Below are 144,179 nucleotides of genomic sequence, written 5' to 3'. Positions count from 1 at the left end.
CCGCTCTGTCTTGGCTTAGAGTGGATCAGAGGCTGGCATGCAGCCTTGTAACATTTTTGTTTAATATTTATAAAATTGGTAAACCTAAGTCTTTGTGGTCAGAACTACAACCCACCAATACTAAATCAAATCAAATCAAATCAAATCAAATTTATTTGTAAGGCCCGACAACACACGTTAATGTCCCCATGGGCCGTACACGTCTTCTTTAAACAAGTCAAGAAGAAACATCACAATAAGTCAAGAACAAAACAAGAACACCATAAGGTCCAAAATATTTAAAATAAATGCTAAATAGATGCAACACTCCCAGACATACCCCACACGAAGGTAAGGAAAAACTCACTAAAACCTAGCAATAGGAAAAAATGCACCACAGGCAATGTGGAGGAGAGAAACCTTAGAAGGGCCATTCAAGGGGGAATCTCCCTTCTTAGATGTCGGTGATAGTAGTCTTGCAGTAAAAACAGGAGAACAGTTGGTAAGCATGCACTCATGTGTGTAGTGAAACACAGATGAGTGCATGCGATAGCAACTGAACATTTTGAAAAATTAAAGATAGAGCTGATAGCGATAGCAACTGAACATTTTGAAAGATTAAAGATAGAGCTGATAGCGGATCTATTTGAGGCACAGGGGCGGCGCAAAGAGGGTCGCATCCTCCCGGTCTTAATCACGGGACGTCCAACACTCCGGTCATCACTTCGAGACAGCCGGAGACAGGGGGCGGCGCAGAGAGGGTTGCATCCTCCCGGTCATCATCACGGGACATCCAACACTCCCGGTCATCATTACGAGACAGCCGGAGACAGGGAGACAGGGGGGCACGCAGAGAGGGTCGCATTCCTCCCGGTCTTCATCACGGGACGTCCAACACTCCGGTCATCACTCCGGGACAGCCACTCACAGGGAGACAGGGAGACGGGACAGGCGTTAGACAGCTCGCGTGATTGTGATGGGCCGACATAGCAATAGATACAAGTGGTATAAGCATATATGTGAATAGAATAGATATATGAAGTAAGCATATTATGTGAATAGAATAGAAGTACTTAACCCAGCAATGAAACCACGTTGACAGACCACGGAGAGAAGACGGTAAGAAGCTGATCCATGGCCTCGGTGGTGCACGTAGAACAGTCACTGCAATCTTGGCGAAGACCCCGAGACATCCCTTGGTCAGCACTATGAGATAAGCACTCAGAGAGATGGGGGGGGGGGTTAGAGAGTTCCCATGTTTGTAGTGGGCGGAGATGGAGCAATAAATACATGTAGTGAGCATATGCATACATGGTGACAGTAGAATCATAGTATATAAGAAAATTGTGAAATAGAGTAATAGATAGAGCTACTGCAAGCGTATGGATACAGGATGAGATACAAGACAATAGCTCAGGGCCGTATGCCCTGTGGGGGCAGGAGAAGTCACTCAGAAGGTTCAGCACTGCAGGCCAGACAAAAGACGGTATGAAGCTGTTCCATGGGACCGGTTGAGACAGAGACAGAGGTTAAAAGGTTCTCCCATGTCTGCAGAAAAGCAGACATGGGAGCAAATAGACATCCTAATTAAACTAGACAGATTAATCTAAGGGTCAGTCCCAGACCAGGTGAGATCAGGGTAGGTTGAAGGAGAGAGAGAAAAGATGGGTCTTAAGCAGGGATTTAAAAGCTTTGACAGAGCAGGCGCCCCTGACGACGGCAGGTAATTTGTTCCACAGGTAGGGAGCGCGGTAGACAAAGGCTCTGTGGCCGGCGGATTTCTTTTTAACCCTAGGAATCGATAGAAGCCCCGCATTTTGTGAGCGCAGAGGAGTAGAACGTTTTGCAACATCCACTTTTTGACGGCAAGCAGGCAAGACTCAAGATTTTGTAATTGGTAGGAATCATTTGGCTTAATAGGAATATATAATTGGGTGTCATCAGCGTAAAAATGAACGTTTATGCCAAATTTGCGTATGATATTGCCGAGGGGTAGCATGTAAATCGAAAATAGCAAAGGGCCCAGGGCAGAGCCTTGTGGGACACCGCATTGCACTGGGAGGGTCTCAGATGTTAAATCATTATAGACCACGCAGTGTGTTCTATCAGTTAAATAAGATTTAAACCAAGCAAGTGCGTGACCCCGAATGCCAACATGATTCGACTAGACATGGCTATGTCACCGGACATGCCGTGGGTCTTCATTTTACTCTACCTCTACCAAGAACAAATGCACTTAAGATAACCGTAATGTATAGAGCTGCTTCATACTGGAATTGTATACCTGTGAAGATAAAGATGATCAGCAACAACTTTACTTTTAAGAAAAAGTTGAAGGATGCTGTTATGAATGGTGAAATACAGTTGAGTTACTGATTTATTTAGTTAGTATTGCTAGTTTAGTTAGTTAGTTTAGTTAGTATTGTATTTGTGGTTGGAGCCTTTGTGTGTGTTTTTTTTTAAGCTATTGAGAATGTGCTTAGGCTAAGGTGTTTCTTATGTTTTTATTGTTTTTTTGTTACTGTAGTTCAAGTTTCTTTATTAGTTGTCATACAAAAATACAGAATACTTTTGTATGAAATGCTTTTTTCTGTTATGCTCCTGCGAGTGTGCTAGATAAAAATAGATAAAGTATAAAATAGAAAGTCAAAGGTACGTAAACAAAGTGTAAACAAAAGTGTTCAGTCAATATACATATATACAATATACAATACAGAGTAGATTTTTTTTTTTTACAATACAATACAATATACAGTACAATGCAGAAATGGGATGAGGTACAACTTAGGGTAAGGTGCAATGAGGTATGAATTGTAGTGCAAATCTCTTTACCAATACATATAAATATAAAGTGTGTTAAAGTGTCAAAAGTGAGTGTATTTGATGGTTTGTTACATAGTGTTATTGTCGTTGAGCATCCTGATGGCCTGGGGATAGAAGCTCCTTCTGAGTCTCTCTGTACTGGCCATGAGACTCCGGTATCGCTTGCCTGACCGCAGCAGTTCAAAGAGGCAGTTGTTGGGTGGCTAGAGTCTTTGATTATTCTCTTAGCCTTACCCCTGCAACACTTGTTGTAAATGTCTTGGAGAGTGGGAAGCCCACCTCCAATTGTGCGTTCGGCTGAACAGGCCACTCTCTGTAGTCTGCTACGGTCTTGTGCGGTGCTATTCCCAAACCAGGAGGTGATGTTACCAGTCAGGATGCTCTGTATTGTGCATGAGTATAAGTTCTTAAGGATCTTCTGACTCACTTTGAACTTCCTTAGGCACCTAAGGAAGTAGAGGCGTTGCCGTGCCTTTTTCACTACACTGTCAATGTGTGTGGTCCATGTCAAGTCCTCGAATATGTGGACTTAAGGAGGTACTTAAAACTGTTCACTCTCTCGACCGGTGCCCCGTCGATGCTGAGGGGGCTGTAGTCCCTGGCCCCCGACCTCCTAAAGTCCACAATCATCTCTTTTGTTTTGCTGACGTTCAGGGAGAGGCAGTTCTTCTGACACCACAGCGCCAGATCCTCTACCTCTTCCAGGTAGACCCTCTCATCGTTTGCAGAGATCAGGCCCACCACTACTGTGTCGTCAGCAAATTTGATGATTGTGTTGTTGTTCCGCTGTGCCACACAGTCATGTGTGTACAGCGAGTAGAGATGGGGACTCAGAACACAGCCCTGGGGGGCCCCCGTGTTGAGGGTAATGGATGAGGAGGTGCAGTTGCCTGCTCTCACCACCTGGGGTCTTCCCGTCAGGAAGTCCAAGACCCACTGGCAGAGGTCATAATTCAAGCCCAGGTCCCTGAGCTTGGCTACGAGTTTGGAGGGGACTATGGTATTGCTGAGCTGTAGTCGATGAATAGCATTCTCACATAGTTCCCGTGTCTCTTGTCCTGGTGTGATGCTGCTGTGTGCAGCACATGGGCTATGGTGTCCTCTGTGGACCTGTTGGGGCGATATGCAAATTACAGGGGGTCCAGGTTGATGGGGAGGGAGGAACAGATGTAGCCCTTCACAAGCTTCTCAAAGCACTTCATGGCTATGGAGGTGAGAGCTACAGGGCGATAGTCGTTGAGGCAAGCAGGCGTGGATTTTTTGGGTACAGGGATAATGGTGGACTTTTTCAGACAGGTGGGGATGACAGGGAAGGACAGGTTAAATATGTCAGTGAATACCAGGGCCAATTGGTCGGCACAGACTTTTAGGACGCGGCCGGGGATACCGTCCGGTCCTGCTGCCTTCCTGATATTCACTTTCTTAAAGGTCCTGCTCACCTCATGTTCTGTTATCCTGAACACTGAGTCTCCATCGGCAGTGGCTCCCCCCTCTATTGCAGTGGTTTGTAGGCTGGTGTTGTTATTCACAGCCTCAAACCTCGCATTGAAGGTATTGAGATCATTTGCCAAGGAGATGTCACTGTTCAGCTTGAGGGAGGTGCCTTTGTAATCTGTCATCGTTCTGAGGCCCTGCCACATACCTCTGGAATCAGCCTGTTCAAACTGAAGTTCAACCTTATCCCTGTAGCGCCGTAGTCATTAATATTGTCTGTGTTATCGCGGAACACGTCCCAGTCTGTGCACTCGAGTGCAGCTTGCAGCGTGTCCTCTGATCCCACAGACCAACGCTTCACTTCTTGCGTTACTACAGGAACACGCTTGAGACTTTGTCTGTACTCCGGTAAAAGAAAGATGGCGTCATGATCTGATTTGCCGAATGCGCTAACAGTGTGAGACTTGTACCTGCTCTTAAATTGCGAGTAATGGTCTAATATGTTCTCACCTCTGGTGGGACAAGTCACATGCTGATAGAAATTCGGCAAAACTTTTTTAAGATTGCCGCTGTTGAAATCGCCCGCAATCACAATAGCAGCATCAACGTTAGCTGTTTGGAGTATGTTTACCTCGTTGTGAAGCTCGTCTCCAGTGTTTGCTTGGGGGGGAATATACACTCGGATCAGAATGACTGTAATGTAATCTACTGTAATGTTGTAGGTTGTGTTAGGACCCCAGGAAGAATAGTCTTTCATCCATTGGTGTGTAATGGGGATCCATAAATAAACAAATAAACAAAAATACTGTGTAAGACATGTTGAGTAGAAAAATAATCAGTAAGATGGTCCCACAATGGAAATAATTGAGTTTAGTAATGACCTGAACTGATTTAGAAAAATCTGAAATTAACATGAGGGAAACCCTATCCCTGTATACTTGTAAGAAATGAACTGCTAACTGGCCCCTCCCTCCACGATTGTTTTGCGTTTTGCGGAGACGTTCTCTGATTGGCCACTGACTGATGCTCTCTGATTGGCAACTGACATGTGCGCCCAATCGCGTGACGAGCTGTGTCTTTGCCCATTTCCGGGTCTAACAGCCTGCAAAGCGTCTATACTTTCCGTAGCCGCATTTCTGCAGACCCCTCTCTGATTGGTTGAGCGAAGCCCCTCTCTGATTGGTTGAGCGAAGCCCCTCTGATTGGTTTAGCTCGTCACGCGGCAAAAGGCGAGCGTAATGTTATCATATCAAGAAGATAAAAAGAAATGTACTACCAGATTCGCGTATAACGTTATTTCGCGTGACAACACAGCCAGCTGTCAGAAACTGTACATTGTAACGTTATATAACATAATGTTATGTTATTTCCCGTTTTATTCATAACGTTATTTCACGTGACAACACAGCCCAGCTGTGCGAAACTGTACATTGTAACGTTATATAACATAACATTATGTTATTTCGCGTTTTATTCATAACACATTGAGGGGGTTTGAATCACTGTTTACACTCCCCACTTACTGTAACTGTACCATGTTCTACATATAACCTCATCTCATGCACCTTGTTGTGTATCCTGTTTTTTTTCCTCATTATTATATTCAGAGTTAATTATATTGTTTACACTGTCTTTCTTCTATTATAACCCTGCCCATTTGATGTTCCCAAACATTTTGGGAACATCATATTCAGAAAGTATCACAGAGACTTCTATTGACCAAGGAATTAGTTATTATTAGTAAGACACAACATTTCAATCAAATATATAATATAACATGTGTTTCATCATACCAACTGATCCTGGTGTGACAATACCTAACATTTAGATTAACCCAGTTAATGCCCTAACTAGACAGTTACAATGTAACATTTAGATTAACACAGTGAATGCCTAACTAGACAGTTAGAAGAAAGCAGGAAGCCAGCACTCTCAGATTCAAAGTTTTAATTGCAGCCTGGAACATACATGTTTCGGAACCAATGTGTAACTAGACAGTTACAATATAACAATCATTTATATTAATTAACCCAGTTAATGCCTTAAGAGAAAGAGGCTGGTGGTCATTGTCACTTCGGATTGCTACGACACATCTCTACTGCTTGTGACAGGCTGGCGTGCGTTCCAGACTTTACTCCTGTTGGGAAACAAAAGCGATGGTCTGTGCTCAGAGAGGGGCTTCGTTCAACCAATCAGAGAGGGGCTTCGCTCAACCAATCAGAGAGGGGCTTCGCTCAACCAATCAGAGAGGGGTCTGCAGAAATGCGGCTACGGAAAGTATAGACGCGCCTGCAAACTACCTAACGCCTAGTTTATCAACTTTCGAAGTTGGTTAATAGCCTAGTGACAATGCCCCCAAAATGTTGAGATACCCCTACCGGAGGTAGAACAAAACACAACAATGTTTTTCCTCATCTCTAAGGTCTCCCATATGTGAAATGGATTCTTGTATACAAATATTTTACTGCAAAACTTGTTAAATTGATAGATATTGTTATACACCCCCAAAGGAAAAAACAATCAAAATATAGCCTGGCCGTATGGGAGTTGAGACATATAAACTCATGTAGATTAATAATACAAGCTCCAAGAGCTTTCAAACTTGACATGCTAAGAGTCAGACAGTTGCTTAACCTAATAGAAAAACCTGGATGTGAATATCTTTATGCATGTAGGAAATATATACCTATGTACACATACTTAAAATAAGCGGAAATGTAAAAAATGTATATCTATGCAGAATGTTCTCATTTACTTTGTAGTAGCTCTGCCATGGATTGTCATAGAAACACAGATGAGGGCTTCTTCTGAAAGGTGTGGTTGTGCTGAATCCAGCAATACCACATGTGTAAATATAGCATGCATGGTCAGGGAGTTACATCAGTAAATATATGAGGTGTCCTAAATGAAGGAAAATGAAACATTGACATAATGAAGTCTTCAGTCCAAAGCCCATTATCAGTGGTGAGAAACATGTTGACAAATTCAATGTTACTGCAAAGTAAAGTCACTTGAGGTAATTTTCTGGTCTATATTGTTAATATATTTATGATACATTTAATAATTTATATATGTCATATGATACATTTTATGATACTTCATATAGAAACAAAGATCCAATTGAATCAGGTTGAAATTGAAATAGAACACCTTTATTTCAATCTACTGCGTTCTGAGCCCCCTGCTGTATTCACTGTACACACATGATTGTGTGGCCAGGTTCAGCTCCAACTCCATAGTGAAGTTTGCGGACGACACATGGTGGTGGGGCTGATCTCTAACAATGACGAGAAGGCCTATCGGGAGGAGGTTGATGAACTGGCACGCTGGTGCCGGGATAACAGCCTACTCCTGAACATTGGTAAAACCAAAAGAGCTGATCGTGGATTTTAGGAGAATACAGCAGGTGACACACACGCCACTGCGGATAAATGGGACAGGGTGAGCAGTTTCAAGTACCTGGGAGTCCACATCACAGAGGACCTGACATGGTCAACACATAGATTCTGTGCTGAAAAAGGCGAAACAGCGCCTCTATCACCTGAGACAGTTAAGGAAGTTCAGAGTATCAGGGAAGATACTCCACTCCTTCTATTCCGGGGCTGTAGAGATCATTCTGACTGGAAACATCACTGCCTGGTTTGGAAACAGCACGGCACAGGACAGGAAGGCCCTCCAGAGAGTGGTGCACTCAGCAGAGTGTACTACGGGTATTGCACCACCACCCCTGCAGGACTTATATAACAGGAGGTGCAAATCCAGAGCCTGCAGAATAATGAAAGACCCCCATCACCCCAACAACAGCCTGTTCAAGCTGCTGCGGTCAGGCAAGCGCCTACGTACACACACTACGAGCACAGAGAGACTCCGGCTCAGCTTCTTCCCCCAGGCCATCAGAACACTGAACTCTCCACTCACAAGTACACATGAGCACACACACACACACACATGCTGCAACCGCTTTAAACAATCACTTTAAATAAAATGAAAATTCACTTTAAAGGAATGAAGAATATAAAAGTTACTTTAAGGAAAGAACAGATGGGCGACAGTGTCAAGTCAAGTCAAGAGTTTTATTTGTCACGGCATACAAGTATACAATGAAATGCGGGTGGTCTTGCCCGCAATGATGTGCAATACAGTAGTACAACATATAATAGAATCCAATAAAACAACATTGTGCAATAAACAGGTAACATAGTGGGGCATCTCGGTATTTGTACATACGTTATTTACAGAGCATGGAGGACATGCTAGGTCCTTTGGTAGTGCAATACACTGTTACTGTTGCTATACTATTTTTAAAGTGACCTTTCCTTTGTGGCCATAAGTGTGGGCGTGTGCAGCATGAGTGTGTGCTTGCTCATGTTTTTACATTTACATTTAGTCATTTAGCTGACGCTTTTATCCAAAGCGACTTACAAGTTCTGTACGACAAGCCATCAGGAAGGGCACAGCTCTATCAGCTGAGCAACAATGTTCATCAAAGTGTTGAGTGCTACAGTGTAGGTTAGTTTATTAGGACAAGTGCATGACAGTACGGTTAGTTAGGGTTAGATTTATTATTTATTTTTTTTATTCAGATAATGTTAAAGTGGCTGCTAGTGTGCGAGCGTGTACAGCGTGCGTGTCGTGTGTGTGCTCATGTGTGCTTGTGTGTGGAGAGTTCAGTGATCTGTGGCACTCAGTGTTCAAGGCTCTGATGGCCTGGGGGAAGAAGCTGAGCCGAAGCCTCTCTGTCCTAGTAGCTGGGGTTCGCAGGCGGCTGCCTGACCTCAGCAGCTGGAACAGGCTGTTATTGGGGTGGTGAGGGTCATTCATTATTCTGCAGGCTCTGGATTTGCACCTCTTGTTGTATAGAACCTGCAGTGGAGGTAGTGCAATACCCATGGTACGCTCGGCTGAGCGCACCACTCTCTGTAGGGCCTTCTTGTCCTGTGCCGTGCTGTTTCCATACCAGGCAGTGATGTTTCCAGTCAAGATGCTCTCTACAGCTCCGGAGTAGAAGGACTGGAGTATCTTCCCAGATACTCTGAACTTCCTTAACTGTCTCAGGTGGTAGAGGCGCTGCTTCGCCTTTTTTACGACTGTGTCTATGTGTGTTGACCATGTCAGATCCTATGAGATGTGGACCCCCAGGTACTTAAAGCTGCTCACCCTGTCCACGGTAGCCCCGTTTATCCTCAGTGGTGTGTGTGTCTCCTGCTGTCCTCTCCTATAATCCACGATCAGCTCCTTGGTTTTACCAATGTTCAGGAGCAGGCTGTTGTCCTGGCACCAGCGTTCCAGTACCTCAACCTCCTCCCGGTAGGCCTTCTCGTCGTTGTCCGAGATCAGCCCCACCACCACCGTGTCGTCTGCAAACTTCACTATGGAGTTGGAGCTGAACTTGGCCACACAATCGTGTGTGTAGAGTGAGTACAGCAGGGGGCTCAGAACACAACCCTGGGGGGACCCGATGCTCAGGGTGATGGTGTTGGAGGTCTGACCCCCCACCCTGACTGCCTGGGGTCTTTCACTCAGAAAGTCCAGTACCCAGGCGCTCAGAGCTGAGCTCAGACCCAGCTCGATCAGCTTGTCCACCAGTCTGGTGGGGACTATGGTGTTGAACGCTGAGCTGTAGTCAATGAACAACAGTCTCACATAGCCCCCCTTCTGGCGGTCAAGGTGAGAGAGGGTGCTGTGCAGTGCCTGGGAGACCGCGTCGTCAGCAGTGATGCCGGTAACGCGTTACTAAGTAACGCGTTATTGTAATCTGATTACTTTCCCCCGAAAATAGTAATCTAACGCGTTAATCTTTAAAAGCCAGTAATCTGATTGCAGTTACTTGTCCAAGTGGCTGTGCGTTACTATTTCGTTACTATCTCATCATAAATTCATAATGCAGGCGGAATGCAGTATTTTATTTCGTTTTCGACAGTCAAAAATACATGTTGAGCTGTTTTTCTTATTTGGGAGTGACGTGGTGTGGCAGTGAAAGGGTTACACAAGAATGTGTCCCGCGGCGTGACTGGACTCTCTGTCTGTGAGTGACTCTGCTTTGGCCCAATCACATTCCCCATCCACAGTCTGCGAATCAGAGGCAGAGTAGGGCGGGTCTTCACAGCACGTCATGTGACATATGCGCCAATCGTGTGACAGCAGGGCTCGTCTGCATTCGTCTGAGAATTCCACCCCAAAACGCTTGTCTAAACGAAGTGAAACCGCAGGAAGACTTTTGCGGTTTCTGTTCAGACTTCCACCCCAAAACGCTCGTCTAAACGTAGCCTCAGTCAAAATACTGTCTACCGCTAAAAACAGCACATCCAATTGCATTGAAAGCATCTGGAATCACAACACTAGCCGACGCTTCGACTAGGTACAGGAGGACTCGGAGGCCAGCCAAACAGCAAAAGAGAGAGATTGTTTCTTTCCCTATTGATTAATGTATATTTGATGGTGGCAGAGCAAAAGCTCTTATTTGCCAGATTTACAGTTAATTTACATGTTAAAGAGAGACTGATTGTATGTTTATAGAGAGACATTTATAAAAACAATTTAATAGTTACTGTAACTGAGGGGTACAATTCCCTGACTGTATTACTAGATATGATACTTACTACCACTACCTTTGTACTTAATATTCGGCCACCCAGTACACGGCATAAATATATTATCATAAACACTCTCACGTAGATGAAACGGATCCAACACAAATGTACGAAGTCGAAACAGGTCTTTATTTCTACACAGCGATGGTGTGTAGAACAAGCACTTAATCACTTAATTACATTTATGAATTGAAATAGTATGCACTTTTATGGCAAAGAGTATTCGTCGGTATATCAATAGAGAATGTCCAATCTCTGAAGGCGCAGGTGGTAAATATACGACCTGGAATAGTTAAGGAATAACAGCAATGATACTTTAATGATTATATACTAGATACACTAGAGGGGGTTAATCCGGTCGCTTGTAAGCCGACAGGAGTAGGAGGGGGGGGGGGGGGTAGAATCCGGCTGCCTCGTCCGGCCAAGGGTATCCCAGGTGAACCCACTGTAGTGCCGTTCAATGCGCCGGCGATCCTTGGACCACAGACGAAAGCAGGTGGACTCTTTGTGGGCCGGCTCTCTCCGGTCCACGGGGGAGAGACGTGAAGCGACCTCGTCTTGCAGAGCGTCTCCTCACCTTGCGTCCTCTCCAGGGGGGGGGGGTTCCAACACACGGCAGTGTCGGGGGTCTTTATCCATGGAATAATCAAAGTATACAAAGCATAATCCGTGCCTGGGAAGGCGGGCTGTCGTCGGTAGAATAATCCGGTATACAGGTCCACTCGCTCGTCGGCTCTGGGGCTCCTCGGGTGCAGCTTCACATGGGGTCAACCACCCTGGGTAAGCAGCCAGTTCTCTGCCCGAAACGATGGGGTACTGACTACGGTAGTATTCTCACCGCACGAAGCACTCTATATTAACAGACTATTATTAGCTTAATAGACTACGTCCAACTCGACGATATAGTGCCAAATATGACTATTCAAATATTAATATACACGATGTCTCAATACCGATGGTAGGCGAACTTGGCCTTACTCCCACACGTGGCGTCGCGGGGAGGCTTTACGTCTGTGACTCTATTGGAGGGTAAGAAACTGGACTGAAAAGAAAGTCCTACTTTAGTAGCGCAGTATATATACGCACTATGAACAAATAGTCCCCTTAGTGGTGCGGTAGCCAGATTCATACGCGGAACTAGGACTTGTTCGTACATGTGGAGCGGTACGTTTGAACTGGGTCTGAGGGGTATGGCAGCCTGGCACCAAGGTCTCGACCAATAGTAGAATGGAGACTATTATGGGATGTTCAGTAGGCTAGAATGGATATTCAATGCATATTGTACAAGGAATATACAAGGGATATCAGGGAATATTAGAGAATATACAAATACAATTAAATATATATATATAAATAAATATATATATTCGGTTTAATCTGGCCCTTCACAACAGCCACCCCCTGAATAGGTCCCAGACCTAATCAGTTAAACAGAGACAGATTAATCGCGTTGTCTATTTACACATAAGGGTTTGCTGTAGGGGTCAGTCAACTTCACAAAGTCATAGGGTTGTAGGGTCATGGTCATCATCGATTGTGTCTGGGAGTCGAGGCAGTTCTATGAGCCTTGCCACGGGACGGGTGTAAGTGCGACCCTGGACGAGCACTTCAGCTGCTCGGACCTTGCCGTCGGCACCGGTGATCACTTTGCTTACGCGGCCGGACGGCCACATAGCTCTGGGCAGTGATTGATCAATAATCATGACGACTGTTCCTTCTGTCAAATTGTCTCTCTCCTTTACCCACTTCTGGCGGGTCTGTAGAGACGGTAGGTAGTGCAGTAGGAAACTGTTCCAAAACTTGTCGGCCAATACTTGGCTGTACCTCCACATTCGTCGGCCGTTCGCTTCTTCAGGCCGGTACATTGTCTGGGGTAATGCAGGATCTAGCCGCCCCATCAGGAGTGTGTTGGGGGTTCTGCGTAGGCGACCACCCACTCTGATGAGGGTATGAGCGTCGCTCTCGGGGGCCAGATGAATTAATCTGCTGTCGGATGGGACGGGCTTTCCTCCCTGTAGACAGGCCAATTCATCGGGGAACGAGTCTCTCTGGGCTCGCTGCAGTAGAAGCAATTCTGCTTCCTCGTAGTTAGCTGCTGACATATCAGCGGGGGACTTGCACTCCGGGTGGTACCGCAGGAATGTTCTTTGTTGTGCACTCTCTATGGACGTGCAATCGTCTATGTTAGGGTCGGTGGAGGCTACGGTGCTCAATCCACAGAACACAGACTTCTTATTTTCCACCTCCTCTGGACTTGCTTCCCTCGGGATAGGCATGGGCCACTGTCCTTCCGGGAGTCTTAGGAATGCGGGGCCGTCACTGTAGACATTGCGACGGGTGAGGTCATCCAGGGGCATCCCCCGGGTGATGACGTCAGCTGGGTTCTGTTTTGTATCAACGTAGCGCCACTCTGTTTCTCCGGTTAACTCTTCGGTTAAGTCTTGAATCTCGGTGACTCTGACTCCCACGAAGACTTTGTACTTGCATGAGTCCGATTTGATCCAGGCGAGTACCGTCGTGGAATCTGACCACAGGATTGTTCTAGACACCGGTATGGTGAGCTCACGTTGGATGAGCGTGGCTAGGTGCGCTCCGGCTAGGGCTGCGCAGAGCTCTAGACGTGGGATAGATTGTTGCTTGCGTGGGGCTATTCTCGAGCGGGCGAGGACAAATGCTGTGTAGATCTCTCCCCCCTGGTCTTGGGCCCGCAAGTAGGCTACTGATCCGTATGCGACCTCTGAGGCGTCACTGAAGACGTGTAAGTCCATTTTACATGTCTCTGGCCTCACCGTGGGTGGGAAGTAGCTTCGGCGCATATTAACGCCTGGGAGTGAGTGGAGCTCCATCTCCCACTCTCTCCAGGTGGATGCAAGGTGTGCGGGAATGGGGTCGTCCCAGCCCTGGTCCTTGTCCCACAATGCTCGTACAATCATTTTTGCCCTGGTGGTGTACGGTAGAATACATCCTAGCGGGTCATATTGTCGGGCGAGTGTTGTGTACACACTCCGTCTGGTGGTCAGCGCCGCCGCCGGCCTTCCCTGCTCCGTAGTCAGGGGCTTGTGTCTGTAGTGAAGCGAATCTGTTTTGAATCGCCACACCAATCCCAGGGTCATCTCCTGGGCTTCTCCCGGGATTGTAGCCATCCAGGTCTCGCTGCTGGCTGCCTTGTCCTCGGAGGAGAGGCTGCGCAGTACTTGCGGATCGCTGCTGGCCCACTGCCTGAGATCAAAGCCGCCTTTGATCAATGAGGCGCGGAGTTTAATCAGGAGAGCCTCGGCTTCTTCCTGGGTTGAAAGGCTTTGTAGACAGTTGTCTACGTAGAAGCTGTTCTTTACGCTGTGTCGGACCTCTTCGTCCGCTGCTGGGTCCTCTGCTACATGTTTCTGTAGTGCAAATGTCGCACAGCAGGGGGTGCACGTCGTTCCGAAGGGGAGGACTTCCCATTGGTAGATGGCTGGGTGCTCATCTCCTGGCTTCTCTCTCCATAGGAACCGTAACAGGGGCTTGTCCGCCTCTACTAATCTCACCTGCAGGAACATTCCTTTAATGTCCCCGCTGATGGCCACCTTTTCCTGGCGGAAGCGGAGTAGAACGCCGAGTAGGGAGGGGCCGAGTGTGGGACCGGGCAGTAACTCTTTATTTAGATTTTGGGATCCGATCTGGTAGCTGCAGTTAAATACTATGCGGTCTTTACCGTTGTGATGGACCTTGTGGTGGGGCACGTACCACGATTCAGTGGTCTGGTCAGCCTCTTTAATGTCCATCTTTGTGACGTGTCCCGCTGTGATGAGCTTCTCAATCTCAGCGCGGTATACACTCTCTTGGGCGGGGTTCTTGGCTAAGCGCCGCTCCGTGTTCAGCAGGTACCGTTCTGTGGCGTCTGTCTTGGCGTGGAAAGTAGGCATTCCTTCTCGCCGCAGGAGTGGCGTGGCGTATCTCAACACGCCGTTGACCGGGACTCTCTTGGTCCCTGTCTCGAGGAGGTGAATTGCGTAAATGTCATCTTTAGAGCGAATGTCTTTCTTTCCGTTCTTAAAGGGCATTTGTTCCAAGGTCCATAGCCGCTCTACGTGTTGCAGGAGTGCGGTTTCTCCCTCTGTGACTCGGGAGTGGAGACATCTAGTGGCTGTACTTCGGTTGAGAGATTTGGCGAGCGGGCCTTGGAGAGTCCATCCCAAACGGGTCTCGACTGCTGCAGGACAGCCTCGGGGTCCGGTATGAACCCGGTCTATCGGGACAATGAGGTCTGCATGGTCGGAGCCTATCAACAGGGTCGGCATAGCATTGTCTATGAGCGGGATCGGTAACTTGCGCAGATGTGCATATTTCTCCATCAGCTTGGCGACGGGGTATGTGTACCGCGACAGTCCTATTTCTTGGCTGGTGAAAGCGTCTGCAATCTGGTACCGTCGCTCAGGCTGGCCGCTTGCTGCGATAGAGAATGAGACATTCTCGCCCTTTATCGTCTTCAAATCTCGTCTTATTGTCCGAATTGTCATTTGGGTTTCGCTTCCCCGCAGCCCTAGCTGGGCCGCAGCGGAGGCGAGCAGCAGGGTCTTCTCTGACCCGTCATCGAGGACGGCGTAAGTGTCCAGGACTTTATTCTGGTAGCTTAGTGTCACACGCACTACTTTTAGGAGTACTCGGGCTCCACTGCTGCTGGCGGGATCGATGTACATGACGCTCGCTTTGCGGCTGGATGGTGCAGGTGAAGGGCGCCGTCTGTTACTGTCGTGAAGTATGTCCAGATGGGCTCCATCGCACTTGGTGCACCTTTTCTTTAAGCGGCATTCGGCTGCCATGTGTGAGCGCGCACAGCGAAAACAGCGCTTGTTGGACTTTATCCATTGACCTGCTTCCTCCGCGTTCAGCTTGGGGAAGGAGTCACATTGCGCTAGCCAGTGTTCTTTCTCACAGTAGGGGCACACTATCTTCCACTTCTCCGTTCTGGAGGGGGTACTGTGGCTCCTGCTGCTCGGTACTGACTCCGATTGGTGCATCACAGTCACCGATCTTCTTCCATCATTTAGTCGTCTGGTTCCTTCTCTGGAGCCAGGGGTGCTCCGTCCGAATGTATCTAGCCGTAGGCTGCTGACTTCTCTCGCCAGGAAGTCTGCTAGATCGAGGAGGTTCGGTTCGGGGCCATTCGGGTCTCTGTGGGACCTCTGCCGCCTAAAGCGCTCCTGACGAGCGGGCGGCAGCTTCTCCAGGATCCTTTCCACATTTGAGTTGGCGTAAAGTTCATGCCTCCCCTTCTCTCTTTGCGCTCCCAACATCCCTACCAGGGACTGCACTCTGATGGACAGGTCGTCCAGTGCTCGATTGTCTATTGCTGGGGGTAAGCGGTCGATGTGTCGGATCTCCTGGATCACGTAATCCCATATGCGCCCATACCTCTGGTCCAATGCTACCAGCGCTGCTGTGTATGGGGTGGTGGAAGTCGCGTAGGCGAGCGCTATATTATGTGCGCGGGGTACCTTTAAGTGCTTCAGTAGGATGGCGTATTTGTGGCGTTCATCCAATACATCCACCAACATGGTCTTCAGACACATGCGGAGTTCTGTATACTGGGCCCGGTTCTCTTGGGTGAAGTCGGGTACCATAGGCGTGCCAATGTATGACGCTGACTGTGGATACATCGGCGAGCGTTGGGGGAGAGGCCTCCTAGGCGAGTCTCCTCCCGCTCCTTGGTATGGGCTGGTACCGGCAGTGTACCATGGCCCGCTTGTCCAGGTGCTGTTCCTCGGTGCGGGTCGTGCGTCGTGCTCACCCGGGTATAGAGTCGGGGGTCTGTAGCGCAGCTCCGCGGGAGTATAGCCTGGGCTGTACCGGGCCTCCTGGTCCGGTAGAGTACTGTGCTGTCTTCGGGCGTGGTTCTCCTCCTCTTCCTCTTCGTCTTCAGTTAGGTCATCCAGTGCTTGTAGTCTCTGGTTTAGCTTCTCCACAGGATATGCTGCTCCTTCCCGGTTGCTAGGTCTCGCTTGGACCGGTGGGGGGAGGTGGTCTGTGGGGGGTATAGACCTCGTCTGTTGGTCAAGTTCAGGGTTGTTTACTCGGCTAGGGGATGCCGCCCTGGAGGTGTGTCTAGACGAGTTCCTGGAGCCTCTGGTGGAGGGAGAGGGTGTTGTCCGTCTGATCAGCTGTTCTATTAGTTGCGACTGCTGTCTGTCGCGCGCTGCGTCCCGTTGAGCACCGGCTCGTTCTCGGGCCACATTCTCTTCCATCTGAATGCGTCTTATTTCTAGACGTATCTGCTCGTGTTCGCTTCGCTGCTGGATCTGCAGTCGGTCGCGTTCAGCAGCGGCGTTCAGGCTGATGAGGAAGGCCTGCTGTAGGGTCCTCTCTGCCTCGCTGGGAGAAGGCGGTTGTATAGGGGAGCCTTCCCTCGGGGTACTCCTTGCGGAGCCTTGGAGTTCTATCTCCACGGTGCTCTCCCCGTCTTCTTCCGTGCCGAGTTCTCTCTCGGTAGCGTTGTATTCCTCCCGGGACTCATCGGGGACTACTTCTTCAGTACTGGCGGGGTGTGAAGTCATGTCTGGTTCCCACTGGTCCCCACCGTGAACTTGGTCAGTTACATTAGAGCCCGTAGGGGCCTCTATGGTCGGGGTAGTCTGGGCGTTGGGGTTAGACATACTTTTACTTTCTAGTTTTACCGTGTTTACTGTTAGTAGAAGACTAGGTTGTTGACTGACAGCGTAAGCCTCTAAGTACTGAGGGAGCCGTCGTTCGCGCTGCGGGCGTTGGTTAGGAGGATCGTTTCGTGGAGTGTTCATCATAGGCCATTTCAATATTAATAACACTATATTAATATTACACTAATTACCATCCGGCTCGAAGGACCAATTGTAACTGAGGGGTACAATTCCCTGACTGTATTACTAGATATGATACTTACTACCACTACCTTTGTACTTAATATTCGGCCACCCAGTACACGGCATAAATATATTATCATAAACACTCTCACGTAGATGAAACGGATCCAACACAAATGTACGAAGTCGAAACAGGTCTTTATTTCTACACAGCGATGGTGTGTAGAACAAGCACTTAATCACTTAATTACATTTATGAATTGAAATAGTATGCACTTTTATGGCAAAGAGTATTCGTCGGTATATCAATAGAGAATGTCCAATCTCTGAAGGCGCAGGTGGTAAATATACGACCTGGAATAGTTAAGGAATAACAGCAATGATACTTTAATGATTATATACTAGATACACTAGAGGGGGTTAATCCGGTCGCTTGTAAGCCGACAGGAGTAGGAGGGGGGGGGGGGTAGAATCCGGCTGCCTCGTCCGGCCAAGGGTATCCCAGGTGAACCCACTGTAGTGCCGTTCAATGCGCCGGCGATCCTTGGACCACAGACGAAAGCAGGTGGACTCTTTGTGGGCCGGCTCTCTCCGGTCCACGGGGGAGAGACGTGAAGCGACCTCGTCTTGCAGAGCGTCTCCTCACCTTGCGTCCTCTCCAGGGGGGGGGGGGTTCCAACACACGGCAGTGTCGGGGGTCTTTATCCATGGAATAATCAAAGTATACAAAGCATAATCCGTGCCTGGGAAGGCGGGCTGTCGTCGGTAGAATAATCCGGTATACAGGTCCACTCGCTCGTCGGCTCTGGGGCTCCTCGGGTGCAGCTTCACATGGGGTCAACCACCCTGGGTAAGCAGCCAGTTCTCTGCCCGAAACGATGGGGTACTGACTACGGTAGTATTCTCACCGCACGAAGCACTATATATTAACAGACTATTATTAGCTTAATAGACTACGTCCAACTCGACGATATAGTGCCAAATATGACTATTCAAATATTAATATACACGATGTCTCAATACCGATGGTAGGCGAACTTGGCCTTACTCCCACACGTGGCGTCGCGGGGAGGCTTTACGTCTGTGACTCTATTGGAGGGTAAGAAACTGGACTGAAAAGAAAGTCCTACTTTAGTAGCGCAGTATATATACGCACTATGAACAAATAGTCCCCTTAGTGGTGCGGTAGCCAGATTCCTACGCGGAACTAGGACTTGTTCGTACATGTGGAGCGGTACGTTTGAACTGGGTCTGAGGGGTATGGCAGCCTGGCACCAAGGTCTCGACCAATAGTAGAATGGAGACTATTATGGGATGTTCAGTAGGCTAGAATGGATATTCAATGCATATTGTACAAGGAATATACAAGGGATATCAGGGAATATTAGAGAATATACAAATACAATTAAATATATATATATAAATAAATATATATATTCGGTTTAATCTGGCCCTTCACAACAGTTACAGTTGATATAATTGAATAGTTCAGCCTGCATTTGTTAGATGTGAATGGATACACTGGTTTTGTAAAACCACTGGCTGGCTGCTCTAATGCTGTGAGCATCATAGACTGTTGCTTTACCATACTTGATGGTACAGAAGCTGAAGCACTAGTTTAACAATTTACGTTATGTGCAGAGAAACAAGTTAAAAACAATTTATGCACTTTCAATAAAGCGTTTAAAAAAAACTGTTGGGGGAACGACGACGACTTCGTAACCTAGTTACTTTCAAAGTAACTAAGTTACTCTGATAATCAAGTAATCAGTAAAGTAACTTGGATTACTTTTTAAAGGAGTAATCAGTAATCAGTAATCGGATTACTTTTACAAGTAATCTGTGGCATCACTGGTCGTCAGTGGACCTGTTTGTCCTGTATGCAAATTGTGTCCATATCACTGGGGAGGGAGGCACAAATGTGATCCTTGACCAGCCTCTCGAAACATTTCATGACCACAGAGGTGAGTGCCACCGGTCTGTAGTCATTGAGACATGTTGGGGAGGGTTTCTTCGGTACAGGGATGATGGTAGACATCTTGAAGCAGGCAGGGACCACTGACTCCGCCAGGGATTGATTAAATATGGCGGTGAACACAGGGGCTAGCTGGTTGGCACAGGACTTAAGTATGCGTCCTGTTATACCATCTGGGCCAGCCGCTTTCCTGGTGTTGACCTGCATAAATGCTGCATAAATAAGTGGCTCGGGAGGTAGAGCAGTTGTCTGGCAATCCAGAGGTTCCCGGTTCGATTCCCGCTCCTCGCGGGCAGCGTGTCGATGTGTCCTTGAGCAAGACACTTAACCCCTAATTGCTCCCGATGAGCAGGTTGGCACCTTGCATGGTTGCCTCCGCCGTCGGTGTGTGAATGTGTGAGTGAATTTGTGAGTGAATGGGTAAAATGTGAGTAACAAATTGTAAAACGCTTTGGATAAAAGCGCTATATAAAAAAGCAGCCATTTACCATTTAACAGATGTGGTTCTTGTATAGTATAGTTATAGTAAGTAAAACATAATGACGGAGTTAAAATTGTATATTGTATAGTAGTGTACATAGGAACCAGTGCCTTCTCATGCACATCTTATGTCTTACCTGTTTTTTTTTCTATCTATTTTATTATTGTATTATTGCAAATTATTGCATGACCACCCGCATTTCAGATTCAGATTCCTTTATTGAGCCATTTGTGTAAAAACACATTGGTAATTGTTGCAGCAATACAGTGTATGCATTTTCTTTTCTTTTTTCACAGTAAACAACACCAACACAGACACATGACAAGAAACGAAACAGTGCAGTGGAGGATTAATCAAATAAAATACATATATATATATAAAGTGAAGAGTGCAGAGTTCCAGTACGGACTAGTGCAGTGCAGTCAGTGTCATTGTGCCAGTGTCACTTGGGGGCAGAGGGGGGGGGGGGGACCTGAGGCATTGATCAGCCTGGCGGCTGAGGGGAAGAAGCTCAGTCTGTGACGAGCTTTCACAGCCTTTGGGATCCTCAGCCTTCTCCCAGAGGGGAGCAGGGTGAAGAGGCTGTGACCGGGGTGGGATGGGTCGGCCATGATCTTCCTCGCCATCTTCAGCGCCCTGGAGTCGTGCAGGGACCTGAGGGAGGGCAGGGGACAGCCGATCACCCTCTCCGCGGAGCGAATCACCCGCTGCAGCTTGGCGAGATCTTTTGCCTCTGCAGCGGGGAACCAGGAGATGATGGAGTGGGTAAGGATGGACTCAATGATGGCCGTGTAGAATTGGGCCATCATGGTCCTCGGCAGTTTATATTTGTTTAACTGCCGGAGGAAGAACATCCTCCCCTGGGCCTTCTTGAGCAGGCCCGGGCCGTGATGTTGAGCTCCCACTTCAAATCCCGGGAGATGGTCATGCCGAGGAATCATTAAGTCATTAAGGCCTGTGACCTTGGCCTTCTTGGGGACGGGGATGATGGTTGAGACCTTGAGGCATGCTGGGACGTGACACAGCTCCAGCGATGCATTAAAAATGGTGGTAAACACTGGTGCGAGCTGGTCAGCACAGTGCTTCAGGGCAGAGGGGGAGACAGAGTCCGGGCCGGCCGCCTTCCGGGGATTCTAACTAGAAAACAGCCGTTTCACCTCTCTCACACTGACAGAGAGAGGGGAGGGGGGGGGGGGGGGGGGTGGGGTGGTATGTGGGGGGGGGGGGCCCACTGGGGTGGGGGGATGGAGGTTGTGACCGAGTGGGTGAAGGAAGAGGGCGGGGGGAACCTCTTTCTCAAACCTACAGTAAAATGTGTTTAGCTCGTTCGCCAGGCGGAGGTTATCAGGCGCCTGTGGTGACTTCGGCTTATAGTTTGTAATGGTCTTGAGGCCTTTCCAAACGGAGGAGGAATTCCCCTCAGAGAGCTGCTGCCGCAGTTTCTCCGAGAAGCGAAGTTTCGCCTCCCTCACCTCTTTGGCGAATTTGTACTTGGCCTGCCTGAACCGATGAGCATCACCACTGAGCCTGGCCACCTCCTTCTCCGACCTCAGACACCTGAGTTGGGCTGAAAACCAGGGCTTGTTGTTGTTGTAGATCTTCCTAGTGCGGAGGGACACACACACCCCCTCGCCGAGGCTGATGAAGGATGTCACAGTGTCTGTGTAGTCATCCAGGTTGTTTCCAGCCTCAGGCCCCGCCCACTCAACAAAGTCCTGGTCACAGCCTGCCTTCTCCAGCCAGGCGCGTATACCCTGGTATGTATGTGACAAATAAACCTCTTGATTGATTCTTGATTCTAGCAACACATCACTGTCACTCATCCACATTATCATCGGCACGGTGGTGTAGTGGTTAACACTGTCGCCTCACAGCAAGAAGGTCCAGGGTTCGATTCCCGCTTGGGGACCAGGTTTCCATGATGCCAGTTACCCAGGTGGGGTATCTCCCAGGCCTTTCTGTGTGGAGTTTGCATGTTCTCCCCGTGCTCGCAAGGGTTTCTCCCCCCCCCCCGATAAGATAAACCCAATGGAAAAACATGCACAACAATAGATCGCTAACGCTGTGGCGTCCTTGACGAAGACGGACAGGAGCACTTGGATTGGTCCCCTGGTGCGGCTCACGTTGACGCCTGTCTGCTCCCGGCTGCCCTTGGGGGGGAAGGACGACGGGATGGGTTAATCGCAGATACGAATTGCATGCATGCATCGCATGTGTGCCGATTGATGACCTCGGAGCAGGTCCTAAATTATAATTATTATTATCAGTGACAAAATGGGTCATATTTGGGCTGTCAGGGAAAGAGCAAGAGCAAAACTCAGTGCAAGTCAAGCCCACTGAAAGACATTGGCATTTGCTGGCATCATTGATCGATGGATCTTTCCTTTGGGCCATGTCCAGAGTGCATGAACACTGTTGAGGATCCAAACATCCCTTTGCTTGAATAGTACACAAGCAAAACCAGTACATCTGTATCATCACATTTGACAATGAGATGAGAATGTGACTGTGCAAGGTGTATTGCATGTAACACCAATCTTGTGTCAGCTTCCTCCTGGTCACTATAAAGATCTGCCAAGCAGTCAACGCCTGACTTGCTAACCATCTTAACCTCCTCACCATTTTCAAAGCCACCTGCCAAGATGACTGTGTTCTCTGAAGAGATTCTCTGTGGCCCTTTCAGACATACAATGATCTGGGTGAGTGTGTCTGGAAAAGGATTGCAACGTTAATGGGAAAGGAAGGCATCAACTGCCTTGTTATAGTGTTTGACAGATATGACCATCAACACTCAATCAAAGACCTTGAAAGGCAAAGAAGAGGCACTATCCAAACCAGAAGACCAACACATATTATCACAGGACAATCAACTGTTCCTAACTACAGGAAATACCTGAGGATCAGTGGGAACAAGGCTGCTCTATGGAGCTTTGTCGGCAACTACATAACCAATACAGGACCACAGAGAATCTCTTCAAAGAACACAGTATGCCCTCCTTCTGTATGGCCAAAATAAAATGGAGAATGGACGTCCTTGCACCAACCTGGATGAGCTGAGGTACACACTAGCATCTACCACAGATTCATCAGCTGCAAATCTACCCCCAACAGAAGATGCCTTCCAACATGTGTTGAGAGCCTTGTAGCAGTGTGGCGTCACAGCCATCTGGCCAAGCCTCTTCTCTGGAACCCAGTTGGTAGAGGGTGGAGGCTCAGAGAAGATGGGTCCATTGAACCTGTTATGTTCCAGAAAGCACCGGCACCTAAGGAAGTTCGAGACATCACCCACCTGTACTGTAAAGATGGAAACTGCAATGATGCCAGCAAATGCCAATGTCTTTCAGTGGGCTTGACTTGCACTGAGTTTTGCTCTTGCTCTTTCCATGACTGCCAAAATATGATACATTTAGTCACTGATGATAATGTGGATGAGTGACAGTGATGTGTTGCTAGAATCAAGAATCAAGAGGTTTATTTGTCACATACATACCAGGGCATACAGTTAAATGTGGGTGGTCATGCCTGCATCGATTGTGCAATAATACAATAATAAAATAGACATTTTTGTCTATAGACAAGTTTGAAAGCTCTTGGAGCTTGTATTATTAATCTACATGAGTTTATATGTCTCAACTCCCATACGGCCAGGCTATATTTTAGTTGTTTTTCCTTTGGGGGTGTATAACAATATCTATCAATTTAAAGTTTTGCAGTAAAATATCTTTATACAAGAACCCATTTCATATATGGGATACCTTAGAGATGAGGAAAAACATGCTTGTGTTTTGTTCTACCTCCGGTAGGGGTGCGTCTATACTTTCCGTAGCCGCATTTCTGCAGACCCCTCTCTGATTGGTTGAGCCCATTTCTGCAGACCCCTCTCTGATTGGTTGAGCGAAGCCCCTCTGATTGGTTGAGCGAAGCTCCTCTCTGATTGGTTTAGCTCGTCACGCGGCAAAAGGCGAGCGTAATGTTATCATATCAAGAAGATAAAACGAAATGTACTACCAGATTCGCGTATAACGCTATTTCGCGCGACAACACAGCCAGCTGTCAGAAACTGTACATTGTAATGTTATATAACATAACTGTTACAAAGGATCAGATTAAACCGAATATATATATTTATTGATTGATATATATTGCATAGTATTTGTATATCGTTTGATATCCCTTGTATATTCCTTGTACATATACACGGAATATCCCTTTAGCCTAGTACGGACCATAATATTTCGTTCTCCTATTGGACAGCGGTCCACAGGCGCCAGAGCCATGCCTCCAGAGTCAGGTTCAAGGCCACCGTCAAGACATGTCTGTACATGCCCGGCCTTGCCCAGGGATACGAGACAGAAATGAGGTTGGCACTAGATTGTTCACCGTGCATATAAATATGGCGCAGGTGAATACAGAAGTAGAGTTACCCAATAAGTTGAAGCCTCACCCACGATACTCCGTGCGGTGAAGTATGGCCTGTTTGGCCCCAAATAGAGCATTGAGACCGCGTGCGAATTAATAACTGAATTGTCAGAGTTTGGCGCTATACCGTCGAGTGCGACATATTTCTATTAAGTCAGTAATAGTCTATTTGTGTATAGTGTATCGTGCGGCTAAAGTTCTACAGTGACCAGCATCACCAACGCTTCCTCGTATCAGCTAGAGTGCTTATCCAGGCTGGGCTGCTTTCATGGCGCTTTCACCCGAGGAGACCTAGACGAGAACCGTGTGGACATGTACACTGGATTAATCTACCCGACGACTACATAGCCCTTTGTGGCTGGATTATATTTGTTTTGGTCCTGTGATTTATGGAGCGGAGAATCGCCGACGCCTACACGTGTGGGATTTACCCTGTGAGGAGCCAGGTCGAGTCGGCGCCTCAGAGAGCCTGAGGCCGGCTAGCTTTCTTCACTGTGGAGCTACAGTCTACGGAGAACAGCTGTATTCGTCTGTGGATCAAGAGACTATTGCACCGTCTCCTGTACTTGGAGTCTCCTTAGTCATCGTTGACCAGACTCTCTACTACCGACAGATCCTCTACCCCTGCTGGCTTACAACCGGGGGGACCCTTCCAGTATCTCCCGCTATATATTACTAGTGTACCATAGATATAATTCCCTAAGATTCAGGTTGTATAATTACCTCCTGCGTAACCAGAGAATGGACATTCATTATTGATTTGCCTACGCACATTCCTTTGCCTTATAAGCGCATCCAAAGTAAAATAGAGAAGTATATTATGTACCTTTTGCTGCAATAAATACTTAATTACCACTTGGTGTGGAACCGATTCATTGTGGGAAGTGTTCATCATATTTATATATCATGTACTGTATGGCCAGTAATTAAAGTACATAAAGCGGTAGTGGTTTAATGATACCATACTTATCAATACAGTCAGGGAATTGTACCCCTCAGTTACAATAACGTTATATGTTATTTCACGTTTTATTCATAACGTTATGCACATTGTAACGTTATATAACATAATGTTATGTTATTTCCGTTCATCTCATGCACCTTGTTGTGTATCCTCTTTCTTTTTCCTCATTATTATATTCAGAGTTAATTATATTGTTTACACTGTCTTTCTACTATTATAACCCTGCCCATTTGATGTTCCCAAACATTTTGGGAACATCATATTCAGAAAGTATCACAGAGACTTCTATTGACCAAGGAATTAGTTATTATTAGTAAGACACAACATTTCAATCAAACATATAATAACATGTGTTTCATCATACCAACTGATCCTGGTGTGACAATACCTAACATTTAGATTAACCCAGTTTGTAACTGCCCCCCGGCTTGGTGGTGAAATAAAGATGCGGTTATGTTTCGTACAGGTGCTTTTATTTATTTTTTATTTTTCTTTTGCATTTTAGCATAGCATCACTGTAGCTTTTCTTTGGTAGTTGTCGTTGCACCGTAGTTGTACAGGTAGTGACGGTTGCATCGTTTGCTCCGTTTGCACCGTGAAAACTGTGACAGTCAAAACACAAACATACACAATTAGTTATATTGTTCACAGTTCAATATTGTTCACAACAAAGCACCTAACGTGTTCAAACAAACATTTGAATTTAATGATATTAAGGGTAAACTCGTCTTCCATAATAAAGGCATTTTAAGGAAACTAATGATAAATAGTAACGTTACTTGTTCGACAGCAGGTGCGACTGATTGGAACCTAATCAGTCAGTGCACCACTTTACATGTCTACCACACATAAATATAGACCTCTTCAACAACAATAATAATAATAATAATACATTTTAGTGTTCGACGTACCTTATTCCGCTTTACCAAGGGGTGTTAATAACTGGAGTAAGTATATAATTCGCTGTCTGCTCCGTCGTTGTCTCTGAGTTACTTCCTGCCTTGGTCACACACAGGATGCTGTGACCTTTATACTATAGAAAAGACGAGCTCTGCCCCCATGTGGACACGAAATGAAAATGCACAAGCGGCACTGAAATATTCTTTTCTTAAATAGAAAGCTCAGTATTCTGAGCTAATAAAGAAAAGTCGATCATCTAGACCAACGTAAATTAAAACTTACTGATAATAAAGATGATAGGCATCTTTACCCTTGGCGGTCAGTTACACTCCCACCAAATCCTGCTATGACGGATAAGCACAATTTAAAAACAATAAATTTAGTCATACAGGATTTCTTTTTAGATTTCACATAACAGATCAAAAATAATACAACACTACAACTCAAGTGTCTCTATACTAATTACTCTCGAGGAGGAGTACCAATTTCTGGATCGGTCGCTCGAGGACTGAAGGTCTGGTAGAGTGATCTTTTTGCTCCCCAGTCTGTATTTTTACTCGACGTACTAGACCGTCGCTCTCTTGAGTGGCTTCGACGACTCGACATAGTTGCCACTGGCTTCTTGGCAGGTTACTGTCCTTGAGGATGACTATGTCGTTCACCTTGAGGTTACGCCGTGGTACGTGCCACTTCTGATGTGTGGAAATGTTCAGGAGGTATTCCTTCTTCCAGCGGCTCCAGAATTGTTCGATTAGGTACTGGACTATGCGCCATCTCTTGGTTGCATACATGTCCTCTTTAACAAATCTCCCAGGGGGTGGAAGAGCGATTTTAGACTTCATCATGACGAGATGGTTTGGTGTTAAGGGTTCTAGGGCCATGGGGTCGTTGATACCATCTACTGTCAGTGGTCGGCTGTTTACAATAGCTGTAGCTTCATAGAAGAGTGTTCTAAGGGAGGCGTCATCAAGTCTGCCTGGACACAGAGCGATAGTGGCGTTCAGCACATTTCTTACTGTCCTGATTTGACGTTCCCAGACACCACCTGCATGGCTGGCGGATGGAGCGTTGAAGACGAATTCACACTGTTTCTCTGCTAGAAAGATCTCCAGTAAATTGGCATCACATTGTTTGAGTGCTTCTTTAAACTGGTTTCTAGCTCCCACGAAGTTAGTACCATGGTCGCAATGAAGTTGCCGAACAGCTCCTCTGAGGCTGATGAAGCATCTCAAGGCGTTAATGAATGAGTCTGTTGATAAGTCTTCAAGCATCTCAATGTGGACAGCTCGTGAAGCCAGGCAAGTTAGTATCAGGCCATACCTCTTGTACTCCTTCCGTGCCTTTTTAATCAGGAAAGGGCCGAAGCAGTCCATGCCACTGTATGAGAAAGGCGGTGAGTCTTCCACACGCTCTTTAGGGAGTTCAGCCATTTGCTGCTCTTCAGTAGGTCGTCGGAGTTTCCTGCATCGTACACAGTTGTGAATCAGCTTGGCTACTAATTTGCTCCCACCAATGACCCAGAATCCATTTGCTCTCAGTTCCATTTGAGTTTGACTTCGGCCTTGGTGACAAACTTGAGCGTGGTGATGAGCCGTAATTAGCTTGGTGATAGGGCTGTCTTTTGGCAAAATGATGGGATGTTTCATTTCTTGACTGAGGGATGAGCGTCTCAATCTTCCACCCACACAGAGAAGTTCTCGATGCAGAATTGGATCAAGGGAATGAAGAGCACTTGAACTTGGAAGAGCATCTCCTTCCTGGCATCTCTTAATTTCCTGAGAGAAGGCTTGCTGCTGGACGAGCTTGATCACTATTTCGGCAGCTCTTTCTCGTTCTTCGACTGTCACCAGTTCGGTGTTGTGTACTTTTCCCGATCCCAGCCTCTTGATTCTTGCAACTACTTTCAGGATCTTTGACCATGAAGAGATCTGATTTAGGCGAATTAGAATGTCTGTACAATTGTTAACTTTGGTTGTGAAAGCTTGGACAGCCTTAACCTCAGGATCGCCAACGAGTAGGTCTGCGAAAGGGTTCAGTTTGGGATGTACTTCTTGCTCCCAGAGAAATGTAGGACCTGACATCCAGTTTGTTGAAGGAATGTGAGATGCCTGAAGGCCTCTGGAGGCATGATCTGCCGGGTTCTCAGCTGTTTCGATATAGTGCCATTTACTTGGGTCAGTGTTGGACTCTGTTCGCGACGAACACATGGAACCTTCTTGCCTCATTATTGATGTAGCCCAGAACTACTTGTGAATCTGTCCAGAAGAATTCTTCATCGATCTTCATCTGCAGTTCTCTTTTCAGCAACACACTCAATTTGGTTGCGACCACTGCCGCTGAGAGCTCTAGTCGTGGGATGCTTGAGACCTTTGTGGGTACTACTCTTGCTTTGGCCATCACAAGACTGGAGTGTACTGTATCTTTGTCATTTTTGTACCTGAGGTAGGAACAAGCGCCATACCCCATGCTGCTGGCATCAGCAAAGTGATGCAGTTCCGTCTTGATGATGTTGCCGAAGTCATGTGGGTGGTAGCATCTAGGGATCGTGAATTCCTTTATATAGCCCGATTTTCCACTCCTCCCACCGTGGCTTTAAGTCATCTGGCAGTGGATCATCCCATCTTATGCCTCTGCGGCATAGTTCTTGGAGTATGCGTTTTCCGCTTAGGGTGAATGGAGCAACAAACCCGAGTGGGTCATAAAGAGAGGCGACGATGGAGAGGATTCCTCGACGAGTTGAAGGCTGGTCTTTCATGTTGACATTGAAGCTGAAGGTGTCGTTGTCTATAGACCACTGAAGGCCAAGTGCATGCTCAGTTGGGGTCGCTTCCAGCTTAAGTTCGAGAGGGTCAGTGATTGTTGCTCTTTCTGAGGGTTTCACACAGTCGAGGACGTCTTTGTGGTTAGAGTTGAATTTGTGGAGGCGTAGGCCTCCTCGTTTGCACAATTTTTGTGCCTCGATGATCAGTTTCTTGGCCTCTTCGACTGATGAAACGCTGGCTAACCCATCATCAACGTAGACGTTCTTCTCAATGAAGGGTGAGGCTGCTGGGTAGTCTTCTCTATGTTGGTGTGCCATGTACCTTAGGCCGAAGTTGGCACATCCAGGAGACGAAGCAGCTCCAAAGAGGTGAACTGCCATCCTGTATTCCTGTGGTTCTGTTTCCAAATCACCTTCCTTCCACCACAGGAACTTGAGGTATTTTCGAGAGTCAGGGTGGACGAAGAACTGGTGGAACATTCTTTCCACGTCGCAGATTATGGCCACGTCTTCCTTTCTGAAGCAGCATAGAACTCCTATTAGGGAGTTAATTAAGTCGGGACCGGTCAATAGACAGTCATTTAGGGAAACTGCACAGAATTTAGCTGAGCAGTCAAACACGACCCTTAGCCTGCCAGGCTTTTGAGGGTGGTAAATGCCGTGATGAGGAAGGTACCAAGCGGTCTCTCCATATGAAATGGTATGGTCAAGTTCTGCGTCACCTTTCTCGATGATGTCTTTCATGAAAGCCTTATAGCGTTCGTGATACTCTTTATCCGTCTTTAGCTTCTTCTTTAGAGACTGAAGGCGGACTGTAGCTAGTCTCTTGTTGTTTGGTAGGGATGGTGGGCTGCTACCTTTAAAAGGTAGAGGCATCTCGTAGTGTCCATCTTCTTTCTGTCTGATGTTCTCACTGAGGAATTGTATGAAGTGAACATCTTCTTGAGACACGTACTTGTCCTCGTAGTTCTTTTCAGAGAAGTCCGACTCAAGTACTTTAAGGACATCTGTTGTAGACGGGGCTGGTATTTCTTTTACTGACACTCTATGTACAAAGCTCTGGCTCCCTTGTCGGTCCAGATGAGGGTTAGATGAGCCTATTATGCTCCAGCCAAGCTCTGTCCGCTGTGCAAAAGGTTCGTTTTCACAGCCTGTGATGACTTCGAGTGGAGCTAGCGCTGAGGGACAATCACATCCTATTAACATACCCACTTCACAGTCTAGAAGTGATGGTAGCTTGTTTACGAGATGCTTGAGGTGAGGCCACTGTAGCGCTGTTTTACCAGTAGGAATGTAGGATTTGTCTACTGGGATGAAGCTACGAGTGTAGGCTTGTGGCACTCTGATGTTGTTTGCAGAATGGAGTCCTCTGATTTGTAGGCCGCTGACACTCTTGCTGGTTATAACTGTATTTACAGCAGTCATTGTACTGAGTCTCAGCTTCACAGGTTGACTTTCCACACTTAGCTCCTTAAGCAGGTCCTCTAAGATAAACGTTGTATCACTCTGTGTGTCAAGTAGTGCGTAAGTGAGCACCGTTATCTGTGGCTCTTGAACTGAAGACACAAGGACTGGGACAATGCTTGAGGTCGCAGAAGCACATTGGGTTGTAGTGTGAGACACGACTCTGCGGACTTCTTGGCTCCGGTAGTTTGCAGTAGATGTGCCACTCTGGGTTGTCTCTGGTGCTTGCGACCTCTCTTCGTGCAGACACGTTCGGTTGCAGGTGTTGCAGGTATGTCGCCGTTTACAGTCCTTGCTGGAGTGTCCCTTCCTCAGACATCCAAAGCAGAGGTGATTTTGGTAGATGTGCGTTCTCTTATCCTCTATAGACCTTGATGCGAAGTTAGTGCATGTAGCAATGCCATGATTCTCACTTTTGCAGATTGGGCAAGGTGGTCTGGCTCTGTAGGGTGAATACTGTGTCTCCACGATGTTGCTCTTTATGTGAGTGCTTGTATTCAACGCTCTGGCTCTCTTGGGAAACCTTTCGTCTGAGGCTCTGGAGTTCAACAGTAGTGGGGTGGCGATGGGGTTACAAGCTATTCGTGCCTCTTTGTTCAGAAACTTTGAAAAGTGTGCAAGACTTGGATAGCTTCCAGATTTATCTAGCTCTTCTACGATGATCCTGCTCCATCTTCGCACAATCCACTCAGGTAGTTTCTTGAGCAGTTTGTGGTTCTCTTCACAGTCATTCAAGATGTCCAGCCCTCGGACATGTGGAATTGCCTCTGTGCATCCCTGTAGGAAGTCTGCAAACTCTCGGAGCGCCAGAGGATCGTTTGTGTTTATCTTAGGCCATCTCATTAGCTTGTTTCTGAACGCCCTTTGTATAATGAAGGGGTTCCCATACCTCTCTTCCAACACTCTCCAGGCACCTTTATATGCTTCTTCGGAGTCTCTGTAAAAGAATCCTTCCACAGACTTACGAGCTTCTCCAGTAAGGTAAATTTTCAGATAAAACATCTTATCACTTGTTGGGAGAGGCTTTCGGTGTATCAGGGTCATGAAGGTCATTTTCCAATCAACAAATTTCATAGGGTCACCGTTGAATATTGTTGGTTCTGGTGTAGGTAGGCGATTCATGCTTAATGCACTTGTGATTGCTTCGGCTAGACTGAAGGCCTCTTGGTTTGCCGTCGCGCTGGGAGATGCTTGACGTTGGAATGATGTAGGATGTAGCGGAGCACTATATTCAGGATTTTGGTGAGCAGTATTTATTTCATGGTCAGTGACTTCTTCTTCTTCGTTGTCTAGATCACTTCCAGAACTGTATGCCCTCACTCGGGCTGCTGCTACCTGGACTTCCTTCTCTGCTTGTAGCTGCTGTAGCTTCATCCTCTCCTCCTCCAGCTTACGTCAACTCTCCACCTTCATCTTTTCCATTTCCACCAGCATGGCTGCCTCTTCCCCCTCTAGTTGGAGGAGACTGGTTTGCTGAGCCTGGATCACTTGAATGGCCTTCACCTCTTCTACTTTAGCCGCGAGTTCAGCTTCCCTCCGCCTGTTTGATGCCTTGGAACGTTGAGAGTGAATTGTTTCAGTATTTGTGAGTCCATATACAGACCTGTACTCCTCTTTGTTCAGAGCTATTCTCACCCTCTCCTTCTCAAGTCTTTCATTAAAATCTTCTTCTTTTGTTTCCAGCTGTCTACACACAAGCTCTTGGGTGTCTGCCATCAGCTGAATACAGGCGTCCATTTTATTTGCGATCTCGGGAGTCGTGGCATGGTTACGTAAAATGGACTCATACAAGCTTCTTACTAGGTCACAACTTGCTTGAATGTCTTGTTTTAGTCTTTCAAGTTCTTCTGCCGGACAGAAGGTTCTTAGTTTCCCTCTGGCTTCCTTGGCTATCTTCTTCCACTTCTGATAAGCTTTGTTAAAAGCTTTCTCATTCCTCTTATCCTCCACCTCACGATTTTCCTTTCCTTTCTCTGTTAGAGTTCTTTGGCGAGAACCTGTCCTGTTCTGTTCCAACTCCAAGAGGTTGCCAGCATCGTCTTCTTGGGCCGACATTGTGCTTGATCACACAAACTCAAAATATCAATAAATAGATGGTATTTAAGAGTTCCACTTGCTGGGATGGATACCAGACAGCATAATATTAATTAAATATACAGGAGTTGCCACACGTCCGTGGTATTGCTGGGATGGATACCAGACAGCATAAGGGTAATTAGATATACAGGAGTTGCCACACGTCCGTGGTATTGCTGGGATGGTTACCAGACAGCATAAGGGTAATTAGATATACAGGAGTTGCCACACGTCGGTGGTATTGCTGGGATGGATACCAGACAGCATAAGGGTAATTAGATATACAGGAGTTGCCACACGTCCGTGGTATTGCTGGGATGGGCAGACAGCATAGGGTTAACTCAGTAGGTTCATTCTTCCTTCTCTTCATACATGTATTTTCTTCAGTGTAAGGTCCTCAACCTACATGTATTTTCTTCAGAGTAGGGTCTTCAACATACATGTATTTTCTTCGGAGTGAGGTCTTCAACATACATGTATTTTCTTCAGAGTAGGGTCTTCAACATACATGTATTTTCTTCGGAGTAAGGTCTTCAACATACATGTATTTTCTTCAGAGTATGGTCTTCATTGTACATTTATCCACTTCAGAATAAGGTCTCTTCAGAGTTGGGTAAGTTTTCACTCTTCAGAGTTGGGTAAGTTTTCACTGTAACTTCCCCCCGGCTTGGTGGTGAAATAAAGATGCAGTTATGTTTCGTACAGGTGCTTTTATTTATTTTTTCTTTTTCTTTTGCATTTTAGCATAGCATCACTGTAGCTTTTCTTTGGTAGTTGTCGTTGCACCGTAGTTGTACAGGTAGTGACGGTTGCATCGTTTGCTCCGTGAAAACTGTGACAGTCAAAACACAAACATACACAATTAGTTTTATTGTTCACAGTTCAATATTGTTCACAACAAAGCACCTAACGTGTTCAAACAAACATTTGAATTTAATGATATTAAGGGTGAACTCGTCTTCCATAATAAAGGCATTTTAAGGAAACTAATGATAAATAGTAACGTTACTTGTTCGACAGCAGGTGCGACTGATTGGAACCTAATCAGTCAGTGCACCACTTTACATGTCTACCATACATAAATATAGACCTCTTCAACAACAATAATAATAATAATAATACATTTTAGTGTTCGACGTACCTTATTCCGCTTTACCAAGGGGTGTTAATTACTGGAGTAAGGTATAAGTAGTAAGTATATAATTCGCTGTCTGCTCCGTCGTTGTCTCTGAGTTACTTCCTGCCTTGGTCACACACAGGATGCTGTGACCTTTATACTATAGAAAAGACGAGCTCTGCCCCCATGTGGACACGAAATGAAAATGCACAAGCGGCACTGAAATATTCTTTTCTTAAATAGAAAGCTCAGTATTCTGAGCTAATAAAGAAAAGTCGATCATCTAGACCAACGTAAATTAAAGCTTACTGATAATAAAGATGATAGGCATCTTTACCCTTGGCGGTCAGTTACACAGTTAATGCCTTAACTAGACAGTTACAATGTAACATTTAGATTAATTAACCCAGTTAATGCCTTAAGAGAAAGAGTCTGGTGGTGTCACTTCGGATTGCTGATTGCTACGGACTTTACTCCTGTTGGGAAACTATAGCGATGGTCTGTGCTCACCACACGAGCCAACCTGTGTGCGTCTATATTAATCCCAGCCGAAGAGTGCAAGAGCGCTTCTGCATTTTGCCCTGATTGGCCCCGGTAACGCCCTCCAAATGCGCATTTTCGTTTTCCCCGCTCAGACGCCGAAATGGAATACATGTATATTATCGCGACGCAGACCAGATTCACTCGCAACGCCATAACGTTATTTCCCTGTACATTGCAACGTTAACACAACGCAGCTGTCAACTGTACTTTACATATTATCCAAACGAGGACCACATAACGCCATAACACGCCATAACTTTATTTCCCTGTACATTTTAACGTTAACACAACGCAGCTGTCAACTGTACTTTACTTATTATCCAAACGAGGACCACATAACGCCATAACGTTATTTCGCTGTACATTGTAACTAGGGATGCACTGAATGGGAAATTCTTGGCCGAAACCGATACCGAAAATAGGAAACAGTTGGCCGAAAACCGAATGCCGAAAGGCCGAAAATGATTCATATAAATATATATATATATGTTTTTTTTTTAGCTACCTGATTATGGCAAAAGACATGATTATGGCTAAACTTAACTTAAATAATATTAATAATCACTATTATGGGCCCATAAAACATTTATTCAGCATACATTAATTCCAGACTGTTAAGACTAAAAGACTACAACGATTGATGACGACTTCCTGTCCTCGCATTCCATTTCCGGTTTTCCGGTTAACGTTACATTTTCAACAACAGATTGCTGCTAATTAAACACTTCATTTAAACGGAGTAACGTTAACGTTATGTCGAGTTCATACGTGTAGTGTAGTATGAACTCGTCATAACGTTAACATTACTCAGTGTCCACTGTTGCTGCCACCGTTGCGTCGCAGATGGATGGTACACTGTTAGCTCCGTAGCTATTCCGCTCCTAGACTACTGATAGCAGTACCGTTAACGTCGGAGCTGATCAGTACTCCGGTTTTTTCTAATTTAGTTTAGAACCAGGTTTCGGGGGGCATCCCTACTCCCAAGAGGAGTTAGTTATCACAGGCTGTAGAATGCAGGAAGAGCTGCCAAGCTGCTCACGTTACATGTTGCGCATGCTACCGGTATGTCTGTAGTCGCGTTTTGATGACGTCATCACAACAACACGTTATTTGACTTTCGGTCATATATTTTCGGTGCTAAAACCCTTTCGGCCGAAAGCCGAAAGAGCCTTTTTAACCATTTTCGGCCGATAATTTTCGGTAGCCGAATTTTCGGTGCATCCCTAATTGTAACGTTACATATTATCCAAACAAGGACCACATAACGCCATAACGCTATTTCGCTGTACATTGTAACATTAACACAACGCAGCTGTCAACTGTACTTTCATAACGCCATAACGTTATTTCGCTGTACATTAACACAACACAGCTGTCAACTGTACTTTCATAACGCCATAACGTTATTTCGCTGTTCATTAACACAACGCAGCTGTCAACTGTACTTTCATAACGCCATAACATTATTTCGCTGTACATTAACACAACGCAGCTGTCAACTGTACTTTGTAACGTTATGTTATTTCGGGCATTCATAACGTTATTTCGCGTGACTGTACATTGTAGCCCAGCTGTTAACTGTACATTGTAACGTGCAACTGTAGATCAAGACCCACAAACACCACTATCTGTTGTTGTCTGTGCCCGTGTGCTTGTGTGCCTGTGTGCCTGCTGCGTCCATCGCGTATATATATATACCGTATTAGCGCTTTATGGCGTGTTCTGTGATTAATGTGATTGACCAGCGTTAATGTGATTGACCAGCGTTGCGACCAGCGTTGCTAATATGAACCAAAGGCTTTAATATGGCGCGTTCTGGCATCTGTGATTAACCGTGTTGAATGCGGGTCTGAACCAAGCGAGGACCTCATGCGCATGCGCGGCGAGCACCTGGGCGAAGGAAAAGGAAATGCGCATTGCTTACCGGCGAATGGGGAAGAATGCGGAAGCGCTCTTGCACTCTTCGGCTGGGATTAATATAGACGCGACCTGTGTCTACCCCCGAGCTTCATTTTACCAATCAAAGAGGGGCTTCGCTCAACCAATCAGAGAGGGGTCTGCAGAAATGGGCTCAACCAATCAGAGAGGGGTCTGCAGAAATGCGGCTACGGAAAGTATAGACGCGGTAGCATAGCTGTCAACCCTACCGTTTTTCCCGGGATTCTCCTGTTTTTTCAACCTTCTTCACGCCCTGTTCAGGGTTCACGTATTGGCACGTATTTTGTACTTATTAATTTTTACAAAATGGCTGCAATTCCCCTCCGTGACGACAGGTGGCAGCAGTGTAGATTAGAACGTTATCATAGGAAGTCAGACCGGGAGACGGTTGCGACCCGAAGAAGAATAAGAACAGCGAGCGGATTTGCTCAGAGCTCAGGGGAGAGACTGATGCACCGAGGGTGTCAAATCAACTTAGCCAGTGTCTCTTGATTGCCCACTCTGTGGCTTTTGTCTCTGGAACAAAGGGTTTGCAAATCTTCTGTGGATAAAACAATACAAAGTTACTGTATGTGATGCAGGAATGTGTAAATGTGTTGGTGAACAGCCGTTTGCTCTGCGCCTCCCCTGTCGTCCCCTAAGGTTCACGCGTCCCCTCCTCCCATTCCTCCACGGAGAGCATGCCTTCACTGGCCCACTTCCTGAATGCGATTTATAAATATAAATTGATCCGTTTTAAAAGTTGTCGTGAATTGTCATGGTATGACAAATACAGTTACTGGTAACTCGCAGGCATTGCAGAGATATTGAGGAAAAACACAAAATCGCATTGGCTTTTTTTCTATCTCACTTTTCTCTGTAGATTGATTGATTGATTGAATTGATTGATTGAAAAGTTTATTAACAGATTGCAGAATGGGTACAGTACAGTACAGCTCAATACATACAATTGTTAAGGGGATGCAGACCAGAGAAAGACTTTCGTCTTGTTTACATCAGGGTCCCCCCTTTTCAATTCATCATAACATATATGACATACAGATAGACAGTACTGCTACATCTATACATTTATGACATATCAGATTTGCAAATACAGTACTGTTTGTGATACAAAAGTGTCCAGAAAAAGAGTGTATATACATTTGACGTAGAAACTGTACAGACACACACACTGTTCCAAAAATGATATCCCCACTGCTAAATTAATGACCATAGGTATTTTTTATAGCTTTAACGAGTTGTAGTATTAATATGTAGCCTACAGGTATAACTTAGACACTATGGTAATACATTGATTGATTGCTAATTTTAACAGATTGCAGAATGGGCACAATACAGTATGGCACAATACACAATTGTTAAGGGGATGCAGACCAGAGAAGGACTTCTTCCCCCATTTTCAATTCATAACATTTACAGTAAAATCAAATACATTTACAGATTACAACCTTTATTTAATGGTTAATATTTTGATAAAATGTAATTTACTGTATTTTTATAGCATTTACACTTAAAGTAGGAACACAAAAGTAATCTGTAAAATAATACAGTGCATTTCCTGTATGGCTGGGTACATACAGGTTTTGACCAGCAGATGGCAAGCAATGAGGAAGCTCCATTGGGAGGGGGCGGGGCCGAGTGGGAGGGGGCGGGAACGAGGGGGCGGGGCCGGGGGAAGGGGCGGGGCTCAAATGTACACGTTTTGTCTCCTGCCTATGTTGACAGCTATGCGCGGTAGGCATATCTCCAAAACTAAAGCCCTTTTTGACAGTTTGTCACATCACTATAAGGTTAGAGTTTGGAATCAGGGCTGGTGTTCTATCGCCCTGCTCTAAGACAAACTCTAACCTTAACCAACTTCGAAAGAGTGCCTAAGCTTAACCGTGAAAGAAACAGGCGTCACACGATTGGGCGCACATGACGAAAGTCATGGAGAAAATAGTCTTCGAACAGGTCGAAAAGTACCTGGCGGAAAAAAATCTAATCTACGAATTCCAATCTGGCTTCAGAACGTCCCACTCCACTGACACATGCCTCCTCTATTTGAACGACCACATCAAACAAGAGGTGGACGCGGGCAAATACTGCGGCATGGTCATGCTGGACCTACAAAAGGCCTTCGACACTGTCAATCACTCCATTCTGATTGACAAGCTAAAAGCAATTGGTTTTGATAGCTTATCAGTGAGCTGGATGCAATCCTACCTGGAGGGGAGAGAACAGATGGTAGAGGTAAACGGTACTCTATCCCCCCCCCTCACAGTGAGCTGTGGTGTTCCACAAGGAAGCATACTAGGACCGCTACTCTTCCTAATTTATGCAAATGACATGTCGTCAGCCTGTGACTGCAACTTGTTCCTGTTTGCGGCAGTGGCGAATCCTTATGGAAGCCAACGGAAGCCATGCCTCCCTAATATTAAAATATGAATTAATATCAAATATGAAATATGAAAAAAAAAATATATATATATAAATTTTTTTTAACACTTTGGTTGCCTAAGGTTAAATTAATGATATACCATAGATTGCCAGCGCTATTTGTCTATGGAGAAAGTCCCCTTCTTTGCAGGGCTATAACTTTTTAAATTCTATTGCTACATTGCCATTATTAGGGCCCATTCAAAGTCCTATATGTATTGTTCATTGTGTAGCAACGTTAAACTTTTTCATTCACATATTCATAGTAAACTGCTTTCTCCAGAACGTGATATATAGCCCCAAATGCATTATATTGATGATGAAATACAGTTTGATGGCAATCGGGGCGATATAAAAAATTCCAACTAGACGTACTTCTAGAAGTTACTACACGTCATCTGATGTTGACCGGATGGGCGAGGGGGCGTTTATAATTCCGTGGGCAGCGTTATACCAATCATCTAATGTGGGTCAAATGTTCATCATAGCAGTTAGTGTCGAACACGGTAATATTACACGCTAAAACTCACCCCAGTCTCCGCGGGCCGTTGGTCACTGATGCTAGTATAGGAGAGAGGCAGGGGGTAGGTCTCTTTCTCCAGGCTTCCAGCATTATAGAGTCCAAATCCGATCCTAGCCAATCAGATTCGAGCTGACTGCCACACCCTAAAAGTTTAAAACGGGGCTGTGAGGAAAACACTCAGCATATTTTCCCCTCTGCACTCTGAACATTGTATTAACCCGTAACTGTTCCCACGGGCCGAATATTGCCCCGATCCTCGCGAGATTAAATCCACGGGGACCTCTCGGCGTGCCGAAGCTTTTCCTAAATCACTTCCATCATCGAAAACGAGGGGAAAAGGTCGGCTCGCGACCCTGAAAATGTCGCGTGATTTTAAAAACGCTGTATTAAGTGAGCCTATTATGGGATCCACGCGAGCCTTCTATCGTGGAAACATCTGGGCGTCCCGCAACTTTTACTTATTCACATGTAGCCCCGAAAATGCTTAGAAAGGGAAAACAGAAAGCGTGGAATAAACTCGCCGAAACGGAAAAGTGTCCCACGGGCGCGCCGTGATTCCGATCCGCGTGAGAATATTCACGGCCATAGAGGAGACCGTGGGACACCTTTTTGCAACCGAATATGTGTCTCGAATTTGCTCCCACGCGGCGCGCAAAATCGTGCAAGGAAAAATCGGACCAAAAATTAACCAATGCTCCAGCAGTATTAATGACCCTGATGTAAACAAGACAAACGTCTTTCTCTGGTGTATTGAGCCGTACTGTATTGTACCCATTCTGCAATCTGTTAAATAAATAAAAAGAAAGTTTGACTGGCCGCCGAGCCATACTGTAGTGTACATGGTGACTGCTTGACTTAAAAAAAAAAAAAAAAAAAAATATTAATAAAAATATTTAATAATTTTCTTTTTGATAAATTTTTTTTGGCTTCCCCTGTTATTTTACCCACGCGACGCCACTGGTTTGCGGACGACTCAGCCCTGCTGGTCTCTGACAAGAACAAGTTGCAGGTTGAAAAAACCCTCAGCTCGGAACTAGGCAAAATCTGCATATGGCTCGCTGATAACAAACTATCATTACACATGGGCAAAACAGAGTCCATTCTCTTCGGTTCAAATAACAAACTCAGCAAGACCGACGGCTTCTCAGTTGCAGTGGATGACAATATTGTCACAAGGAAAGACGAAATTACCTACCTGGGTTCCATCCTAGAGGCAACTCTTTCCTGTGACAAAATGGCATCCAATGTAATAAAAAAAGTCAACCAACGAACTAGATTCTTGTACCGGATCTCCTCTCTGGTAAACAAGAATACCCTGAAGACTCTGGCAGGAGCACTCATTCAAGGGTACTACGACTATGCGTGCACCTCATGGTACCAAAGCACCTCAAAGGCGCGTAAAACAAAATTACAAACATCACAAAACAAACTGGTCAGACTACTACTTGACCTTACCCCCAGAACCCACCTCACCCCTGCCCACTTTGACAACCTAGCAGTGGCGGCTCCTGGATTATTCTCCAGAGGGGGCGCTAGGGGGCGCTATACCAAACATGTACCACAATATATAAATAGAAACGTTAGAAACAAACTCGCTCCGTCTCCAAACACACGCATAGGCAGAGAGAGAGAGAGCGAGAGAGAGAGAGAGAGAGAGAGAGAGAGAGAGAGAGAGAGAGAGACACAGACACACCACAGCGGGTGCAGGCAGCACAACAGAAGAGAGAGAGAGAGAGAGAGAGAGAGCGTGCGTGCGTTAGTTAAGCATTAGCTGAGTGGCTAACAGCAGCTAAAGTTAGCTGAGTTGGCTAAGAGAGAGAGAGAGAGAATTAACTCACTTTGTTTAATTGAAACGTGGTCCAGCCGGAGGGCTTAATAAAGTGTATGTCCACTGACTGTCCCCCAGACTGTTGTCGATGTATATCCATTCCACTCACTGCCCACTGTCCAGACTCCAGACCAGGGGCGGATTTAGGATTATAGGAGATCCGGGGCTTAGCCCAGATAGGTGCCCGCCTTTTTTTTTGTTTTTTTAATTTTAATTGTTTTTGTTTTTCAAAAAACGGCAGATTTTTTTAAATTTAATTAACCTGTACGTGCAATTTCCTGCAATATAGAGCCTTCAATCTTGACCAATAAAGCTGCTCTTTTCACTATAAGTGAACCATAGTAGTTCTAACGTAGTTATGGTTAGATTTATATATTGGGGGGGGATATATCATATTTTTCATATGATCAAAAAGTGGTGGAGCAAGAGCATACCTTTGCTCCCCCAAGTTCAATAGTGGGAGAGCAGAGATGCTCCGAATGCTCTTATGGCCAGGCGTCTATGATTCACTGATACAAAGTAAAATAGTGCAGTGCAATAAAATAGTTAGTAAAATAGAATAAAATAATGCAATAGTGCATTGCAATAAAATAGTTATCATCGTATTTTTTCGGCAGGCCGGTAAGGAGTGCATTACAGTAGTCGAGTTGGCTTGAAATAAAGGCATGGATCTGGTTTTCAGCGTCCTTTTGATTTATAAATGGCCGTACTTTAGCTATGTTTCTAAGGTGGAAGAATTAAGTTTTTGTCAACTTGTTGATTGTGATTTAAAGCTTAGGTCTGAGTCTACCATGACACCAAGACTTAACTCACTCAAATACAGTTAGCAGCTGGATAGACCACAGGTGGAAATTAGCTTCTGCTAAATCTGGTGCAAACATATTTTCATGTAACAATGATGAATTGTCAAAAAAATTAAATTGAAATAGATTCTGGGCTTTTCAGAAAACATTCGGGGCTTGAGCCCAAGTAGCCACCCCCTAGCCCCGCCCCTGCTCCAGACTGAATCACAAGTTCACAACACACAGCCTCGAACATGTTGCAAACTGTGGCTAAGGAAAAAACTGGCATCGCCGCGTCGGCCAATCAGAGAGCGTCTCCGCGAAATGCGGCTAAGGAAAAAAATGCTGCTACGTAAAAAAAATAATAGACGCTGCTGCTTAGACCGCTTCAAATCGTGCCCGGCTTCCATCATAAACATCATATTTCAACGCACAACGCGTTACGCACTGATTGGCTGCGACGGATACAGCGATGAAACAGTGACGCGCACTCAGAGCGATATTGCGTCTAGCCCGAGAGAAATACGGCAGGAGAAATGCGGCTAAGGTAATGGAACGTTCTTTATCAGACAGAATCGTCACTTCCTGTTCAGGAAAACGATTATTAATATTTTATATTTTAACGTTATATTGTGCATTGGAAACACAAACATACTTAAAATTAGTAAATATTATTCATTTTAAACATGTTTATTTTATTTTTAGGGGTCTAAAATAAAAATAAAAATAAAACATTTTCTTCTTCTCCTCCTCTCTTTACCAGGGGGGCGGCAGGGGGTGCGGCGCCCTAGCGCCCCCCAGTGGCGGCCGCCACTGCAACCTAAGATGGCTTAGAGTAGACGACAGAGTACAGCAACTTGCAATGGGCCTGGTCTACAAGATACACTATACGACTAAGGTACCCATGTACATGTCAAAATACTTCCCAAAGGTCAGTGAATACCACAACCATGAACCACTACACCAGAGGAAGCTCAACAAATCATGTTAAACCAGATTCGGCTCAAACAAGGGACTAAATACGTTTAGCAATTATGCCACATCAATGTGGAACGCCCTACCCAAAGCTGTAAAGGAATGTGAATCCCTACCCACATTCAAAACCGCTCTTAAAGAGCACCTACGGGAGGCTGCAATTCGAAACTGGCCACCGTAAATGCCCAAAACCCCCACCACCTCCTAATAGACAGTCTCCTCCCCACCGCATGTATATATTCCCTCCCCGCCGTATGTATATCTCTCTCCCACCCCCTCCTAATGTACAGTCCCCTCCTCATCATATGTATATACTCTGTCAGGATCTAGGGGTAACAGTACTGTATATTTGAATACCGTTTATGTCACAAATGTATCAATACCTATATGTAAGGGCAACCTAACAAGAAAATGTTGCCAGTGAGGGAATACTGGGTGAAGCTCTTTCCTACGCGTGATGCTTGTTGATAATAAATGATGTCTTCTCCTTGGTCACTGTTGAGTGTTTTATTATTACTTGCTGTGTGGACAAATATAAGCATACAAAATAAACTCAAAAATTGACGCAAAGTAACGGAAAACAAACAAACGAGCACGGTAAAAAGATAGTGTGGCTTCCCTGTGAATATTACCCAAATTCCCTGCCGCTGCACACCTGTGAACCCATACATATAGATTGCACTTGAGCACACATGAGCCCCGCCTCCTGAGCCCACTGCCTGCTAATTGGTCAACACTTTCATGATGACACGGTGCCTTCATACAGTAATACAAAAACAGAAAATCATTAAATTGGCTACAACACTCCGGGCCCCAATTGATACTATATAAACATATAACAATTCAATGCATGCAAGTGGTTGTAGCCAAGTGCGTAGTCCGCGTTGATATTTAACTCGTAGTGCTCAAAGCTCATGCAGTCTGCAGGAAAAAACAGATAATCATATAATTAGCTTCCAAAAGAAGACAGATCTTGGCAATAGTTCAAAAGTCATGTAGTTCATAAAGTTTGTGTAATCCAGTAGGGTTAGTACCCCCAGTAATAGAAAAGTGGCTTCAGTCTACTCAGTGTCCAATAGAAAGTAGATCTTTATGATCATGGAAACTTCTCCTATGTCCAAAGGGAAAAAATGGTTACTAATCTAATCAGCTTCCAAAAGAAGACAGATCTTGGTGATTGGTCGCTCCAGAATGTTATATTTGGTTTGAACTTTCACGGATCGCACAAGTCCATGTCTGTCAGGAAAGGTCTGCAGTACCTTGCCCAACAGCCAGGATCCACAAGGGGCATTAGAGTCTGCAATCATGATGATGTCCCCTGTGGCAAAGTTCCTATTGTCCTTTGTCCATCGTTGTCTCTCCTGTAACAGTGGTACATATTCTCGAACCCACCGGTGCCAAAAGAGGTTGGAGAGGAATTGAACTTGCCTCCATCGACGTTTGGAATAAGAATCAATTTTGCTGAAGAGCCCTGGTGGTAGGGAAGGTTTGCCCTTTAACAGAAGAATGTGATTCGGGGTCAAAGGTTCAAGGTCATTTGGATCCTCTGAGGCGTTCGTAATGGGACGGTCGTTCAATATGGCCTCTACTTCACACAGGAATGTTTGTAATCCTTCATCGTCTAAATGTTGTTGGTGAAGAACAGAAGTCAACACCTTCCTGAGCATGCGAATGACCCTTTCCCACACTCCTCCATGATGAGATGCAGCTGGAGTGTTGAAACTCCACTTTACTCCAAGGTGAAGTAGTGAGTTTGATATTTTCTCTTGGTTTAGGTGAGTTAAAGCTTCTCTCAGCTCACGTTCTGCCCCAACAAAGTTGGTGCCGTTGTCGGACTTAATGTGTGACACTTGGCCTCTTCTAGAAATGAATCTGCGTATGGCGTTAATGCAAGAACTGGTGTCCAATGAGTAGGCCATTTCCAAATGGACTGCCCGGCTGGCCATGCATGTGAAAATAACTCTGTATCGTTTGATGAGGCCACGGCCTCTCTTTACCTCAAATGGTCCAAAATAGTCTATGCCGACATTTGTGAACGGTGGAAAGTCAGCTTGCAACCTTTCCTTTGGTAAATCTGCCATTTTTTGCTCGCCCAGCTTTCCTCTGTTTCGTCGACAGACAACGCAGGAGTTGAGTACTTTTCTGGCAGCCGCATTTGCTTTGGTGATCCAGTACCGTCTGCGAAGTCCCGAAAGCAGGTGGTTCCTTCCAGTGTCCCAGCTGTTCATGCATGTGGCGTAAGATGAGAGTGGTGATGTGTTAACCTTTAGCAAGAATGACTGGATGTTTTATGTCATCGGGCATTGCTCCTTTGCTAAGTCTTCCTCCCACTCTCAAAAGTCCATGATCCAGTACTGGATCAAGTCTGCAAATGTGGCTGCCTTTCTTTACTCCAGATGTTCCTTCTTTTAAAGCAGTGATTTCATCACTGAACTTGTCCATTTGACAGTATTGAATGATGGCTCTTTCTGCAGTGTCGATGTCTTCAGGACATAAGGTGTGACCACCCATTGTGGCTCTGAAACTCTTCATGTCCTCTTCCACTTTGTTCTTGTGAGTTATGTCAAACTCGGTGCTGCACAGAGCAGCTTGTAGTTCTTTTCTCCTTTGAAGCAGCACCTGCAGCGTCTTCCTTAGCTGAAGAAACCACGCAACTGAGGTCTTAAGTTTGTTCCATGAGGAGAAGTAAGTTATCAGCTGATTTGTTGCTTGTGGTGCGCTGTTGATGATGACAGCGTTAACTGAGGCCTCTCCTCTGACCTCTGGGTCATCACTGTTGATGAAACTTGTATCCAACATGTTAACAGGCCATTCTTCCTCACTTTTGAAAAGGAACTCCGGGCCGTGGATCCATCTACTGCAGGTGAGAATGTGTTCAACTTTCACCCCGCGGGAGGCCTCGTCTGCTGGGTTCCGTTTTGTGTCAACGTACCTCCACTGTGAGATATCTGTAGCTTCTCTGATAGCAGCAATCCGATTAGCAACAAAGGTGTGAAAGCGCTTTGTTTCATTTCTGATGTATTTTAACACCGTTGTGCTGTCTGTCCAGAAGGTCGAGTTTTCCAATTCCAGTTGTAACTCTGATATCAGGAGCCTGTCAATTCTTGCTACCAGTACTGCAGCTGTCAGTTCCATCCTTGGAATTGTCACACTCTTTAAAGGAGCAACCCGTGCTTTTCCTAGAACAAAAGACAGGTGAACCTTCTCGTTATTGTTTTGCAGCCTCAAGTAGGAAACTGTGCCATAGCCATTCTCGCTGGCGTCAGAGAAGTGGTGTAATCTGGCACCTGTGAGCTGTCCAAAATCTTTGGGTTGAAAGCATCTTGGCACACTAAAGGTGCTGAGTCTTTTCAAATCCTCTAGCCACCCCACCCATTGTAACTGATACTTTTGAGGAATACGCTCATCCCAACTGTAGTCCAATTTACATAAAGTTTGTAGCAACATCTTGGCAGGTAATGTGAAGGGTGCCAGAAACCCAATAGGGTCGTAGACTGAGCTGACGACAGACAAAAGACCTCGCCTTGTGAATGGTCTGTCCTGAACTGACATTTTGAACCTAAAAGTGTCAGTTTCTGCACACGACTGCAGTCCTAGGGTTCTCTCGACAGGAAGGCTGTCCCTGGCGAAGTCCAGTTCCTTTACGTTCTTGGCTCTTTTTTCAACATCAATGGTTTCCAACACAGATCTGCTGTTGCTCATCCACTTCAACAATTGGAAACCTCCCAACTGGCATACGGCGGTAAGGTCTGTAACCAGGGATATGGCTTCTGCCTCTGAGGACACAGATTTCAGGCAGTCGTCCACATAGAAGTTGTGCTGGATGGTATCCGTTACGTGGACTGGGAAGTCTGCTTTGTTGTCTTCAGCCGTTTTCCTGAGGGCAAAGCTAGCACAGCTGGGTGATGATACTGCACCAAACAGGTGTACAATCATTCTGTATTCAGTGAGTGGCTGTGTTAGATCACCTCCTGGCCACCAGAGGAAGAGAAGGAAATCCACGTCCCGCTTTGCCACGTGGACTTGATGGTACATAGCCTTTACATCAGCCATAATTGCTACAGAGTCTAGGCGAAACCTTGTGAGAACTCCAAGCAGGGAATTTGTCAAGTCGGGTCCCTGGAGTAGCTTGGTGTTAAGTGACACTCCCTTGTAGCTTGCTGTACAGTCGAAAACCACTCGCAAGTCTTTCTTTTTAGGATGGTGTACCCCGTGGTGAGGGATATACCACACCTTTCCCTCTTTTCCTTCCAACTGGTGCTCTGGCACTCTCTCCGCATAGCCGTTGCTTATGACGTTATTGAGAAAGTTAGTATATTCTTCTTTGAAGATAGGGTTTTTATTTAATTTCCTTTTTAGGCCGAGGACTCTTTGCTCAGCAAGGTGGCGGTTGTTGGGCATAACAACATTGTCCTCTCTAAAAGGCAATGGCAAGCAGTAATGTCCATTCTTTAGTTCGGCTGAAGTGTTGACAATCTGCATGAACTTGAGATCTTCTATGGACATTTCTGGCTTGTCTGCTGTTGATTTCTCATTGAAGTCATGGTTGTATTGTTCAACCAACAATTCTTCTATCTGAGCAATGGAAATGCGGTTGGCTGTGACCGTGGGGCAGCCAATCCCACCGTCACCGCCTTCTCTCAATGGTCCGTTAACAACCCATCCCAACAGAGTTTTAACAGCGTAAGGTCCTTTACCCCTGCTGTTTATCACTTCCCATGGCTCCATTGCGTCTGGAGTGTTAGTTCCTATCAACAACTCCACGTCAGCGTCAATAGCAGGAATTTCCACAGTGTTTAAATATGGCCAAGCATATAAGTCCTTCTGTCGCGGAATGTTAGAGCGAGTCACAGGCATCTTGTGTTGGGTGTACACATCAGGTAATTCAATGTAGGTGTTGCTGTTTAGTGCTGCAACCTCCAGTCCTGAAATGACTTGACTGTTGACGAAATTTTCTTGGTTCATTGTTTTCATCAGGAATCTAGTGCTCCTTCCTGTCAAGTTGAGCTTCCTCATGAGTTGCTCAGAGCAGAAGGTGGATGAACTGCCGGGGTCTAAGAGTGCATAGGTTTCTAAGACTGTATTGCCTTTCTTTGCCTTGATTTTGACAGGTACAATAGACAAGACGCAATTTTGTGCTCCGGCCCCTATGTGGCCACAAGTTTTGGGAGTGGTGACTTGACTCATTCCGTTTTCATCTCGTGTGCCATCTTGTCGTGATCTTAGTTCTTGCCATTCCCTTTCATGAATATGGAGAATGGTAGGATGTCTTAGGTTACATATTTTACAAAACAACCTACTATGGCACTGTGAACTTATGTGTCCGACATGTAAACATCCAAAGCAAGCACCCTTTCTTTTTAGAAAGTCTATTTTCTCACAATGCCGCTTCTTCTCCATTTTAAAACATGTTTCCACACTGTGACCCTCTTCACATAGCAGACAGGATTCTCGTATTGGTTTGTCAAACTCAACGGGTGCCACAAACGTAGCAAAACTGCTTCCTCTCTCCTGCAGGCGTCCTTGTGAAGATTTGTTTCCAATCTTTAATTTTGACATTGAGACAACATTGTCTAGAATGTCCCCGTACAGTGGGTCAGATGCGATAGACACTTGTCTTTCAATGAAGGTGACAACTTCACTGAAACCTGCTTGACGATGGTGTCTCTCCTGGTATTCAAAAGCGATGTTTCTCCATCTGTCCCTGAGTTTGTAAGGTAGCTTCATAATTATTGCCCGTAGGTTTGATGGCATGTTCATCTCAGACATATAGCTGATGTCTTCCATGGCATTACAACAGATGCGTAGAAACAGCGAAAATGCTTGCAAAGCCTTGATATCCTCTGATTTTATAGGTACCCATCCAAACGCTCTCTCCATATACGCAGTGGCTATTTTCTGCTCATTTCCAAAACGTTCATGCAGAAGAGTTCTTGCCTTGTGATACCCCCTGTCGGATGGCATATGTTGACAGCTCTTTACCAGCTCTTTAGGTTGCCCTCTAGTGTACTGCTCCAGGTAGTACAAGCAGTCCACACTATTAACAACCTTTCCTTCCACTCCGTGTTCAAAGGCTCTAATGAATGTGTTGTATTCAAAAGGGTTTCCATCAAAGATTGGTATATCCCTGGGGGGTAATGATAAGGAAACTTGCTGTTGCACAAGTAATGCTGTAATGTCATTTTGCTTCTGCATGATCGTGAGGATATTGCCTTGGTCCTCACTGCTTTGACTGGGTTGCTGCGGTGAACACACAGTAGGAGGTAGGTGTTGAGATCGCTATGGCATGCTTGCAGTGAAGGCACTTGGTTTTGTTTTGGTTCCGTGAGAACTGATTTCCTTGTGCCGAGTGGCTACAGTGCTGGGCTGTTTAGATAGCTTTTGGTGTGATTGAGTTGGTCCTGCAGGTTTGCTGCCTCCTGTTGGCGGAAATCTGTATTGCTGTGCTGAATCCACTGGCTGTGCATCAATTGTCATTGCAGGTTCATTCCCTCTTATTGGTGGATAGCTGACATGACAATCCGACATTGATGGAATGAATTGTACAGCAGAGGGGTTGAGAACAGCCTTTTCTTTTGATGCATAAGAGTTCATTCCATCTGTAACTCTGCTTTCAATGTCAGACCCTCTGTTCCTGAGAACATTTACCTTAGCTGTCTGGGCAGCAATTTGACTTTGTATTTGCAGCAATTGTCGTCTTTTCCTTATTTGTGCCTCCTGGGCTTCCATTTTTGCTTTTAATTGTACCTCCTGAGCTTCCATTTCATGGCTTTCTTTTAATGCCATTTCCAATACCACAAGTGCCGCCACCTCGGCCTGTGCCAATATGGATGCGGAAATGTTTGATGACATTGAGTGTCGGGTAGAACTACCACGTGACACCCTTGATTGACCCGTATTGGAAACACTGTCATCTGGCCCAATACTATTCACCTCATCGTTTTCATTTGACACAAAGTTGACGTTTGAACCATCATTATCAAGACCCTCGTTTGCATAGGACGCAGCATTGTTATTTGAACCGTTGTTATTCAGAACCTCATTTGTACTTGAAACAGCATTGTTCTTTGTGTCAACCACACCCTCAGTTGCATTGGGCACATAATTTAATTCGTAATCATTGTCATCAACTTGTGTGGGCATGCACTGCTCCCTATTAGCACACACCCATTGCTCCATTTTGTCCATGATTTGATTAACATTGTGCAGGTGACCTTGAAACCATTCTGTTTGTTTACACATTTCGTCGTCGGGTAATAGAGGTTTTAGTGATTCATGTACCCGGGTAGTTTCACCAACCAACTTCCACAGTGTGTCGTGCTTAATTTGCATGACGGAAATATTTTCATTTGAGCACATCATTTGATCCAACTCTTTAGCTATTTTACACAATTGTTTCAGTCCAAAGTTCCTTTCTTTATGTAACAACATGATCTTCGTTTCCAAAGCTTTAAATGTGGGCTTAGAAAGCCTTTTGCCAAGTTCATTGTCTGTTTCATCTTGATTGACAGCTGCCTCCATTTCGACGTTAATTTCCTGATTCCCCACGCTACTCATGTTTACAATGTCAAGCAATAGGCGGAGATTTTATATAGAATTCATAGTAGGATTTGCCTTTATCCATCTGCGCGAGGCGACTCCTTCCACAACTTTATTCCATTCATTCATGAATCCGTCTCACCATAATTTCTTTGATGTGCTGTTCCGTGTTGTTGATATCGTGGTTGAATCGGCAGAAAACGTCAATGAAAAGGGCTGCTGTTCCTTGAGTCCTTCCGTATCTGTCCGTCTTTGAAAACAATCTTGTTTAGAAGCGTATCTTTTTACTTGTGTAAGGGCAACCTAACAAGAAAATGTTGCCAGTGAGGGAATACTGGGTGAAGCTCTTTCCTACGCGTGATGCTTGTTGATAATAAATGATGTCTTCTCCTTGGTCACTGTTGAGAGTGTTTTATTATTACTTGCTGTGTGGACAAATATAAGCATACAAAATAAACTCAAAAATTTACGCAAAGTAACGGAAAACAAACAAACGAGCACGGTAAAAAGATAGTGTGGCTTCCCTGTGAATATTACCCAAATTCCCTGCCGCTGCACACCTGTGAACCCATATAGATTGCACTTGAGCACACATGAGCCCCGCCTCCTGAGCCCACTGCCTGCTAATTGGTCAACACTTTCATGATGACACGGTGCCTTCATACAGTAATACAAAAACAGAAAATCATTAAATTGGCTACAACACCTATATGTCCCTATGCCATAAATGTCATGTATGTTGTGTATGTCATAAATGTCATATGAATTGAAAATGGGGGACCCTGATGGAAACAAGACAAACGTCTTTCTCAGGTCTGCATCCCCTTAACAATTGTGTGTATTGCGCCGTACTGTATTGTACCCATTCTGCAATCTGTTAAATAAAGTTTTCATTCATTCATTCATATGTAACCTCGTTCCCAGCTTTATCTCAAAATGCGGCTACGAAAAAACAGATTTTTCGCCTTAAAAGTTGTTTCTAAACCTAACTCTTGTTTTAACCATGATGTTAACATCACTGGAGACATCACGTCCCACATTAACCTAAAACAGATATACAAATAATTACAAGTGTATTCATTGATTTTCGAAGTTGAAAGCATTTTAACGAAATGCGCATGGCTTCTAGCCATCACCAAAGGGCACGCACTTGTCCGTCCGAAAAAGACGTCCGTCTGCTGGTCCGTTCGCAAAACCACCCGTAGTGAAACAAAACGCCACTACCGGTAATTATCGAATGGCAGCCAGGTGCCTGAGTAATGTTTAGCACGGACATTAGCTTTGTTTGAAAGTGAGGCTGAAGGTACTTTCACACTTAAAATATATCGCAGCTGGCAAATATCACATGTTGGACCTGAGCTGAATGGATAACGTTGTCTAAGTTAAACTTCTTCTATCAAACAGTAGCTGACTGCCTACGCCCACCCAGTTAACTAGAACAAATTGTTCTGAGAAGACTTGAGCATGGATACTTACATTCAATTTACAAACCAAAGTCAAGGACGGGACCGTATTTTCAGGTAGGATATTGTCAATGTGAATGTGATGTTGTCAACACTTCAACGTTATTGTAGTTTGTTAATCAGCTAGACATAACGATACATGCATGCACGTTACTTGTTCCTGTTAAATAAAAATGTTTGTACCTAGTGAGTTGGAATTACTTCATCGTTTGCTAACATTTCAGTGCTGTTTATTTCAGGGCAACCCAATATGCATGCGCCTTATCGAAGTATTTACTTCGGAATTCAGAGAGAAAGGAACTCGTGGACAAACTCCAAAGTCTGGAATCCAACATGAGTACTGGACGAAAATGTGAGTTGCAATGTCGGCAGTCTGGTTAGGTCAGGTACCGCCCCCTTGGGGCTCCAGGTCACAGCATAGAGCATAATACATTAATTTGATAATAGCTGGTCGCAAATGGGTTCAAACATTATGTTTAGCTGTGACAAAACAGCTAGTATGTCTGTCGGCCGTCCCAAAGAGAAAGCTTGTGGAATTCCTTCATATTATCAACATAACTTTCCCTTTTCTGTTAATTTCCTAAATGCCTTAAACCTGCTGCTGTTAAGCCTATCCTGAAGAAGAGTTGCCAGTATGTCTTTGTTACCAATAACTGCAGACTGATCTAAAATTCTCCCCTTATAGTAAGATTTAAAAAATCTTTGACAACTTCTAACCTATAGATTCTGACACCAGACAGCTCTTATCAAAGTCTTAAAGACCCCTCCGTCCACACATGTTTTTAAAAACACTTTAAACACTGAAAATGTTCAATAAACTACAGAAAATGGTTTAGCAGCGAGGGCGGCTAAGTGGCGCAGTGGGCAAGGCGCTCGCCACTAACGCAGGATATGCTGGGTTCAAGCCCAGCTCTCGGCCTTGCTTCCGGCTTGGCTGGTCGTTCATACTAATACAATTGGCAGTATTAGGGGGTGGGAAAGCCGGTGGGTGGGGATCGGACGTTGTGGACAGCGACTCCTACAGGTCGGTTGGTGCGCCTGTACAGCACAATCAGGAAGCAACGGGGGCAGCGTGAGCCTCCCACGCGTTACTCCTCGCCGCTGAGAGATCACGCTGTACAGGTGAAAAGATGCAACGGCTGCCTCCTCGTGTACCGGAGGGGACACGTGATGCAAGGCTTCGTCCACATTGCAGCCGACCAGTGGGAGGCATGGTCTAACAACGTTTGAGACAGGGGAGGGTAGAATTGGATAATACGAAATTGGGGATGGGAGAAAAATAGTAGATACAAAAAAATGTAAATGGTTTAGCAGCATCCCTAGACTTTTTAACCTCATTGAGAATGTAAGGATCTATGAAAGCCCCCTCTCATCTCCCCCCAAGCCTGTTAACTTTCTCTTTTTCCACCTACATGAAAAATGTGTTTAATTCAAACACAACAATTCTTGTCTTAGACAATCTTGTTATAACTAAGAGATTCACTGAAACAAAGTGTTTTTGTGCATAGATCCCTAGATAACCTATAGCCTAATACAAGTTTCATGTTAGCATTTAGATTAGATTTAGGAGCAGAGATTCCTATAGTGGGGAGAAGGGTAAACAGTCTGATTGTGATTTCAGATTAGCAGTTAACGTTTACTAATAGTGTGGCCAGCTGGGCAATAAGTGACCATGATTGGTTCACAGCATTAGTTGCGTCACACAGGCGGCTCAGATTTTGAGGAAGTACAGAGAAGCCCCGCTGCCTCCAGTGGAAGAATGTGAGAAGGCTCTGGTGACAAGTTCTGCACAAATAACAATCTGTATCAAAGTTATGTAGGATATAAACCTAGGATTTTGCATCATTACAGTGGGATGATTCTGTATCTCATATTGTTATTACATACTGCAATCTTTATTTTTTTGTATATGAATTTAATCAAATTAAATAAAACCTTAGAGATCCACAGGCAAACTCAGATTAAAGGATAATACAGTCGACTTTCACCCATATTTGTTTACCTTCAGGAGGTACTATGATGATAAGCAGAGAGCTTAACTCTGCTCCAGAGCTGAGATCCGTAGGCCCACTGGGTCAGAGCCTCAGAGGTCACATGAGCTGCCACCTCTCACTGCGATGCAAAGAGTTTAGAATCCAGACCTGAGATATGCGTTTTGAGGGCAAACTGAAAGCTTACTTGAGTGTTTCCAACTAAATTAGCCACAGAAATCCTAAATTAAATCCATTTTCTTTTGTGTTAGTTTATTTCTGTCAGTTTGTTTAATGACAGAGCATTCGCTGTCACTCATTTATCTGTTTTTCCACTAAACGTTTTTTTGTGTTTGAATAGCGTGACCAGTGTGTGACCAGTTCACACTGGAATCACTGGTCCTGAATAGGGCTGTCACTTTAACAAAAAATCAAATTCGAAATTCGTTGCAGAATTGTAGACAAGTTCGAATTCGAATTTTCGAATTTCAGTGTAAATATATATATATTTTTTTAAACCTAAAAAAAAGTCTTAGTGCTTTTCAAAGTTTTGGCTACTCTTTTTTTACCATGGTATGTTTGGTATCATTCTTTTCAGCACAGTCTCACCTATATGACATGACCGTTTTTTTTGTATAATAATATTATAAAAAATTAAAACAATTAAAAAATCTAATTTCTCCCTTCAAGTTCGAATCTCATGTTTTTATGTAAATTCGAAATTAAATTCGAAAAATAATGTGACAGCCCTAAGATCCGTTAGTGAGAGGCCTTCATGAAGCGCCAATAAAGCACAAACAGATACTGGCCCAACACTGCATTAGCAAATCCCAGGTCAAGCAGAGACGGCAGCCAGACAGCAATCTTTTAAAGAAGCTTTTTTTCCATGTAGTTTAGCTTCCATAGAAAATGCAGCATCTCAGGGACCGAGCATTGATCTGGCTGTGAACACTGTGCAGGATATACCACCTCTCAAACACCTGCCACCTGTTAACATAAAGCAGCCCAGGCCCCAGAGCGAGGGCAGTGCAATGTCTTCACTTGAGACCGATGGGGAAACATTATCCGCCAGCCACTGCAAGGCACTTGTAAACACTCTGAGTAGCGGTGCAGCTGCCATTCGCCATATAGTGTAGTGAATATATGTAATATATTTCCCCCCCGGCCGTAAGGCTGTGCTTGTGATGTTAACAAAGTTGATGGAAACACTACAGAGAAATGCGGGGGCCACTTGAGGGAGGGATACGATTAGGTGTCCTTTATGCAGAGGCTATAAAAACAAAACTAAAATTCTTCATTAATTTGGATGTATTTGGAGTAATGGCAGCTGCTTTATCTTCACATTCAGATTATTTTAAATGTACATACATTCAGAAAAACGTGAGATGCTTGTTTATCCCGGCTCCTCAACCGTATAAGATTTGTAGACAACAATATACAACACTATTATACGAACTACCGTATACTATACAATACAAGGATTTTTTTTTTATAATAATCTTTTTTTATATCTACTTTTTCTCCCATTTTCTATTTTTCTCCCATCCCAATTTCGTATCGTCCAATTCAACCCTCCCCTGTCTCGAACGCTGTTTCTTGCCTCCCACAAGCCGGCTGCAATGTGGACTAAGTCATACATAGCACGAGTCCCCTCCGATACTCGAGGTTACAGCCGTCGCATCTTTTCACCTGCGCAGCGCGATCTTTCAGCGTCGGGTCTGCGCTTTGGAGGGACGCCGCCCCCGTCGCTTCTTGATTCTACTGTGCAGGCGCACCAACCGACCTGTAGGAGTCGCTGTCCACAACGTCCGATCCCCACCCATCAGTTTCTCTCCCCCTAATACTGCCAATTGTATTAGTACGGACGACCAGCCAAGCTGAAAGCAATGTGGAGAGCTGGGCTCGAACCCAGCGTCTCCAGCATTAGAGGTGAGTGCCTTGCCCACTGCACCACCTAGCCGCCCTATAATAATAATATTCTATAGTGTAAATAGCAGCAGTGTGTGTAATAAGTGCTTGTGTGGTGTGTCAGTCACTTAATGTGCTTTTGTGTGTCTGCTCATGTGATGATTCCGAGTCTGTCCAGCAGTAGTCTGTTTGCCCGGTGGAAGTGCTCGACAGATGAATGATAGATCCGGCATGGACGCATGTTCTGAACCCGTTGTTCTCTCCGTGCCAGTGTTCAGGCTCGGCAACACCGTGAGCTCCATCGAAGCAGCCAGGCGGACCACACATCTCTCCGACCCGGTGCTGTGCTTGTGCCTCACGGTGGCCAACCTCAACCGCGCCCTCTACTTCATCTGCGACAACGTGCTCTGGGCCCGGAACGTGGGCCTTGTTCGCAGCATTGACAGGGACCGCTGGAGCCTGAACGCCTCCCGCTTCTACTTCGTGTCCCTGGTCCTGAGCCTCACCAGGGACGTCTATGTGATCACCCAGCTGATGGTGCGCAGGGCCAGGGACAAGCACTACCAGCAGAGGATCAGCCGGCACCTCAGTGACAGTCCCGAGGTGGCCGAGGTCGTTGTTCCCCAGCTGGACGCCTTTCTCTTCCTCTTGGTCGACAGCCTCAAGAGCCGCCCCGCCGTCGCCCTGGACATGCTGAAGAACATCTGCGACCTCTTCATTCCTCTGGACAGGCTGGGCATCTTCCAGTCGAATGCGGGGGTGGTGGGATTCTGCGGGCTCATGTCGTCGCTCTTCGGAATCGTGACCCTCATGCAGCCCGACTTGAAGATCAAACCGTAGTAGCCAGTTGTGAAGGAGGCAGGGACGGCATGTAGAAAGGTTGATATTGAATTAGGGTTTTTCCATGGAGATTCATTATGATATAGGTTAATTTCCTAATGGGTGTGAAAATTTTGAGTAAGCTAGGTTCTACTTGCTAGCCTATAGACTATTCACACGGTGGCCATTTTGCTCCTGTGTTTGATATTGCACAAATTAACATGGCATGCTAAAACAGACTGCTAAAGAAAGGAGTAAAATGAGAATTGTCGTTAGATTTTTATTAAACATCAAATGGGTTTTGTGCCCTCATATAAAATAATTTAACATAATTAACAGTGTGTTGTAATGTTGACCGACCGACAAAAAACCTTGTATCTCAAATGCTTTCAGGAATTGACCTACCTCAGAGGGAACATTTGTGATTGGAGGATCAAGAAAAGAGGGCATGGTTTGAGATGGGTCAGTTATGAAAGACTCTGGGCGGGATCCACAAATAATGGATTGCACGGTACTAAGTAATTGCACCCTTACTTACAATTCATTATGAATTGAAAATGGGGGACCCTGATGTAAACAAGACGAAAGTCTTTCTGTCCGATAGGTTCCTGGTTACCGTGCGGTGGTTAACAGTGGCTGGGAATGGGGGGTTGCAGGACGATGGTTGCGTTGCATTGTTACCTCTGCCAAGGAGGTTTTGTTTTCACTCCCATTTGTCTGTCTGTGAACAAGATATCTAAAAGAAATTGGCCAATTTGCCATAACATTTGCTGTGAACATTCAAGACTCCTATTGATTTTGGTGACCCCATGACATTTATGTTAATTTATCCAATTTCTTTTGCTCCCCTAAAATGGAGGGACTATACAAAGGGCTACAATTCATACACTGTTGACCCGTAATTTTAAGTTGAAAGTCTGCACATAAACCTTTTATTGTTTCATTTCAAATTCAACGTGCTGGAGCACAGAGCCAAAACAACAAATTATGTTTCACTGGGCTCAGACTCATGGGACTGCACTGTACTTTTATTTTTTTAATTTTTACTGTCCCTAATTTGGAGGAAAATAAATCTGTAAAGATGATGATAAGCAAGTATTTTTTAACTTTAACATCAAAGTAATAGTAGTATAGTACATTTGTGATTTCTATCTCACACAAACAACTAGCCTTACACACTTAAAGGGTTGAACAACGTTGAATATAGTATCATGTCTTTCAAGCAAAGATAGAAAAGCGATAGAAACATGGAACACTGTTTAACACCACGTGGTTTATGTATTTATTTTGGTATAGTTGTGAGCAATTGACCATATTCACACAGCGGCCATTTTGCTCCTATGTCATGGCCCAGGTTGGGATTTCTTTCCCCCACGTGGGAATGATAATATTGCCTGATGGAGAAGAAGACGACTGAAAATTGCCTGATTGTCAAGAAGACGACTGAAAACCCTATCAATATTTTCTGGGACATGACAAGCTCCGTCTGAAACGTAATACTTTACTAATGGTGGCCATCTTGCTCTCATGTTCCCTCATTACAGGGTGGTAATAACTCTCAAACTGAGTATGACATAAGAGCAAAATGGTCACTGTGAATATGGTCAACAGCCTGTTTTTATAATGCACCTTTTACCTACTGTACCAATGACCCGTTAGGTCAGCCTACACTTTTTTTCCTTTGAGAAAATGTACCTTTGTTAAGCGACTGCTACTGTATAGACGTTCTTTATGGTACCTCAACTGTCCTTGAGCAAGTTTCCAAGTTTTTTTACATGACATATTTGAAATGTCTATTTTTACATTTTAACGTGTTTTGTGACGAGCTTAAGTTTGTAGGCTGATACATCGGTTAAGGGAACAATTCATTTTGCGTTTTGGCTTTCAATATTATTTATTTTGTGTGTGAATCTGGGAACCGAGCATAGACCTGATTCGGTCCATGTCTTACTTTTCGTAACACTTTATAATACAGCACGTGTTGTAACAAGGAAGGGTGTAACTTCCTTGTATGAATCCACAAATAACAATTACTTACAGGTTCCTACCAGTACTTAAATGTAGATGCAGCGGAAGAACACAGGACAGCGTGGAACAAGAGAGTAACAATTGGGTAGTTACAGTGTAACTTCCCTGATGTTTACCATTTCCCAGAACTTATGGCGTAACTTCCTCGTGTGAAATCAATATGTACAGTATATGGATGAAGTGCAATAAAAACAAATGTTTACTTTATAGGTATTTCTTTGATTGTTCTTTTTTGGTCTCAACTTAGGTCTGATCTTCCTCGTTTTCCTTGTTCCTCATTTTGTTTTCTTCCGCTGTATCTACATTTAAGTAGCAGTAAGAACCGGTAAGTATTTGATATATACGGATTTTGTATTATAGTATTACTTTTTTTTTTTTTTTTTTTTTATATATAACATTAAGGTAGAATCTGTAATTTTGTCAAACAGCGACATCTAGGCAAAAGATGACAACATGGTACTGCACTTTGTTCATATTTTCAGTTTTTGTCTGATATCTGGGTTAGATTTCAGTGGGTATAGGGTTAGGGTCGCTACTGCTGGCCACACCTCGGAGCGCTACCAAGATGGGTGTGGAGAAATTCACAGTATAATAAGTTACTAAACCAACCCATGCGCCCGACCAAAACAAAAAAAGTAAACAAAGTGCAATACCAAGTGGGACTCTTTTGCCTAGAGGTCGCTGTTTGATGGCATTACAGATTATACCTTTAAATTGTTCCACTAATACAAATAATATCACTTTTAATCAAACTGTTCTGTAATTGCAAAACTACTAAGCGTTTTGTATGCTGTATGTAACGCGTTACTCTAAAGCGATGCACTTTTCAACTAAAAGTTATGAACCCTACTTACTAATTTGTGCTTTTGACCGTTTACAACAAGCTAGATGTAATAATTGTCATGTATCAAAATCTGTATTCCTCTGCTCCCTGTTCTATGATGGAACAGATATTCTACTGAAAAAAAAACACTCATAGGCCAGAAGTGAATGTAGAACGTAGAACAGCAGTTTGGCACATTTGGGGACTACTACTACTACAACATTTGGGGTCTGTTATTTACCACCCTGTGCTAGCAATGGGTCTTTCTGCTCTACACCAGTACTGCGACACTCCACCAAATCTTTACAGTGTTTTACAGTGTTATCGCTAACACACCACAACTGTTACCCAGGAGAAAATGGGAACATCTGAACTTAAAGGGGAACTATTTTACAATTTCTTTCACTATTTGGGCACTTTTACACAATTCCTGTGAGTCTATGGAACACCTCTGTAATATATATATTTTTTTTATTCATTGTTTTGTATTTCTAATCAAGTCCTCAAAAACAGCATTTTTCTACCTCAAGATCTCGAGCCGTTTTGAGCCTGGGCACCTAAACCACTGCGCCACGGCCCCGCCTGAACATTATCATGCAGCGGTGTCTTTCTGACATCACATATCGCGCACATTTTCAAATGACTCAGTTCAGTGAGGGTGAATATTGTGAGAGGAGAATTGGAAGAATGCGCCAATATGAGAATTTTGAGACATAGATCATATTAATATAAGTTCACATAGCTAGGAAACAATGCTAAACACTCAAAAAGGCCATTTATAAGATAGTTCCCCTTTAAATGAAAAAAAACTGCAAATTGTGCTACTAGATTAAACGGCTAATTTAAAGAGCCATTTGTAACACATAGCCTTGGTAATTTATGTATTTGAAATAAATTCTTAATATATTGTCTCATCCTCATTTTAGTCGCAGTTTGATATTGTTTTCAAATGCATGATGGTAGTGATGTTTGATATTGCATCAATTAATTTACCACCATCAGTTTTTTCTTCATCCAGCCATTGAACAACACATAGCTTTTGTGCCTTCATAGAAAATGTTTGAACATAAACCTATGTTTTCTAATGTTTGATAGACCGACAAAAACTAAACTTTTCAGGAATTTACCTATATCGAACCTCGCCTTCTTTTCTTGATCCTCCTATCACAACTGTTGCTTCCCTCCAAGGGTTTTCAGGAATTGACCTACCTCCGAAGGAAGCAACAGTTGTGATTGGAGCATCAAGAAAAGAGGGCAGGGTTCGAGAATCGAGAGAGGTCAGTTATGAAAGACTCAGTGTCTCCCGTACTCATCCTTCCCTCATCTTTCATTCGGAAGTGTTTAGCTACAGGCACGCTTGACATTGAAAGTTTCAAATATATTTTTTTGTATTTTGCTGTTTTTTTCTTGAGATGGCACCAGCGCTTCCTCCTTACAACCTCCGCCGTTTGCTGCGGCACTGAGTGCGTGCCACCCGGAGGCCGCTGAGCGCCCCTCACTCGTGAGGAGGATCTCCGGCCCCTATGTCCCCATCAGACCCCAGACCAAGGGCGCAGTCTCTCTGGTGGCGGACGATTTGCAGCGCAAGCTCTCCGCCTCCGCTTGTTCCCGCCGTTCGGTGGTGAGCGAGTATGGCGGGTGGTCAGATGAGGAGGAAGAGTACGCAGGACCGGACCTTTCGGTTCTGCGGAAGAGCTGGTGCCAGAGGGGGACCTTGCGCTCTCCTGCCATCACATCCGAGACGATTGCATGGAGGAGGCGGGGGGGTTTCCTCTTTGATGCCTCGCTGGCAGAGTCGGGGCCCGGTGCCCTGACCCCACGTCGAGATGCCTCGCTGACAGAGTCGGAGTTCAATTACCCGACTCCATGGCGAGATGCCTCGTCGGCAGAGTCGAGATTTAGTACTCCCGACCCTGCGAGACGTAAGCACGGAGGAAGAGGCAGCAGATCGAGGCCTGGTACCTCCGCCTACCCTGCGCTCGGGGGGACAGGTAGGGACCTGCAAGCTCCCACTGCACCCCCCATCTGTCCTCCCAGACCACCTGCCCATGGGGGCAAGCGAGAACGCGGCAGGAGGTAATGGGTGTGGGACAGAGCCTAGGCTGGGTCCCCCCTCCCTCCACCCCGCTTTTCTCCTTTTCTCTTTCACCTAACCCCCCCCCCCCCCCAAAACTACGTTATTTTCAGATAAAAATACCCTCTTTTGAGATTGGCAGGTTTTTTGTTGAAACAACGTGTAGTCATTTCACTAATGTGTTTTGTGTATGCCTCGAACGGAGTGACAATGAGGGTTCCGCTACCTTTTTTCTGATAAAGTAAAAGTATAGCGGGCGGCAATTCTTGCTTTAAAAATGGAGCCGTGGGGACTCATGTGGACACGTTTGAAACAAACGCAGACCCAGAGCCCACGGTTGGTGGCTAGCTATCGTGTTTTGGCTTTTCAAGCAATAAAGCGAGCATATGCTTGCGTATGTTTTTCACTTGTACCCTTCCTGATTACTTGTCGTACAGAACTTGTAAGTCGCTCAAGGATAAAAGCGTCAGCTAAATGACTAAATGTAAAATGTATATGAGTTCATGACAAGTAGGCAATTGTCTATCTTGTGAAGTGGAGCCGTGGTGCGTATGTTTTTATTTTTGTAAACATCACAGGGCTAACACTGCTTGTGTCAATTATGTCAGGTCCCTCCTCTGAACCCCGAACCCACAAGATGCAGAGTTAGGGTTCGTGGCAGAGTCAACTCACTGGCAGAGTCAGGGTTCGAAACCCCGACCCCAGAGATTATGACCCCACGAGGTTATGACATTTGTCAATTATGTCAAAATCCTCCTCTGAACCCTGACCCCACGAGATACAAAGCTTGCTGGCAGAGTCAGGGTTTGAAACCCCGACCCCATGGGATTATGACGTTATGAACGCGGGGAGCCTCCTCAGAGAGTTTCAGACTCCTCCTCAGGGAGTTCAGAGCCTCCTCAGAGAGTTTCAGAGCGTCCCCCTCAGTGAGAGAGCCTCCTCAGAGAGTTTCAGAGCCTCCTCCTCAGTGTTTTAAAGCCCCGGGGACCCCCATATCATGGGGCGTGTCCAGTGGCAGGAGGTGATAGGTGTGGGACAGAGTCTAAACAGTCTGGGGGTCGCCTTCCCTCCATCCCCTGCCATAACGACGTCACAGGGTTCAAGTTTTTAATTGGCCCGAGGGGTATGTCCGTGAATTGGGGCCTGCGTAGTTCAGATCCCAACTCACGTTGTCAAATGAGGTCTCTGCGGAATAAACTGGCGTCTTCCCCTCTCGTGAGAGCGGAGGTAATGATGGGTGGTCTCTTCCCAGGCTCTGTGTATAAATTCTGTGTCGAGGATCCTTGCGAGGACCGGTCTCCCCCCGGTTTACCCGAATAGGGGGGAGAGAGGATGGGTTGGGGTTGTTTCTTATCGAAATTCACCCAACACCGTTCTCAGGTTTCACAAGTCTAGCGCTGTTATGGGGGCCACGGCTACGAGCCCCGACCAAGCAGAGACAGTTCTCTTTTTTCTTTTTCGAATCGGGTCAGTTACATCCCATTGAATGGGCATAATGTAAGGGTCTGTTCCTGTTCTTCGATATTAGCGCTTGGTCCTTAGGGACCGATATCAGCGCCTGGTCCCGGGCGTTTTTAAAATTTTTATTTGAAATGGCCATCTTAGGGACCGGCGTGCCCTGGTCTGTCCGGCAGCATAACAGCCTCTCAGGGAGTTTATCTCTGCCGAGTGCCAGGCGGGCTCTGCTCGTGAAAATGTATCTGCCAGCTCGAAGGCTCGCTGCATTTCCGGGGGGAAATGACGGGCAGATCAAGCGTCACAGGGGGGCTTCACACCCAATGGGTGGGCCACCGTGAGCTGTTTTTTACAGTCCGTCTCGGTGGCGCCTCCTGTGGTTTTTGATCAAAATGTGTGCCTCCCCCGCCGATAACCCTCTCCAGTGTTCTGATGATTGTAAAGGGGACCTCAGCGGGTAAATTTATCAGGCCCCTCGCGTCCTGCTCTGCTCCTGTTGTCCAGCAGAGCAGAACGCTCACAAGAACGAAATGTAACGAAGGTTATCCTATAACCCTAGTTACATGAGTTCTTGTGAGCGTTCTGCTTTCACTCGCTGAGGACCCCTGACTGTCTTCCGAATGAAGATCAAGACTCGGCAAGGATGAGTACGGCCATGCCCCACGCTTATATACATAACCGCAAATGGGTGTGGCCGGGTAAATGAAGGTGCATGTGGCAAAAAGCTTTCAGTAAATACAGTAGGTGTGATGAGTTGTCCAGCAGAGCAGAACGCTCACAAGAACTCATGTAACGTAAGGTTATCCTATAACTAGGGATGTCCGATATTATCGGCCAACCGATATTATCGGCCGATATCGGCAGTAAAATGTGATATCGGAAAATATCGGTATCGGTTTAAAAAAAGAAAAAAACAATAACAATATTTGTTATATATATATCCAGTGAAATTATTAGTTACCTGAAATTATTCCGTTTTTTGGGGTGGGAAACCCTGCATATATCGGTATCGGTTGATATCGGTATCGGAAATTAAGAGTTGGACAATATCGGAATATCGGTAAAAAAGCCAATATCGAGCATCCCTACCTATAACCATAGTTATATGATACTGGCTGAGCGTTACGCTCTGCCTTCTGAGATAACCTATTATCTCCAGCACCTAGTGTGCTCCGGGGAACAAAACAAATGCATCCACTTGCACGTGACCACACCACTCCCATGCGTCCCCTATATTACACCGGAAGTGGTCACGCCTCACCCTTCCCAGTTCGATTTCCATAAGCGGAAAACATCCAAGGGACCTCAGGGCGCTAAGAGCGAGACGCTCAGCCAGTATCATATAACTAGGGTTATAGGATAACCTTACGTTATATATCAACTGGCCTCGCGTCTCGCTCTGCCTTCTGAGATAAAGGGCAGAGCAGACGCATGGCCCCAACAAATGCACCCCCTGAGGGCCTGTAAGCCCCAGCCAGGGAGGAGGGGAGTCCCGTCCACCCGCCCGTCCTAACGAAGGGGGGGAGGCAGTCAACTCCACCAAAGTGCGAAAAAAGGGGAACCAGGCACCCCTGAACGCACAGCGCAAGCGGGACCACGTGTGACACAGCACCCCGCGGTCCACACCCACACACCCCTGCTAGCCCACCTGATGGCGGGATGCAGGAGAGGTCCCGGACCTCAGGACCGCCTGGGAGACAGAACCCCCAGTCATGTCCATGAGGTAAAACCTAACGAAAGGACTCTGGGAGGACCAGGAGGCCGCAGCACAAATGCCCTGATGCCCCCGGGGCGAACCTGTCCAGCCAACGTGTAGCAAAGGGCAATGCCCTCGCACAACCAATGTGACAGGCGCTACTTGGACAGCGCCTCACCTGTGCGAGGGCCACCGTAACAAACAAACAGTTGATCGGAAGCCCTGAGACCCTGCGTGCGACTAAGGTAAACCCCCAGTGCATGAACAGGACACGACAGGTGAAGGCTCGACTCCAACCCACTAGCGTGAGGAGGAGGATGAAACGCCTGAATCACAATATCCCTGGAGTGAAAAGAGCTCCGGATATTCTTTGGCATGAAGACCGGATTAGGCCTCAGAGTCGCCCCGCTATCGGCCCGAATAGACAGGCACTCAGGCCGCACAGAGAGAGCACAAAGCTCACCCACGCGTTTAGCGGAGGGGATGGCCAAAAGGAACACGGTCTTAAAGGACAGCCGATCCAACGGCGCCTGCTCAAGAGGCTCAAACGGGGCCTCCGACAACCGACCCAGGACCAGTTGGAGGTCCCAACTCGGAGATAGAGAACGCTCCACAGGCTTGAGACGCGAGCGCCAAGCAGGAAACGTTTCACTAGAGCAGTGTTTCTCAAAGTGGGGGGCGCGCCCCCCAGGGGGGGCGCAGAGGCATGACAGGGGGGGCCTTGAGATTTATAAAAAAAATATTTTTTTTTTCTTTGGAATCCAGATAATTATCACTAAAGTGCTATCTGTTGCAGCTGCACTGTTCTCCATGAAAATACCATTTCTCAAAATCTGAAAATCATTATTTAATAAAACACAGAAAAGGATCACCAAGTTACTCTGGATAAAAAAAAACTTTACAGACAACATTGAGACAAAGCTTCCTGACACATCTCCATCCAAACTCTTGGAAGAACTCTTTGAAATCTCATCTGATACCTGAGAGCTAGTTTCAGAGTGTGGTGCTGAGTACCAAGTATCTCATCTCATGATGCAGCAGTTAAGGTGTTGATACCATTCAGCACCACATACAGTATCTGTGTGAAGCTGGCTTTTCATCCATGACAGCTCTGAAAACAAAATATAGGGCCAATTTGAAAGGTCACGATATTGGTGTTATTTCAATAAATTTAAACATGGCCCATTTCATGACTATTTTGTTGGGGCGAGGGGGGGGGGGGGGGCCCAAAATATTTTGGTCCGCCAAAGGGGGGCCTGACAGAAAAAGTTTGAGAAGCACTGCACTAGAGGATGGCTGAACAGCGTACCGCCCTCAAGGCCCATGTGACAGGAGGATATAGCCGCGGCGTATACCCTCACCGTCGATGCCGACAGTCTATCCAGGATAGACTGGAGGAAGGAAAGAACCGAGTCCAGGGGGCAAGACACTGGGTCCAGGCCCCCAACCTCACACCACTCTTGAAAAATACGCCACTTCCCAGCATAAACCGTGGTAGTGGACGGAGCGCGCGCGTTCCGGATGGTGTTAACCACAGTAGGGTTCAGACACATCTCCTCCAGATTCACCCTTTCAGCAGCCAAACCATTAATGGCTGCCCCAGAACAGGACGCAGAAACAGCGTCCTGTGAGCCTGGGAGAGGGCCCGCGATGACTCCGGAACAGGCCACGCCGGGGCCACCAAGAACTGAATCAGGGCCGGGAACCACACAGCCGTGGCCCGGTCCGGCGCGACCAGGATCAAAGTCCTGCGCTCCCGACGTACCCGCTCCAACAGCTGAGCTATCAGGTGTATGGGGGGGAACGCGTACAGAATCCCGGGCGGCCACGGATACATCGAGAAGGCATCCACCCCCAGAGGGGGGTTGTCCTTCCGACTGACCGAGAACCACAAGGGGCACTGGTGGGACTGTCTGCTCGCAAACAGGTCCACCGTGGCCTTCCCGAATTGGTCCCAGACCTGTCTGACTATGTCTGGACGTAGTCCCCACTCGTCGGGGTGAGGACCGCCCCGCGACATCACATCTGCACCCACATTCTCCCTGCCGGGGATGTGGAGAGCCCTCAGGCTGCCCAGATTGAGAGACGCCCATAGCCAGAGCTCGACCGCCACTCGGTCATACTTCCCCCTGTCTGTTGATATACGACGCTGCCGTCGTGTTGTCCATCCTGATCAAAACATGCATGTCCACCACAAGGTGGCAAAGCCGCTTGAGGACCAGAAGGACTGCCTTCAATTCCAACACATTGATATGTAGAGCAGACCAGGCAGCATGGTATTGCCATCTGCCCCCTACTATGTGGGCCCGACACGTCCCCCTCCATCCCGTGAGTGTTGCCAACCCTGGACTCGCCAACCGCGCGAGCAGGGTGTCTCGCGGAGCCGGGATATTGTACCCTGACTCTACCAACGAGGCAATCGCACCCAAGGGGCGACCCCGACAGAAAGGGCCGGCCTGATACGGGGAGAGCGGCCATCACCCCTGGTGACATAGGCTCCCCCGCTGAGCATCTTCCCGGCATAGACTGCGGAGGACAGCCTGCTCTGCAGCTGGACATGCAAGGTGTGTGGTCCCCACGCTGCCCGATAGGGTGAGTCCCTACACACCGTAGCCCTGTAGTGATATTACTACTACCCAAATCACGCGTGCCTGACTGACCACCGCCGGTCGGGGGAGGCACTAACGTAATACCCGGCCTGGCGAGGGCGGGGCTGGGGGAACCCACGCTGCGACCTCCTGGGCCTAGAGTTCCCCATCTGACAAAAAATTTTAGATACAGGGAACCCTGCTCCGTCGACAGACACAACACCAGGCTCACCAAACACAGACGCAGGACGTGTGGTGTGCGAGCCGCTTGACAGCACAGCATTCTCATAGACAGGCCTAGCTAGCAACTGGGTGTCAGCCCCTGTCTCCATGAGAAGCGAAATGTGGGGCCGCTTGCGCTTCACTGGAAGAACGCGGCCCGCAGCCAAAGGGGACAAATCAGAGCCTTGTGTCCCGTAGTGTAGCGGGGGGGGAGTAACCGGAGAGCGTGCTAGACACAGCTAGATGGCGACGGTTTTTTAGGGCGTGCCCATCTAATGTAGCCGATCCCTCGGCCGCCGAGGCTGTCGGCCTTGTGATCACCTGTTTTCCTTGTGCCCAGGGTATCTCAGGCGGGGGAAACATGGCCGCTGGCCGGGGGCCTCGCCGTAGCCGTGCTCTTACCTCTGGCTGCGCGGTGTGGGGCGGTGTGGAGCCCAGGTCAAATACCGCCCGCGCACCTGCGGACAGACCAAAAAGTCCATCTGCGGAGATGGGAGCCCTAAGGAGGGGAAGTCTCCTCTCCTCCTCAATGGGAGATTGCTCCAACCAAAGATGCCTGTGAACAAGCGTTGACAGCATCCTAGCCCTCCCTGCGGTTATAGCCTGCGGCTGGGTCAAAAGCTGTATAACCTCAAAAACTCGAGCAATGTTTTTGACGTCGGCTGGCCCTAAGGCCCCACCACCCAACACCATTTTGGACAGAAAAGCAGCCAATTGAGCAATGTTATTGGTTGCTGCTAAATTCCGTCCCGCGGTGGTATAAGCTTCATCAGCCCACTCAGCCACCTGCCGGGCCGACTCGCCCTCCGGCGTCGGCTTCCGGGTGGGATACGCTCAACCATGCCAGGGCAAAAGACCGATGCTACCTGCTCCTCTAAGCACGGCACACCTGTCCTGAGCCCTGTCGTCAGCCCATCCACCCGTGTAAAGTATAAAAAAGCCTCAGCAAAACCCTCAACATTAGACACCGATTGATCTTCAGCAATGAAACGGTTAAGAGGAGGGAAGAGTGGTGACAACTCCGGCGGGGCACATGGGAACGGCGCCCCCAAACATCTTAGCATTAGCAGTAGCTGCGCGCTAGGATACTTGGAAAAACATCCAAAAGAGAGTCATGACGACCACGTTTATCCAAGTATCCCGCCCCCTGCGCCAATACATCACTCGGTCGTCTCACGAGACAACGAGCAGTATTACACATGCCAGTACCAATGCCTGCTAGCGCAGGCCCTACCTGGGCGCGACATGGCTCGACTGCCAACCGTCGCGCGAAGTCCCTCTGTCCGCTGTCATGCGACGAGGAAAACACAGGACAGGACCGCTGCGCTGTTAGGACGTGCCGAGAAGGTTCCGGGGGCTGGCGAACTTCTGGCGAATTCCCAACATTGTGTAATTTCTCCTTCTGCTTCATAACAATCTCCAGTTCAGAAGTGCATCTGAGCTGCTTCCGCGTTGGAAACGAATGAGGAAGGGTGAGGCGTGACCACTTCTGGCGTAATATAGGGGACGCATGGGAGTGGTGCGGTCACGTGCAAGTGGGTGCATTTATTTTGTTCCCCGGAGCACACTAGGTGTTGGAGATAATGGGTTATGGCATTATACTAGCGTTGTAGGATAACCTTCGATATCTCAAAAAGGTTGCCATAACATTTACTGTGAACATTCAAGACGACTATTGACATTTACATTCATTTATCCAATTTATTTTGCTCTCACCCTCAAATTTAAAGTTGAAAGTATGCACTTGGTTTATGCATTTATTTTGCTATAGTTGTTGACCATATTCACACAGTGGCCATTTTGATCGTATGTCATACCCAGGTTGGGATTTTTTCCACCTTTGTTCCCACGTGGGAATGATAATATTGACTGACGGATATAATCTGTCCAGCCCTGATCCATGAAGCCTCAAAAGGACAAGGAGCACAAGTGGGACTGCCTCTGTCTTGTGTGTGAATGATGAGAAATTGGTTTTCAAGACAACTGAAAGCCCTATCAATGTTTTTGGGTCGTGTGAAAATTTACCACAATGCACCTGTGTCCTCAGATCGCTACCCCATGCAATTTTTTGTACTGAATGGGATTCATTGGGCCTTTGGTCACGAAACGCACTCAGTATGGAAGACCTCGTGAACCTCTCAGTCTCAATTCCAGCAAAAGATATCAACACCTGCAGCTGCAGACGAGGCTTTCAGTTTCACACAAACCGAAGTTATGCGTAACAGATTCTGAGTGCTGTGCTTTTGTCAGGTGTTACGCGATGCATGTTCTGCTCCCACATCTACTCCAGTAAAACTACTAAAACTACTCCTGTTTCTGAGGTCAAGTGAAACCTCTGCACCAGTGCTCTTTTAAAGGGGACAGCTTATGAAAAATGGGATTTGCTTGGTCTTTGTATGGATTTGGCGTCTGAAATGTTATTTGGGGGGGGGGGTTACAATGTAAGTACTCCAAGCTGTTCTCAGATGAACAAGGTGACAAGCCTAAACAAGCTGTTCAGAATGATTGCCCTTTGTCACAAACAAAATTGCTTTTAATGAATCAATTAGCTGTGCCTTTGAGCCGGGAACACTGTGTGCCTAATGTGCTGCCCAGTTTGTAAACATTGTCCACTCAGTTAAATGTGTTTCTACACCCACTTCTTCAATACAAGGGAAGAAAGAGATGCTGGGAACTAAATAGGCCTAATTAAAATTGTATTTACACTAATTTCTTTGCAAGAAAATAAGTAATTGTATAAAATTGTTTTATAAGTTACATAATGCATTCCCTTTAAATATTCAGTTCGATGCGAGATCCTCAAGAGTAATGCTGCCCTCTTGAGGAAATACGCGTCTACTATTTATGAACAAGAGCACAGAGCTGTTGAAAAGAGCTTTATTCTTAAATTTTACTCAGACATCAATACATTTTTTGTATGTTGGCTTTTCTCAAGAGGACGAGGTCGTGATAAAGCATCCGCCATCGAAAAACTGTCAAAAATAGATTCCATTTCCCTTTCACTATTCTTCTGGATTTGCTGTGGAGAAAACTGCAAAGGAAGAACCCCCCCCCCCCCCCCCCGAAAAGAACAAACACATAAAAACAATAAATAGTTACAGAAATGTGTTCTCCTATAGGTAGATCAATGTCGGTGACTTGTACACTAGACGCAAACAGTTCGCATCACATTAGTGCGCGACGCTGCTTTTCCAAGACCAACAAGTTAACGCACCAGTAGAAAAACAATATTTGAAAACCGTTCGCCGGGGCTGAAAGTGAAATATAATGTTAGGGCCATTCAACGAAATACACAGCTTACAAATTCAGATTGATTCAGTCAAGTCGCTGTCATGGAAAACGTTTTCTTTAAAATTGGAAAATTACAGCTTCATTAGTCTATCACTTCATGGCCATATAGATTCCATATTTTGCAATAGGCATCCGAGATCAGTTTGACAAGTCTAAGAGTCACAAACCATGTAAAACTCAACAAAGGAAATACTGTGGGCACAAGGTGTGGTCCCCCCCCCCCCCCCCCCCCAGAATACCAATAGTAAAAAAATGCCACATGGCTTCTCTTTCCTTAGTAAAAAGGCACCTACAGTAGTTATCTCCTGCATTATTCAAGTACATCTAAATTAGCGTTTGACAAGCCCTTGTGGTAGAGGGTGTAGTTTCTTCCAAAAGCATCTTAATACAAGGATTAGCTTTGTCCATTCGCTTATAATGGAACTAAGATTCATTAAACTAAGATGTTGAAAGCCAGACCAGTCCAGTAGCTACTGCACACCAGGGGTCAGCATGCAAAAGGTATCTTAGTGTACGTAGGAGTGCTGATCTGAAACAAGTTTCTTATAAGTTATCTTGAAATCCATAAGGTCATGTGACCTGACCAGTGATCCTAGTTCAGTATATCTTGTTCTTGAAGGCTTTTATGAATATGGGCCTAGCGAGAGAGACAGAGTGAGAGAGAGAGCTGTTGGTGCTGGACTCAAATCCACAGTAGCATACATTTTCATTCAGTAAAACACCAGATCATGTGACAATAAACTAGCTCGTAGACTATTGGCTATTGGTGTTAATATAAATAATGAATCCAGAGGAGTTCAGCACCTCTAGTGAGACAGTGCTTTTCCAAGACCAACAAATATGGTAAGCACACCAGTAGAAAAACAACGTTTGAAAACTGCGGGCTGAGTGAAATATAATTTCAGGGCCATTCGATGAAACAGTTACAGTATACACAGCTGGTATAATAATGCCAGATAAAGCTACACGGTGCTTGATAGAATTGGACGATGAGTGAAAATAAGTTCCTTTTTTCCTGACCGTGAGTATCTAACAGATTCACTTGACGTTGAGAAGAAAATAACGATAAAAATAAGATGCATCTATATAACATAAAATTATTAAGACGCACACGGAAAAACAGTAGCGCAACGGTGATTGCGGTACTAAAAAAAAAAAATCCATTAACTTAAATTCAGCGTTTTCCTTCAGACTAATAACAAAAACAGAAGCTTAAATAACTCGTCTTAAAACACCTTGAACTGTGCAGTTGTACAAAACAAAGATTAAGTACATTTCAGAGCAGATATCAGAGTCATGGAGATGTGTATCAGGCATGTTAAGGCATCAGAGTCCAGTCAGTCACCCTTTTCCTGCGATACGTCTTCAAAGCCAGTCTAATGACGATAGACGATTAGACAATCCACTTTGTTTTAAAGGCATCTCTACCACATTCCAGTAGTACAATGTGAAAATGTAACAATCACTGAAGTGAGTTACGGTGAACTAATATCCCTTCCTAAACGGCGTCGAGGCAAAGCAAAAGTCGACTCGCACCGCCAAGGTAATACGAAGCCTGTCCCAGATCTATATACTATACGAGATCTAAATAGTATAATGCAGTTGAGGGGAATACGAGAGGTATGATCTGTGGGCATGAAGCAATTTGAAACTAGCAATACTGTGAAGTCACTCCCTGGTAGGATAAGAGTGGTCGGAATTGAATAGGAATTGACCTATTTCAAACCCTGCTGTCTTTTCTCGATCCTCCAATCGCAACTGTTGCGCAACAGTTACAATTAGAGGATCCAAAAAAGAGGGCAGGGTTTGAAATAGGTCAATTGAGACTACTTTTACACAAGCGCTCGCTTTAAACCGACAAAACGGTTTCTGAAGGAAACTATTCGGAGGGAAAAATGTTCTGGCATTCCAACAATTCTTGGAAATCGAAATTGAATGGCATAACGCTATATGAGAAAGCCTCGTTGATAACATAAGCCTGAAGCAACTGGTCTTAATGACATATATACTGGGTGCAAGCGGTATGACGTAGCGCAAAATAGGTCTTCATATTATGGTTTGTGAACCACGTTGTGTTTGTAATCATTCGTGTGATATGAAAACATGAAGTCTTTTAATTCTAACATACAGTAATCATGGGTCTTGTATGGATGGCACTTTCTTCTAGCCTCCAAAGGTCATATGGGGGTTTAGTGGACATTAAGTGGTCACTTCCCTCTGCTATATTATCTTTATCATTATTTTGCGTTGCCCATTGTGGTCCAGTTCATTTCCTAGGGTTTCATCTAATTACTTGAGTTAAACCCTCTGAATATTAGTTTAGGTCTTTGTCAATATTTTACATAATGTACCTTAAATGAAACAGCAAATAAACAATGTACTTTGTACTTAAATATAAAGACCTTTAGTAGCATTTGCATTTCCCTATGATTGTACCATCACACCAATATGCGTTTTCTTTCTCTTCTTAGCCCTGGCAAAAGACAAAACATTTGAAAGGAACTCGGCAGGAGAGAGAGAGATCACATCTATTTTAGCGTTTTGGATAGAAAAAATTGATTTGGCTTTCACTGTGTCGGCTAACCGTTTTTACAGCAGAACAAATCCCAGCCATTGCAAAACAACAATCATTCTCCAAAACTACAATATCAAAGGGGGGCTTGGTCCATTTGATCACGAGTTGGTGGTCTTGGGCCGGCTTGTGAGAACCTCGCTCCTCGATCCCATTAACACTTGGAGGAGTAAAGTGAAAAGTGTTTTGTCTGTTGTCCAAAAGGTCTGCAGCGCTCCGGGGGACCCAAGCTCGGCCGGGCAGTCTCTTGGTCCTTGAGGAGTCTTTTTGGTCCGTTCGTATTGCACCCTGGCAATGGAGGACAGTAACTAGGTGGTCGCTTGCGTCCGGTCGTGATCCAGGATCAGGCCTTTGATATGTGACAGTTTCTGGTGGAGGTACTCGCATCGCTTCTTCTCTTCCCGATATCCTGGAAACTTCTAGAAGGATGAGACAAGAGGGAGTGAGCTCTGTGCAATACGGGTGCTGAGAGAAACCATGTTGTATTGTGCAGGGCTGACCGGAACGCTTCGAAGCTTCAATAGTAATGGTGATCGACGCCAGAATCAATATCTGAATGCTTTTAAATTTCTTTTTATATAATAGGCTATATATTATCACACTCTACCCCCTACCGTCGCTTCCTCCGACACATGTGTAGCCAGCCCACCGCTTCTTTTCACCTGGCAGCGCAGACTCTCACTGGGGGAGTGTAACGTGTGGAAGGGTCACACTACCTCCCCCAGATCCTTCCCTCGCTGTGCAGGCGCCCCGACCGAACTGTAGGAGAGGCGACCAGGAGCCACCCCACCGGCTTTCCCACCCACTGACACTGCCAATTGTGTCAGTATGGACGGCCGACCAAGCCGGAGGTACCGCAGCTGGATTCGATCCCACTGTCTCTGCGGTGTTAGACAGATGCTTAGTCCGCTGTGCTACCCAGCCGCCCTCTGAATGCTTTTTTTAATAAGAAATAGCTTATAGTAATAATAATCTAACATTCATTTTGAGACAAGACAAGGAATGTCTGACCACTAAAGGGTACCATGTGTATACTGTTTACCTTTACTCTAACTCATAATACTGATAGTATATTCAGATTATATAATTATTGTAATGTATAATATAACCTTTGTTTACTGTTCTTTCTCATATTTTTATATTCAGAGTTAGTTATATTGTTCACACTGTTTATTTGTTCTCATGTTTTTATATTCAGATACAATTCCTATATTTATGTCTTTATACTATTACCCTGCAGTGCCCCATACCTATACCTCCCCCTCCCCCATCCTGCTATGACGCCCGAATTTCTTAGTCACGAGAACTTTCAGAAAACCTTTTTACCGATTTTTTTCAGTGTAAACGAGTATGACTTATTTGGGACACACACATGCAAATTTGTCTCCGGAAGTCTCCAGGGACGTTCTGGTTGAAACTGCGTGATCCCCGACGACCCGCGCACTGGGTTACCTTCTTTCACCAGGAATGTCCCTGGAGTCTCTGCCACCGAAAGACAATGGAGTGCGATGATAGTCTAACCAGGTCTGGGAGGGAATTAAACACAGAGGATCCTGACCCAGCTCTAATGCTCACCGCTAATTACCTGCCTATTTCACATTCTAAGAGCTTTGTCGGGTATTTCGACTTAATATATCCGAGTGCGGTTTGGAAAACGGAAGCAGATGCTTTGTCTTCAACGAGAAGGGGTCTATTCATTGATACTACTGAAGCCTCGAAGCCCAAAACCACGGTTATCGGGACAGCCCTAATATTTGTGTAAGAAAGTAAAAGTAAATAAACAACATTCTTACTTTCTTGTACTTTCTGTATTTCTGTAATATTTGGTCCTCCATAAGCTGTACGGGGATCAAAAAGAAAACAAAGATTTAGCCAACTGATCTGTTTAGATTCTCCAGAAGAGTTTCACAAGAGCAGCGCTCCGCCTCAAAACGGAGGTACCGCTTTAGTCACCGGTCCAGACAGTACCTTGTACTCTTGTGTTCCCGGGGACAGAGTGTTGATCTTTGAGCCCAGCTGAACAAACATCTCTGTGATAGTACCGATCCGGTCGTGGAGGCCTCTGTACTCGTCGTACTCGGCACAGAAGTCCTCCTTGTACTGCTGCCGCTGCTCCAGAGCTGTTATGGCGCCGTATTTTCTGCGGAAAGAGATAAACACCGTGATAACTGTTATTCAAAACCACAGGGGGGTCCGTAGGTCCCCGGAAGCAAGTGGGATAGAATCAAAACAAAGGGCTGCGTCCTTTCCCCTTCTCTCCAGCAGGTAGCACTGTGGATCGGCAAGGGGAAATTATCTGTGACTCGTCAATGATTTAACAGATGTGTTTTCAAGATGTAAAAAAAACTGTAAAACATTAGATTGTTTGTTTTTACGAGTCATTCTCACTTAAGTGGCGTTGTTATTGCACACGTGACAACACGGACCTATTTTCCACTGTTTACGTGAAGGTTTTCGACGTGGAACTGGACTCTTTTGGAACAAATCCCCTTTCCCCCGTCAACAAAACCTAGTTAAAATAGTAAAGACCATGAGACAAATTATTTCCAGCAAAGAGACGGTGCCAAGGATAACCCAGGTGGCTCCCATAGAGTTTGTAACAAAACAGTTTACAGTGGAAACGTGCATTGGCCTACTGGATCTGGGAGTGTTACTTAGAGACCTAGATTTGTTGTGAAGTGCCCTTTAAAAGTGTGTGTATTCGAACTTACATTAAATAGTCAGGCAGCTCCACTGCTGAGGTTAGAGTGACAGGTGTTTTAACTCCCTCATGGTCTGTAGACACACACACACACACACACACACACACACACACACACACACACACACACACACACACACGGGGACAGATAAAAAGGTTAATGCAATCTGCCAATGCAAACGTGATAAAGCTCCCATCATATCAAGGCTGATGGAATCATTTATCACTGTTCCTGATAAGAGCCCTGCTCCGGGGCAGCCGCTGGCGCCTGCGGCTCGGAGTGGGAGGCGGCGCTGCCTGCTGACTCGCTGGACCGTAGGTCAACCAGCTGTTCCGCAGTCAATCATCAACAGACCGGTCTGCAGCGCACCAGGAAAACACTGATTGCACTGCGTCTTGTCCCGGTGACAGAAACTAGAATTCAACTCTAACGATATATTATTTAGTTATTGTTCTTTCAAAATTGCTAGAGAGAAACTGTCTTCATAGTTAGGCCGAAGGCATTCGTTTGATGTCAGCACAGCAGAGTACACAAAGTGAGAAGATCTTTTAGTAATAACAACGGTACAACAGAAGAATTGACCTGTAAGGAAGTCATTTTCATGGACAATTAAAATAAAATAAAATAACCTTCTTACTGTCTTTTTACCACTTTGTACCGTACTCCTATGCTACTATACTTAACACTACTACTTAGTATGATAATATTTCTATACTACTATACACTCAGAGTGTAACACTCAAGCTTGTCAACAATGCCACTGACCCTTAGCTGTGTGGTATATTTGTGGATATCCTGAAGAATGTACTCAGTCAACCGAGGTCAAGATAATAAGGTTTATTATCCAGACAGATAGAAATATACACATAGTATTTAGAGAGAGAATGGCTGAGGCTCTCGCCCCAGGTGATCAGCTGAAATGACCCAGGTAAAGAGACCTGGATTGTGCTCGGGAGGAACCTTATATGGTTAAAAGGGGGGGGGGACGGGGTGGTCCCATTTGATAGGTCAAATGGGGGGGGGGGGGGGGCACAGGATAGATACAGGGGAGGGGAATGTCTTTACATGAGGGAGTTGGGGAATCATTCTATTATTCCACAGTTACTCACTTTTCTCTTCATAATGTGGGTGAGATTAATGTATAATATCAGGGGAGGGGAATGTCTTTACATGAGAGAGTTGGGGAATCATTATATTATTCCACAGCTGCCAGAGTTCTACCCTTCCTGCCGAATTGTTGTTCACAATTTGTAAGTCGCTTTGGATAAAAGCGACTAAAATGTAAACTGTATATTCACCATTGAGTTTCTCCTGGCTCTGCTTCAGGTCAGGACTGGTCTCCATCCAGTCCGGTTTTAAGCGCTCTCGTTCCTTGTCTTTGTGTTTTTTGGACTTCTTCTTTTTGTGTTGTCCATTGGCGAGCTGCTGGTCAGTGCAAACGGGGGGGGGCTCGGCCTGCGGCGGCTTGGGGCTTGGCGCCGTGGGGGGGAGGACCGGCTCCGTCCTCTCGGGCTTGGGGACGCATGGCGAGCCAATGAGCTTGTGGCGCGGGGGGGAGAGGGTATCGGGGCTCCCCTGGATCTGCTCGCTGGTCCTCTCGAACTCCGTCCGTGTCTGTACACTAGTGTTCCCTTGGCTACAGGAGCTACGGGCCCCATTGGGGCCATGGTCTCCGTTGGCAGGGGACCGCAGAGGTAAACTCTGGTCTAATAGTCTTTGTTTCTTGGGGGTCTGACAGCTGGGCTGGTCGGAGGGCACTGGGCGTTTCTATAGAAACAAAGAGGGTTGGTGATTAGTCTTCCCCAGAGTACAATGTTTTGATGAAGACCTTATAGGGGGATAAGTTATATAATTCCTCTATACCTGCATATAATACGTATAGATGCCTGCATATAATTTGTATAGATACCTACTTATATACCTGCATATACAGTATAACTCTGCATGATAGCATGTACAATAATACTGTATATACTGTATATATATTTATTCTTACCGTATATATATCTATCTGTCTACATACCTGCATATAATCCTTTTTACATATCTGTAGATACTATACTATAACTATATCTGTACATATCCCTTACCTACTCTTATTAGTTACACTGCTGGCCAGTATGACTTTTACTACCATAGTGTCTTTATACCTGCATCTTCATAGATCTGAAGAAGGCGTTTGACACTATAAATCATGATATTCTGCTACTAAAATTGGAAAGGTATGGGATCAGAGGAGTAGGGCTCAAATGGTTAAAGAGTTACTTAGAACAAAGACAACAGTTTGTGCAGTTGGGGGAGTACAGGTCCACTCAGTCAAACATAATATGTGGTGTGCCGCAAGGGTCAATTCTGGGCCCGAAACTATTCATACTGTATATAAATGATATAGGTAATGCGTCTAAAATATTGAAAAATGTAATTTTTGCTGACGATACAAATGTCTTCTGTGAGGGAGAGAACCTCCAAATGCTTTTAAAGAATGTCGCAACTGAGCTATCCAAGCTGAAAGTGTGGTTTGATGTAAATAAATTATCATTAAATATAAAAAGAAAAAAGAAAATCATGATATTTGGTAAACGTGATATACAAGTAAATACACCGGTTGAACTAATGATTGATAGTATTAAACTGGAGAGGGTATTTGAGAATACATTTCTGGGTGTAATAATAGACCACAAACTCAATTGGAAACCTCAAGTCAAATATGTCAGGACTAAATTGGCACGGAGTGTTGGTGTTTTATGCAAGATAAGACACATTCTAAACCAAAAAACACTGTATACACTGTACTGTACACTCTTCCTACCATATATGAGCTACTGTGTGGAGGTGTGGGGTAATACCTACAAAAGCACTATACAGCACCATGCAAAAAAAAGCAATAAGAATAATCAACAATGTAGGATATTATGAACACACCAATAACTTATTTATAAAGCTACAAGCATTGAAATGTATGGACCTAGTGGATTTCAAAACTGCCCTCATTGTATACAAAGCCAGATACAAAATAATCCCAGGCAACATTAAAAAATGGTTCAGAGACAGGGAAGGAGAATATAACTTAAGAGGGAGAGGGAATCTTAAACAACCAATGGTACACACTACGCTGAAAAGCATGTGCATATCGGTGTGTGAAGTGAAGTTGTGGAATAATTTACCTGAATACATCAAACTGAGTAAACATATGGCACAATTTAAAAAGCAGCTAAGAAAATACACATTAGAGAAATACAGAAATGAGTAATGAGGATAAACAAAGTTATGTTATATTGTGTTATGTAGTGCTGTACTATATTCACTGCTGTCAAGTCTTTTTTATTTATTTATTTTTTATTATAAGTAAAAGTATATTCTATTGTAATATACTAAATTATGTTATATCTAGTCAAATTAATGGAAGAACAAATATAAATGTAAGGGGGTAGGGATCAATAAGTTTAGCTTCCCTCTACTCCTTATTTGGACATGTCTGCTAACCAAACACATTGCTCTTGACCTTTTGTTTATAATTCCCCTTTTTTTTTTAATTTTTTTTAAAGATTCTTTTAGTGGTTTGACGGAGCTAGATACCGTGATTTGCTTGTAATGTTTTTGTTGTAATGTTTACTGTTAAAAAATAAACTTTTTCATTCATTCATTCATTCATTCATTCATCACTGTACATATTAACTATTAACTACTAATTTATATATTTTATACCCAGTTTAATCCTGCACATTGTATATTACTGTTGCACTTTACTGTTACATATGCCAAACTTCTTTCCGTTGTATATGTGCTGTATAATGACAATACATTTGAATCTAATCTAATCTAAATTCATACGGCACGGAGACTGGATCCTGAAATGAGAAGTGCCTCGTCCGACCTCACATATGTATATAAAGCAGATGGCACCGCACAGATATGCCTCACTCAGACATATCAAGTCTTATTCGGTAGAATGTAATGTTTTTCGACCCCCGGAAATCTATGCATGCAGAGGAAAATCCCCAATCACTCCCCGATCCTACAATGCATGGACAGTGGAGGAAGGTACGATGCAAGGTCAGTATTTACCACAGAGAGACTCTTAGCAGGACTGAGCTGTGAAGGAGAATCTCCGGGGGTTTTGTGGAATGAATGGTTGGACTGGAGATTCTTCATCTGGCTGCTCTGGAGTGGCTGGAGTTTCCTGCAGGGACGACGAGAATAAATCATTTTCAGTTGGCTATAACTATTCTGATCATTCCTTGATATATGGGCCATAAAAAAAATGTTGTGAGTAAATAGTGGTTTGTTTCTCGTCTGTGCATGTCGTGGCTTCCAGGGATACTGGGCTTTTTCCACAGGAGAAAACATCGACTGAAGCTAAAATAAGTTGACCAGGGGCTTGACGTTAGCAAGCGAAGTCTGTGTCTGATTTCGACCCAAAAAAAAGAAAAAAATGTTTCTCTCAGCACTGTGCGAAAGAACTCAAACACTCCTGCCCCATCCCGTCCGAAAATAATACGCCCCCCACACACACACAAATATTACACCAGCCTGCAACATAGACTCAACATTTGGGGGGGAATATTATCAACACCGCCCAGCGCGTTTCTCTGTTTGGGCTTGTTTTGTGATTCTTGATACGGTGATAATATCGAGAGAGGTAGCCACCGAGCGGAGCGGTGTCCAGTAAAGCAGAACAATAGTACCAGATGCAGGCTCTGCGAAGGCCAAACCCTCCTCTGGCAATCTGCTTCCTACAGCTCCTTCCTCACACACACACAGACCTCACCAGGACCAGAGACGACTCATTCCTCCCAGAGGACTCGCAAACCTTTTCAACCACATGATTCAGTGGAATCAGTTCTGAAGCACCGGCAGGGATCTCGGAACAGTGTTGACATAAAGCTCACTGACGAGAAAAAGGCAGCCGGCCGAGAATTGATAAGGATCCGATATAAAAGGGCACCCCCCCCCCCTCCAGGGGGATATAAAAGCACAGGAAACATTTACGTGACGTTTACATCGACACGCCACTCACGCAGACCGTATACATCCTGTTCACGTCGCCAAAAAAATAAAAAGAATTCGGGGCCGCTTCCAGTTCGGGCAGTAAAATGTGAGTAAGGGTTGTTGTAACAAATGCGATTGAGCAATCAGCCAACACGGAGCACGCGCGGCCCTGCCAAGGCGTTCGTGGAGCACACCGCCAGTGTTTACTGGCAGGCCGAGGACACGTATGAGGGATGACGCTCGTCCTCCTGAAAGGCTCTGCATTAGTTGCCTGTGGGAGCTTTCCGTACTAGCGCTGTCTGGCAACGCCGCATGGTGAATACTTTCCCCATGCTTTGATGTGCCCATTAACAGATGCATCGGTGCGGAGAAGTAGTCATTTTGCAGCGCTTTCGGCGTGATCACAGCCGACGTTCACATGAATCCGGTGTCCTGACTGTAGTGACGCCAGCACATTATCAAAATGCATCAACACCCCCTTGCACTCTTTTCCGTGCTCTCTGCTGACAGATGTCCATAATAATGGGGGGGGCCGGGGTGTATATATATATATATATTTAAAGTTTAGAGTTGACCGTCTCCAAGGATCCAAACACCATGTGTTTTACTGGTTACCACTCGGACGGCCCAGAATTACCGCACACCCCCTTAACTCAATGACCGCCACGCTGTTTTCCCATCTCTACTCAATGGCGCCAGCGTTATTGACCATTTTAGCGATGTTTGCGGACCCATCGTGTGTTCTGTATTATAGCTATGGAGACAATAATATGGCTCATTTGACAGGCATTGTTCATAGTCCAACACTGCCTAACCAGTTAATTTCTACATACTGTAGTTTGTGCGGTATTCCATGCTAAACATCGGCCCTTTCCAAAATAATCCAGTCTTTTTTCATAGATCACGAGATATGACGCGGTATATGCATTATGCCCAAATCGTTCGGGTTGCTCGCCTGAAACTCCAAATACTTCCAAATCAAAGGTATATACCATATACATATGTGTCTTCACAAAATCATTTATGTCTTCATAAATCCCAGTCCATCCCATGGCGATCGCAATTACTCGTGTATATTGGGCATGGCTACCATACGGGAAAGAATAGGTCTGAGGCACCAAATTTTCCACCGATTGCTATGTCCTGATCCACTTCGAGGCGGAAGCAGCCGGAGGTAAGTCAGTACTGGAAGACAACTGATATCCCCAGTTCAAAAGGTAGGTGTAACTGAGGGGTACAATTCCCTGACTGTATTGTTAGATATGGTATTTAATACCACTACCTCTTGTACTTTAACTTCTGGCCATCCAGTACATGATATAAGTATGATGAACACTTTCCCACCTGATGAAACGAGTCCACACAAATGTACAAATCGAATATTTAATATAGCAAAAGGTATATACAACGTTCACTTGTTTACACTTATGATTTGAAATATGCACTTGTATGGCAAATGAGTATTCGTAGGTAAATCAACATTGAATGTCCAATCTCTGGTTACGCAGGGAGTAAGTATACAAGCTGGATATTTAGGAAACTATAGCGATGGTACTTAAATGATTATAGCTGGATACACTAAGGGGGGGGGGGTCCCGCTGGTTGTAAGACAGTAGGAGGGGGGGGGTTAGAGAAGCCGCTGGCGGTATCCCATCTGGCCGACGATTTCTTGGGAGAATTCAAAGTCTTGAACACGGTGCCCACAGAACCTCGGTTTGCAGACGAATACAGCTGGACCCTCTGGTGGACGGTAGCTGCCGGTCCACAACGGAGAGACGTGAGGCGACCTCACTGGTGTAGAGCGCCGTCTCACCTGGAGTCCTCTCCGGGGGGTAGTTCCAACACTCCGCAGTGTTGGCCGTTATCCATGGAATAATCAAAGCACCCAAAGCATAATCCAAGCCATGGAAGGCTCGCCGTCGTCCGGGTAGAGTAATCCAATATACAGGTCCAGTCGCCCTGGCCCGGAGCTCCTCGGATGCAAGCACCACTAGGGGTCTGCCCAGCCTGGTTAAGCGTCCAGATAACGTCAGGAACGATGGGGGTACTGATAACTTTATAACCGAACGATGCACCATACATAAATAGACTATTATTAGCTTAATAGAATACGTCCAACTCGACGGTATAGTGCCAAACTATGACTATTCAACTATTAATCCACACGATATCTCAATGCCTATTCTGAGGCCAAGTAGGCCTTACTACACCACACGTGCGTCGTGGGTGAGGCTTCGCGTCTGTCACTCTGTTGGAGGGTAAAGAACTGGACTAAAAGAAAGTTCTACTTTACTTGCGCCATATATATATGCACAAATAGTACCATTCGTATTTCGCCAGACGTATTCCTACGCGGAACCGGGGCTTGCCACGACATGTTGGGCGGCACGATTGAACTTGAACCTAGGGGTATGGCAACCTGGCGCCAGGTTCTCGTCCAATGGTAGAATGAAACTATTATGGGCTGTTTAGTAGACTAAAGGGATATTCAGTGCATATTGTACAAGGAATATACAGGGGATATCAGACGATATACAAACACTATTTAAATATATATATATAAATAAATATATATATTCGGTTTAATCTGATCCTTCACAACAGCCGCCCCCTAATTAGTCCCACCTAATTAGCTAAGCAGAGACAGATTAACCGCACTGTCTACCACTCAAGGTCCGCTGTAAGGGTCAGTCAACTCACAAAGTCATGGGGTCATGGTCATCATCGATAGTATCTGGGAGTCGGGGCAGTTCTATGAGCCTCGCCACGGGTCGTGTGTAAGTGCGCCCTTGGACGAGTACTTCAGCTGCTCGGACCTTGCCATCGGCACCGGTGATCACTTTGCTTACGCGGCCAGCCGGCCACATAGCCCTGGGTAGTGACTGGTCGATAATCATGACGACTGTTCCTTCTGTCAAATTGTCTCTCTCTTTTACCCACTTCTGGCGGGTCTGTAGAGACGGTAGGTAGTGGAGTAGGAAGCTGCTCCAAAACTTGTCAGCTAGTACTTGACTGTACCTCCACATTCTTCGGCCGTTCGCTTCTTCAGGCCTGTACATTGTCTGGGGTAGCGCGGGGTCCAGCCGCCCCATTAGGAGTGTGTTGGGGGTGACTGGGTCGACATCTGCTACATCACTGGAGACGTAACCGAGGGGCTTTGAGTTCAATACTCCCTCGATCTCCGTGAGGACTCTCTCTGCTCCTGCGTGGTGTACATCCTCGTCGTATTTCTTTATGATCAGCTCTGTGACCTTGTGTCGGCTGTTCAAGACGATCGGGTACTTAATATCATCCGGTAGATCGGGGGCTCTCCGCAGGCGACCACCCACTCTGATGAGATTATGGGCGTCACTCTCTGGTGCCAGGTGGAGCAGTCTGCTGTCTGATGGGACGGGGTTTCCTCCCTGTAGACAGTCTAGCTCATCGGGGAACGAGTCTCTCTGGGCTCGTTGTAGTAGAAGAAGTTCTGCTTCTTCGTAGTCAGCTGCTGACATGTCAGTGGTGGACTGAATCTCTGGGTGGTGCCGCAGGAATGTTCTTTGCTGCGCACTCGCTAGGGTAATGCAGTCATCTATGTTGGGGTCTGTGGAGGCGACTGTGCTCAGTCCACAGAACATAGGTTTCTTGTTCTCAGCCTCCTCGTTACTTGCTTCCCGTGGGGTGGGCGTAGGCCACTCTCCTTCCGGGAGCTTGAGGAATTCTGGTCCGTCACTGTAGATGTTGCGACGGGTTAGGTCATCCAGAGACATTCCCCGGGTGATGACGTCAGCTGGGTTGTGTTTGGTGTCCACATACCGCCAGCTCGCTGCTTCTGTTAACTCTTGAATCTCGGTGACTCTGACTCCCACGAAGACTTTGTATCTGCATGAATCAGACTTGATCCATGTGAGTACTGTCGTGGAATCTGACCACAAGATTGTTCTGTGCACCGGAATGGTGAGTTCACGTTGGATTAACGTGGCTAGATGCGCTCCTGCTAGGGCTGCGCAGAGCTCTAGACGTGGGATAGATTGTTGCTTTCGTGGGGCTATTCTTGAGCGGGCCAGGATGAAAGCAGTGTGTATCTTTCCTCCCTTCTCTTGGGCACGCAAGTAGGCCACCGATCCATAGGCTACTTCGGAGGCGTCGCTGAAGACGTGTAGATCAATCTCGCATGTCTCTGGCCTCACTGTGGATGGGAAGTAGCTGCGGCGTATATTGACGCCTGGGAGTGAGCGGAGTTCCGTCTCCCACTCTCTCCATGTTGAGGCAAGGTGTGCGGGTATTGGGTCGTCCCAGCCCTGGTCCTTGTCCCATAGTGCTCGTACAATCATCTTTGCCCTGGTGGTGTAAGGTAGAATACATCCCAACGGGTCATATTGTCTGGCGAGTGTTCTGTACACACTCCGTCTGGTGGTCGGTATCGCCGTCGACCTTCCCTGCTCTGGAGCCAAGGGTTTGTGTCTATAGTGGAGCGAGTCTGTTTTGAAGCGCCAGACTAGTCCTAGTGTCATTTCTTGGGCTTCTCCTGGGATGGTCGCCATCCAGGTCTCGCTGCTGGCAGCCTTGTCCGCAGGGGAGAGGCTGCGCAATACGTGCGGGTCACTGCTGGCCCACTGCCTGAGATCAAAGCCGCCTTTGATCAGGGAGGCGCGTAGCTTGATTAGGAGAGCCTCGGCTTCTTCTTGAGTCGAAACGCTTTGTAAACAGTTGTCCACGTAGAAACTGTTCTTCACACTGTGTTGGACCTCTTCATCTGCTGTTGGGTCCTCTGCGACGTGTTTCTGTAGTGCAAATGTAGCACAGCACGGGCTGCATGTGGTTCCGAATGGGAGTACTTCCCACTGGTAGATGGCTGGGTTCTCATCTCCGATCCTCTCTCTCCATAGGAACCGCAGCAGGGGCTTGTCCTCCTCTACTAGTCTCACCTGCAAGAACATCCCTTTGATATCCCCGCTGATAGCCACCTTGTCCTGGCGGAAGCGCAGTAGCACGCCTAGTAGGGAGGGGCCGAGTGTGAGGCCGGGCAAGAGCTCTTTATTCAGATTTTGGGATCCGATCTGGTAGCTGCAGTTAAACACAATGCGATCCTTGCCGTTGTGATGGACCTTGTGATGCGGCACGTACCATGATTCGGTCGTCTGATCGGCCTCTTTAATGTCAATCTTTGTTACGTGTCCCGCTGTGATTAGCTTCTCAATCTCAGCGCGGTACACACTCTCTTGAGCGGGGTCTTTGGCTAGGCGCCGCTCCGTGTTCAATAGATAGCGCTCCGTGGCGTCTTTCTTTGCGTGAAAGGTGGGCATTCCCTCTCGCCTCAGGAGTGGAGTTGCGTATCTCATCACTCCGCCGACTGTGACTCTCTTTGTCCCCTGCTCGAGTAGGTTGATGGCGTAAATGTCTTCTTTAGAACGAATATCTTTCTTTTCGTTCTTAAAGGGCATTGTCTCTAGTGTCCATAGCCTCTCGACATGCTGCAGGAGAGTGGTGTCTTCTTCTGTCGTTCTGGAGTGGAGGCAGCTAGTGGCTGCTGTTCGGTTGAGAGATTTAGCGAGGGGGCCTTGTAGGGTCCACCCTAGGCGGGTCTCGACTGCTGCAGGACAGCCTCGGGGTCCTGTATGGACCCGGTCAATCGGGACTATGAGTTCTGCATGGTCGGAGCCTATCAGCAGGGTCGGGGTAGCGCCGTCTATGAGCGGGATAGGTAATTGGCGCAGGTGCACATATTTATCCATCAACTTGGCGACAGGGTAGGTGTACTGCGATAGTCCTATTTCTTGGCTGGTGAAAGCATTTGTAATCTTATACCGTCGCTCTGGCTGCCCGTTTGCTGCGATAGTGAAGGAGACATTCTCGCCCTTTATCGTCTTTAAATCTCTTCTTATTGTCCGAATCGTCATTTCGTTCTTGCTCCCCCGCAGTCCCAGCTGGGCCGCAGCGGACGCGAGCAGAAGGGTCTTCTCTGACCCGTCATCAAGGACGGCGTAAGTGTCCATGACTTTATCTTGGTAGCTCAATGTCACACGGACTACCTTTAAGAGTACTTGGGCGCCGCTGCTGCTGGCGGGGTCAATGTACATGACACTTGCCTTGGTGCCGCTCGATGGTGCAGGTGGAGGCCGTCTTCTGTTACTGTCGTGTAGTATATCTAGATGGGCTCCATCGCACCGACTGCACCTTTTCTTTAGGCGGCATTCGGCTGCCATGTGTGGCCGCGCACATCGGTAACAGCGCCTGTTGGACTTTATCCATTGACTCACTTCTTCTGCATTCATCTTTGTGAATAGGTCACATTGTGACAGCCAGTGTTCTTTCTCACAGTAGGGACACGCCATCTTCCACTTCTCTTTTCTCGAGGGGGTGCTGTGACTCTTACTGCTCGGTACTGACTCTGATTGGTGCATGACAGTCACCGATCTTCTTCCATCACTTATTCTCCTGGGTCCCTCTCTGGAGCTTGGCGTGCTCCGCCCGAATGTATCCAGTCGTAAGCTGCTGACTTCTCTCGCCAGGAAGTCGGCTAGATCAAGGAGGGATGGCTCGGGGCCGTTGGGATCCCGGTAGTCTCTCTGCCGCCTAAAACGCTCCTGTCTTGCGGGTGGCAGCTTCTCCAAAATCCTCTCGACGTTAGAGTTGGCGTATAGCTCATGCATGCCCTTTTCCCGTTGCGCTCCCAGCATCCCTACCAGGGACTGCACTTTGATTGACAGGTCGTCTAATGAGCGATTGTCTGTGGCTGGGGGTAGGCGATCAATATGCCTTATCTCTTGGATTACGTAATCCCATATACGTCCATATCTCTGGTCCAGCGCCGCTAGGGCCGCTATGTATGGTGTCGAAGAGGTGGCATAGGCTAGCGCTATATTGTGCGCTCGCGGTACTTTCAGGTGCTTCAGTAATATTGCATACTTGTGGCGTTCATCAGCGACATCCACCATCATTGTCTCTAAGCACATCCGGAGCTCCGTGTACTGTGCTCGACTCTCATAGGCGAAGTCTGGAAATGACGGCGTGGCAATATATGACGCCGTGGATAACTGATACATCGGCGAGCGTTGGGGGAGAGACCTCCTGGGCGAGTCCCCTCTTGCGCCTCGCTGTGGGCTGGTACTGACAGGGTACCATGGCCCACTGGTCCAGGTGCTATTCCTCGGGGCTGGTCGTGCGTCGTGCTCACCCGCGAATAGAGTCGGGGGTCTGTAGCGCAGCGCCGCGGGGGTATAGCCTGGACTGTACTGGACCTCCTGGTCCGGTGGAGTACTGTGCTGTCGTCGGGCTTGGTTCTCCTCCTCTCCCTCTTCTTCCTCTATCAGATCTTCCAGATCCTGTAATCGTTTATTTAGCTTCTCCGCAGTGTATGCCGCTCCTTCCTTGTAGCTGGGTCTCGCTTGGACCGGTCTGGGAAGGGGGTCTGCGGGGGGTCTAGGCTCGGTCTGTTGGTCAAGTTCAGGGTCGCTTGCTCGTTGAGGAGACGCTGCCCTTGACTGTTGTCTCGACGAGTTCCTTGAACCCCTGGCGGAGGGAGAGGGTGTTGCCTTGCGGATCAGCTGCTCCATTAGCTGCGCTTGTAACTTGTTGCGCTCGACTTCGCGCTTGGTGAGATCTGCTTCTCTTTGGGCACCGGCAGCGGCGCGCTGGGCGTCGGCCCGGTCTCTTGCCATATTCTCTTCTGTCTGAAGGCGTCTCATCTCCAGGCGTGTGCGCTCTTCTTCGCTCCGTTGTTGTGCTTGGAGACGGTCGCGTTCACCCTGAAGTCGATCGCGTTCGGTAGAGGCTGTCAGGCTGACGAGGAACGCCTGTTGTAGCATCCTCTCCGCTTCGCTGGGGGAAGGCGGTTGTGGAGGTGAGCCGCTCCTGCGTGAGCCGCTCCTGGGGGTACTCGTTGGGGAGTCCTGGAGCTCTATTTCCTCTGCGCTCTCCTCCTCTTCTTCCGTGCAGAGTTCTCTCTCTGTAGGGTTGTCTTCCTCCCGGGGGTGGTCGGGAACTACTTCTTCTGTAGTGGCGGGGGGTAAAGGCATGTCCGCTCCCTCCTGGTCCCCACCGTGAGCTTGGTCAGTTACATTAGGACCTACTAGGGCCTCTGTGGTCGGGGAAACCTGCTCGTTAAGGTCAGACATAATTTTACTTTCTACTTTTACCGCGTTTACCGTTTGTCGAAGGCTAGGTAGTTGACTGACAGTGTAATCCTCTAAGTACTGAGGTGGCTGTCGTCTGCGCCGCGGGCGTTCTAGGTTAGGAGGACCGTTTCGTGGAGTGTTCATCATAGGCCATTTCAATATTAATAACACTATATTAATATTACACTAGTTACCCTCCGGCTCGAAGGACCAATTGTAACTGAGGGGTACAATTCCCTGACTGTATTGTTAGATATGGTATTTAATACCACTACCTCTTGTACTTTAACTTCTGGCCATCCAGTACATGATATAAGTATGATGAACACTTTCCCACCTGATGAAACGAGTCCACACAAATGTACAAATCGAATATTTAATATAGCAAAAGGTATATACAACGTTCACTTGTTTACACTTATGATTTGAAATATGCACTTGTATGGCAAATGAGTATTCGTAGGTAAATCAACATTGAATGTCCAATCTCTGGTTACGCAGGGAGTAAGTATACAACCTGGATATTTAGGAAACTATAGCGATGGTACTTAAATGATTATAGCTGGATACACTAAGGGGGGGGGGGGGGGTCCCGCTGGTTGTAAGACAGTAGGAGGGGGGGGGTTAGAGAAGCCGCTGGCGGTATCCCATCTGGCCGACGATTTCTTGGGAGAATTCAAAGTCTTGAACACGGTGCCCACAGAACCTCGGTCCGCAGACGAATACAGCTGGACCCTCTGGTGGACGGTAGCTGCCGGTCCACAACGGAGAGACGTGAGGCGACCTCACTGGTGTAGAGCGCCGTCTCACCTGGAGTCCTCTCCGGGGGGTAGTTCCAACACTCCGCAGTGTTGGCCGTTATCCATGGAATAATCAAAGCACCCAAAGCATAATCCAAGCCGTGGAAGGCTCGCCGTCGTCCGGGTAGAGTAATCCAATATACAGGTCCAGTCGCCCTGGCCCGGAGCTCCTCGGATGCAAGCACCACTAGGGGTCTGCCCAGCCTGGTTAAGCGTCCAGATAACGTCAGGAACGATGGGGGTACTGATAACTTTATAACTCTAACCGAACGATGCACCATACATAAATAGACTATTATTAGCTTAATAGAATACGTCCAACTCGACGGTATAGTGCCAAACTATGACTATTCAACTATTAATCCACACGATATCTCAATGCCTATTCTGAGGCCAAGTAGGCCTTACTACACCACACGTGCGTCGTGGGTGAGGCTTCGCGTCTGTCACTCTGTTGGAGGGTAAAGAACTGGACTAAAAGAAAGTTCTACTTTACTTGCGCCATATATATATGCGCTATGAACAAATAGTACCATTCGTATTTCGCCAGACGTATTCCTACGCGGAACCGGGGCTTGCCACGACATGTTGGGCGGCACGATTGAACTTGAACCTAGGGGTATGGCAACCTGGCGCCAGGTTCTCGTCCAATGGTAGAATGAAACTATTATGGGCTGTTTAGTAGACTAAAGGGATATTCAGTGCATATTGTACAAGGAATATACAGGGGATATCAGACGATATACAAACACTATTTAAATATATATATATAAATAAATATATATATTCGGTTTAATCTGATCCTTCACAACAGTAGGCGATACTGCCACCTGGTTGGATTCGATCGTCATTGCAATTCCAACGTAGACAGCTGTGCCAGGGAGACCCAGGCAGCTCCGAGTGAGTGTTTAGAACAGGGATCAAAGGAAAAAGATCAAAGGAACTAAAAATGAGAGATCTCATTTTTGGTGCTCAAGCGTTGGCGACGAAACACGAGATTATTCGTTTTTGGCGCCCAATGAGTTAAGCCAGGGGCGACAGTGGCTCAGGAGAGCAGACCATCATTAAAACTGCAATGAAATTGATGATAATCTACCCGAGTGGATTCGCCCATACGATCCATGCGGACAAGCCGTTTTCTAACCGTCACGCTTTGCCTCGGCTTGTAACACGCGGCAGCATTCCTTTGCCAATCTCTGACTCATCAGCTGACAGAGCGGGCCGCTCCCCTCTCCTCTCCGCGAACACTTGAATGGCACCCCCCCCCCGTCTGTAGTGTGGTGGTGAAAGGGTTAACCTTCTGTAGTGAAAGGGTTCATTCCCACACCGATTCCCCCCGGAGCCGACGTGGCTGGAGGGCCAGTGAATGCCTCCAGTTCATTCCACAGGAAGAAAAAAGCCTCTCATATCTAGGATTATTATTAGCTGTCCTAACTGTTGTGTCAACAACGTTTCCAAGTCGCACAAGGACAAGAAAACGATCCCGTCTGTGTGATATAGTTTTTTGCGTGATGAATCACGAATAGGACCCGCTGTCCCGAGAATATCACAGGCGGTCTTGGCCTACGGTTTTTGCGGGTTTGCTTGGCAGTTATGGGTATAAACGCTCATAACTCTAATGTAGTTTACATTGTGAAAAGATAGTGCGGGGAGAAGCCACGGACTGGGAACACCACGGCTTTCATTTACACAAGATCACAGGCATCACAAGAATGCAAACGGTCCCTCGGAGTGTTAGCACAAGAAAGAACAAGCGGCGGATATGAATGATAGTGTTATGGGTCAAGAGCAGGGCCGGCCCGTGGGTCTGTTGGGCCCTAATACTCGTAGTATTATATATATATATATATTTTTTTTTAAATAATAATAATACATTTATTTATTTTTTACTATGAGTGCCCCCCACCCCCCCCCTTTCGGGGCCCTAGGCGACCACCTGTATGGCCTGTAGGACGGGACGGCCCTGGTCAAGAGACTGAGAGACTGGGGACAGTGCGGACTCCACCCACCTGGCCAGAAGCCGATGAATGAGCTGCTTCTCCTCCTCCAAGTAGCCGGGCCAGTCCCTCTGGACGTGCCTGTAGAACTCCTCCTTCAGAGTGAAGCCGTGGTCCTTGGGGTTCAGCTTGGCGATCTGGAAAACAACGGCCCCCGAAAAAGGTTTGCAAACTCACGGGGCGAAAGGGAATTGAACGCAACAGACATTTGACAGGGTCGTGAATCTAGCAGCGAGTGATTTTTTTTGCAGATGATTTTGTTGGAAGAGAATTGAACACTGTGTTTGGGAGAATCGTTGAGGGCTTCTTGCAATAAGGGGCGGGACCTGATGAGCATCTTGCTTCTTCTTATTCCTTTTCGGACAAAATACTGTTTTGTTTTTTATTTTATCTTGCTTTATTATAATTGTTTCATATCACAGCAAATTATCTTTGTATTTTTACATTGTTATTTCTTGATTATATTTATTGTTCGAAATAAACTATTCATTCGTTCATTCATTCATTTATTCATTCATTCAATGGTTGTAAAAACATCATGTGATATAAACCCTCAACTTGAATTTGATTAAGACCAGATATTTTACCCGTCAGTGAGAGCCGGCTCATAGATGTGTTTCTTGTTTATAAACATACCGTGTTTGAGCCAATCAGCAATACCAACTAAGTCACGTGACTAAGTTGCCTCGGACCTGTGCGAGCTGCTGCGCTAAAAAAGTAGGACGGGCTCTATGGAGAAACAATGACACTCCCCTGACTAAAAATAGTTTCAAACGAAAACGTTTGCCAAATCAGCATGGCTGTGAGTGTGAGTCTTTCGCCTTTTACACATCTAGTTTTGACATGGATTGATTGTTTAGATCGCTAGCATGGCTAACGAATGCAAATATATTGTAGTCTGCCCCGTTGTTCTGACCAGGATTACGTTCCTTTCTGCCTCCTTGATGCGCGAGCACAATGAGTCTGACGTGGACGAGAAACACATCTATAGCCACTGCTGAACCATGTGTGCTGACTAGACGCTCTTATGCTGTAACCAAACTCTATCCAGCGATACGTCTCACACCACCTTCCGTTTCTGAGAGCCCAGCTGGAGACACCCCTCCCCTCGCCTGTCAAAACACAGTCCTTCCCTCTAAAGATAATGAAAGCGCAGCCCTGATTACAGCCAATCTCCCCCTCCCGATTGGCTGCAGTGGGACTCTCAAACAGGAAATGCGTCTAGAAAATAAACTCGCCAGAGATCACAACTTGAGATCGACAGTTTGGCTGCACGATGGCGGGCTGTAAACTGAGTCATTACCCATTATCAAAAGCAACCGCCGTGAGGGACTGTTTTATCTGTCAAATTTGAAACCTAACAGTAATATCAACTGACTCTAAATGTACTGTAGCTGAAGCTCAGCACGGGCCACTTTCAAAAGACTCTCCATGCTTTTTCAAATGTTTCTGAAGTGAAGATCATTACTACGACTCCATCATAATAGATCATATGATACATACAAATACAATACAATACAATGCCTGATGCCTCATGTGCACCGTTTTTCAAACATTTATTTGTCCCTTTTTCATGACTTTCCTCCATATAGTCACCAGCAAACACTATCTATCCAGCAACATGCCACAGGACTCACCTCATCCAGTATGGAGGTCAGGTCGGCCTTGTCCTTGGGACTCGCCTTTTCCCTCTCCAGCCATAGCAGCAGCTCAGGTTTCCTATAGGACTTTAAGGCCAGGAGGTGAATGATGCGGTCCCTCAGGGGCCGGTGGGCCACAGGGCTGGGAGCCAGGCCCCTCTTGTTGTTGGGGGAGTGCTTGTTGCTGCTGTCCATGCCCGTCGCCAGACCCGGCTTCCTCTGGACCTTAACACATTTATCTGAGGGGGAAAACAAACACAAGGGGGTGGGGGAGAAGAGACATTTGTCTCAGTGAAACGTCACATGACCGCAGGGTTCCCGATAAGATCTGAGTAGGTTATTTTCCCCCAACCCTCCCAACGAGATGAGTGTAGATTTTAAACAAGAGATCACGTTGATTCCAGCGACTATCAATGGGGGAAACCTGTAGCTCCCGTCGGGAGTCGGTGCACTGTTTGAGGTGAGAGAGGAATGAAGGGATTACATCTGTTCTGACTGCTCGTCAAGATTCAAATAGCCGATCCCAATGTATCACTCCTGATCCCATCGTCGTCAGACCAGTTATGCAAATCAGGGGCCTGGTTTTGAAAGGTGAAAGCAGGCCTACACACAGAGAGAGACGACCCGGCGTACTTTATCCTCGTAATACATCTGGATCCTAACCATGACAGTATGCAAACAACACACCTTTGCCACGCATGACACCTCACATGGGAAATAACCTTTTTAAACAAACTGTCGTACCTTGAATAACCTCCTGTGCTCATGCAGAACCGGTAATGCCATGAGTGAACACATTCACAGGCCCGATGAATGCACACAAAAAAATATGGATATATTAATATTTATATAAATATAAATATATTTCCAACATTTTCCAACCTTCCTGATGGAGGTGCCAGAGAAAAGGTCACGGGTCACCAAAATCTATAGATTTCTTCCCTTTGGGGTCCTGAATGTGCGCAGCTCATTTGTGACAGAGGCTGGTATGTAAGTACTTATGGTCCCAAAATTATTATTATTATAAAAATTAAGGTAATCAAATGTGTTTCCTTGCAGCAGCAAGATAAGTAAAAGAAATTAGACCATTTAGATTGAAACGGCACCATGATGATTTAATTACGAGATAAATACATGAAGAAATATGTAATATCAAAAGATTGTAATTTGTACTGGAAAACTAAATACAGCCGGATACCGTTATTTCATTTATTGTAATGTGATATTTTGGCCATATCGCCCAGCCCTAACAGGAAGATCTAGCTAGATCTGACATAGATCGAAAAAATATGCAGAAAAACAAAATATTGATTAGCAGACAAAAAAAAGTGAATCGGTTGGTTGTCATTTTATAGCGCTGTGAATATAAGGTTTATCGCCGTTTTCGCCTCGGTTTTTTTCTGGGGAGCTAGATAATAGGCTAAAGGCTAGTCACGTTATATCAAATGCCATTTCTGCTGTATATATACGAATGAAATAAAACAAACTGCGTAGCAGAGCATCTATGGATGAAATGGGGGCGGCGGGGAGCGCCGATTACTATTATTGATTAGCAATACAGTGTGCGTTCAATATACCATTTTCACTTCTTCTTCTTTCGTGTAACGTCAGAGGTCCAACTCCGTATCTTGTAGCCATGCCAATAACTCTGGTCCCACATCAAAGAGGCTGGCTTCCGAGGGTGGTTTGTATAGGGGGCAGATGGTCAGGATGTGGTCAACAGTCTGCTCAGGGTCTCCACACTCACATGCAGCGCTGTCTGCCAGGCCCCACTTCTTTAATGATGCTTTAAAGCGACCAACCCCAGATCTTAAACGGTTCAGCAGAACCCATTGCCGGCGTGGAAGATCGTCTCCTGTGGCGCCATCTCCTGGATCCCAGATGTGGTGGTGGATACGGGTTGGCCCAGCACTCTCCCACTCTCTCTTCCAGGCTGCCGCCAGCCATCCATTTCTGGATAGGTCCTCAGTGGTGGAACGGAGCATCTCTTGTGCCACCTTGTTGTAGGGGTGGCGGGACTTGAGTCTGCTCATAGGTGCTGTTGTTGTTGTGGTGTTGTGTAGGATGTGCCAGTCATGCTTCACTGCCTTCCTTGCTAGGGCGAGAGTGGCAGCCTCTCGTCGTAGGCCAGCTGGTGCGATTCCTGCAAGGACTGGCAGCAGGAAGACGGGTGTAGCCTTCAGGCATCAGGTCGATCACGTTACGTTTTAAAACAATGTCCAATCAAGCTGTAATTTGGGGGAATAGTATCCTACCGTCAGGCCATGTGATCGCCGGCAGCATTTCGTCATTAGTCATCGGAATCTGGTAGATCGATATGTCCATTGGCTAATCATAAATCCCATTATTCCAGGCTGAAATATGCGTTCGGTAACGGGATCAAAGATGGAGGGTGTTTGTTTGGAACCGAGGCTCATATGAAACGCCCACAGACAGTGAAAATAATTTTTTTTTCAATCGCCCTCAATGATACTGCAGTGGAGCGATGGCGCCCCTAAGCGGATCTGGCCAGTATTGCATGTTTAGAAAATCAAATATGTGGGTAGGTCCTGCAAGTTGATCGCGGACATTAATAGCGTTATTAATATGGAATAAAACAATAACAACTCGCCACGAGTTAACTCGTGGCTCTGGTCCTCAACGGGTGGAATCGAAACACGTATATATACGTGGACGGTCCACATAGTGTTAAGAGTAGCTGAGCCACTGCAGCTGTGTAAACAAGGGAGTGACGAAAAGTGTGGCTTTTAAAATGCTGTTATTAATGAACTCAAGTTTTTCTTATTGGGATTTAATGACAGAAAGAAGATCCTTAAATGTGATTTCAATACAACTTTGGGATATTTGTAATGGGTGACCGTGTGTGTGTGTTTGGGTACAGACTACAGACTATTCTTTGCTACGTGATCCAGACCCTAGCTGCTTGTGTTTGCCATTGTTCATTAAGGTTTTTGGTCAGTATTTAACCATGGGTTTTACTTTCACAAGTAAAACAAGTCCAAGTCCATGATCTCCAATAAAGGGGTGATAGCATGCGGGTTAAGTGATCATTATATGATTTTCTGTACCCGCAAAAAGCTAAAACAAAAGGCCGGCTGTCACAAAACAGTCACATCTAGGGACCTCAAAACCTACTCTAGAGAGGCCTTTAACCAAGAACTGGAGAGCATGGACTGGTCAGATGAACTGGTACACAGGTTGAAGAAACATGGCTTAGATTCAAAACCAAATTCACAACAATACTCAACAACATGGCACCCCTAAGAACCACCAGGGTTAAAAATCGCGCTGAGCCATGGATGCACACTGAAATACTGGCCGCTATGAAAACCAGAGACAAAAAATGCTCTGAACTTCATAAAAGTCAGACAAAGCTTTCTAAAAGCTCAAACAGTGAACTCCAAGCCCACGTGGTTGAACAAAAAATTCAAAGAAACAGACTAAGAAATGACGTAATTTGTAAACACCATGATCAAAACCGCAAAAAAGAAAATTCATCAATGACAAAACTGAGGAAAACAAAAACAAACCATGTGAACTTTGAAAATTACTCAATAATCAACTAGGCTGAAGTAAAACACTTAAAACCAGATTCTCAAACATAACCATAAAGACGGACAACACGTTAATCACAGACAAGCTGGATGTAGCCAATTACTTAAACATCTTCTTCACAAACATAGCCACAACACTGGTAAACAAACTACCCTCCCACTCAGGGCATTATGGGGTAGAACACATAGTAGCATACTACAAAAACCTAGGGGTCCGCAAAGACGACTTCAAACTAGAAATGGTAACAACCGATGAGGTACTAAAAAAACTGAGCGCCCTCCAACCTAACAAGGCCACTGGCCATGACAACATCTCCTCCAAATTCCTCAGAGACTCAGCAGCCGCCATCACCCCAGTCATCACACACATAATAAACCTCTCCATAAAACAGGGACACGTCCCCAAGGACTTCAAAATTGCGAGAGTGACCTCTCTGCACAAAAAGGGCAGCAAATTAGACCCAGGCAACTACTGTCTCGAATGCTGTTAGGCCATGCCTCCCACAGGCCGGCTGCAATGTGGACGAAGCCTTGCATCACGTGTCCCCTCCGGTACACGAGGAGGCAGCCATCGCATCTTTTCACCTGCACAGCGCGATCTCTCAGCGGCAAGGGTCTGTGTGGGAGGGTCACGCCGCCCCCCTTGCTTCCTGATTCTGATGGGAGAAAAATTGAAAAATGGGAGAAAAAGTAGACCAAAAAAAATAACTCAGCTCTGAACTCGGCAGAATCTGCACCTGGCTCGCTGATAACAAACTATCATTACAGCTGGGTAAAACAGAGTCCATTCTCTTCGGATCAAATAACAAACTCGGCAAGACCGACGGCTTCTCAGTTACAGTGGGTGACAATATTGTCACAAGGAAAGATGAAATTACATACCTAGGTTCCATCCTAGAGGCAAATCTTTCCTGTGACAAAATGGCATCCAAGGTAATAAAAAAAGTCAACCAACAAACTAGATTCTTGTACCGGATCTCCTCTCTGGTAAACAAGAATACCCTGAAGACTCTGGCAGGAGCACTCATTCAAGGGTACTACGACTATGCTTGCACCTCATGGTACCAAAGCACCTCAAAGGCTTTGGTACCATGAGATTACAAGATTACAAACATCACAAAACAAACTGGTCAGACTTCTACTTGACCTTACCCCTAGAACCCACCTCACCCCTGCCCACTTTGACAACCTAGGATGGCTTAGAGTAGACGACAGAGTACAGCAACTTGCAATGGGCCTGGTCTACAAGATACACTATACGACTAAGGTACCCATGTACATGTCAAAATACTTCCCAAAGGTCAGTGAATACCACGACCACAACACCAGAGGAAGTTCAACAAATCATGTTAAACCCAGATTCGGCTCAAACAAGGGACTAAACACGTTTCGCAATTATACCACATCAATGTGGAACACCATACCCAAAGCTGTAAAGGAATGTGAATCCCTACCCACATTCAAAACCGCTCTTAAAGAGCATCTACGGGAGGCTGAAATTCGAAACTGGCCACCGTAAATGTCCAAACCCCCCCACCCCCACCTAATAGACAGTCTCCTCCCCACTGAATGTATATATTCTCTCCCCACCGTATGTATATTTCTCTCCCACCCACCCACCACCTCCTAATGTACAGTCCCCTCCCCATCATATGTATATACTCTGTCAGGATCTATGGGTAACAGTACTGTATATTTGAATATCGTATATGTCACAAATGTAACAGTACTAAATACCTGTATGTCATGTATGTCCCTATGCCATAAATGGCATGTAAGTTGTGTGTGTCATAAATGTCACTATGAATTGAAAATGGGGGACCCTGATGTAAACAAGACAAACGTCTTTCTCTGGTCTGCATCTCCTTAACAATTGTGTGTATTGAGCTCTACTGTATTGTACCCATTCTGCAATTTGTTAAATAAAGTTTTCATTAATTCATTCACTTCATGAATAGATTATCGCATGATTGGATTAGGCTACTTGGAATCGCGACTGCATAGTCGAACGGTAAGTAACGTTGTGCTAATGTTAGCCAACTCTCATTACATTAGTCAGTTCCCTTCTCTACACGGGGAGGGTGAATTCTATTTTGGCTATTTCAAATGTTTATAGATTGTGTAAAGAGTTGCAAGAAGGACTAGCCTATTTCTTTAAGATTGCTTTTGTGGGAGAAAAAAACTAAATGGCCCAGAAATGACATTTTTAGCTCTTCTGTGACCTATCTCAAACCCCGCCCTTTTTTCTTGATCCTCCAATCACAACTGTTGTTTTCCTCGGATCAGAGGATCAAGAAAAGAGGGCAGAGTTTGAGATAGGTCAATTAGTGTTGCCAAATCTTGCTTTAGCGAGAAAGGAGCCGGTCACATTTTACGGTCACATATGACCATTGCTTTTCGAGATATCTTCTTCTCAGTTTGGCCTGATGGTGGCACTAGAGGGACGTTCCGGGGGTCGCCAAAATCAATAGGTTTGTTCCACTAGGGGTCATGAATGTGCACAGCAAATTTGATGTCAATCCGGCCATTTCTTTTCACAATATCTTGTTCTCGGTTTGGCCTGATGGTGGCGCTAGGGGAGAGTTCATGGGGTCACCAAAATCAACCTAAAGATTCCTCTTCAGGCCTAGTTTCACATGTTTCCCCTGGCATCGCGCTAGCTTAGAAACTGATCCCACCAGACGCTTCAAAACACAGTCGTGTTAATGACACATTATCCACCATCATTTTCAGAGGGTTAAAAGTAGGCCAATAATTCCAAGGAGGAGGATGACGATGATTCCAATTTTAAGATCATGTTGATCAGTGTAAATAAACTAATATGGTAAATAAACTAGTTGTACGTGGCACCAAAGAACACTGGAGAAAACAAATTGTTTCACACAGCACCAAAAAAGGTTTCACTACGGTCCAAGAACCAATCTTTTCCCCCCCTTTTTCCCGGTGCCGTGTGGAACCTTTTCTTTCCAAAGTGTAGGGTTAGTGTCGGCTACCGCTGAGCAAACAGGGAAGCATGGAAACTAAAGTAGCTCGTACACAGAGAGGCCCTTTCTCCCTGCGGCAGCACTAATGCAGCCAGACTCTCAGCTAGGCGCGCAGGGCACGCTGGTGCTTATAGATATCTGCCGGCCATAATCTCATTACAACTTTAAGCCATACTTTGAAGGTTGCTATAGGACGAAGACGCAAAGCCCGGTATCATATGGCTACTGCGCTACATATGAGAACAGACAGTTAGGGTGTCTGAAACCATACAGGTATACCAAGATGGCGGGAGAACCTGCACATAGTCCTTTACTATATCTATATCTGTAGTGTACATATCCTACTGTTACTAGTTACTGCTGGCCAGTAGTAGTCATACTGTCTCTATTTATATAATACAACTGCACTACACTCTGTATATTTTATACCCAGTTTAATCACCTGTACATTATATATTGCTGTTGCACTTTACTGCTACATTTACACTCTGGTAGGATGCCAAACTTCTTTTCGTTGTACTGTACTGTACTGTACTTTCTGTCATTAAATCCCAATAAGAAAACAGATTTTCACTTCTTTAAAAACAAAACAAATATATACTGTATATAGGGGGAAAACAGGTGCAAAACATACATTGAAAGGAAAAAGCAGATGTTTCTGTTGAAGAATGACGTTTGAACACATGGGTAATTAGGCAAAGAATTCTCAAGCGTAATTCCAATCTGGGGGGTTTCTAATAACTTATTCTAGTCATTCAGCTGACGCTTTTATCCAAAGCGACTTACAAATTGTGAACAACAAGTCAGCAGGAAGGGTACAACTCTGGCAGGTAAGAGTCAGTGGTATTGTTCATCAAATAGTAACGAGTGCATAGTAGTATAGACATATTAGCATGATAGGTAGTAGTATAAATATAGTAGCACTAGCAGGGTACATAGTAGTAAAAATACAGTAAGAAGGTTAGGTTTGGCGAGAAGTCCAAATTATACTGATATGGTCCTTTAACTCGGCCCTTTTCAAACTGCAATCTTGGGTGCAAAAAAAAAGCTTCACCTACATTGACAACAATTACAGTGTTGTTGTGTTTGATATACACAGGCCAGAAATGATCAAACAATCCGGCAAGAGAGGGAGGGGGGTGCTTCTCCATAGACGTCACAGCTACCATTGTTTGAAACAGGGAAAAGGTGTTCTATGATACTTCAAGAGGTCAAAGCGTGCCAGGCTCTTCAAATTCCCCACAACAGGAACTACCGTCACCTGACAATGCTGACATTATTAGAACCAGCGCGGTGCCCGTTGAAAACATTGGCCGACAGTGGCTCAGGAGGTAGAGCGGTCGTCTGGTAAACGGAAAGGTTCCCAGTTCGATTCCCGGTTTAATTCCCACTCCTCCCGGCAGGGGAGTGATTGATTGATTGATTGAACATTTTATTAACAGATTGCAGAAAGGGTACAATACAGTACGGCTCAATACACACTCAGTGCACAGACTATTTGGGGGGCAGGGGCTCAAGCCCCCCTTCGGCCCTATCTGTGCACGCCACTGGGCCGGGCAGCATGTCAAAGTGTCCTTGAGCAAGACACTTAACCCCTAATTGCTCCCGATGAGCAGGTTGGCACCTTCCATAATTGCCTCCGCCGTCGGTGTGTGAGTGAATTTACTAAAATTGTAAAGCGCTTTTGGATAAAAGTTGCTATATAAATGCACCATTTACCATTTGCATGGCCGAGCGTGTGCTTGTTCAGAACTGGCCGATCGCTGGGAAGTGCAGCTTGCAGTTCAGAGCGTTCCTGTCTGAAGCATGTGTTGGTCGGAATGTTGTTGGGAAACCTTACGCAACCCAATCGACTTCACGCTTGACACGGCACTTACTTGGGCACTCAGAAATACACCCGCCAAGGGTGTGAATGGTAAATGGTGCATTTATATAGTTATTTTATCCAAAGCACAATTTTGTTCCTCACATTCACCCATTCACTCACACATTCACACACCGATGCCAGAGGTAACCATGCAAGGTGCCAACCTGCTTATCGGGAGCAATAGGGGTTAAGTGTCTGATATTCTTAATATAATATTTTTTTGGCTTGGTCCAGAGATGCCCCGTACCATTTGGTGACGATTGCTCAACACCTTTAGGAGCAGTAGTGGGAAAAAACAGAAAATTTGAAATGGTGGAAAATCTGTCTAGACGCAAATGGGCGTGACTTACATAGATAGATTTGTCTGCACCCACAGAATCCAGGAGAAAAAAACATTTAGTTTCTGTGAGTTAGAGGCCAAAATGTAAGGTTTATTGTTATAGCGCCACCATCTGGCCAAATGGCAACAAATTCAACACCGCACTCCCCGGGGTCCTCGGCAACACACCCACCACGCACGAAGCCGGTCGGATGAGCGCTTCTCCAGATATGCGAATTACAGACGCGCCACGTGGAGATTCCTTCCTTCATAGTTAAATGTGGGAAATTAGAATATTATCAAAGCTCATTGTGAACCTCAGAGGGATCAAAGAGTCTTTTCAATCAGCCTCATCCTCGGGGGCTCATCTCTGCACGGCCAAACAAAAGAGACTTCCAGGGGCCCATTTCAACCGTTACCCTGCTGGATAAAGACACCAGATTTTTGTCGAATTTCCTCCTCCACCGAAAACAGCCTCCGCTGCCACGTTCCAGACATGCACAGACTAGAATCGTTGTTTAAAAAGGTTATAAAAGCAGCTCGGGGAAGTTTCTCAAAGTGTCAAGGAATCTCGTCCGCAATTTAGCATACTTGTCTTGATGAAATGGTGGTGACCTACTTTGATTTAATTGAAGCTGTTTCCACTGCTGTGGGAATACTGGATGAACGAACGTTGAAATTGAAAACAGCAACTGAAATTACCTTTGGGGGGTTGTAGTCTTTCAAACAATAACCTTGTTTTAAATATATGCCAAATACGTTTTCTGACATCTCGACGCCACCAATGCCAGGCAAAGATCACATGACGACATTAATGAGCCACGAACTTGGCAAAGTCCATTTTTCATATCTGGGTTCTGAGAATCCCGAGCCAGTAAGACTGCAGGATACCATATCGTGCTGAAGCTTCCTTTATTTCAACCATACGAACCTCTGACAACCAGTCACCCGACCAAAAATATTGATGAAAGGACAGTGATATACAAGAATTCCAGGCGGTATCCTTTTATTTATTTTTTATTTCCTTTACCCGTTTCCCTCGAAATAGGCTTTTGCAATAAACTTTGGAATACCCGCTACTTTTAAATCACAGACGTTCGACTTGCAACCTACAGTATGATTGTTAGTTGGTACAGACGTGTTTGAGATGAGTGTAGCATTATAGTACCAGAATAAGACGGTCAGTCACCACAAGAGGTTGGTGTGTGTGTGTGTGTGTGTGTGTGTGTGTGTGTGTGCGCGTGTGTGTGTGTGTGTGTGTGTGTGTGTGTGTGTGTGTGTGTGTGTGTGTGTGTGTGTGTGTGTGTGTGTGTGTGTGTGTGTGTGTGTGTGTGTGTGTGTGTGTGTGTGTGTGTGTGTGTGTGTGTGTGTGTGTGTGTGTGTGTGTGTGTGTGTGAGCGCCCAGCGGCACGCATCGTATGACCCTTTCATTTCACCCACTGTCCGTGATCACGGGCCGGTTATGTGTTTACAAGACGAGGCGCTCTGTGAGCGGCTGATGGTTCTGTCCCCCAGTATCTCTCGTTCTTCCTCAAATACAGACGTGTCCGCGTGCCAGCTACAGTTAACAGGATCGCGTGGCGCTTACTGTTAACGGTCGTGTTGTCGATGTTGTGTCCTACACGCGCGCGCGGCAGCACATCCGCTCGTAAAAATATCATCTGCGCAAACGTGCCAATTCACAAGTCCTCCAAAGGTAATGAATCTTCAGGTCTAACTAAATAAATAAATAGATGAATAGAGACTCGCACGCAACCTGGAACATACCCTCATCTTGCACCTTGTTGCCCATATGACCATGACAGAGTTAATTATATTGTTATATTGTTTACACTGCCTTTTTTAATTCTATTTAAATCTTTACTTCTCAATCTCCCCTGTACCATAATTCTATGACCTGTAGTACCATGTATTTTACTACCTGTACCTCCCCTCCCCCCTCCCCCCATGCTGCTATGATGGTTGAATTTCCCCAAGTGGATCAATAAAGGAATATCTTATCTTATCACAAAAAAACCTTTGGGTAAAAAGTAGTAGGCAGTGAAAGAAAAAGGTGTTATGTCAGACCTCCAGTATTAAAAAAGGTTAATTCTACAGCCTTCTCTTTATACGATAAGGTGTAAATTATCCAAGATTTCATCAGATGAAAACGAATCCAATCGCAGCCACCGTAATTATACTCTTAGGCCAAAACTTCATCCGCCCAGCAGGAGCCTTGTTAGCGCATACTTCTGGCAAACTCAATCACATTAATGGCGCTAGCAGGCGGGCTGGCACGGTGCCTGAGCAATCTGGTCCAAACGAAGGGAAAACGAGGAGAGAGAAAAAGAGGCATCCCCCAAGCATTAATAATTGCAACCCTGTGCTTTTGATCAATTATGTGATAACTTCCACGCCATATGACGATCCTCGGCAGGATGCGGTGGCGAGAGGCGGCGATTTGGACACTCCGTAGGAACGTAGAAAACACCTTGGTTATCTGACTTCGATCCCTACCCTGGTCGACGGAACGGAGTGAGGTCGGAGAGTGGGGTAAAAAAATTAAACAGGACTTACTTGGCCCTGGTTTGATTTCAATGGCTGAGCGGCTCCAGATGTCTTTCTCCACCTGAGACATGCGCTCCCGGGTCATCTGGTAGGAGTCGTCCGTGGCACACACCGTGATCTTGTCCTGAATACTGCCCTGGCCCTCCAGGTGCTCCCGGCCCTCCCTTTTTTGGAGAGAGGAGAGGAGTCAGCGACAAGTCACTCTGCGAAATATCAACCGTAACTCAATTCGCAGGTCATTTACACACAAAAACAACTCTCGAGAGCGTCTTAGTAAAGTTGCAAAACGTGGTTTGGTTCGTCACACACACACACGTGACCGGTTCTGTGAGTTGTGTCTACATTGCTCATTCCAATCCTATGTTAAGGCATCGCTATGTGCAACAAGTGAGGGATTGTCGAGGCCACAAGGCCTCCACTGAGCTGCAGGGCAAATAAAGCAGTACTAATGTAACCCTGTGATCGACCTTTTGACCCCGCATGGCCACAAATACTACCTCAGTGTTCTCTGTTATTCCCGGTGACACGTTTGAGGTCACTTGTGCCATTGTGGATTTCGCCAGTCCGTACACTGAGTCAGGCCGTGGCTGTGACAACTTGTGAACTTGTAACCCTCTGTTGTTGTCACCAGTGGTGTAAAGTATTTCTACTCAAGTACTGTACTTCATCTCAACTGTACAATTTTGAACTGCTTGTACTTTACGTGAGTATTTTCATTTTAGGGAACTTTATACTTTTACTCCACTACATTCCAAAGGAATTATTGTACTTTTTTACTCCACTACATTTATCTGAACCCATCAGTTATTGGTTACTTTGAAGAAGAGGATCTTGCATAGAAAACATGGCAAAATGTATGAAGATTATATACATATGTACTTGAAATACATTTGAAGCCTGTGAACTTCAAGATGACATAATCAGAGCAGCATAACTGGACCACACACCACTTTAACATAACCTTTAATCAGAGCAGCATAACTGGACCACATACCACTATAACATAATCTTTAGAGGTCAATGGATCGAGGATTAAACGCTCCCAAGCACTGGAATATACAAACATCATGTAGAATGCATACTTTTACTTTAGATACTTAAGTACATTCAATAGAAAATACCTCTCTACTTTTACTCAAGTAGAATTTTAATTGGAGGACTTTTACTTTTACCAGAGTACTCATTTATCTGGGTATTTCTACTTTCACTTAAGTAAAGGAACTGTGTACTTCTTCCACCACTGGTTGTGGCCGCTGCAGGTCACATGGGGGTACGGGCTAGAGAGGGGGCAGTGTTTCTATTTATAAAAAAAAATGTACAAGCCTCCACGGTCTCCCAGCCTGAACATCCAATTTGCCTACGTGAGTTCCATCCCGTGGCCGGCTGTGATACATGCTTACCCTGAGACATACTGGTGAATGCAGTCGAAGCTGGCCTGAGGTTTGTCCTTGCTGTCGCTGGATAGGTAGAAGGAGAAGACCCTGAGTGTATCGGGGGCCTCGGGGGCCGGCGCAGGAATCTTAATGTACTGCAGGAGAGAGAACAACAGGAACGACATTGTTAGGGAAATCGTTAGGGACACCATTTGGAAAACGCTAAATGTCATCACGTACAATGTCGCATGATCAAGTCGAACCGTAGGTTCACACTTAATGGGGAATGGAAAAATTTATATATTATTTAGGGGGTAATACAACATGTTATATAAATAGCCTGCAATGTACTCATGCGTGCACATTCACAGACACTATGCTTGAAGGCCTCTTGGGGAGAGTGTCATCAAGTATTGGATTCATCATATTATTGCAAATGTACACCATTGAAATGCATGCATGAACATAAGGGTGTTGTTTCTTTGCTAGCTTTCCGTTGAGCCTTCCAGATAAACATTTTTTTATCTGCGAATCAGTCGCAAAAATATAATATAATAAAATATAATTATAATAATATTGAAACATGATCATGATTCTACCAAGCTGCAAGGTTTTAGGTTGGATAGTGAACTACGTGCAGAATCAAACATACTCGTTTATTCATTCCTGTTGCTTTTTCATCACAGGGATAAGACTCCAAGAAACCAAATCATAAAATGTTTGTCAAGAATAATGTCAAATTCGGTCTGACTTTCGGTTTATAGTTTGCCAGAATATAAATAAAGCCTACAAATGATGCATTGATTGTGCACATGGCGTAACTTCATATGACTTTCTTTTTATCAGCTATTATACAACGTTCCTCCGTCACTTAAAACTTAATGTTATGTCCAAACAGATAGGCTTCATTAGGCTGCACTTGCTGTTCTAAAAACCCGCCCTGGTAGGAAACACAAGTCTCACAGTGCTGTCATGGGAAAAGGTACACTGTCTTCTTTTAATCTGATGAAGCGAAGCAAATCAAATCATGGTCCTTAAATACCGGCCGTCGTACCAGATGTCCGCATTCCGGACCGAATTCACCTTTCCGTTCCTCCGATGGGCCCATTTGTGACAGTATGAGAGTAAATACAGCATTAGCGGTGATGAGCAAACCAGCTTCCATCAAGAGCCAATTTGAGAGAGAGAGAGCCTCATTAATCATCAACCTATGGCAATATAAAATATTCTCAACACTCTGACACAGTCGTTGCAGTCGTGTTATGAGCACACGTTACCTCTCTCAGAGGAAATCAGACTAAATCTAATTACAAAGCAGAGGAAAAAATGAAGGAAACTGGATGAAGTAAGTTATTTTACTGAAACTGGACGAGAACTAAACTGAGTCCCTACTAGCCATTGTTGTTTCCCAAGCGATGACAAAAGTGACCTAAATAACACCCAATTTAAGCCAATCAGAGGCCACGGGGGACCGCCCGGGTCAGAGATGACGATGTGGCCAGCCGTCGGGATGGGAGCCTGCCTGAGAGGCCAACCGTAACCATAATATGGCTTATTGCTTTGTACCTGGTGGTGATAACCGCAAGGTTCTTATATGACAACGGTTTGGTCACAGACGTGGAAGTAAACAACCCACTGGATTGTTCATAGCGCTTAAATAGAATCCCGGTCCTGGCACATTATTATTGTCAAGGACACGGTGTCAATGTCTAGACTTTTTTCCCCCGCCTCTAAAGACCTTGTGATAACCCCGGACGCACTATTCAATATTGCGTCTAGTGATAACCTCCCCCTGTCATACACTGTCCACTGCTGCCTAGCAACCAATAAACCAGCAGGGTGCCGTCTGTCCAAAAACCTGTTACATAAAACGACCCAGAAACCTACTTACACTAAAAGGCCAATTCAACATAGAAAGTCATTAAGCAACAGCTCACACGTCTTTGAAAACACATTGGGAGACATGTCTCTTACGTAGCCCTGCAGCTGTGCTTCAGCACTGAACAAGATTCAAGAGGTTTATTCATCACATACACAAGACATAACATTTACAGGTTGTACTTTCTGCCGACACCATGTCCTAGATTCGGGGGGGGGGGACTCTCGCCTATCCTTAACCGTGCAGCATAGCTTACTGATTTCACTAACTGACCTACTTTACATATTTACTACACCGGTTAGTCCCTGTCACTTCCCAGGATGCGGCACGCTAACAATACCAACGGGACAAAGCATTCCGTGGTGAGCTTCCTGCTCATGTGCATCGCCCGGTGGAGGTTAAAGTGCCTCTTTTAGTTTTATCAGTGGTAAGCGATTGATTAGAAGCCGGCTGGCAGAGAGCATAGTGCCCCGCGGCAGATGTGCCAGGCAGGACTCTAGCTGTCACAAATGCCCAGTCATGCAGCAAAGCCATAAGCAGTTTTTTTTCTTTTGCACCGTGAAGCCAATGAGCGGCCCTCCTTTTCGACACCCCTCCTCCTCTCCTGAACCCCAGAACATGCCATGCACCCTACCCCCCATCAGCCTCCATCAGCCCTCTCTCTCTCTCTCTCTCTCCGACACACAGCCCACCCATATCAACACAAGGCCAGGGACACTTGAGACATTAAACTGACCATTAATTCTGACCTATTTATGTCCAGCTCCGCTCGCATGAAGCGGTGAGGCAGGATCCCGCGAATGGCCGCCTTTTTGTTTCCGCTAATTAACCGCGATCAGCCCAAAAAAGCATCAAAGCCACTAGGGCCAAGAGAGGAGCCGTGTCCTCGGGACCTATTACTTCAAGACACTGCATGCTAAAGTGGTAGCCGCTTTGACCAAAATTAGAAGCAACAAGTCATTAAAAAGAGGCTTGCGAGAAGTAGGTCAAGGCATGTAAGCGTTGCGACGGGGGGTGGAATGATCTGCGCTTTTAAGACCAAAACGCAGCTGAACCCTTTACCCTCGAGGATACGGCTAGCTTTTCCCATAGTGGCACCCCCCGCCGAACCCCTGACGCACCCCGCTTACCCAACCCCCCACGCTGTCACCGCATCATCCCCTCCCACGGCCTTAGCCGGGGCGGCGAGAGCCTCCTCCTCCTCCAGCCGAGCGTTAAGATCCGCCCGTCACCCCCTGTCCCCATCGTCGCCACCATGCTCGCTTCACATTCTAATTCTAATCAATGTCGCTCGGGTCAAGACCGCTCAGAGGTCGTCACCGCTAGAGACTCACTCCTTTCCATCCCCGTCTTTAGAACCATATGTCACTTAACCCGTTGGTTCCCAGCTCCCGGCTCGTACTGCAGAGAGAGCGTGTCCCCCGGGGCCCTGTCTCCTGCGCCCTGGGATGACTGATCGTGGCCCCTGTAGGGCTGGGATTGAAGGTCCTGAAAACACGAGCTACTCCACCTAAAAAGGATTTGTCTGAGGGTTTCTTTAACTATGTGTCGGGGACCCGAAACGGGTCGTGGGTCTGTCTCTGGTGGGTCCCCCACTTGATAGGAGTACTAGTATGTATTTTTCTTCTTTTTTTATGTCTTTTCTGTTGTTTTCTTTGACTGTTTGTCATCTTGTGTGATTTATGTGTAGTACCTTAAGTTTGAGTTTGTAATCTCATTGTACGCAGTATAATGACAATAAAGGCTATTCTATTCTATTCTTCTGATTATTATAATTTCGGCACCACGATAATTGAGATCCGTCCCTCTATGTGTCCCTGAGGCTTAATAAGGAGTGAATAATGTGACTGGGTCCCACGGTGACAGTCGTTAAAGGTTAAAGGTAAAGGAGGGACTTCTCACACTGCCCCCACCTCGTCCTCCTTTTTGGACTACATACTCAGACAATCTAACATGAAAGCAGATCTCAAAGTCATTTAAGGGATATTTCACTTCAGTAAAACATGTCAAAGATCAGCAGTCTTTCCTCTATCTGAAGTCATCTTCTAGTAAGCTGTCCCTGTCGTCTGCTGTCTACACCACCATTCCTCAGGTGTCAGGCTCCTCATTCACTTCCATTCATTTTGAGGACCATGTCTAAATATCATACTTCTGAATTATAAACAAACAGTACAGCGATATTATTACCTGTAATATATTTGTATGACTCAAAGGTACAATACTTGTTTTTTGGAGCTAATGTTGCCATTTTCAAATTATGAGTATAGGAACTCTTTTTCACTTGAGGTGTAGTTTGATTAACTGTCAACTTCTCTAAACACAGAATGTTTAGAATCTTAGAATGGCAGCACGTAACCATGGTAACCACCAGACATTCCATGCACGGCAAAGATACACACTCAAACCTACAACAATTTGACCGGATCTGCTTTTGTTTTTAAAAGGCAATGACCCCGTAAACACAAATCAAATGCCAAAACAAACGCATACATTTGATTCAGAATGGTCTGTTTTATTGAAATATGCACAGCGGTAGTTTGTTTATACTTCGGAAGTACAATATTTTGACTATGTCTCCAAAATGAATGCAAGTGAGCTTAGGTCACTAGCTAGCTTACTAGATGACTTCACATATAGGTATGCAATGTTTGAAGCTGTTTACTACGACAGTGGACTGATTGAATCACCAGCTTTCCCCCAACCTCCCAACCTTGCTTTCCTTGCTCACTTGTTCTGTGACACCAGGGACAGGTTACAACTTTACATAGAGGTAAAACTTGACAAGTTCTACTAAAGTGAAATATCCCTTTAATTGACCTATCTCAAGCCCCACCCTGTTTTCTCCATCCGCCAATCGCAACTGTCACTTGCCCCGGACGAACAGAGTTAAAAAAAAAAACGAGTTAAAAGTTAAAATACGAGAATCTGTTTATAAAAAATAGATATCTGTGATGCCGTCAACACAATGTTTGATGCCGACAGTGGACTGAATCACCCCCCCCCCCCCCCCCCCCACCCCCCCTCCCAACATGATGAAATCTTCTCTGTTGCTTTCCTTGCTCACTTGTTCGGTGACACCGCCCACGTTCTGCAGGTCAGTCATCCCGGGGCTCATACTGGTCAGAGATGGTGGTGTAGATTTCCATAGAGCCGTTGACTCACACAGGTTCTCTCACACACACACACACACACACACACACACACACACACACACACACACACACACACACACACACACACACACACACACACACACACACACACACACACACACACACACACACACACACACACACACACACACACACACACACACACACACACACACACACACACACACACACACACACACACACACACACACACACACACACACACACACACACACACACACACACACACACACACACACACACACACACACACACACACACACACACACACACACACACACACACACACACACACACACACACACACACACACACACACACACACACACACACACACACACACACACACACACACACACACACACACACACACACACACACACACACACACACACACACACACACACACACACACACACACACACACACACACACACACACACACACACACACACACACACACACACACACACACACACACACACACACACACAAAAAGAGCGTTTGGTCCGACGGGCCCTCGGGTCCCTTGCCTCCGGACCCAGTGTACCGGGAGAGCCCCCACACTCCCACGGGTCACATGGAAGGACTAAAGGTCAAGCCTCTCCCTAAGGTGCGCCGCGACGGAGCTGAGGCCGTACGCCCCACACCACTCACACTGTATAATGCTGGAGAGCTAGCGGCTGGTGAACTTGAGAACTGTTAGGACTGTCTGACTCTTGATAATAAACACTGGACAGACTCTGGCGCATTGTGTTACGATGGTTTGGACCATGTTTACCATCATCACTAATTACTACTGTCTGATTGAGTCCTGCCACTCACTACTGTTCACTACTACTGTTATCACTATTGTCATTATTACTTTGCACTTCTGTTCTATGTTTTATTGTTATTACTAACTATCCTACCTGTACCACCCCCATGCTGCTATGACACTTGAATTTTACTTGGATTAATAAAGGAACACTTGACTTGACTTGACTTGATACACAGACACACAGACATTCATACTTTGAAGAAGCTCAACATGGGTTTTTAAGCCTTAATCCTCAATCCAAATGTAGAACAAAACAGCTCTTTAAAAAATAAAATAATAAAGGATTAGAATTTGAAATTGGTTGACAGAGCTCGTCGCAATCACTCAAAGTATGTGCAACCCCCGAATGTGTGAGGCGTGAGTTGATACGTGAGTGAGCGGTGAAAAAAACAACAATCATAAACGCACAACAACACTCTCTATTAAGGTCTTATTAAGGTCTTAACGTCGGATTATGCATGTTAAAATGCTTCTCCAAAGCCCAGGATACAATTAATCCTTTATACTCAATAATGTAAACATGATTTCTGTTAGCTAATGCAAAGATTTAAGAACAAGTGATGATCTATCACAAGACGTGTGAATTCTGAATTACACAGGCTTTTCAAATTGTTTCCAACTGAATTACAACCCTGTTGTTTCTGATGCTTGATCTGGACTTGATGCTACTGTAGTTGCCCTAAAGATTATGTGCTAGTAAACAAACTATGTTACCAGTGTTTCTGTTTCTCGCTGGTATACTCCATGTATCATCATAATCTGTTGTTAAATATTCATAAATATTTAAAGGTATCATATTGTAGTCCTTTAAAGGTCCCCTAAACATGTCTTTGGCGTTTCTGTACTGGTAAGAAAAACACTCAGATTATGCATTCTAGCATGCCTTTATAATACTCTTGTTTCAGTCCTTAGATTCTATAGGTCATCATTATCTTTGATATGTGATAGACAATGTATTGTGATTGTGGGTTAAATTAAATATGATTAGTATTGTGAGCATTATTATTATTACCTTATGGTGGCAGTTAGCCTATGCAATGGCTGAATATTCATAAGGTTTTAAAGGTCCCATATTGCAGTCCTTTTTTAAGTTAATAGGTCCCCTAAGCATGTCTTTGAAGTTTTTGTACTGGTAAGAAAAACGGATGATGCATTCTAGCATGCCTTTATAATACTCTTGTTTCAGTCCTGTTCTCGACTGGCTTGTTTCTGCGTCTGTACCTTTAAATGCAGATGAGCTGCTCCCGCTCGCCGACGCTGCGTGCCGGAATTGAACATGACTCAAGATCCAGCAATTTCCTACACAACTTCCCGCTCGCTTGTTTATATTTTAGGTTCAACTGTAGGTAGAATAGATCAGCCGCCGTCTTTTACACATACGTTTTTCATATGCGCGCACACACACACACACATATACACATATACACACACACACACAGACGAGTCAATGAGCTTTTTCGTGTGACATCACATAAAAGCGGAAGTCCAAACGGCTCATTTTAAAGGCACAGAATCTGAATATGGGCTGGGTGCAAAATCTGACTGGGTCGTCTTATTTAAGATAAGATAAGTTATGATAAGATATTCCTTTATTGATCCCCTTGGAGAAATTCAGGCGTCATAGCAGCAGGGGGGAGGGGAGGTACAGGTATGGGCAGGGTAAAAGTAGAAAGACATAAATATAGGCAATATAGTGCAGATGAGAGTCTATGCCAGTATCAATTATATTATATGTTACAATAAATACGCTTAGAATCTATTTGCCGGTTTGAGTGTTTCGATAGGCCCATCAGAGACCCAAAATGTAAGGTCTTTCACATATGGGACCTTTAATCCGATTGTTATAATCAAAACCTGAGCGACGACGTTACCATGTAGCATCATTTAAAACCTGAGCGACGACGTTACCATGTAGCATCATTTAAAACCTGAGCGACGACGTTACCATGTAGCATCATTTAAAACCTGAGCGACGACGTTACCATGTAGCATCATTTAAAACCTGAGCGACGACGTTACCATGTAGCATAATTTAAAACCTGAGCGAGGACGTTACCATGTAGCATCATTTAAAACCTGAGCGACGACGTTACCATGTAGCATCATTTAAAACCTGAGCGACGACGTTACCATGTAGCATCATTTAAAACCAGAGCGACAACGTTACCATGTAGCATCATTTAAAACCAGAGCGACGACGTTACCATGTAGCATCATTTAAAACCTGAGCGATGACGTTACCATGTAGCATCATTTAAAACCTGAGCCACGACGTTACCATGTAGCATAATTTAAAACCTGAGCGACGACGTTACCATGTAGCATAATTTAAAACCTGAGCGATGACGTTACTAGGGGTGGGAATCACCAGTTTCATCATGATACGATACGATATCGATTCTTTGGACAACGATACGATATTTGCCGATATCACAAAGTCTCTCACGATACAATACGATATGATTAGATTCAGGTGCCTGCGATCGATATGAGATGATATCATATGCCCATTTAACACAATCAGTAACATTTAGATCAACAAAAAAAAGGTAATGAAAATATCATTTGACATTTGTATTTTTGAGCTCTTCCAGACATTTAAAGGAAAATCAATCTATTGTTTTTAATACAAATAGACCTCCTGTTCACTGTAAAGTGCCACGTTTTTATATATTGAGCTTTAAACTTTAAGCTAAATTTTTTGGAACTCAAAACTCACAACCTCCCTCTCCCAAACCGTTCCTACAACAATTTGTTGATGTTGCATGATCATGTATAGGCCTACATTTATTATGTATTATATTGTTTATGTTTAAATAACATTTAAACATCAAACTCCTCTGACCTCATCTGGTCTTTCCAAAGACGCGCGCACACACACACACACTGAAAGGTAGAATGCTATGCTGTAACATCTACACACACGGAGCTACTGCTGTTGTTCTTGGGCGGATATGAGACTCGCCACAGGATTTTCAAAAAACACACCCCTAGACGTTACCATGTAGCATCATTTAAAACCAGAGCGACGACGTTACCATGTAGCATCATTTAAAACCTGAGCGACGACATTACCATGTAGCATCATTTAAAACCTGAGCGACGACGTTACCATGTAGCATCATTTAAAACCAGAGCGACGACGTTACCATGTAGCATCATTTAAAACCAGAGCGACGACGTTACCATGTAGCATCATTTAAAACCTGAGCGACGACGTTACCATGTAGCATCATTTAAAACCTGAGCGACGACGTTACCATGTAGCATCATTTAAAACCAGAGCGACGACGTTACCATGTAGCATCATTTAAAACCTGAGCTCGGCTGTTGAGCGGCTACGCTCATCCCCGCCGAGTGGCATCGGGATGACAATCCTCGGCACCTTGTCAGCACGGCCCCCCGCGGGGCGCATGGGGGGGGGGGGGGGGGGGGGGCAGATACAATAACCGCCTCTGTGGACCCGGCCCCAGCCACATCTGCTGCCCCGGGGCCTGTGTGTTTGGAGATGTCAAATACTTTCAGGCTGTTGTAAGGTGTGAACTGGACTGGAACGGGGGAAACTTGGCAGGGGGCTGTGGAGCTGGAGGGGGGGGACAAAGGGCGCCCTCGGTGATGTCCGCGGAAAAAGCTCCACCTTTTAACTCCCGGAGCACATTAAAACAACTGGTCTTTGATGAGGTTAAACAGGGCTCTGAAGCCTCACTGGGTGAGAGAACAGTTTCACAGAAGGAATACGACTGAAAACACACCTCTTCAATCTGTATCTTACTACTATGCTACTATACTTGTACTACTACCTACTAATTATGTCTATACTACTATGCACTCAGAGTGTAACACTCAAGATCGACACTATTTGATGTGCCATTGATCCTTAGCCGCCAGAGTTGTACCCTTCCATTCCTGCCACCTTGTTGTTCACAACTTTTAAGTGGCTGTGGATGAAAGTAAACAGCTAAATGACTAAAATGTAAATTAATACTCTCTTCTCATGCTCCACCACCACCCTCGCATCTGCCAGGAAAGATGACATGATGAGTTTCTCTCTCTCTCTCTCCTCTGTTTTTCCCCTAAAACCCTCTCGCCGCTGCGCTCCGACATGGGAAGCGAGAGCGGGCAGGGTTCCCGGCTCTCTGGCGTTCGGCGCACCGCCGCGCCCCGGTTAGCGGGGGCGCCCGCAGTTATGTGATACCACTCTTGATATTACCCCCCGAAAAGTCTGTGCCTCCTGCCCCCTTGTCTGCTCCAACGACACTGGTTCCTATTGTCTTCTTGTCCCCGGCCCGCTCAGCCATGGCTGCCGTGTGGACGGCCGTCCTTTGTTCTAACGTCTTCCCCCCCGCCCATCGGTCCGCCTGTTTATTCATGAACAGTGGGGAACGTGTGGCTGTGTGTTGTCGAGGGTGGGGTCGGGGACAGGGGTGGTCTCCCACTGCTACAGCATTTCGCGTGAGGGATAGCCCTCCGTGGTACCCTCTTTGGAATGCGCTAAACAAAATTGCTAAGCAACTCAGCGGTGAAGAGAGGGGCGGGGGGGATTGATGGTAGCAGGGCCAGTGTATGGCCCGTCCTATGCATCTCTGGTAATTACTCCCACGTTACGAAGGCTATTTCAGGTACAAATGAACGTGATCGCTGCCATAATTCCCCTAATGGAGCTCTAGACATTGAGCTATTGATCAGAGGTGTGTGTGTGGGGGTGTGTGTGTGTGGGGGGCAGCGTGCACGTGTCAGTTGAAAGAAAGACTGCGACCCATTAATTGTGGTCGTTCTCCACGCTGTTTACAGTATGATCTACGGTTCCATTGTGATTTGTTTGTTGTGGAGACAACCTGTGAGATCACCCCTCGAGTTCTAAATCGTGGTTGTTGTTTTTTTTTCTTTTCGTGTGAGTCTGATGTCTGTGTGTGTTTGTATTCCCGTGTTTAAAGCCTATCCACTGAGATGGGGGGTTGGTAGATGCAGACACAGAGAGAGAGAGAGAGAGAGAGGGAGAGGTGGGGGTGGGGTTTTGATGGGGGTGGTGCGTGGGGAAGGGCAACTGCCGGGGCTACAGCATCCCCCAAGGTATTGGCTCTCTCATGCCACGCAGAAACCAGCCTTCTCCAAGTAAAGGAGCCGGGGCTAATCTGTCAACCTCAACAACCCCCCCCCCCTTCCCCTCCCCCCGCAGTGCCTCCATCTCTGACACACAGATGGGTGGAAACAACACTACTGGGCATATTTCTCCCCCCCCCCCAGTATAACCTTAAGAATAACACGGCGAGACAACGATCGCTCTCATCCCGACGTGTCATCTCACGTGAATCGATTGGTATTGTTTATTAGTAGCTTTAAATAAACCCTGAAATCTGGACGCTTATTTTTCTTTCTTTGTAAACATACCCTTTCCCATTATGCTAAATCGTATGACGCGGTGACAGTGTTTGGGAGCCTGCAAGGACCGTGCCTCTTTGCATACTGTACGGCTACACTGGCTGGCATGCGCTCAAGGGCAGTAATGTGTTTTCCCTCTTTGATTCTCAGCTGTTTCAACTGCAGCGATCCTGGGAACAACTCGGGGCATTATGCTATATTACTGGCCTTTCTCTCCCTTCCCATGCGGGGCAGGCGGGCAGTCTGTAATCCCTTTAACAATTCCCAGATTGTGCATGAGAAAGTACGTCCAAAACCTGATTAACTTTAAGGAGAAACTCAAGAGGAGAACACGGCAAAATCCAAAACATGCATCGAGCTGTGACGGGGCGGAGAGATAAGCACTCACATGACGGCGGCCCGCATGCAGAGATGGTAATCAGCGCGGACCTGCCGGTTCCATTCAATTAGGATTCTATAGGTCACAATTATTGTTGATGTGTGATAGACGATGTACGGTGATTGTGGGCTCAATTAAATATGAATATTAAATATTAAAGATTTCTGTGATTTTCCAGCATTTGACTGTGTATTGTGAGCGTTATTATCATTACCTTATGGTGACAGTTATAGCCTGTGCAGTGGCTTATTGGAAAATCAAACTGCTCTACATGTTGCCATCTAGTAGTGATATTCATTGGCAAACCGTCAATCGTTTGTCTTGCTGTACCTTCGCACTGTATGTGAGGTCCTGTTGTCATTACACTGTGTGTGTGCATGTGTGTGTGTGTGTGTGTGTGTGTGTGTGTGTGTGTGTGTGTGTGTGTGTGTGTGTGTGTGTGTGTGTGTGTGTGTGTGTTGTGTGTGTGTAACTCTGTAAGTTGTTGATATGCCACAAAGACAAATCCATGTGCATCAAGTGTTATTGTGATAGATACCCCACGTGAAGTATTTTGGCTGAACTGATCCCAGAGGCCATAGTATACTGAGAGCGGAGCAGCCAGGGCTAGGATACAGTCAAAATAAGTGAGAGCAGGGAGGGTGGCTTTGAAGAGCTTCGTGGATCTCCGTGCTCATCTGTCAATAATATGGATATAGGCCAGGGGCGCTCTTTGCCCGCCAATGTGTGGCTCCTCCCTCCATTAAAAAAAATTAAAAGAATTATAATATATATATATTTTTTGTCATTCATTCCATAAGACGTAGAATACACATTTACAGACTTATTTTTTTTTAATGGTTCATTTGCATGTTCTTGGTATCTGATTCTAGGGACATCTATGGATCTCAGAGAATGTATTCCCAGTGTCAGAAATATTGTGTATGTTACTAGGCTTGAGTAAATTGTAATGAACCAAAGGAGAATATCAATTAAATTATATATATATTTTTTTATCTTTGACTGTGAATAACACCATGCTAAAATTGACCAGACCTGAAAAATCGAAGCAAATTAATGAAGGGAAGATGATTAAACAGAAGGTTTTGTAGATACAGTACTGAATTCTGCCATCCGGACACATGCAATTTGAAATATGATTATAGAATATCAGGCCTATAAATTACCTTATTATGGCCAAGTCACACATCTATGGATCGGGCCAAATCTCCCCTTTCCAATGTCAGAATTCAATCTGGATTTAGTATCACCAGGCATGATTTACAAGTACAGTTACTTTTTTATAATGTAAATTTCTCCAAAATGTTTCATCAGATTGCAACGCCGTTTTTTGCTAGACGTTCACAAAAAGGTAGAGAAACTGTTCTGTATTATGGCAATAATGTTTGTGGGAGATAATACAGAAAAATAAGAGAAATAAAAAAATTAATCCAGAAGACAGAAGTCAGATGATTGACAGGGGCTGGCATGAGCTGGGTAGGGTAGTTTTTCGAAATTCGAAAGTCCATCAAAAGCCCTGGGTCTCTTCCTTAAAAAGACTACACTAACTTTTGGCTGCGCCACTTCCTCCTGTCAATATGCACCGGTTTCCGACTCAATGCCCTGAGATTTCTATAATCATATATTTCACTAATAACAGTTACAATCATTGGTAAACAAACGTAATGCTGAAAATATACACTTTGACTGCTGTTTTGACAGGGTTAGGGTCTTTACTCTTGGCTACATTTGAAAAGAAAACGCAACATTAATTCATATATTCTGTAGAGATGGATTTATGGCCTGATTTATGGCCAGTACCGGACCGCTCGGGCTTTAAGAGGTTAACCCTGTGAGGCCCAAATAAAAAAGACATTAGCAACATCAGAGGCCAGAGGGTGGGACCTATAAACACATGAAGGGTGCCATGACTGAAAAAAAGGTTGAGAAACGCTGGTATATAGGTGTGGCTCTTTGTCTCTTTGTTGTACCACAGTAATTTTTGTGGCTCTTAGTCTCTGACTGGTTGGCCACCCCTGATATAGGCTATAAGAATTAAGAGACCGTCCAGTTTCAAATACAGCATTTGCCAAATACATGCTTGGCTATTTCCCTTGCAGAGATTTCCCTTGCAGAGATTTCCCTCGTCGTTCTTCCAACTGGATTTGGCAACACTCCGATTGGCTGAATCCGTTTGTCTAACAAGTGCTCCAGCACCACTGAAATGGGTCTGGGCGGGCTAGAAGTCCGGGCCAGAAGTCCAGGCTCTCAGGTCTGCGGTAGGAAATGAGCCCGGCTTCCAGGCTATATATCCCCCACCTTAAATCTACTAAGTATTAAGTAAGCTTGTTATCCCCGCTTTGAGGTAAACAATAGCTCTCTGGTGCTGCCGGCCTACGGCTCTACGCTTTAAGCCTGGAGAAAGACAGAAGAACTGTTGCGTACACAACAACACCGCCCTCTCTGCGTTCCCATACTCGTGCTTATTTGTAGTGCCAGTGTGTTGCTTGCATCCTGCTATGTTTTTAAATACAGGAAAAATAATGCTAGTGGGGAGGCTTCCCAAAAGACGCCACAGACATTGACAAAAGGATTTCTAGCCTGCCCCCCCCCCCCCCCTCTCTCTCTCTCTCTCTCTCTCTCACACGCACACACATCACAGACAGAATCCTCTGAATGATTGATAAAGCTTTTTAAAATGATATTATCATTATCAGAGCAATAACATTCAAAACGTCCTTATTAGCTACGGTGACCTATGTTTATTATATCAAGCTAGATACGAATACTTCCTGGTTAGCAGCAAGCACTGTATTTAGCCTGTGCAGAAATACAGCGCTTGAAACATTTGCAACATGAAACCTTCGAATATATATAATACATAAGTCGTAAAATGTGAGTATTTCTACTATAGAAGGGATCGGGGTGAGTATTCTTGAGGATTCAACGTGTTTTACACAGATTTTCATTGAAAATATAAACAAGGAGCGTGACTTTTAAACGGAGCACAGAAACTATTAGTCATCCTGGTCGGGAGACAGCAGACTGGGCAAGCTCTGTGCAAACTGAGCAACAGTCTCCATCCAATCAAAGAAACAGAATGTTTTAGGAATTCACAGCACCAGATTGCCATATTATACACAGTGGAGTTAGAGAAGACTCAGGCCTGACTGGTGCAGATTATTAGGTCCGATGCAAACTGGAGAGATAAATGAACAATATCTAATCTATCTACATATAAAGATAGTAGTTTCCTTGGAGGATAACCCTCACATTTGGCTTTCAATGTGTAACTGTGTCAAACGATCACATTAACCCATTTAGACCTAAAACGCCTGCTAAAAATGCATTATATAGCCTGCATGTATACACACAAATGTGTGACCCAGTGTCAATGGGTTAAAGGCCATTTGACCAAAAAAATGCATTGTTACTTGTTACTAACCCATAAACGTGACTTGTGCTAGCCCATAAACCCATTAACTCACTCACTCACTCTGATTGTATACTGTACATGTAGTATACTGTAGTAAATTGCTATTCGGTAGTCAAAAACAATGATATTGTTTTCACTTAATTAGCGAACATGAAATAATCAAACAAGCGAGGTAGCTAGCTGCTGTCATTGCTAACAGCTAACGCTAGCGGAGCAGGCAAACGTAAAGCATTCATTCCGAAGGTTACATCACTGATGCTTGAAATGTGTGAACTTAGTGAAATGACAAATTGGCATTAAACAACAAATAAGTCAACAAATTGTATTGTCGGCAGGTATTTCTTCTACGTAACTGTTCTGTTTCTCCAAGGTACGTGTGAATGTTAACTCATTCACTGCCAACGACGATTATACTCGTTATTGGCCGCCAATCGTTGAACGCCAACGAGTATACTCGTTATTTGATCGTTATTTATTTTATTCAATATTTCTATTCATTACAGGCCCACTGACTCAGGGTTAACATTTGGAATCGCATTGAGAATGCCTAGGTGCAATACCGGCCGCATCACGCTAGACGGCGGTATCGAGCACCCTTTCTAACATTGTATCCTGGGCTGTGGGATGGCCAAGGGTTTCAGGTTACATTTTTCCTTGTCGGGCAAGAAAACCGGTTCTGCCGGTTACATTGAAGCCCGTCAAATATGCCCGATCCATATGTTGTGGTGGATTATGCCGTCGAGCAAATGGACATTGGATATACCAGATGGCAATCAAACAATTGGAATATTCTTTTTGGATTACTCCCGGCCACAGGTAAGGGCGATTTGACGTAAATTTTAGCTTGATCCTGCAATGCTTTCATACCGATCTGGCTGATAACCGTTTTTATTGTTCAACGTATACTGCCATAACTAAGCTCTAAAACCATACTTATATTCACCACGGTATAACACGGGAACGTATGGATGGAAAAATTATCTCTTTTTTGCATCTTGACTGGGAGCAACTCAATGTCAAATGACTATAGTATTGTATTCATGGCTATAATATAGAATATAGATTTAGCTCTACAAACAAGGTGACTAACTCCCATCGTTTACAGCGTGGCAGTAGCTACCACAGGATAAGGCTAATCCCCGGCGGTCAATGAGTTAATATCTTTCAAATTAACCATCATTTAACCATTGGGAGGCGACAGTGGCTCGGGAAGTAGAGCAGTTGTCTGGTAATCTGGAGGTTCACGGTTCGATACCCGCTCCTCCCGGGCAGCGCGTCAAAGTGTCCTTGAGCAAGACACTTGACCCCTAACTGCTCCCAATGAGCAGGTTGGCACCTTGCATGGTTGCCTCCGCCGTCGGTGTGTGAATGTGTGAGTGAATGGGTAAATTGTAAAGCACTTTGGATAAATGCACCATTTACCATTTACCATAAATGATTGTGCAGCTACGTTATTCTGTGCCGATTTATTGTGTGGAATACACTGTGTATACTGGTGCCAACATATATGTGAAAGGATAATAATACCTGTGGCGCACATTATATACAGCACCCAGAAGCACCACCCTTTAAAATAGATATTCAGTTTCTGGTTCAGGGACATTTCAGCATAGGGAGGGATATGAGGGATCAAACCTGCAACCACAAGTCTTTCACCACAGTTCCCCCTGCCAACATGGCGGGAATTTATCTGTGATAAAAAATTAAATACAGTAGAAACCCAGAGTAAAGTCTTTTAACTTTTAACACCACACCATATTTTGTATCTATTTATTACAATATTTGCGCTACATCCTAGGGCTGGGCGATAAAACGATAACGATAACTATCGCGATAAATTATTTCCTCGAAATAAACATGAAACGTGGTCGCAAAGTTTCGATATATCGATTTTCCAAGCTTGGATATGAGCACACACACTAACAACCAATCAGTGAAGGAGATGGCCGAGAGCGAAGGAGACCCGCGCTGCACCTCTGGGTAGTAAACAAGGCTGGCTAGGATCATTAGCTTGCACGGCGCTATTTTATAGTTTACGTGCCGAGTGTGTGTGTGGCGTGAATTCTGACGCCACGGTTATAGTAGTGTGGGGTATACGGTGGACGTCGTTGCAATGTATTGGGGCGGAATGGAGTATTTTAGGGATATTTAGTACATTGTCATGGGATACACTGCTTGCTCTGGCTAACTGCTAACGTGCGCGGACTGATGACGATCAACTCGAGACATTCGCAGCAGCAAAACAAGTCTATTAATAGCCCGTCCATCGGCGCCGGGCATAAGAAGTTAATTAAACTTGACAGACATTATATCGACGATAATTATCAATATCGAGTTATATGAAAATAATTTTATAATTTTATCGCGATAACGTTTTTGGCCATGTCGCCCAGCCCTACTACATCCCTACCTCATTTTTGCATTTAAAAAAAGCTGCATTTTGTACTTCATTGTTTGCATTTTGTACTTAATTTTGTACTTTAGTTTGTATATTGTATATTTTGTATAGTGTTTGGCCTTTATTCTTGTAACTTTTTTTTACTGTATGAAGCACAATCTCAGAGGGCTCATACAGAACCAAGCATTTCACTGTAATGTACATGTACCTTATATGTGACAAATTAAAACAAAAACATAATGTGAAACTTGAAGTCACAATAATAATCCTCTGTGATGTGTCGTTTTGAAGCGGTGGCTGTGTGCGGTAATGACAGAGCGGCTTACTAAAGAAAAGTCCTCCTCGACCCGAGCAAAAAAAAACAAAAAAAAACATCTCATGAGGCTTGTTCCTAAAAATACTTGATCTCGAATCCCGAAAGGCAAACTGCTCGTCAGAGAAAGCAGTAGGGCCTTCAGAGAGGAGCCGGGCACGCGGGGACTTTTGCCTCGTTTGACACATCTGGATGAATAGAGAGGCGCGTGCCCTTTCAGACGCACGTGGGGTGCGACTCCCCCCACTCACCGCTGTGCCACTGGGAAAGGACTGCTCTCTAACCGCATTCCTGTTATTGTTATTCTAATTAGCTTTCCGAAAAGGAAAAAAAGAGAAGAAAACCGATGGCGCGCATGTTCGCACACGTGTATACACACACACATACGAGTGAGCGCGAGCGCACGCACACACACACACTGCAAAAGCTCATTTGCAGGACGTGCGGGAGGCAGAGCGGCGTGGTGGGGGTTGAGTCAGGGCAGCCGTGTGTGAGATAGAGGCCCTGATGTCTCCCAAGGATTCAGCCGAGGCATGGGGTGAAACGGCACAATAATCAGGGGGCAGACGGGAAGGGGGGGCAGGCAGGCGGAGGGGGGATGAGGGGAAGCTGTGCCTTCACACACAGTCGTCATGAGAATATCTCTGAAAGGACTGCTACATTCCCCTCCTCTCAGCAGCACCACTGCCTTTATTTGGCAGCTGTGCGTATAAATACAGACAAGGACACACAGAGAAATATCCCCTCCACCGATGAAGGCGATTGCGACACACTCCTTTTAAGACCGAGCGAGACATTATTAACACTCACGTCCACAACGTGGCCCGGTAGCCTATCATGTGCCGTATCCTAGTGTAATATAGTTTTATCGCCACTACCACAGTGACAAGGTGATTTATTAACTATGTAATGAGATATCTATTTAGTGGATGCAATATACAATATACACAACAGGGTAATATCTCAAAGAGTTTTACAATATAACTATAGGGCCTAGCAGTGGGCCTATAGAAAACAATTGAAATATGTAGCTGAACTCGTAGGCCTATTTCAATACAATGTCCTGTGGAACACTGGTCGCTAGTAGCTAGTGGTGTGAAAAAAAGAAAAGATAAACAACCGATTTCTATCCTAAAACAATGGATTGAAGCAACGAGACCCGACTACCGCAGGATTCCTATTCTACAGTACTAAATGGACATTAAGAAGAAAAAAAATGCCAGCGAGCAGGCAGCGTTGCCAGCTGTAAAGGAAAATAAGCACTAGGATGTGAAATTCCAGTCCATGGGAACCCAAAACGGCGCTGAATATATGCCTCGATCCCTGGTGACTATTTCAAAGTAATCCAGACCTGAATTCCGTTTAGACTGGGAGCTTTTGTGAGATGTCAAAAGAATTGCTCTTCATAACCCTGTTTTTTTCCCCCTTCTCTTATTGCATCACCCTCTCCGCTTTTAACTGCCAGCGCTGCAACACTTTCTTCCCTCCTAACGACTCACGAAAGCTAATTGTTGATCAAGCTTCCATGACCGCTTGGATCCGAGGCCTACTAAAAATATGTGACTTTTCATATCAGGGGAAATGCGTTCGGTATCTTCAATAGCTCTGCTGATCCGAGATCAGTTCGCCTCCTAAGTGATAGTGACGTTTATATCGTCATACCTCCTGGCCTGTGATCCTTGACCGCTCGGGAATTCTTTTGCATAACGGCTTTGAAGAAAACTCCCAGCTGAAGGGAGACGTTTCTTTGCACTCTGGCAGAATCCGGTTTCAAATCTAGCCTCAACATGCCGTCTCCGGAGGTATCAAGCCATCTCGCCGTCCACTACTGTCGTTCCTGTTACGTTACACAGTCCACTTCATCCCCGGTTCTGCAGAGGAATGCCGGGGGACCTCGCCTTTCATTGTATGATTACACACCAGGGCAGACAATTTATAGAAGTGGGGTTAAAAGCAACAGGGCCGGCTCGGCGGCCGAAACCCTCTCTCTATGCGCGGTATTTCTCGATAGGAGCAGCACTGAGACCTGGAGGGGTGCCAGGACAGTGGTTCGAGGGATTCCTTTGGCTTAGTGGCTCTGGAGGTGTCCCCTCTCACAGGAAATGTGACACGGGCCATGAAAAGAGCCAGTAAATGTCTCTCCAGCCTCCCCAGCATGTCACTGGACCCACGCCTCTTTCCTCCATGCTGACAGCGTAGGCTGGTAAAGATATGCCTCCTGAAGTGTGTAAACGGAAGTACAGGCTACAGGCTTTCCGGTTTGGACAAAACAATTATAGAAACGTGTGAAGTGCACAATATTTCCTCGTTTAAGCCACTGCAACGGCTTTGCCTGAAGAATTTACTACATGACCGGGACGTTCTAGCTTGTTTGCCGACAGGATTCGGGAAAAGTTTGGTCCGTTCGGAGGCAGCTTCCAGGGGAAGTACATACACCGGAAATGTTACCCCGCCCATACACACTTTCGGCAGTAGTTCTTTACCAGGCTTTATCTCACGGAGGAGATAAAACTGGGAACGAGGTTACTGACAGCACAACCCTCTGACGCCAGCGACTTCTGGTCGGTTCAGAGGAAGCGGCAAGCGTCACTGCAGTCATACATACGCAGACATATTATTTTCATATCTGGTTTTCTTTTAGACTGGTATTAAGAGACTCCGATCTCTTTGTATTGCTTCAAACTAAGAATATCTGAAATCCTTTCCACCTGCTGCTGTATTGTGCTTTGTTATGTATATGTATTGACATAATTCGTGCTTGCCTTCTTGGCCAGATCACTCTTGAAAAAGAGACCTCGATCTGACATTGTTTTGGTCAGATCGGCATAGTGGCCAATAATAGGAAAATGAAGGCCCGGGGTCGGATATAACCGGAGTTATGGTTTAATAACGCGTTGAGGGAATAACATGATCCGTTTACTTGGACCGCAGCGTCGCCGAGGCCGGTCCAACGTGTGTATAAACACACTGGTTTATCCACTCAGTCTGCTGTGCACCACACTGCCATGTTAACCAATATCCACTAACAGCTTAATCTGGTCTCCCCCACCAACGGCTGTGGAGAGCTCATTACTGCCCAGTAGTCCAGCTCAGAGGGGGAGGGACCCTATGCTCGAATTCCGCAAAGCAATTTGAATATGTAATGTGCCAACCGAGATATACTCACCAAATCCCATTCAGTGATTAAAGCGTATTCAAATCACGCTCACTTAACATTGCTTAGGAGGAGGACTCCTATTGCGCAAAAAGCATATTCATCCGCTGCGTGCTCTGCATCTAATTACACCGTCTGCGTATTATTTTGTGGTGTTTTGAGCATATTCTGTGAGACCGTCACCGGGATCAGCGGGAAGAACAATCGCATAGTTGTCATGCCACTGCCTCGTTTCAAAACGCTCCTTTCCTGCACGCGGAGACAACAGGCTGCGGAGGAATGGGGGGCTCCCCGGGGGTTCACCAGCTCCCACACCTCCTCCCTCTCTCCCTGAACAAAGCCTCCCCAGTAGCGAGCCTGACCCAGTAACCTGGCCGGCAGCCCAGGGGTATGGTGTGCCCCTGTCTTAGGGCTCCCATGTGAGTGCGCAGGACCAGAGTTTGTGTACAGAGCAAAGTCACTTTCGTCAATGCAATCGGCTCTTGCGGGGATTAGGGCGTCTCTTTTTAGACAGGGCCGATTGTGTAGTAAATGTGTAGTAGCCTAGCGGGGCAGAGCTGGGGAGGGTGTTCTACTGGCTGGGCTAATCTGGCTGGACACAGGCATCTTTCTTTAGTGCTGCTTCACAGGAATGTCCTCTGCCTTGCACTGCCAAGTGTTTTTGTAGATTATGTACTCAGTCTCACTTCATCCAGCATCAAGGATAATTTGACACCAAGTAGTAAATTAGAGCAAACCTTTTCCTTTTTCTTTTTTTTTATCCTAGTATGGATGGTTTTGTGGCAAAGCAAAAAATAATCAAATGTATGTGTTTTGGTCACATAGTGGCAGCATAGTGGCAAAAAATAGGAAAATAAGGCCCAGGTCGGATATATAACCGGAGTTATGGTTTAATAACGTGTTGAGGGAATTACATGATCCGTTTACTTGAACCGCAGCACCGCCGAGGCCGGTCCAACGAGCAAAGCAAAGCAAAAATAATCAAATAATGTATGTGTTTACGAAGATCATTGAATGATTTCCGTTTTTCATAACAAATATAAGAACGAGCCTGATCCACGCGACTCGACGGAGACAGAAAACCAGCGACTAACGAGGAGACACCAGCGTCACAATGTTTTTGCAATCTAACAAGGCCGGCTTCCTGGGGCTTAAACCAGTATAACCGTCTGTCGGATGTATCCCGATCGAATAAAGAATGCAGCGAGACCGTCAGTACGCTGCACAGAAAACCACAGCTAATTAAAGCATTCAATTTCCCAAAGCATTGGGAGGAATATGCAAAAATGCATTAGTCTTACCCCCTGGCTCCCCTTGAAGCAAATTGCTGGCTGATTTGGTAGTGATCCCTATGGAGAAAGAGACAAGAAAAACAGAGAACTGGCTATAATTTCACATAACCGACTGAGGCTTTACAGTGGGGCATGGTAGTGGCACATCATATTATTGTCACATATTATATTGTTTGTGTAATATTTATTCTCGTGCTTTATTGTGATATTAGTGGCTTTCTCTGTCTTTGTTCGAGCTCCATTCTACACATTCTTGTAGACAATAAGGTATTACAAAATGCGTGATTCCAGTGAAACCAGCTGGTTAGAAATATTCCCATTTGAACATCACACAGTAATTGAGATTTCCCATCAGTGTTTCGCCCCAGTGACTGGAGTACACCCCTCCTAAGTGTTAATTCGGCTACAAACGAACCTCAGAAGCTTTTTAAACGATCTCGTCTCCGCGGCCCCTAGCCGGTGTCGCGGTTCTATACGGATGGGCCCGCAGATCAGAGGAATTTCAGTGCTAATCTTCAACGGAATGTGTCTGATTAATCAATCTGGACTGCAGAAAATCTAGTTTGAGTCAATCAGCTCTCAGAGAGAGAGAGAGAGAGAGAGAGAGAGAGAGAGAGAGAGAGAGAGAGAGAGAGAGAGAGAGAGAGAGAGAGAGAGAGGGCGGGACTCAAGATGTCATCTAAAAGACTCAAAAGGTTAGAATGTATCCATAAGGACAGGCCACACTAATTCTGGCACCAATTATGTCTCTGTAAACAAGTAGGCTACTTTTTATGAGCCCTGTCTGTACAGTGACTTGCAGAAACCTGTTCCTGGCATGAAGCTGTTCTCTAAATAACCCTTCGTTATTTAGTGAGAGACCATAATGTAGGCTACCTGGACTGTGTTCCTGAACATTGACATGTTATGTTGTTGTTGTTGTTGTTGTTGTTGTTACATTTACAGTATAAAGTATACAGAAAATATTGGGGGCAAAGGTGAAAAAACTCAAATGCCTTTTGAGGTAAATGATACAGAGATAACATCCATTGTCTGACTACAAGGTACAACAGGGCTCTTCATCTGTTGACCATATTCACACGGCGGCCATTTGCTCTTATGTCACGCTCAGGATGGGATTCGTTTAGAAAGGAATCCCATCCTAAGCATGAATAAAAGCATTCAGATGGACTGAGAAAAAGCACAATTAATAAAAGCAAAATGGCCACCGTGTGAATACGGGTCAATTGTGGATGGTTTTGGGGGAAAGTCTCCAAGCTCTGTGTCCTACAGTTCTTTTCCATATTGTGAAGCCCTGCCATTTTCTAAGGAAATTCACATTAAATGATTCACACATTGTTTAGGGCTGGGTTTCTGAGAGGTTCCAGCCTGGGAACCTGTTAAAGAATATCATTGGCTAGAAACTACTAATCTGACTAGACTGCCTTTCAAATAGGACATGATAGCTGAAGTCTGTGAAACGGTTGAATCAATGAGCTATTGATAAGGTCTTGGTATCCACTTGTAAGGATGGGTGTTTTTCTTAGGAAGTTATCAAGCGCTCTGATTGGAGAAAAAAAGTTTACACTGCCCGATGGACCAATGAGCTTTGGGAATGGGCGGGCCTCCGATCGTGTAAAGGGCAAAAACAATGCACAAGAGCCCAGCAACAACTTTGCCAAACCACCCAATAAGCAACCGAGTTTGAAGGGTCGGGGACTAGAAACTAGAAACTCACGCCCAGCTGTACTCCTATGGTCAAGCTGGCGAATAGACAGTGAGATCAACAAGCCAATTGTATGCATAATAGAATAGTCATAACAAATCGAATCGACCATTTATTATGACTGATTTATCAGAAACATAACCATAACTGTGGGTGTAACTTATCTGCCATTACATAGGGAAAGATAATAACTATGATAACTATTTGAATGTATACACATATTTTAGAATGTATATCTTTGACTGTGTATTCTTATTTTTGACTACCTAAATGTTTATTGTGATTGTGAGCGATCTGTGGTGCTGAATTTCCCTCGGGATTAATAAAGTACTTCTATTCTATAGGCATATCTCAATAAATTAAACAGTCTCTATACATGAGCCTAACCTAATGATTTTACGGGTGGGCTATTCGCCCCAGACAACGCACAAGCAGAAAATGACAGCCTTTCTAAACAATGAATGATTGGTAATATTATATGTTATATTAAAATGTCCATTTCCTAGCCATTATAGGCGATGGGCTACGCTACAGGACTGACAGTGTAGCAGGTATGAATAATGTTTGAATGCATAATTAGGAATAAACATTTCACATGGCGGTTGGTGACCGTTGGTGCTTTTGGTTTTCGAGACGATTTAGTAAACAAACAATTAAAACCATCGAATAAAAATCTAAGAATTAGATGTTATGATCTAATTTGCCCCAAAGAAAGTTGTATGAGAAGCGTTCATTCATCAAAGTCCTATAGCATAATGATCATAACAAATAAAGCTGATAGTAACTACAGAGCCGCAATAAATGAACACATTATCGGCATCCAAGCTACTGTCGGTTAACTTCTGAGTGATACCTCGCTATTGAAGTAGTTGAAACTTTTTGTTTTTATTTCCTTTCCGTCCTATCTTTTCAACAGATTTTTTAAACACAGTTATTCTCCCTAGCTGAGTTAATTAAACAAGGTTGCGAATGAAACCTAATGTGCCTTACCTTCAGATTCTGATAAGCTTCAAGTGTCCGAATGGCAGTGTCAGTAAGCTTGACATGATAAAGAGTTTTATTAGGGCTATTTTTGATGGTTTTGCCACAGGAGAGCCCATACCGATGCTCCTGTCTCAGCGATGCCATTTCTACAACTGAGGGGAATTGGCGACATTCTCATTGAAACGTCACGTAGACGTGGGCGGAGTTATCTGCCAGTAGCGTCACCACGTCCCCTGTCTTTCTCTCTCTGACACACACACACACACACACACACACCTACACACCTACACACACACACACACACACACGCGCACACGCACACACGGCACACGCACGCACACACACGCACACACACACACACACACACACTGATTGAATGAAAGCACGATAACAATAATAATAATATTAATAATTGAACTCATAGAAGTATTAGATATATTATTAGAAGATAATTTGTATTGGAATAGACACATCTATTTATTTGAATCTCATCACGTGACAGGGCATTTCATTATGACAACTCTTGCTAAATTATTTACTTTATATGTAAAATATTGTCATATTCCCTTAGGTATACAGAACAACAATGTTTACAGCCTGGGATTTGCACAGCAATAGCAATTTTCCTATTTGGCACTATAATCAGATTATAATCTATGGGAATTGGAGAAGAACAAAATAAAAGGTTCCAGATTACTGAATAAAAAGTGGCATGATAAATTCCAAACAAATCTCTAAACATTAGAAATCTCTAAACATATTATGTTTATCTTGTCTAACAATCCTATGCTGTCAGACAGATGAGGTGAATCAGAGAATGATGAAAAGTGGGAATTTGGGTTAATTAAAACGGTAATCCCTGACAGACAAGATGCTTTTGTTGTGGATTAAGGAGCTGCCTCACAGTCACTAATGGAGGGTTTGCTTTGCCATATGGCTGTATGAGTGAATGACTTTCCATCCAATCATGTTATAAACAATACCAACACACATCTCAGCAAAACAAATCAGTAAACAGATTTGTTATTAACATTGTTATTGGCTTCTATATACCTACTTATACACACCTGCATAACCCATATAAATCTGTATGATAGCATGTACAATAATGCTGTATATATGTATATTATTCTTACCATATGTATATATATCTATCCACATCTGTTTGTACATACCTGCACATAATCCTTTTACATATCTGTAGATCTATATTTGTACATATCCCTTACCAACTCTTACTAGTTACACTGCCTTCCAATATGACTACTACCATACTGTCTTTATATCACTGTACATATTAATACACTACACCCAGTACTACTAATTTATATATTTGTACCCAGTTTAATCACCTCTACATTCTATATTATATTATATGTATATTACTATTGCACTTTACTGTTACATTTACACTCTGGTTGGAAGCCAAACTTATTTTCGTTGTACTCTACTTGTGCTGTATAATCACAATACATTTTAATCTAATCTAATCTAAAATTTAAAATATACATCCGTCAATAATAGACTGCATATTATCCTGTTTTTGCAATTAAAATACATTATGTGATTAGGTGAAAAAAATATCCTAGATTGAGCAATCATAGAGAAGCGGTCTAATCCGGTCAGTCACTTTCAGTTACACCGTGGTTCACTTGACAAGGGATTAATGTAGTGACTGCTAAATGCTTGTGTAATATTATTGTTCATATTCAAGTGAGATACATCGTAATCAGTTTTTGATAGACACACAGCGCACACAGGGCCATTATTCTGTTCAAGTATAGACAAAAACCTTTCTTATCAGCTGTGTCAAGAGATTGCATCTTTTTTAGATTGTATGTATTCCAAAACTACTCTCACAAACTTGTGTATTCTCTTTGAACTTTTATTGGGTAAATAATTATTAAAGAAATGACTGATTAATGATCATGTCTCATAATAACTAGATAACTCACAAAAAAGAGGGAGAGCTGGTGCAAAAAAACTAAAACACACATGTAAAGAAAATGTTTTATCTTTTTTTGCATGTCTTGTTTCTAAAGAGCACCTGACAGACACTATGCGTTGAACTCACCTGAACATGCCCGTTTACTCTCTTCTATAAACCATTCATCATATACATCCCTTATAACATGTACCATTACATATTCACAATAATACATTCAACTTGAAACCCAACAAACATATACTCTTGGCTTATCTTTACAATTAAAGGCGCTGTAAGTGGTATCTTTCTGTTAAAACAAGTGTTAAGTAGCTCTACATTCCAACAGTCATCACTGATATAGAGTGTTTGGTCAGTAACATGGGTCTCCCAGTCCCATGCCTGTGCCTGTTCAGAGCAGGTGCCCGTTTGGAATGGCCAATAGCTTGGCTCCCGGTAATTGCTGCTGCCGTCGGGAACCTGCCCTTTCGGAGCGCGTGGCTGTTCGGAATGGGCCCACTGCTCGGCCCCTGGAAGTGCTGCTTGCAGCATTGGGGAGAGCCACCTCTCATCTGATCCACTTCACACTCAACACTGCACTCCCTCGGGTCCTCAGCGATACACCAGCCAAGTGTCAAGCCAATCAGATGAAGGGTTCTTGGGATATGCCAAGGACGGTCATCTGGCCGAATGGCACCAAATCCGACACTGCACTCCCCTGGGTCATCAAGCAATATTCCCACCAAGCAGCATGAAGTCGATCGGATGAATGGTTCTCAAGATATGTGAAGAAGAGTCACACACTATAGCGCCACGATCTGGCCAAATGGCACCAAATCTGACCCTCTACCTCGCTGGGTCCTCAAAAATACACCCGCTGAGCGTGGAGCCAATCGGATGAACGGTCCTCGATATATGCTAAGGACAGTCATGCACTATAGCGGCACCATCTGGCCAAGTGGCACTAAGTTCAACACTACACCCCCTTGGGTCCTCAGCCATCCTTCCTTTATAGTTTGATAGTTAGTTGAAGCAAGTGAGTGAAAAACTCACAAAGTGTAGACTGGATTTAGGTCAGTCTATGTACTGTATGTATTTGTGTGTACAGTATGTATACTTTTATTGATCACCTTTTGTCCTCTGCATTTTACCCATTCTAACTATTTAGGAGTAGTGGGCAGCCTTACAGTGCGGTGCCCGGGGACCAAGTCCAGTTGTAATGCCAGTACCTCGGTCAAGGGCAACGGCAGGATATACCTACCATGCATGTCTTTTTACGTGTGGGAGAAACCGGAGTACCCGGAGGAAACCCACGTAAACACAGGAAGCTCCGTGTAAATTCCACACAAAAAAGGCTGTTCTCACAAGCCTAGAAGATCTTTGAAAAGTACCCGTTTATTGAAACATCTTATCCTCACATCCAATTAGCTCACACCGTCTAATTTAATTCCCGACATGCAAATTCTACGGTTTGTGTGTACTTTTCACTTGTAACAGGATTATACTGTATTATTAAGAGAAAGGGTCAACCATTGCTTGTGATTAGTATACAAATGGAAATCCTCTCAGTGGCCGGGTAATCTAGAACCCAGCAACTTCATCACAGCGTCCAGGAATCGTGTGGCCCCTGCGTAAAAACACTTGACTTCTTCAAAAGTGAAGATAAAAAAATCGTCCAACACTAAAGAAGCGAGACCAAGATCTTATTGGTGGATTGCATTCATGGAAACTGCATTATGGGGGCAACGTGATGAAGTCATTAAGAAGCTTACAGACGTTCTGCCAGATTAGGTTCTGCTCTTCTAATCCATGCAGATTACCGCCCCACAAACCTGCTGGCTGAGAGTGCTCTGCCGTGCTGCGCGATATCTTTGCATTGATCATTTCTTGTCGCTTCCCGCGTCCATGGAATATGTAGACTAAGCAGGCGGCTGGCCAGGGGGGAGAGAGAGCAGAGGTCAAAGTGCAACTGAACCGCGTGAACCGAGACTGCTGCAGGCCCCGGAGGACACATCTCTTCCAACGGTTTGTGGACTCTGCCGGGATTTAGAGGTGTGCGTTTGTGAGTTGGATTTAGTGGAAGATGATGCGTATGCTCCCTTTTTGCGACTATCACACTCTGTCTCTTACTGATCGGGCCGGTGCTTTTGCTTTTAAGTCGTAATTAAACGGAGGGTGGGAAAGGATTTCTCGACAGAGCTGCCAAACCCGGAGGCTAGGTGAGCGACAGAGGATCATCTCTTTAGGCGGCCACCCTACAGATGGTATCGGGGGAAATGGAGACAAAGACATGTCCCGGAGAACCCAAGGAGCCCATGGAGGAGCACATGGAGGAGCCCGCTGTAGAGGAGCCCGCTGTAGAGGAGCCCGCTGTAGAGGAGCCAGCGGGGGAACCTGAGGTAAAAGGTTCTGGGCCAGACGAGGATGCCCAGACGGAGAAAGAGCTGTCCCAGGGGCCCGGCCCGGGAGCGGAGGAGCCGCAGGGGGGAGAGGAGATTAAAGCAGAGAGCCAACAAGTTGGAGAGAGTGATGGCGCCATGATGAAGAGCCCCTCTGGCCCTCCTGAGGGGGGAAGCGGTGTGACAGAGTGCAAGGATGTGAGGAGGAAGCTCAAGAAGACAAACAGTTGGAAGACGGTCCGGTTTCAGGACCCGTCTGATATAGAGGCGGTGGAGGAGAGGGACAGCATGGGGGAGAGCCTGTTTCCAGAATGTGAGACGGAAGAATGGGCTTTTTCTACCTTTGAGGAGTTGTTCGCAGCGGAGGACTGGGAAGACCTCACAGGTAGGCCTGATAACACACAGACAGCCGTGGAATCTGTCTGTCAGCCTTATGTAATTACATTATGCAATTAAATTTGAATCACTTCAGTCCAACTCACAGTTTGAATGTGATGGATCAGCTGGAAGTTCTCAATCGCTACTGTTTAAACTATGAATGTGCACAACCTCTGAAAACTCACAATGGACTTTCTGTGATTCGTTGTCCTTCATTGATTTATAGTTATGTCTGCTCTCCATGGTATTCAGTTACATTGTCAACACAGACATATTGGTAGGCAAACAACAGGTGATTGTAATCAAACAAAAGTTTAATAGAATGGCTTACCATAGCCAACAAGCTGTGTTTATGGCATTGTGCCATTTTGGCAGGAGAAACAGTACCTGACACATCAGGAGAATCCGTCTAGATGTTGTGTACCAGTAAGATAAGATAACATAAGATAACATAACATACGATAAGATCTTACTGGCACACAAATGGACAATTCTAATCTCATATGGTTCTTGTCTTGGAATTGATCTCAGCCCCCTTTGATCACAAGACTGTAGATCCCAATGTCTATAGACGGATTATCTTGATGTGTCAGGTACTGGCATACATCTATTTTTCACTTCAGTATTTTGGCCTATATGACAAATATGAATGTCAAAATCATTCGTCTGTTGTTTGATTTTACCATTTAATTTTACCTGATGTGTTGGGACCAAAACACAATGAAGAAATTAGAGCCGAGACTAAAAACCGTCAGACCGTCAGCCTTTTGGCCTAGAAAACACAACAACCACAACACCTCGTCAGTGTCTGTCTGTGTCCTGAGTGCCTGTTGAACTCCCAGATTAACTTCCTCCCCTCTGTTTGACCCTCTGTTTTTCCCTTCCTCACCCAGACGACCGTCTGTTGAGGAAGAGAGTGCTGAAGCCTGGGCCCCCGCGTGCCCCCTGTCCCTCCTGGGGTCAGGAGGTCGCAGTCAAAATGCAGGGTGTACTGGAGGACCGGACTGTGGTGGAGAAGGACTGCAAGCTGGTCTTCGTTATAGGAGAGGGAGATGTAAACCAGGTCAGGCCACGCAGCTCACCTGCTCCTCTTGTCACGCCGCATTAGTGACCGCTGTAGATGCTGTGCGTTGGACCCAGGAAGGGCTGGATTAATGGCCGGGGCATGCTGGGCAAAAGCCCCTGGGCCCCTGACCACAGAGGGCCCAGAGAAACCCAGGATTTGTTATATTAATTGCATCATCTCACTAATTTAAAGTGGAATATGTGCCAACGAAAGCATGGTTTTAAGTGTTTAAAGTTGACGGTCCCCAATTTTGTCAGATACCTTAGAATTGTGTATTACTTTTTTTTTTTTTTTTTTTTAATATGTTGTTCCCAGGGAAGCATGCCCCTAGTTATGTCTGTCCCCAGAGGGACAGATTGTAGCCCATAGGACCTTCTTGCTCAGGGGCCCCCTAATGGCATAATCTGGCCATGGACCTAGACCAAAATAGTATTTTAAATATAATTTGTAGTAATAGGAGTAGTAGTGTGGGAAACATGTAATAATTTACTCAGTCGATGGATCGGGTTAATACAATTGATTAACTCAGAATGAAAGTGTCGAATACAGAATAGTCAGAGAATGGCTGGATGGCTCTCATACAAGTGACTAGCTACAGTAGGAGACCCGGAAGTAAGAGACCGAATCACAGAGAGGGGGCTCATTTATACCCAGGAGAGGGGAGGGGGGGGGGACCATAAATGGGAGGTTTGGGGGAAGGGAGGGGATAAAGACACGTCCTTATGAGAAGACAAGTCTGTTATGGGACAGAGGGAGGAGACCAAGCTCCTATTTCCCCCACAATTGTAACCTGCTTTCAATGCCAGATGTGTGGGGTTTACATCATCAGGATGATTTCAGTGGTGCCAGGAAAGATTTGTATTACGGTAAAGAATAAACATACTATACAATACACCATACTATATACAATACAATGTACCAACATACTGTATACAATAAGCTTCTGGCACAACAAAAAGGTTAAAACAAACACTATAAATTATTTGCAAATACCGCCCGACGTGTGACAGCTGTATGCTCTTGACACACAGAGTTCATAAAATAACGTGTCGGTCAAACAAGAACACCAGATTACACAGTGTGGCGGTTTTGACGTGCGAACGTGACACCGGGAGTCTGGTAATGTGTTGTTTTGATGCCCGCAGGCGCTGGAGGAGTGTGCCATATCCATGCAGAGGGACGAGATTGCGTTGCTGCTGGCACACCCGCAGTACGCCTATGGACGTCTGGGAAGGTAGGGACGTCTGACAGTGTTGTTTTTCAGAATCAGAAATCAAAATGAGAGTCAGAATCAGAAATCAGAAGGAGGTTTTTAGTAGTTTACAAATACAAGAAATTTGATTTGGTCGTTTTTGGTTAACAGACAATTACGGTCAGTGGCTCAGGAGGTAGAGCAGTCGTCTGGTAATCCGGAGGTTCCCGGTTCGATTCCCAGTCCTCCCGGGCAGCGTGTCGAAGTGTCCTTGAGCAAGACACTTAACCCCTAACTGCTCCCGGTGAGCAGGTTGGCACCTTGCATGGTTGCCTCCGCCGTCGGTGTATGAATGTGTGAGTGAATGGGTAAAATGTGAGGAACCAATTGTAAAGCGCTTTGGATAAAAACGCTATATAAATGCACCATTTACCATTTACAATAGAATGAAATAAAAACGTAATGTAAAAAGAAAAAAAGTGAATATAAACTAAATTAAATTAAAATAGAAGCAGTTTTTATTCCAATGTCAATTTGGCCGATTTGAACTCCGGAACCTAGATTTGGTAATTTATCCTCCTTGGATTTGGAAAAGTAACGCGACGACTACCCTCGCCCTCGCTGTGAGAAGAACCTTCTCTACCTGTTGCTGTGGGGTTAGCCTGGCCATCCCCAGTAGCAAGGCTAATGAACCATAAACAAGAGCAGATGGCCTTCCCCCCCGAATACCATTCAGAGGTGGCCAGGGGCCAACACCCTCTCAACCTATGGGAGGACACTACTCGTGTTACAGCCGATGGCTTGGTTTTATAACCAGTGCCTCATTAAAGAACCATTGTAAACACAGGGAGCCCAGTTACTGAGTCAAACTTGAACTGGTTTCTTTTTGCACCTTGCGGCAACTCAAGCACACGCAAGTGAGATTTCAGTGTGACCTGATGAGTGACTTAATGCGAAGAATAACAATAATTCATAGTCTAAAAAGAAGTCTTTCATCCCACATGCCATTGCTCGGATGAATTCTTGGATTTTAATTGTATCCATGGTACTGGTTAGGTACCTGAAGCACTGTCTGTGTTTGTGTTGTTGTTGTTTTTCTTTCGTCTATGAATTGGGCTGTTTAGGGCCAATATCTTTTGTGCCTGTATGGTGTTTGTACTGTGTTGTCTTGTTTATTGCAACCATGGTGAAGCCAAAGAGTCCATGAATTTCCACAAAAGTGGACTAATAAAAATATATTATCTATCTATCTATCTATCTATCTATCTATCTATCTATCTATCTATCTATCTATCTATCTATCTATCTATCTATCTATCTATCTATCTATCTATCTATCTATCTATCTATCTATCTATCTATCTATCTATCTATCTATCTATCTATCTATCTATCTATCTATCTAGCTGTCTGTCTGTCTGTCTGTCTGTCTGTCTGTCTGTCTGTCTGTCTGTCTGTCTGTCTGTCTGTCTGTCTGTCTGTCTGTCTAAATGAAAGTATTGGATAACCGTTGGATTAGTAATCATCAGATTCCTATCTGATAGGTAAATGTGTGTTATAGCTTGTTTACCTGTTGTATAGCCTTCATTTGTCACACAATATACAGAAATAGTGATTTCCTACAGATACCTGTACCTCAATAGTATTTTCATACCCACCTCTACGCCCCTAAAACAAAGCTTGATGTAGCCCTACTATTACTCTCGCCAGACGCACAGGGTCCACTGATGTCATACCTACCGCTCTAGGAAGGTGTGACGCACAAAAGCAAACCTATGTGCACTCAGGAATATCCACCGGCGGTGAATCACTGGCGTGATTAATCTAACCGCCGGTGTGACAAACATCCCGGTGAAGGTCAGCTGAGTTAGGGCTTGTATGCATTTTCTACCAATATGGCCACATAACGCACGATTAAATGAAATATTTTGAGTGTTGCCATGGAAGCTGAATTCACACAGATCACAAAGCCCAACGGTAAATTGGATACAATATTTGCATGTCTCAGTATCTCGGCTAATATCGCCATATCCCGGCATATCCCAGTGATTCTGTGATAAATCTATAGTGTGTATGGAAAAACAACAAAACAAGAACACTATAAAGAGATAAGATACGATAGATAAGATAAGATATTCGTTTATTAATCCCCTTGGCGAAATGCAGGCATCATAGCAGCATGGGGGAGGGGAGGTACAGGTATGGGCAGGGTAATAGTAGAAGACATAAATACAGGCATTACAATTATAGTACAGTAGAAAAGTACAGTAGTCTGTATTCTACAGTATTCTCTGGTAAATCACAAGTGTGTATGAAGAAAACACAGGAATACTATAGGATTTACTAGTGCATTCTCACAACAGTTTACTCATGTACATGGAAATATTGGTCATTTGGGAAATTACAACTAATCCCGTCTAACACCTTACTGTAACAAGGACATTAGCTACCGTGCTAGTATTCAGAATCTTTGTGTAAACACACTCATTGTAAGACCGAGCCCGATTAATCTTTTAAGCCGCATGTTTTGTCACTTAACACTACTTCAGACACGCTCGTGGCCACAGTGGGGGAAAACGCACACTTCCCGCAGAACTTTACGCGTCATGAGTTACATCCAGGAATCTAGACTGTGTACATCTGTATCTGCTCTGTGTGGTCTGTCTCCTCCTGTTTCCTTTGGGATGTTCGTGCCTGTCCTGGCCTCTGTTATGTGCTGTTTGGATGTGTGTGTGTGTGTGTGTGTGTGTGTGTGTGTGTGTGTGTGTGTGTGTGTGTGTGTGTGTGTGTGTGTGTGTGTGTGTGTGTGTGTGTGTGTGTGTGTGTGTGCGTGCGTGCGTGCGTGCGTGCGTGCGTGCGTGCGTGCGTGCGTGCGTGCGTGCGTGCGTGTGTGTGTGATGTCCTGTTTGTATTGAGTTGCTGCTACAGCTCTAGAGAGAGAGGTCACAGTAGTTGTTAAATCTGGTTGTATATGAGTCAGAGAGAGAGAGAGAGAGAGAGAGAGAGAGAGAGAGAGAGAGAGAGAGAGAGAGAGAGAGAGAGAGAGAGAGAGAGAGAGAGAGAGAGAGAGAGAGAGGGGTAAGAGGTAAGACCTGTGTCATAACACTGCGCTTGGGGTCATAGTCCCGGGTCAATCAGCATGGGACCACCCATTTGTAACAACAGCTGACAAGGGGTTATTCCCAGGTAACTGTGTGGAGGGGTAAGAGAGAGAGAGAGATAGAGAGAGGGGGAGGGAAGATAGAGAGGGGTGAGAGAGGGAAAGAGAAAGACATAGGGAGAGGGAGAGAGAGAAAGACAGAGAGAGTAAGCCAGAGAGAGAAAAGACAGCCAGAGAGAGAGAGAGAGAGAGAGAGAGAGAGAGAGAGAGAGAGAGAGAGAGAGAGAGAGAGAGAGAGAGAGAGAGAGAGAGAGAGAGAGAGAGAGAGAGAGAGAGAGAGAGAGAGAGAGAGAGAGAGAGAGAGAGAGAGAGAGAGAGAGAGAGAGCATTGTCTGAGTGTACAGGGACAGAGGAGGCAACAGGAGCTCAGTTAATGATTGTTTTGATGCAGCTGATTAGAGCTGTGTACTGTGGAGTCAAATTTAGCCTTGCCCCTAAGGTAGATGATCTGGGCATCATGCCAGCTCTGTAGACTATAGATAGGCTGCTGTGCTTGTTTGTACCCCAGCTACAGTCCTCAGATAATAATAATAATGAATAAATAAATAAATGAATGAATTAATAAATAAAAACACTGACATCATCATCAAAGCCAGACACTTAATTTAAAAGACATCTGATGTTGAATTGATCAGGCGCATCAGGAAATGAATCAATAAAAAAAAACAGCGTGTTATAAAATCACTATAGAGATGATGAACTCTCAAGAGAGCAGTGTCTGAAATGGAGAAAGGGGAGGCGGGGGACGGGGACATTTAGACAAAGTATAATATATGATATTATCAGGGCGGGGGGGGGGAAGGACTCATCTAAAGCCTGGGTCATGTTCGAGAAGTGAGCACTTCACAGTTATTAGTTGTCTGAGTTGCGTACGGAGCAGAGCGGGGTGGACTGATTCACTGGCAGGATGTAGGTCTACTGTGTGGCATGGCGTGTGTGTGGTGCTGGATTAGTCCATCTAATCCCTAACAGAGATTGCCAGAGTTGTTTGTTTGTCTAAACGTGCAAGGAGGACATGACGAATGAAACCAAATTTTATTAAATTTTTTATCTGCAGGAGCCTGCCCTGCAGAAGCTAACCGCAGTAACTCCAATATTTTTAAGTTAAGTTATAAGTGAAATTGAACTTCTCAATATCTGTTTTATCTTGTGACAAAGTTTCAGAGTTCAATCTTGCTCTGTTTGAGAGGAAAAGGGGTATAAAGAATTGCAGTAACTACAAAATCACTGGATTTTGCCATTCTTCTTTTTGCGTATAGTTACCGCAGTCGGCTTCCGCAGGGCAGTGCAGTTTACCTGACTGATCACAGCGGCCAGGCTGGTGAGAGATGGTTGGGGCTAAATGGAGTGTGGGAACACTGACGTGTGTGATGCTAGCAGGCCTGGCGGTGGTGAGCCATGGAAAGATGCAATAAAGACGTGGCTCCACCGTCCTCTCTGTCTCTCTGACACGAGCGGCGTGCGTCAAAAACCAGATCATCCCGAAACGGGGTCATCGTCCTTTTTTCCAGGAATACACGATTCGTCTGAGTCCCTTCCCGTTAGCACGTCATTATCGAGAGATCGCCGATCAACCCAAAACATCTGTGGATCTCTGGACGGACCCGTCCTCGACATCCACAGAAGCCCCGGGGGCCGCGAGGAGTCTGCCCCCCCCCCCCCATCGGCCCCTCGCTAACCCAAAGTCAACAAGGTGAAGCGGCACGGCTGACAGCTGCTCCGCTCGCACCGGGATAACACTTAAATTGGCAAATGTGACGAGGAGGCGGCTGAAAGCATGAGCTTATCTGTGTCTCCGGGGTGTTTGTGTAAGAAGTACACAGTTCCTTTACTTTTAAGTAAAAGTAGAAATACCCAGATAAATTAGTCCTCTGGTAAAAGTAAAAGTCCTCCATTCGTATTGGCTATTGAATGTACTTAAGTATCTAAAGTAAAAGTATGCATTCTACGTGACGTTTTTGTATTCCAGTGCTTGGGAGCGTTCAACCCTCGATCCATTTACCTCTATATGTTTTGTTAAAGTGGTAGGCCTATGTGGTCCAGTTATGATGCTTTGATTAAAGGCTATGATAAAGTGGTATGTGGTCCAGCTATGCTGCTACACAAAGTTTTGCCAAGTTTTCTATGCAAAATAATTAAAAAAAAAGTACTGTACTGTAAAAAGTACAATATCTCATTTGAAATGTTGTGGAGTAAAAGTATAAAGCTCCCTAACATGAAAATACTCACGTAAAGTACTGTACAAGTAGCTTGAAATTGTACTTAAGTACAGTACTTCAGTAGAAATACTTTGTTACTTTCCACCACTGCAAAAGACATAAGGTGGCGGGGCTGTAAAGGAAGGCTTGCAGAGCTCCTACCCTCGCCCTGGCAGGGGTATTGCATTTTTTTTTTTTTTTTTTTAACAAATGTTTTTTATTTTCCCTTTTTTTACATGAAACAAGACAAACAATACAGTAACAGTAATAATCAACGATAAATCACAGGACAATAACAGAAATAATAATAACAATAATGACAGTCCAGTAATTAAATCAGTATGAAAGTAGATTAAAAGACATAAAAATAATAAATACAATACATCGGCTCTTGCTCGCTCTCCCCCCCCCTCTCAGGACCCCCACTTGGACTATACCTACTTCCACTACTTCATTCAACATCAGAAAATTCCTAATTTATATGCGTTCCTTTATCTTATCCACAACAGCTACCCAGACTACTATGCTGGCTTCATTAACACCTAAAATTTGTGCAGTGGATATCTCTAGATAAATCACATCGAGATAGGTGAGAACCCATACCTTCCGGCACATTTTATCCGGTTGAATGCAGCGTGACGCTATCAACTTTTTGGCAGCCGTAAGACCCGCCAAAATGAGTCTCTTTACATGTACAGAGGACGATAACTGAGAAACATCATTCAACAACAATACAGAAGGAAGTGTCGGTATGGTCAGAGACAAAAATTCTGATAATTGAGTGGTGACATTTTCCCAGAAAGTCTTGACAGGAGGGCATTCCCAATACATATGCATATATGTACCAATA

The 144,179-nt window shown here is 45.3% G+C and overlaps 3 protein-coding genes across 3 annotated transcripts in view; 2 read left to right on the top strand and 1 right to left on the bottom strand.

Moving 5' to 3' along the window:
* Positions 1–51,574: 51,574 nt before the first annotated feature.
* pex11a (peroxisomal biogenesis factor 11 alpha) lies at positions 51,575–58,920 on the top strand. Its single transcript, XM_084334550.1, has 3 exons — positions 51,575–51,864; positions 52,047–52,159; positions 55,957–58,920. The coding sequence occupies exons 1-3, from the start codon at positions 51,809–51,811 to the stop codon at positions 56,523–56,525; spliced, it is 738 nt and encodes a 245-aa protein (XP_084190676.1). The 5' UTR covers positions 51,575–51,808; the 3' UTR covers positions 56,526–58,920.
* Positions 58,921–70,917: 11,997 nt separating this feature from the next.
* Positions 70,918–131,162, bottom strand: LOC311245142 (RNA polymerase II elongation factor ELL2). The gene is made up of 12 exons (XM_084334938.1): positions 131,019–131,162; positions 128,333–128,380; positions 106,149–106,276; positions 104,758–104,912; positions 93,475–93,716; positions 91,850–91,974; positions 80,021–80,135; positions 77,254–77,722; positions 75,965–76,028; positions 75,222–75,393; positions 75,047–75,091; positions 70,918–73,672 (listed from the first exon to the last, which is right to left on the bottom strand). Exons 1-12 carry the CDS (start codon positions 131,154–131,156, stop codon positions 73,562–73,564), a joined length of 1,812 nt encoding a protein of 603 aa, XP_084191064.1. The 5' UTR covers positions 131,157–131,162; the 3' UTR covers positions 70,918–73,561.
* A 4,050-nt stretch (positions 131,163–135,212) lies between these two features.
* Positions 135,213–144,179, top strand: part of fkbp16 (FKBP prolyl isomerase 16) — a gene marked incomplete at both ends in the record, with an annotated part of 143,750 nt that continues 134,783 nt past the window's right edge. Inside the window, 3 exons of the mRNA XM_084335223.1 lie at positions 135,213–135,720; positions 136,607–136,776; positions 137,925–138,013. Of these exons, the coding sequence (XP_084191349.1) occupies positions 135,213–135,720; positions 136,607–136,776; positions 137,925–138,013 (767 nt within the window). The remainder of the gene's footprint in view (positions 135,721–136,606; positions 136,777–137,924; positions 138,014–144,179) is intronic.

This window comes from Notolepis coatsorum (genome assembly GCF_963971535.1).
Source record: "Notolepis coatsorum genome assembly, chromosome: 18".
Taxonomy (NCBI): Eukaryota; Metazoa; Chordata; class Actinopteri; order Aulopiformes; family Paralepididae; genus Notolepis; species Notolepis coatsorum.
Note: the sequence above shows the minus strand (reverse complement) of the source record. Positions and strands in the feature narration are given on the sequence as shown.

Excerpts from the sequence above, each read along its gene's own strand:
- LOC311245142 (XM_084334938.1), bottom strand. The coding sequence starts at position 131,156 with ATGGCATCGCTGAGACAGGAGCATCGGTATGGGCTCTCCTGTGGCAAA. Across the intron at positions 128,381-131,018 it reads AAGCTTATCAGAATCTGAAG|GGATCACTACCAAATCAGCC; the intron begins GTAAGGCACATT and ends CTTTCTCCATAG. Across the intron at positions 106,277-128,332 it reads GCTTCAAGGGGAGCCAGGGG|TACATTAAGATTCCTGCGCC; the intron begins GTAAGACTAATG and ends TCTCTCCTGCAG.
- pex11a (XM_084334550.1), top strand. The coding sequence starts at position 51,809 with ATGGATACTTACATTCAATTTACAAACCAAAGTCAAGGACGGGACCGT. Across the intron at positions 51,865-52,046 it reads GGACGGGACCGTATTTTCAG|GGCAACCCAATATGCATGCG; the intron begins GTAGGATATTGT and ends TGTTTATTTCAG. Across the intron at positions 52,160-55,956 it reads CATGAGTACTGGACGAAAAT|TGTTCAGGCTCGGCAACACC; the intron begins GTGAGTTGCAAT and ends TCTCCGTGCCAG.